General features: G+C 48.9%; 3 protein-coding genes across 13 annotated transcripts in view; 1 reads left to right on the top strand and 2 right to left on the bottom strand.

Annotated features, from left to right (window-relative positions):
- Positions 1-482: 482 nt before the first annotated feature.
- On the top strand, positions 483-54328 carry DHX8 (DEAH-box helicase 8). 5 transcript variants are annotated; one of them, XM_069482657.1, is made up of 23 exons: positions 483-593; positions 26860-26945; positions 27583-27655; positions 28046-28131; positions 29344-29453; positions 29852-30223; positions 30983-31127; positions 31221-31424; positions 32120-32207; positions 33082-33179; positions 34674-34821; positions 36874-37055; positions 37983-38177; positions 38780-38965; positions 39088-39298; positions 39660-39841; positions 43334-43474; positions 46256-46411; positions 48736-48873; positions 49636-49764; positions 49935-50131; positions 50601-50780; positions 51516-54144. In XM_069482657.1, the coding sequence occupies exons 3-23, from the start codon at positions 27622-27624 to the stop codon at positions 51733-51735; spliced, it is 3402 nt and encodes a 1133-aa protein (XP_069338758.1). In that variant the 5' UTR covers positions 483-593; positions 26860-26945; positions 27583-27621; the 3' UTR covers positions 51736-54144. The 5 variants fall into 5 exon arrangements, with proteins under 5 accessions (XP_069338758.1, XP_069338754.1, XP_069338756.1 ...); XM_069482653.1 differs by lacking the exon at positions 483-593 and adding an exon at positions 23501-23693 and having other exon boundaries at positions 54086-54328; XM_069482655.1 differs by lacking the exon at positions 483-593 and adding an exon at positions 23501-23693 and having other exon boundaries at positions 29858-30223; positions 54086-54328.
- Positions 54329-55470: 1142 nt separating this feature from the next.
- On the bottom strand, positions 55471-70508 carry ETV4 (ETS variant transcription factor 4). Of its 7 annotated transcripts, none has more exons than XM_069482659.1 (13): positions 70353-70508; positions 69706-69816; positions 69417-69510; positions 69150-69197; positions 62158-62211; positions 60821-60947; positions 60180-60341; positions 59684-59952; positions 57729-57803; positions 57503-57571; positions 57109-57281; positions 56681-56782; positions 55471-56384 (listed from the first exon to the last, which is right to left on the bottom strand). In XM_069482659.1, exons 2-13 carry the CDS (start codon positions 69763-69765, stop codon positions 56160-56162), a joined length of 1458 nt encoding a protein of 485 aa, XP_069338760.1. In that variant the 5' UTR covers positions 69766-69816; positions 70353-70508; the 3' UTR covers positions 55471-56159. The 7 variants fall into 7 exon arrangements, with proteins under 7 accessions (XP_069338760.1, XP_069338761.1, XP_069338762.1 ...); XM_069482660.1 differs by lacking the exon at positions 70353-70508 and adding an exon at positions 70032-70074 and having other exon boundaries at positions 60821-60944; XM_069482661.1 differs by lacking the exon at positions 70353-70508 and adding an exon at positions 70032-70074 and having other exon boundaries at positions 57744-57803.
- A 61225-nt stretch (positions 70509-131733) lies between these two features.
- The window catches only part of MEOX1 (mesenchyme homeobox 1), a 16031-nt gene continuing 6283 nt past the window's right edge, over positions 131734-141481 (bottom strand). The window contains exons 2-3 of the mRNA XM_069481486.1: positions 133152-133324; positions 131734-131856 (exon numbers count right to left, since the gene is read on the bottom strand). Coding sequence (XP_069337587.1) covers positions 131734-131856; positions 133152-133324 — 296 coding nt within the window. The remainder of the gene's footprint in view (positions 131857-133151; positions 133325-141481) is intronic.

Raw genomic sequence — 141481 nt, forward strand, 5'->3', positions numbered from 1 at the left:
CATCTGTGGCCCCTCAATGGGGACTTTGCACCCCGCTCCAGATAAGCAGGCTGCTGGCTTGGGGATTTTCCCCCTGTAGCCTTGTGCCAGGGCTTAGGGAGTGAATTTAGCACTGGGTCACTTCCCGTACAAATTATCGAGCAGTTTTCTGTGTAGACCTCAGGCGGATGTTGCGCCAACAGCTCTACCAGCTCAAGCTTGTTCAGTTAATAATTTACTGCCGGGGAAATGGGAGTTAAATGAGCTCGGAGGCATATTTTGTGTGAACTTTGGGGTACCTCTGACAGCAATTCGTGTAATTTGTACAGGCAGATACTAAAGCTGTCTGCATTCTAATGTCCTGCCTGCCACACTGACCCTTTGGATCCATTTTATTAACATGGCTGGCTTTGATTTATGTTCATTTTATTGCTTTAGTTTCTGCTCTAAGCTCACGACCAGAGCGGTGGTGAGTGGGGAAAATGGCTCCGTGAGGAATTAAGTTCCCGGGTGTGCTTGCGCGAGGAAATCTACCAGCAGCTGTGGCTTTTCTCTGTTTGCAGAGCGGGGATGTCTTGCAGCAAAACTGCTCCTTTCTGACTTACTGGCCCCGTGTAAGTATGTTCAGAGCCCACTCTATGGGTGTGCTACCTGTGCAGGTGAGCAGGGACCCATGTTTACAAGGAGCCTTTACTTGATTTAATGCTCTGCTGTTACCATTTTGACATTCCTTTTTTTTTTTTTTTTTTTTTTGAGACAGGGTCTCGCTCTGTCACCTAAGCTACAGTGCAGTGGCGTCCTCATAACTCACTGCAACCTCAAACTCCTGGGCTCAAGCGAGCTTCCTGCCTCAGCTCCCGAGTAGCTGGGACTACAGATGTGCACCACCATGCACCACACCCGGCTATGTTTTCTTTCTTTCTTTCTTTTTTTTTTTTTTTTTATAGAGACAGGGTCTTACTATGTTGTTCAGGCTGGTTTTGAACTCCTGGCCTCAGGTGATCCTCCTGCCTCAGCCTTCCAAGGTTGTGAGCCTTACAGGTTGTGAGCCACCTTGCCTGGTCAATTTGACATTCTTAATAATTTGTAAATAAGTAGTCACACATTTTCTACTGGGCCCTGAAAATTCTGTAACTGGCCCTGAACATGTGCTGTGGTCCACATCGCCCATTCTTCATATTGATCTTAGGTGACCCACCTAGACCATTTTGTCCTTTCTCCTGCTCTGGGACCATCCTAGAATCCTGACTGTTGAAGACCCTCAAGGAGGCTATGGGGCTGCTCTGCTACCCCCGAGTTTTCTTGTTCCCTTCTGCAAAAGCAAGCACTGCTATCCATCTTTGGGCGTCTTCCAGAGTCTGTGTTTTGATGAAAGATATGTACATATCTCTATATTTATTGTTCTTTACCAGATGGTGGGATAATTTGTACACTGTTTTGAACCTTCCTCTTTTCTCCTAATCATGCATCTTGGAAATAATTCCAAGTCACCATATAGATCTACTTCATTATTTCTTTGGTAACAATTTGCCATTGTTTGGATTTACCATAATTTACTTCCCTGGTCCCCTGTTGACGGACATTTAGATTATTTCCAAACCTTTGCTCCTATAAAAATCTCTTAGAATAGGGTTGCCAGATTTAGCAAATTAAAATACAGGCTGCTCAGTTTTGACTTTGAAATTCAATTTTTGAATTTGAAATTTCAGTTTTGAATTTGAAATGCAGATAACAATGCATACAGCAGAATCCCCTTGTCTGTGGGTTTGCTTTTCAGTTACCATGGTCAACCACCCGTTCAAAAATATTAAATAGAAAATTCCAGAAATAAGAAATTCGTAAGTTTTAAATTGTGCACCATTCTGAGTACAGTAATGAAATCTTGAACCATCCACTCTGTCCCACCTGGGACTCGAATCATCACTTTGTCCCGCGCATCCATGCCATATATGTTTCCCATCTGCTAGTCACTTAGTGGCTGTCTGGGTTATCAGATCGACTGTCGTGGTATCTCTGTGTTTGTGTTAAAGTAACACTTAGGTGGTGATGCTGGCATGTTGTTGTAATTGTTCTATTTTTTTATTAGTTATTGTTGTTAATCTCTTACTGTGCCTAACTTATAAATTAATCTTTATCATAGGCATGTGTGTCCAGGGAAAAACATAGTATATATAGGGTTTGGTACCATCTGTGGTTTCAGGCATTTACTGGGAGTCTTGTAAGTGTATCCTCTGAGGATAAGGGGGACTATTGTAATTTCTTAGTGTAAGTTGTTCCATACATACGTCCTAAGAAGGCAGGACACTTGGGGTGTAGCTATACGAAAAAAAAGTTGTTTCTCTGAAATTTGAATTTAACTGGGCATCCTGTATTTTATTAATATCTGGCAACCCTATCCTAGAATAAAGCCTGGCACATAGTAAGGGCTCAATAAATATTTATTGAATGAATGAATAAGTGTTCCCTATCTCAAATAAAAGCTCAGGAGGGCAGCTACTTTGGCATGTTCCCTGTTCTGTCCTCAATGGTTAATAGGTATGTGTTCAATACATGGACAAATGCTATAATAAATGTCTTTATGAATGCTTCATTTGGCCTATAAAAGAATATATTTGTAGGATACATTCATTTGTTTAAAAGTCTGATAGATTCTAACAAATTGCCCTCCACAGGCTTCCAATACTTTTTGGCCAGGCTGTCTAATTGTATTCCTGCTGTCACCTAACTTCACTTAACCTTTGGGGAATATCCCCCTTGAGGCTGCCCTAAATGGGGGTCAGGAAAGAACTGAGAGTGCCAAGCCCATTATACCACCCCTTTATGCCATCAGTGCGCGCCAGGAAATGAGGAATTTTAGATGTAAATGGTGGGAGATAACGTCTGGCTCATCAGGGCCCCAGACTGTCTTGTCCCCAGAGGTGCTAGAGGACCCCAGCAGGCCCAGCCAGCTCCTGCTGATGAATGGCTGACACTGGCCGGGCTGTCACAGAGGCCAACCGGGTTCATTGTCCACCTGCCTCCAGTCTTCCAATCTGTCACCAGCACAGGACGACTTAATCATCCTAACGAGGCTGTCACTGAGAGCACACTCCACCACCTCCCGTGGGAAAGTCGGTTCCCGTCCTCCCCCAGCCGGCCTAAGCACATGTGGTCTCTCTTTGCCAACCACAGAGATCTGGATGGAAGAGGAGTCGAGGTTACATGGAGCAAAGGGGACACAGCGTTCAGTCCTTTGAACCAGGATGTGGGATGCTCGGATCTGAGTCCCTATTTCACCACTTCCTGTACTAGCTGGATGACCTTGGACAAGTTACTTGACCTCTCTGGGCATCAGTTTCCTCTGCAGTAAAATGAGGCTAATAACCCCTAACTATTAATATTACCTCATGGGCTTGTCATGAAATTCAAGTCACTAAATTAAGGGGAAGAGGGTGTGTAAATTGTGAAGTACTCTATAAATACAAAATATTTGGGGGTTCAGAGTGTGGCTGATAGAGGGTCTTGAGTGGTTTCTGAGTTATTATTATTATTATTTTCACTAGTGTGGCTTCAAAATTTCTATGCAGGAGGGCTTAGAGGGTGACAACTTGGAGGAACAGTCAATACAATCAGTAGTGCCAACAAAGTCAGGGGGCAGCGTGGGCTGAGTACAGGGGTGTGAGAAGCCTTTCTAACCTATCCCTTGGTGACCCCACTGTCTCTTCCCAGGACTAGGAACTGGGGTCCCTGCTCCACTGGGTTCTTCCTTTCTCTATGTGGAAGCCTCTCTCAAAGCTGTTCATGGAAACAGGTAATATTGACTCCGTAAGCTTCTAGAAACCTGCCATTCCAAGGAGGTGGCAGTCCAATCTAATTTAAGACGGGGCTTCTCCCAGGGTCTCACCTTGGCACCTCATGATCCCTGGGGAATGAGAGCTCTTGTGCTTTAAGAAGCTGATTTCTCAACACTCCTGGGGAAGGAGAGCCTTCCCTGAAGTGGCTGGGAAGCAGAGGAAGTGCTGAGCCTTGGGGCGAGGGAGGGTGGTTCATTCTTACGCCACAATGAGTGAGTGTGGAAGAGAAGGTCTTGACCCACCTCATCCTTGCCTGCCAGCTCTGGTGTGTGGCTCTGAGCTGCTTCTTTTTTTTTTTCTTTGAAGTAAAATGGAAAGGTAGCAAGTCACAGTTTGTGTGTGTATGTGTTTGTGGGGAGGGAGTTGGGGGCTGTGAGCAAAAGGCATCACTGACCTGGTCTAGAGGGGCCCCCTTCCTGGGAGGATCAGTGAGTTCTGTCATTGCTTGAAATGCTAGTGAGCTGCAAATTAAGAATAACTTCCAACATCTCCTTCCAGTATAAATTATATTCCCCAAAGCATCATGTTACACCTTTGCAGGGAGGCTGCCAGCTGCACCGTGGAGATACCTCCCCAGTTGTTGGGCCTGACAGCCTCACACCCCAGGTGGGAAATACACAAAAATGAAAATGGGTTTGTCTAGGCTGCTTGGAGGTGGGAGAAACTCCCTAGGTGGAGAAAACAAACAGACCGAACCCAAACAGATCAAAACCCAGCTTATCTCACATTGTTCTGCATCTGAGGGCAGAAATAAACTCAGAGCTCTAGCAAAGCAGGAAAGTGAGAGGCGGGAGCAGGCCTTGGATGCTGGAAACATTCAGTATGACCATTATAGCACGTGTTGGGCACCTCCACTCCCTCCAGAAAGGGAGAGTGCTGCACCCAGCAGAGGACGCCTCCCGGCCTAGTGGGCGGCACAACACCATTTCCTCAACTGCACTCTCACTTCCCTGGGAGTTGGGGATTGGAGAGGCCGATGTGTCCCTTTCAGGGTTCTGTCCCAGGCCCAGGAAGTGGATGAGTGGAAGAAGGAGGTGAAACCTCCCCCACCCCAGCCCCAGTGCTCCTGGACTCCCATGTCCAACCACAGTTCAGGAGTCGGAGGACCTGCGGATTTTTCCACAAAGTGTCAGTTCCCTGCAGCTTAGCTTCAGCTCCACTGGCCTCTTTTCTGTTCCTGGAAGCTGCCTTCCTGCCTCAGGGCCTTTGCATCTGCTATTCTCCTTGCCAGCCTCCTGGAGAGACTTCCCCTTCAGCTAAAGCCTCATCCTCAGAGAGGCTTCCCCTGACCACTGCTTCTAAAATAGGATTCTCCTCCCCACCTCCCACCAACCTCACATCCTCTATCACCTCTAGGACTGGAACCTGAGGTCAAGTGTGCAGGGATCTCTGTCAGGTTTTGCTTATCCACGATCTCCGACACCTAGCACAGTGCCCAGCTCATTGCCCATGCTCACTACAGCGTATTTAAATGAACAATGAATGAATGACTCACCCTGCTTTCTGTTTCCCTAGCGCTTTCTGCTGTTGTCTGAGCTCAGAAGACAATTCCCCAAAGTGTGACCCAGGCATGCTGAACACTTTGGACTAAAGGAGACTCGAAGGCCTCAGAAGCAAAGTCTCTGTGACCGTCTCCTGCCCTCCTGTCTCTCTTTCTCCTCCACACTGTGTCATAGAAACCAGAATTCCTCTCTCCTGTGGTGGCTCATAGAAACTAGAGCCCTGTTCCTCCAAAGCAAGCCACAAAACTTAGAAAGGTCGGTCTCTCCCTTCTCCCTTGAAGACCCTTATTCCAAAGAGGTTCTGCCCCATGGCATGGAGGGGGAGAAATGCTACACAGAGAAGCCAAGAGGAATCTGAACAGACAGGCCTTGCTGGGGTCCCCCTCCCCAGTATATTACCATGATATCATACCCTTTTGTCCAATCACATTGCTATATGGCTGTCTATTCTTCATGGAACCTAAGCATAAAAATAGAGTTTCCCCTGGGTCTTTGGGTCTTTATTTCTGAAGGTTCCTGTACCATGTAAAATTTTGATTAAATACAATTGCTGTGCTTGTCTCTTGGTTTTTTTTTTTTTTTTGAGACAGAGTCTCTCTCCGTTGCCCAGGCTAGAGTGAGTGCCGTGGCGTCAGCCTAGCTCACAGCAACCTCAAACTCTTGAGCTCAAGGGATCCTCCTGTCTCAGCCTCCCGAGTAGCTGGGACTACAGGCATGCACCACCATGCCCGGCTAATTTTTTCTACATATATTTTTTAGTTGTCCATATAATTTCTTTCTATTTTTAGTAGAGATGGGGGTCTCGCTCTTGCTCAGGCTGGTCTCGAACTCCTGAGCTCAAACGATCCGCCCACCTCGGTCTCCCAGAGTGCTAGGATTACAGGCGTGAGCCACCGCGGCCCGGCCTTGTCTCTTGTTAATCTGTCTTTGTTATAAAAGTGTCATCTGTGATTTTTCTAGTGGGGGAGGAAAGGTATCACTCCTTTCTGCCCCTATATTATCAAGCACCATCTTGTTCGCTTATCTGTTTGTTTGTTTATTGTCTGTGTCCCTGGCCAGAATGAAGCTCTATGAGACCAGAGACATTTCTTTTAGTTTTTCCAATGCCTATCATCGGTTCTGGACACATAAAAAAATCCTCTTTTTTTTTTTAATTTTCCTTTTTTTTTTTTTTTTTTGTTGAGACGGATTCTCACTCTGCTACCCAGGCTAGAGTGCAGTGGCATCATCATAGCTCACTGAAACCTCCAGCTCCTGGGCTCTAAGTGATCTTTCTGCCTCAGCCTCCCAGCTAGCTGGGACTACAGGTGCAAACTACAATGCCCAGCTGGGTTTCTTTTTGCTTTTTGGTAGAGACAGGGGTCTTGCTCTTGCTCAGGCTGGTCTCGAACTCCTGAGCTCAAGCGGTCCTCCCGCCTTGGCCTCCCAGAGTGCTAGGATTATAGGTGTGAGCCACGGCGCCCGGCCAAGGCTCTCAGTATTTGTTGAACAAGGACCATGTTTGTCACAGACAGATGTGTCCAAATTACAGAGAATATCCCCTTTAGAAAAAAGGGAGAGTGTCATGAAAATACTTTGCTGCAAAAAAGGAGAAGAAAAAAACAGAAAAAAGGAAGAAAATTCTGACACACAGATAGATTAGGGCTGCGGTAGAACTATTCCCATTAATCCAGTGTGATTTCTTACACGAAAGCATGAATTATAGGGTTTCTTTGGCTAACATTAAAAAAAATGAGCTTGTATATGTATTGGTTACCTACTGTGTGCCAAGCACTGCTAGGAGCTTTCACATATGTTGTGCCTCATAGAGAAATTCTATCCAGTAGATTAATATCATTTAAAATTTTGCCTCTTTCTTAGGAAAAAAAAAAAGTTTAGAGACAAAAAAACTAAACATACATTTTACTGAGGGCTCCGGGTAGCTGGTTCTTCACTGTTTGCTGGGTGTTCAGTGCCCTGGAGGCCCTCCTCGCAGTCTACCTCTCCAAGCAGCTGTCCCACCACTTCCCTTCCATGCCCCAGCAAATCCAAACTGCACACGATTCCTGCTCCTTCCTTCCTGTTGCATGCACCTGCCTGTTCTGTTCCTGCTCCTGGATTGTCCCTTTTCCAATCTCCACGGGTCTGTGTCTTATTTATCAGTTAAAGTCTACCTCCTCCAGGAAGCCCTTCCTGATACCACCTTGGATTTATGGTAGGGCATCCCTTATCTCTTCTTGGGGTCAGGGCAGCCCAGTGTTTGGGTCTTCTTGGTGAGTCCTTGTCCCTTCCTCTCTTGGTGCCCAGCATGGAGTTCTGCACATAGTAGGAGATGTTATAAAGATAAAGTGCTTGGCATATGGTAGGTACTCACTCTTGTATTCATTTGCTAGGGCTGCAACAACCAAGTACGACAACATAGGTGGCTTAAACAACACAATTTATTGTTTTGCAGTTCTGGAGGCTAGAAGTTTGAGATCAAGTGTCTGTAGCATTGGTTCCCTTTGAGGGCTGTGATGGAGAATTTGTTTCCAAGTCTCTCTAGCTTCTGGTGTGTTGCTGGCCATCTTTGGTATTCCTTGGCGTGGAGATGTACCACCCCGATCTCTGCCTTTATCTTCACATGGTGTTCTCCCTGGGTGCCTGTTTTTGTGTCCAAATCTCTCTTTTTATAGGGCCACCAGTCGTATTGGATTTGGCCCTATCCTAATAACCTTATCTTAACTTGATCATCTGCAAAGACCTTATTTCCAAATAAGGTCACATTCACAGGTGCTGTGGGTTAAGATTGCAACGTTTTGGGAGGAGTGGGGGAGACACAGTTCAACCCATAACAACTGTCTTTTACCTTTGTGGTATAAATACACCACTTAGGACTGACTTCCCTAGTCCAGGAGTACATTTGGGAATAGAGGAGGTTCTGAATAAATGGACTTTTCTGTTTAAAGGAGGGCTAAAAAGAAACCTCTTTTTATTCGGATGCTTGCTGAGAATCTTTTTATATTGTCCTGGTCCATGATTGTAGTCCAGTGTGGTAAAGATGATGGGATGTTTCTTGATTCAGGATCAAGGGGCTTGTTGGGAGTGGCTGTTCAGCACTGGCAGTGAGATACACACAGTGAACGTATGTAGGTAATTTGAGTTAAAACCATGGTGACACCTAAGACTAAGCCCGAAATTTACATTTAGGGGAACAAATTATTGGCTGGTTCTGTTTTGTGCTTCTAGTTAAAAGCGAAGTATTAAAACAAAAAAAAATTCAGTTAAACATCCAAGCTGGATTGTGTCTGATCAATGGGGATTTTACATACATTTGGATTATGCTTTGATGTCACAAAATTTTGAGTCAATAATAGTAGGTGACATAAGTCATGTATACCCCATGTGCTAGGCACTATCCTGAGCTATTTATTAACTCATTTAATCCTCAAAACAGTCCTATGTAGGTACTTTTATAAGCTCCATTTTACCAATGAGAATACTGAGGCTCAGAGAGGTTAAGTAACTTGTCTAAGGTTACACAGCTAGGAAACAGACTCAGAATGTGGATCCAGGCTTCAGAGCCCACGTTATGCTCCTCTGTGTATGGTGACCAACTTGTCCCAGTTTGCCCAGGTTCCTTGATTTTGGCATTGAAAGTCCTGTGTCCTGGGAACCCCCTCAGTCCCAGGCAACCCAAGATGATTGGTTACCTTGGCCTCTCAAATACAGCTTTTCAGCTGGGAATTTTGGCTCACGCCTATAATCCCACCACTTTGGGAGGCCGAAGTGGGAGGATTGCTTGAGGCCAGGAGTTTGAGGCCAAGCTGGGCAACATAGTGAGACCCCTATCTCTTACCAAAAAAAAAAAAAAAAAAGCTAGCCATGGTGGCATGCGCCTGTTCTCCTAACTACTTGAGAGGCTGAGCCTAAGGCAGGAAGATCACTTGAGCCCAGGAGTTCGAGTTTATAGTGAGCTATGATCGTGCCATTGTGCTCCAGCTTGGGCAACAGAATGAGACTTTGTCTCTAAAAAATAAAATAAAGTAATATATAGAAAAAAGATCTATGGAAAGGACAAAAACAGGAGCCAAGGAAAATATTTCCAAATGAACAATACATAATGACTGAGAGAGAATGGGATTGCCAAAGAGCTGGCTGGGAGGAAGGCAGGGACAGTTGGAAATACTAGAAATAAGATGATGATGGTGATGACAGTGTCATCTCTAACACTGATTGAGGTTGTGTCTAATCATTTTACCAGCATTAACTCATTTAATCCTCAGGCAGCCATGGGAGGTAGGCACCACTATTATCCCACTTCACCGATGACAAAATTGAGACTCAAAGAAGTTAAATTAGGCAAATCCTTATAGCAGAAAAGGAAGCAACCGGCCTCAGCAGGGAATTATTCGAGAAAGCCCCCCAAAAAGGGATGTGCACTTAGACGTGTGCTTGGCTCAAAATGTGTTTTCAAAATGTTGCCTACTTGTACTTTTTCTAGAATCTCTGAGGACAGAGCACTCTTTCCAGGCCTGTAATCCACCCAGATTTGAACTGGAGAAGGACTGAGTGCCAGCCTTCCCCTTTCACTCACCAAACAGATTACTTTCCTGCAAGCAGTAAACTTCTGTTACGTGCAGCGCTTGCCACACGTCCCTGGTTCTTCTGAGTTAGCAAGAGTCAGGCATCTTCTGTGTGACTTGGCTGGACAACTAAATGTTAATGAATGACTGGGGAGACAACACAGAAGCAATTGCCCCCATTAGCTGTCCCAGTGCTGCAGGCCCCTCTGGGACAGCAGTTTCATTTTATGCACCAAGGTGTGTTGTTCATCTGTCACCCTCAAGGGCTTGCAATTAATTTTCATTTCTCCTGGTCTTTTACAAGAGAGTTACAAAGCTCCCTTCCTAATGCTCTACAAGAGTTTTTCCTTTTGAAATAATACCCTACAATAGGTAGAAAAGATTTCTTTAGAGCTAGGTAAATATATGAAGGACTTTTGTTTTGTTCTGAGGAAGGAGTAGATCTAATTTGCCAAAATGCCAGTGGCTATCCTTGATTCTACTTTCAGAAAGAATGTATGTAAAAAGGTGGTAGTGCTTTTGTTTTTGTTTTATTTTGTTGTTACCACTGCTTTTAAAAAAAAACCAAAACTCTGATTTAGTGGATATGTGAAGTGTGAAGCTGAATGAAAGGGCAACTATCTGCACGTATTTTTAAAATAAATATATTTATTTAATTCTATTTTTTTATAGAGATGGGGTCTCAATATGCTGTCCAGATTGGTCTTGAGCTCCTGTCTCAAGCAGTCCTTCCACCTCAGCCTCTTGAGTGCTGGGACTACAGGTGTGCTACATGCATTTTAAAAAATATTGTGCTAGTACCCACCTGGCTAGCTCACCTGGTAGAGCATGACACTCTTAAAAGTATTTTGGTAAAAGCCACATAACGTAAAATTCACCATCTTAACCATTTTTTTTGCACCCTCATCTTAACCATTTTTAAGTGTACAGCTCAGTAGCATTCACATTCATGTTGTGCTACTATCACCATTCACACAGAGAGATTTTTTTTCTTTGAGGTGGAGTCTCACTCTGTTGCTCTCCTAGAGTGCAGTGGTGTGATCATAGCTCACTGCAAACTCAAACTCCTGGGCTCAAGCAATCCTCCTGTCTCAGCCCCCCGAGAAGCTGGAACTACAGGCGTGCACCCCAACGCCCAGCTAATTTTTCCACATTTTTTTTTTTTGAGACATAGTCTCACTCTGTTGCCCCAACTAGAGTGCCGTGGCATCAGCCTAGCTCACAGCAACCTCAAACTTCTGGACTCAAGCAATCCTTCTGCCTTAGCCTCCAGAGTAGACAGGACTACAAGCATGTGCGCCACCATGCCTGGCTAATTTTATCTATATATTTTTAGTTGTTCAGCTAATTTCTTTCTATTTTTTTGTTTGTTTGTTTTAGTAGAGACGGGGGTCTCGCTCTTGCTCAGGCTGGTCTTGAACTCCTGAGCTCAAAGGATCCACCTGCCTCGGCCTCCCAGAGTGTTAGGATTACAGGCGTAAGCCACCGACCGGCCAGTTTTTCCACATTTTTAACACTCCTTCTGATCATCATAAAACACTGTCAAAAAAAAAAAAAAAAAAAGGTGGGGAGTCAGGAATGAGGAGTTAATGCTTAATGGGTAGAGAGTTTCAGGTTTGCAAGATGAAAAGAGTTCTGTGGATGGCCAGGAACTGTGGCTCCCGCCTGTAATTCCAGGATTGTGGGAGGCCAAGGTGGGAGAATTAGTTGGGACCAGGAGTTTGAGACCAGCCTGAGCAACATAGCAAGACTCCATCTCTACAAAAATTAAAAATTAGTCTGGTGTGGTGTAGATTGTGCCTGTAGTCCCAGCTACTTGGGAGGCTGAGACGGGAGGATTGTTTGAGCCCAGGAGTTTGAGGTTACTGTGAACTATGATGACGCCACTACACTCTAGCCCAGGCAACAGAGTGAGACCTTGTCTCAAAAAAAAAAAAAAAATTCAAAACCCTGTTGTGGTGATGTGACTTCTTTTTCGTATGGATTATAAACTCTCTGCGGGCAGGGGCTTTTTACCAATTCTTGAATCTCTCCCAGCATTTGTCCTGTACTGGGCATCGAGTTGCTTTGCTCAATCGCTCGTTTGAATGACCAAATGCCTAGAACCACCTCAAGACCTGGGATATGTTTGAATTCTCATTGTCCCCAAAACCAAGGGGGATCCCAGGTTCATCTTGGCTGACTTGGAGGAGTCTGTTCAAAGGAGCAAATCATTTCCCCATGGGAATTATTCTATTTATTTCCTCAGGATTGGGTCTGGTTGGAATCGAGCCAGGAACCCAGATGGTCCGAGACAGATCTGAGTTAGATATTTGCACCCAGCTGGTTCTGCCTGCCCCGGGAACAGGAGCATCTGTCAGGTGCCAGGGCAGTCAATGACAGATGTCTCCCAGTGGGTGCAGGAAGAGCTTCTGCAACTTCAGCTGGGGGAGATTCCCCAAGTGACAGCACTGCCTCTGCCCGCATTTACATTTTGATCTAATTTCTGCATGTGATTTCTGAACTGATATTCTCCTGGTGACAAAGGAATAAAGCAGTGACAGGCCTGAATCATCTTCATGTGCTCAGCAGGAGAAATCACATTTTCTGCTGCTGGGATTGCCTACTAATAAGGCAGGGTTTTCACCTCCACGGGTTTTAGGTAACGGAATGTCCCGCTGCCTCCTCAAATTAGCTTCACATGCCACCAAGAGCAGCAAAAGGAGCTTGGGGCCATGTGTCCGAGTCATAAATCATTTGCTAGTTCCTGTACTAATCATTCTTTTTTTCTTGAGTGTTTTTGTGCTCAAGCCGTAGGTTTCTGATACAGCCTCCTTGAGAAGCAAGACCTTTCAATGCTTGAAGATCTAATCATTTCTAGGGCCAGCAAGCATTTATTCGAAGAATTTTCTGCAGGGCTGGCAGCCATGAGAATTGCTTCTCTCATGCAGTGGGGAATTAATGTCTGTGAACTTGCAGTACACGAATTCATGAAGGGGTTAGGAATGCTTACAGTCTGGGAGCATTGTGTAGTGTGGCCCAGGGCAAGATAACCCGAGTGTAAGTGCCTCCTCTGCCCCTTATTAGCTATGTCACACTGCATGAGTCACTTCATTTGTTCATTCATCAAATGGTCACTGAGCACCCACAGCACATGAAATGAATGCAAGAGTTTACTGAGCACCTGCTATGCCCCTGGCACCGTGGGAAGTGTCTTTTCACAATTTTCTTTTCTGTAAAATGTAGGTAATACTGTATCTGCTTTCTACCCGTCCAGGGTTGCCATGAGACTCAAAACAAGATCACAGGAGGGAAAGTACTTTGGAAGCAGCAAAGCATATAACCATGTAAAGGCCTGTTACCTTTGCCTTTAATTCAGACTTTCCACATCCTCTGTTTTCGCCTCTCATTCTTCCAAGTCTGTACGAGTTTGCCTGGGTGTGGCCTCGTGGGACTGATTATTCACCATGTCCCATCCATGTCCAGTGTAGACACACAGCTGGGAGTGTAGCATTTCCTTCTGAACCCATGCCCCTAGGTGCATGTGTCATCTTGAAATGTGCAGCACCAGTGGGAACACCAGCTTCACACATGCTGCAGGAGATCGACGCTGAAATGTGCATGAGTCACGTGAAGTTGAAGGGCTGGGTTTGGTGCCTTTGGTTCATTCCCACATTGTCAGGGATGAGATTTGAGTGACCAGGTGAATTTGATCTCCTGCAGCAAAAAGAGCATGGGCTCAGGGTCAGACCCTGCCATCCAGGCCTCTTTACTCTGCAGCTACTAGTTGTACAAAGATGGCTTGACCCAGCTTGGGCCAGAAGGGGGATCTAGTGGAAGGATCCTAGGGCATCTATAATCTGGGATAATTGGAATAAAGGACTTAAGTGTCCCTAGGGCAGCACTCTCTCTTGTTTTTGTTTTTGTTTTTCCTACCTGTTGGCTTTATTCTTTCAGTCCAGCTTTCTGCCCAAAGAGGGGATCATAGTTTCTGGTATCTCTTGTGTCTCATGGATCATACCTACCTTTACTATCAAAGAAGGCCTGGTCTCTTTCCTCAATTCCAATTTCAAAAATCCTGGAGAAGAACTCTGATTGGCCTAATGTGAGTCAGGTGGCTGGTTCTAGACCAACCAAATGTGGCAAGGTGGGGGCGGGATCATGTAGCAGAGATAAAACCACGGGCATCATTCCCAGACACTGGGAAATTCACTGGGAACCTGGGTTCCTTTAGGCTGCTCCTTCACCTCTCTGAGCCTCAGTTTTCTCATATGTAAAATGGGGCTAATAATATCATCCAATGCCACAACGAGGTATACAGCTCTCACATTTTGACACCTTTATCTCGTTCTTAGGTTTAACTACTGTTTAACGCCTGTAGTCCCAGCTACTCGGGAGGCTGAGGCAAGAGGATTGCTTGAGCCCAGGAGTTTGAGGTTGCAGTGAGCTATGATGATGCCACTGCACTCTAGCCCGGGAAACAAACAAGAAAAATTATATAGTGATCTTAAGTTAAAATATAGGTGCTCAGTAAATACCAATTCACTTCTTTTTTCCTATGGCTTAAAAATCTTTTTTTTTTTTTGAGACAGGGTCTCCCTCTATTGCCTGGGCCGTGGCTCAATTATTGGCTGTGGTACCCTCTGATTTGTTTAAAATTGGCCCAGAGGATCCCATAGTGATTCTCAATTTGGCCTGAGCAAGCTCAGCTTAAAAAAATATATCTCGGTATTCTGAATGCTTCCCTGGCCCATAAGGAATCAGGCAGGCTGCAGCATGTTTGGATGAAGATTCACATCTAGCCCATGAACACATAAATGCTTATATTCGGTATCTGTATTGCACAGACACGTGGACATAATTATAGTGTATGGCATAGCAAAGGCTCAAAATAGCAGCAAAGTTATCTAAATTGTAGTTTAGAATTTCTGAAATCACTACCTTATCCTGAGAAGTCCATGTGCTATGACATTGTCAGTTCAATAAGAAACGAAGGAAATATAGTTTTTATCATCTGAATGTGCTGTCTCCATCATGTGGCAGGACATCTGTAACTAGCCATGTGGGTTTGGGCAAACCACTTGATCTGTTCCATTCAAAAACATTTGTGTGCCTACCATGTGCAAGGCTTTGAGATGGACTTCAGGGCGGATGACTCAGACTTGCCTTTAAAGAGAAGGGCCTACTGGGTGGGGACTTTCAGTAGAAGTAAGTGCAGAAACTGCAACAGTTCTGGAAGCACAGGGCATATTTAGGAGTGGGGATAGAAAGTGGTCTGGTTTGGCTGAAGTGTATGGGACATGCAGACAGTGCAGGGAGCCAAGGTTGTGGGGAGCTATTAACTAGATGTAGGGGTCACAAAGGAAGGAAGGAGGCATCACAGATCTGGAGCCTGGGTGACTGAGAATGTGACTGCCTTCTTTTTTTTTTTTTTTTTTTTTTTTTTGAGACAGGGTCTCTCTCTGTCGTCCAGGCTGGAGTGCACTGGTATGATCGTAGCTTAATGCAACCTTGAACTCCTGGGCTCAAGTGATCCTCCTGCCTCAGCCTCCCGAGTAGCTTGGACTACAGGTGTGCACCACCATGCCTGGCTAATTTTTTTCCTATTTTTTGTAGACATGGAGTCTGACTCTTGCTCAGGCTGGTCTAGAACTTCTGACCTCAAACAATCCTTCTGCCTGGCCTCCCAATGTGTTAAGATTGTAGGTGTGAGCCACTGCGCCAGGCCAGGGACTGCCTTTTATGCAGCAATAGGGAAAATAGCAGGAAGAATTAGTGTGGGAAAAAGAATGATGACTTTGGTTTTAAATATACTAAGTTTAAGATCCTAGTTGGACATCCAGATGGAGCACCCAAAAAGTAGCTGAAATGTGGGATTGGCGCTTCGAAGAGTTGCCAGAAATGATAGTTGAACCTGACTGGATCTACTTACTAGGATGTAGTTTCAGCTGATACAATAGTGACACACACATAATGGTGGCTTAAACCAGACAGAAGCATATTTCTTTCTCTCTTACATAATTCAAGGGTAAGCAGTCTAGGGTTGGTATGGTGGCTCTGTGAGGCCAGAGACTCAGCCTCCTCCTATCATTTTGCCCCACCAAGCCCAGGGTCATGCCTTTGCTCACATGGTCCAAGATGGCTCGATAGTACTATAACTGTACTTCCAGCCAGTGGGAGGCAACAAATGGAAAAAGTTATGATCTGGAAGTATTGTAGGACTAGATCCCTGGTCTTTAGCTAAATGCATAGCTGCCTACAATAAAGATTACATTTCTACTCTTCCTTGCAGATATGTGGTTAATGAGAAGTGAGCAAAAAATTTATGAGCAACTTCTAGGTCCACTATACAAACATATTTATTTTTAGAGACAGGGTTTTACTCTGTCACCTAGGCTGGAGTGCAGTAGTGCGATCATAGCTCACTGTAATCTCAAACTTCTGGACTCCAGTGATCCTCCTGCCTCAGCCTCCTCAGTAGCTGGGACTACAGGTTCATGCTACCACACCCCGCCAATTTTTAAATTTTTTTGTAGAGACCGGGTCTTGCTATGTTGCCCAGATTGGGTGCAAACTCCTGTCTTCAAGCAATCCTCCTGCCTCGGCCTCCCCAAGTGCTGGGATTGTAAATACCTTTTGAATATTACTATGTCCTTACATACTGTGTACAGAGAACAGTGTCATGAAAACCAAATGAAAGGAGAGGCTTCTGAAGGAGAGGTTTCACAGTGCTACACACAGGTCATGGAGGATGAGAACTGAAGACATGAGGGCAGTGGTCCTCAACCACGGGTGATTCCCAGCTCCCACTCCGGGGACATTTGGCAATGTCTGGAGACACTTTTGGTTATCACAACTGTGGAGAGGGGTGTGTGTGCTACTGGCATCTAGAAAGTAGAGGCTAGGGATCCTGCTAAACACTCTACAGTGCACAGGAAAACCCCCAACAACAAAGAATGATCCGGGCCCACAATGTCAGTTGTGCTGAGTTTGAGAAACCCTACATTAGGAGATTAGGACACTGGTTCCCAAACTTTGCTGCACATTAGAATCACCTGGTGAGCTTTTAAAACTCCCAATACCCAGGTCACACCCAGACCAATTAACTCAGAGTATCTCAGGGTGGGATCCAGGCATCAGTATTTTTTTTTTTTTTTTTTTTTTTTTTTTTTTTGAGACAGAGTCTCACTCTGTTGCCCAGGCTAGAGTGAGTGCCGTGGCGTCTTGAACTCCTGAGCTCAAACGATCCGCCCACCTCGGCCTCCCAGAGAGCTAGGATTACAGGCGTGAGCCACCGCGCCCGGCCAAGGCATCAGTATTTTAAACAGATCCCAGGTGATTCCAATGTGCTGCAAAGTTGGAGAACCACTGGATCAGGAGGTAATGGGTTAACTCTCTGACAGAGTCGTTTCGACAATTACTGGCACATGGTGGGCTCTCAATAAATATCTGTGGAATGAATGAATACACAAATGAATAACATCATGAGGGTAGGAGCTAATGGTCAGAGGCCCAGTGGATCAGCTGGAGGTGGGGCTGGGGGGAGAGCTTTGAGAATAGATCACTCTTCCCCGAACTCTGGCTGTGTCAAGAAACAAAGCGGCAGTAGGTTGAGGGAGAGGCAGACAGAGAAAAGATTGTCTATTTTTAAGTTGATGAGGAATTGAGAATGTTTGTACGAAGAGGGTAAGGAGAGAGCAAAAGGGTAGGGATATGAGATACGAGGAGTCAGCAGTGGAGGGGACGAGACAAGATGCCTGTTGGAGGCGTGAGCTGTGGGGAAAAGAGACGTGTTCCTCGAGGCAGAAGGAGAAATTGGGTGACAATGTGAACTCATTCTGAGATGGAGGTGAGGGCAGGGGTGGAGGTGGAGTCTTGAATGGCCTCTATCTTCCCTGTAAGTAGGAGGTGAGGTCTTCTGAGAATGAGTGTGGTGGGGGTGGGTTTTGGACTCGAGGAGAGTTGAGAAGTCTTGGGTCACACTGTATGGAAAGCCAGGGTCAAGGAGAGCCCAAGTGGAGCCCGGCCCGGTGAGGTTTGAGATTGTGAATCTGTACTGGGTCAAACCAGCATGACCTCGGAACTTTCTTCAGCAATACCCATAATCAAGGGGGGGAGAAACAGGGCAACAGGAGCCACTTGGGGCTGGAAAGTCAGGGACGGTAGAAAACCAATGGAGGGAAGAGTTCCTTGGCATCTGTGAGCAAATTTCAAAATGGCTGAACATGATGTCTAGGCCAGGAAGAAACATGAGTGAAATTAAAAGTGCTCATGAATTAGAGAGAAGAGAGTAGATGAAAGACTTAGACACCATGAAAAGTAAGAAAAGATTCAACGGTAGAGAAAAAGAATAAATTGGGTCAGAGAGAAGAATTTCATAGATTGAGATGTAGGAATATAACTATTTCAAATAATGATAGAATCTAATGTGTGGGTTTGGTTGTATTATTGCTCACTCTTTTTAAATTAGAGGGTCTTATTCTATCATCTAAGCTGGAGTACAGTTGTGAGGTCATAGTTCACTGTAGCCTTGAACTCCTGGGCTCAAGTGATCCTCTCACTTCAGCCTCCTGAGGAGATTACAGGCATGAGCCACCACACTCTAATGATTATATTATCTCTTAGACCTCTTCCAATTCTGAGAAATATGAATGAGTGAATACTTCATTTACATCCAACTTTCCAAGCAGCTGACAATGTGACCCTAACCAATCCTTGTTACATGTGAAGTCCCATTAGGTCCAAGTCCATGGGGATAGACTTGGACTATCTTGGGGATTTCTGCGTGTGCTCAATGGTGAGGATGATCAATCAATATTGGACCTCTATGTCTTTCAAAAAATTTTTTTTTTTTTTTTGAGACAGAGTCTCACTCTGTTGCCCAGGCTAGAGTGAGTGCCGTGGCGTCTGCCTAGCTCACAGCAACCTCAAACTCCTGAGCTCAAGCGATCCTCCTGTCTCAGCCTCCCGAGTAGCTGGGACTACAGGCATGCGCCACCATGCCCGGCTAATTTTTTTTCTATATATATTTTTTAGCTGTCCATATAATTTCTTTCTATTTTTAGTAGAGGTGGGGTCTCGCTCTTGCTCAGGCTGGTCTCGAACTCCTGAGCTCAAACGATCCGCCCACCTCGGCCTCCCAGTGTGCTAGGATTACAGGCGTGAGCCACCACGCCCGGCCTCTTTCAAAAAATTTTATACAAATTCTCTTCACACCGAAATTTGAGAGTGGGCCGTGGAAGTTAGGAAAGATGAGAGTCTTTCTGGGTCACATAAAAGCAAATACATGACTAAGAAAAAAAAAAAAATCTTTGCCCCACACATACCCATGTGATAGAGGTTTATCCTCACTTCCCTCTTTCTCTTCCCTGAGCCAGTTTGCAATAAAAAAAGGCAAAACATCGATGTCCTGGAACAAATCACCTTGTTTGAGAGGCTGAACAGCAAGTTGGTGTTTATGGGAAGACTCAGACTTGACACACTATTGTGAGGAAAGGAGGATGCTTGTTAGGGACTTGTGATCATTATTGAACCAGGCAGGGGGGCCCGGGCCTGTGATCTCCGTCTCTTTATGCTGTGGTCTGAAAGCAGGAGCTCAGCTCCCTAATTGCCCCATATGCTGGTTTTATTTGGTGGCTCAGCTGGGTGGGGTGAACTCGGGGAAGAATGCATTCATTTTTAGTTACTTCACCAGATTGTTAATTTTCACTCTGGAGGCATAAATCACCATAATTACTGTAATCCCAAAATGAAAGGGCCTCTATTCTGGTACAAGGGCAGCAGCTATTGCTACCACCATAGCTGTTCTACCTGAGGCCCAGGGCTTGGAGTGCTGGGGAAGAAGCTGCATATGGCAGGCTCTGCCAGAACCCTCTAATATTTGGGACGGAGGGCATGCGGAGAACCCATTCTCCTGGAGGAGCAGCCTTTTCTGTGTTAGTGGCAAGAGCCCATGGCTTAGGCCAGACTATTGGCCCTGGGCTCCCAGGACAGCTGTTTGCGTGCTTGGCTTTGCAAATAGGACGTCAACAGAACCTCAGAATCGGAGTATCAGCCCTCTTCTCTCTCCCTTTTCCCTATCAACTCACTTCTTGGTTTGGCTTGGTTCTCGTTTTTGCATCTCTCCCGAGGAAAGCTTTAAAAAAGTTCCAAGAATTACCTCAAACAGAAACCAGAGATTACAAAAACACCCACTTCTCCAGGGTGGGGCTAAACATTAAAATCATGAGAGAGAAACAACAGCCCAATGTAACTTGTTACTTTGTCATCCATCCTTGTAATATGGATTTTAAAAGTTTTCTTTTTAAAGAAAACTAACCTAAACTAAGCCTAAGAAATACCAATAGATCCTGAATCAGGGTCACTTAAAAATGAGTAACTTGTAAATAAACATGTGAAAATCCCTCACCATTACCACAGAAGGTGTAGAGGCAGAGATGGGGAAATAGCATTTTCTTGACAAGTTCGCATCATAGTGGAGTCTGAGTGCCTGGCTTCCTGGCTTTGTTTTTGTTTTGGCCTGACATTGTGAAGACCGTCTTCAAGTGAGGGAGAAAGAGGGAACTTGACTGTAACAAAAAAGCCAAAGCCTGCTGAAGAGGAACATTTCTTTGCCTAATACTATAAAGCCCTGGAGAATTTAGAGCCCAAAGCATCCATTAGTGCTGATGGCAGGGTGATGGCCTAAGTAGAGAGGGAATTTGAGGTCAGGGATATTGTGTGCAAAATTGAGGCTGTGTTTGGCCATTAGAAGATAAGGCAGACAAATAATGGATTGCAACAGGATAAGTTGCCCTGTGAGATCCACACACACACATCCCCGCCCCCTGGCTGCCCTCAGATGACAGGGGACAGATCTGCTTTGTTTTGTTCTTCTAATCACCTGCCCTCATGTTTAGGCAGCAGAGAGACCTGAGTTATAAACACAGGTCTGCCAGGAGCTCCCTTGGCCAAGTGTGGCATTTAGAATATTCTGGTTCTTCCTTGATGTTTTTCACTACCTTTCAGATTCCTTCATGATCCTTTCCAGAACCTGCCACAGTGTCTGGGCACAAAGTAGATGTTCAATACAAATTTGATAAGTTCGTTCAAATTCACAGAAGAATTTGGGGGAAAAGTCAAAGAGTGAAAAGAGAGGGCGTTTCCCGTTCTCTGGGGTCCTGTGCCCAGTGGTTAGGGCCTCAGATGACAGGGCTCAGGCCATTCTCACCAGCGTCTTTAGGATGTTCCCAGGCTCTTTGGTTGGGTCAGGGCCCCAGTGGAGCAGTGAAGAAGGGGCCATTATTCTGAAGTCTCTGCATGAATGACAATGACAGGTGGCAGTCACATGTTAGAAGCAAATCATTCTGATTTTGCCTTTGAGAGCAGAGATATCTCCCCTGTGATTCCAGTTTTACCCCAGCAGAAAAAGCCAGGGCTGTCTTGACTGCAGCAACATTATTTTGTTTTGGTGACAGGAAGCCCTGTGATTTTTCTTACCAACCTCCCTGAGGATGCTAGCTTTCCCGTACACATACTTAGATTATTTCTACCCTTTCCCACCCAATCTAGGCTTGCTAAGTTCAGTACTTTCTTCTCTGCTTCCTACCTCACCTCAACCCCCACGTTCTTACCCAAATGCCAGGAGCTGGGACTAGTCTCTGGAACAAACCAGAAATAATGTGGGAATTGGGGGTAGGGCTGAACACATATATCAATCTAGGAACAGGCAGAAAAGCAACACTCTTGTTACTACAAAGAGAGTGGTGGGAAATAATTTCTTATCCATCATGGGTAGTGGTGTGGGTAGTGACTGAGTGTAAGCTATTTGTGGAGGTAAATTATTTACTGGGCTATATTATCAATGGCTATGTTAAAGGCCACATGGAGGCTGTCCAAGGAAAGTCACACAATGAGTAAGCAGTATCTGAAATATTAAAAATATATATATTCTATGCAAAGGAAAGTTAGAATACATTTACTTTCCAACTACATTTGGTTCAGTGTCTTTTGTTGGGAGAGAGAGTAGGAGGATTTCATGTGCATCTGTGTTTGGGCTGTCAAATTATCTGTATCTATATATTTGTTTTCTTTTGTCTTTGAAAAATTCCTGGTGTTACAGGAAATAGCTGTATTGCATAAAAACTGTCACTTCTGAAAATGTGCAGTTAATGGCATACTTAAATAAAATTTAATACGTTTTGCTTTTAATATTTACTATTGAGATGCATGCTCAATAATTTCCAAGTAATTGTAAAAGCTCTTACAGTATTTATTGCTACGACTATTACATGTTATGATTCTACAGCCCCTTTTCTGACAGAGCTTTTAAAACGAAACAAACTCCATATCAGCTCTCCCTTTCAGTTAAATACTGGAGGAAAGCAGAATAGAAATATGACGTTCAGGTGGAATAAATCCTTGAAGTCCTAACTCCAAGCTGGCAAGTTGAACACATTGAATCAAGTGCAGGGTTTTCCATTCCATTCACGGGAAGGAGGAAGAGAAAGGGGAGGACAAGGAAGAACTCAGAGGGTACAGTCCTAGGAACCTGGAAACATGGAGTACTTGGAGAGAGTGAAAACGACTGCTTAGGTTTTCTCCTCCTGCCATTCTTTAGTCCTTGGTGAGATGTTGGAGAAGCAGAGCCCAAAGGTATGTCAATGTCACATAGCCAAAGCAAGAAGCAGCAGAAGAGTCAGATTTTCTCCCCTTTTGACTGGGGAGCCACTCACTTTGGGGCACCTCCTGTCCCTTATTTATCACAGAGCACTGTGGTGTGGGAAATCCCCACCACAAAGGAAAAAGGGACTTGAAGTAGAAGTTGGGAGACCTGAGGTTATGACCTTGGGTTCACAGCGCAGCTAATATTTGGGGGAACAAGTGGTAAGAGGACTGAGGGTACTGGAATCAGGAATACTGGGGGTTGAGAAGGAGGTTATCACAAGAGAAGCCGCAGGTGGCTCTGTGGGGTCCCAGACTGACCATTGTCTTGGCCTTGGGATATAACAGTAACTGCCATTTTTAATGTGACTACTGTGTTTCAGGCTCCTTGTATAGTTAGTTATCTATTTAGTTCTCACCTAAACCCAGTTAGAGTAACATTATCCCAGTTTACAGATGAGAAAACTAAGGCGCCAGAGGTTAATTTGCCCAAGGCCACCCAGCTGGATAGCAGACGTTTTAGTTTCCTCATCTGTAAAATGACAGCAGTTAGTCCACAACCTGCTGGTTTGCCAAAAGTCTTTTGAGATCCGACAACAGAAGCCACGAAGAAGCGAACCCAGGGAATATGCGAATCTACAGCAAAGCCAGTTTTGCTTTTTCCAGACTTGCCTTAAGGTGTTTTCGAGTCTACTAAAAGCGCAGGCGTGGCCGGTTCGCGGCTCCCTCCCGGCGCCCCTTGCGCAGGCGACGGTCGCCCTCTGCCGACGAAGGGCGGGAGCGCGCTCAGAGGGAACAGACCCGAGGGCGGGCGAAGATTTCTTTTGCCTACAGAGGGCGCAAGTCGGCGTGCAGAGTAACCCACTCTTGCCGTCCCTTCCTTAAGCGCTTCCTGTCTGATCTCTATGATCCATCCAGTTGCGACGTGAGAAGTTTCTAAAGTTCTCAATTTACGGTAAACAAAAGAGGCGTGCGCCGACCCGGAAGTGAAAGCTAGAACCCGGCCAGGGCCCCTCCGAGCGCCGGCAGTGAAGAAAGGGGTCCGGGGAAAGTTGTAGTCATGGCTGTGGCCGTGGCCGTGGCCGTGGCGGGGCCCGTAATCGTTTCGGAGCCAGGCCCCGCGGAAGAACTTGCTAAACTCGAGTATCTGTCTTTGGTGTCGAAGGTTTGCACTGAGCTGGACAATCACTTGGGGATCAACGACAAGGATTTAGGTGAGCCCGGGGAGGTCTCTGCGGCCTCTGGGCTTGGGACTGAGGGAAGTGGAAGGAGAAAAGGTTGATGGGCCGAGTGTGTGTGTGTCCGTGTGAGTGTCTGTCTGTTACAGACACCCGGGCCCAGGGAACCTGCGGCCGTGGCCTCTGCTTTCTCAAGCTCTCGCCCTCCAGGCCGAGCTGTTAGAAACCATTTCTCAGAGCTGTCAGCGAAGCCCGGGGCAGTCATCTCTGCTTGATTTTTTTTTTTTTTTCAGCCTGAAATAACTAAACAGCTTTAACAACAACAGCGGTAGCCGCTGCGATGATGATGATGATGATGATAATGGCTGACATTATTGGGTGCTCACTATGTGCTGGGTGTTATTCTCAGTTCTTTATTTACACTATCTTATTTGGTCTTCGCACAACTCTGTAAGGCAGTAGTCAGCGTCTGTGCTTTTAGTTGTGTTATTGACCGTTCATGCTAAACTACCTTTTAAACACCAGTCAGACGTTTGGGGACAGCTACATCTGGGGAACTCAATCTGAGGAATAAGTTTAGTGTCCTAGAAGTAAGGCCATAGCCAGATGGAGGCCTTATGAAGGTAAACAGGGATGGATGGGATTCGAGGGATCGGCCTATGATAGGTGCAGAGATGCTTCATCTATTGTAACAGGAGGGAGGACAGAGAACAGGGTTGTAGATGCAAATGGGTTTAGAGATTGGTGGAAGATGAATTCTATTTTCTAAATGAAGGTAAAGTGAAGTCATCAATTGAAGGGATAGAAGGGAAGGGGCAGGTGACAGAAGTGGTTAGGGAGGTTAGACGTGTGACCTTGGGTAACATAGTTTCTTCGAAGCTACTTTTCTCATATGTGAAGTGGGATGATAGTATCTTCACAGGGTTACCAAGTAGCACTTGGGAAGATGCTCTGCAGCCACTGTTTTTTAGTTCACTTTTCTCTTGCCTCCCAGTCAAGATGTACCTGTCCTGTATAATTTTTCCTGGGTGTCTCCCTCTTTGAGTTGATAATGAAGTGATAATCTTGTTAGTTTTGCTATCTGGATAATATGTTTCCTTCATTCAGCAAATATTGAGCTAGGGGACTAGGAATATGAATACAGTGGAGGAAAAGACAGATTCCTATTGTCAAGGAGCTTACATTTCTCTCCATTTTTGTTTGTTTAACTCCTTGGCCCCTTTTAGAGGAAACAAAAAGTTATTGACACCTTCCAGTGTTTTGTTTCGACGTTAACCTCATTATGTACAAAAGTAAGAGTAGTAAAACTCCATATTCTTTTAGTTTGTATATAATTAAATATCTCAATTAATTTGCATATAAACCACAAATATCCTTTTTCTGTTAAACACAGAATTACAAAGCCAATAACATTAAAAATACATTGGTGTAATGTGATAATGTTGTTTTTTGAGACTAAATTGCCAGAGTTGGTTTAATAACAGAAGGTATATATTTGCTTCTTTTGTTTTATTTAACGACTTGATTTTTTTGATTTTGACCTGATGGATTATCATTTAAAATCAGTGTCATTATTTTTCCTGTTTTCAACAATGAACTTGTTTTTAACTACTAATCCCTTTTTGATAATGGATTCAGTTAATTTTATGATGCTCCATATAATTCTGAAAATTAAAAACACTGATTAACAATGACTGGCAGTGTGAATGTGCTGCTGACTGCTTTGGGCTGGGTTTTTTGTTTGTCATACCTAGCAGCATGTAGCTTAGTTCTCCCTCCCCATTCTTTAATGAATGTAGGCTCTGAAGTCAGATTGCCTGGGTTCCAATCCTGGTTCCATCAGTTATTATTGGGTAGGTCAGTATCTCTAACCCTCAGACTCCTCATCTGTGAAGCAGGATAGTAATGGCACCTGCTTATGAGGGATGTTGGGATGATCATGGGAGTAACCTGTGTAAAGCACTTAGCATAGTGCCTGACACATAGTAATGTTGAAAAAGTATTAACCATTGTCGATGTTGTTATTAGCTTGTTATTATATATAAGCTATGTCTGTGTAGCCTGATGGCATTTGGTTTTCACTTAATGTCATCAAAGAGATAACGGCAAATTCAAGCATGGAAATGGCATGGTAGTATGAGTTTATAAATTAATCATCCAGGCCAGACGTGGTGGCTCACGCCTATAATCCTAGCACTCTGGGATGCGGAGGCAGCAGGATAGCTTGAGGTCAGGAGTTCGAGATCAGCCTGAGCAAGAGTGAGACCCCATCTCTACTGAAAAATAGAAAGAAATTTGCCCGCACAACTAAAAACATTAAAAAAAAAATATTAGCTGGGTGTTGTGGTGCACGCTTCTAGTCCCAGCTACTCGGGAGGCTGAGGCAGGAGGATGGCTTGAGCCCAGGAGTTTGAGGTTGCTGTGAGCTAAGCTGATGCCATGACACTCTACCTGGCAACAGAGCAAGACTCTGTCTCAAAATAAAATAAAATAAATTAATCATCCAGATCTTTTATATTATTTATTTGTTTAATTTTTAAGGATTGGCACCCAAATGAAATCATTAAAATTTTTTTGTGGGACTCATAGTGTGAGGGTTATTATGTCAATCTATGGTAAAATGTACTTCTTTCCTGAAAGTCTCTTAATTAGTAAGTAGCTCTCATATTAGATCTCTTGAGAACTATGCAGGTTTGTGGAAAAAAATTTGGGGAGCAAGTTAAGTCTTTCATCAACTTGGAGATTGTATCACCCAGCAGCTGCCTGGCCTTCATACATAGATTGGGCCTGTCCTTCCGGAAACTGTAGAAAGCATTCTACTGCGTGTGTGTCTGTGTGTTTATGCACAGGCTCATGATTTTGTACATTGTCACCTTTAGAGTCTGTGTGGCAGTGTGCTCAGCTAGTAGTTTTGTGAGAAGAGGGTACAATGATCTGGGGCAAATAGGTCTTCCTAGTTCAAATGCACTCAAGGGCCAACTTGAGCCATTTTGTAGTAATATTTTCTTTTCATTTATAAAAACTCACTAGAACATACATGGATAATCACAGCAGTCTAAATTTTCTTTTTTTACTCTTACCAGATGGTGGTCTTTGGTTTTTATGACTGTTGGATAGCCTAGTTTTGTTTTCAGCATACTTGAAGCTGACTTCTTACTCAAGTCTCCATTCATCTTGTTTTAATTTCTTTTCTTATTTGCAGCTGAATTTGTGATCAGTCTTGCTGAGAAAAATACCACCTTTGATACTTTTAAGGCTTCTCTGGTCAAAAATGGTGCAGAATTCACGGTATGTATATCTGGAGACTTTTAATTTCTAGATATTAATGTTTTAATTTATGGGTTTTATTATTATTATTTTTTTCTTAGACCTGTTTCATGTGCATAATTTATGTTTTAATGTCACTATTGAATTTAAATTTTGATAAGATTTAATATAGGCGTTTGGTATAGGAAGAAAACAATTTGTACATAGTAATTAAATAAGCCATTAAATGTGTAATGTTTTCATGCCATTAAACAGTGGTGGTATAACCAGATTTCCTGTGACACCTTTCTAGGAAAAGAGGGAAGAATATCTATCATTAAGTTTTTGTGGGTATTTGTATTCTTGTTCTGTGAGTGAAGAAGTCAGAAACAAGAGCCTAGGTTTTGGGGATAGTTCTAAACCATAGGAAATAAGATGGTTGCAGGAACTAAATAACTTTTCTCCCCAAAGAGTCCTAAATATTAGGTCTCTCTGAAGCTACTTTACTAGGTTCATGCTATACCAGGTTTACACTCTATGCTCCATTTGTTCCAATTAGTTAAATTCTGGTACATAACCGCCCTTCCCTAAAGAACATTCTTTGCCTTTTCCTTTTTGTAAGTGTATTTAAGCACTGATCCAGGAGCTGACAATTTTTTTTATATGTTTCTTTTCAAAGGATTCTCTTATTAGCAACTTGCTGCGTCTCATACAAACCATGCGGCCTCCAGCAAAACCTTCTACCAGCAAAGGTGAGCAGAGCTTCCAGCTGAGCTTAGTCTCCAGAATGGTTAGATTGTGAGCATCCTCTAAATTGCATTTGTTTTCCTCTCAGCACCAGCTGAGCAAGTAAATGTTCTAGTAACATTTTTCAAATGACGTAAGACAAAATTAAAATTACAAGACATAAGCAAATGAGTACTATGCATCTCTTCCCTGCTACGTGCTCAGATAGTTTGTTGAAGATTTTGTGGTCAGTGTTTTTAGAAAATTAAATTATGTTTACAGTAATGTGTGTGATTAGTATGTAACAAAATGCCATGTTCTGTTTCAATGTGATGCAAATCTAATGTTGAAGTTAACTGTTAATAATATTAAATATATCTTTTTTTAAATCCTTTCATGCTCTTTAATGAAACAAGATCTGGTTGTTAAACCGAAAACTGAAAAGGAAAAGCTGAAGGAACTCTTCCCAGTCCTTTGCCAACCAGACAACCCTTCTGTCCGGGTACTGATGCCAGTCTGAGAATGTCTACTGCAACTGTGTGCTCTCCTCCATCCCTCTTCTTTGTCTCATTAGAAATTTTACTAATTTTAAGTTTGCCTGTTTTGTAACATGTTTTTCAGAGTGGAAGTATTTGATCACACCCTGAGCACGTACTATGTATAGAATAGTGTTAAGGGGTTCTGAGAATGGTATTCAAAGGAAATGAGATTGAGAATTGAGGAAAGCAGTGAATAGGCATATAAAATACACATGAAATAACTTAACATTCTGGAACAGATGCTTGGTATGTGGAATTAGATTTTTTGCTCTATTACATGTTAGAGTGTTGATTTTTAAAGTATTTCTAAATTCCTTTTCTTTTCTTTTTTTTTTGAGACAAGAGTCTTCATCTGTTGCCCGGCTAGGGTGCAGTGGTGTCTTCATAGTTCACTGCAACCTCAAACTCCTGGGCTCAAGTGATCCTCTTGCCTCAGCCTGCTGAGTAGCTAGAACTATGGGCATGCACCACCATGCCCGGCTAATTTTTCTATATTTTATCATTTCTTTTTAGCAAATATTTATTGGGTACATACTGTATGCCAAAAATTATTCTTTTTGTTGTTGTTGTTGAGACAGGATCTTGCTCTGTAGCCCCAGCTAGAGTGCAGTGGCATCTTCATAGCTCACTGCAACCTCAAACACCTGGGTTCAAGCAATCCTCCTGCCTCAGCCTCCCAAGTAGCTGGGACTATAGGCATATGCCACCGTACCTGGCTAATTTTTTTCTATTTTTTGTAGAGATGGGGTCTCACTCTTGCTTAGGCTGGTCTCCAACTCGTAACCTCAAACGATCCTCTTGTCTTGGCCTCCCAAAGTGCTAGGATTACAGGTGTGAGCCACTGTGCACAGCCAAACACTGTTCTTAGTACCTGAGTTATAACAATGAACAAAACAGACAAGAGTTTCTGCCTTTCAGAGATTACATCCTAGTGTTGGGGTGGAGAACAGGAAATAAACACATAAACAGTCTAGTGGGGAGGAGATTGGCAATAAACAAATAGTATAATAACAGTGGATAGTGATAAGGGCTATGTTGGAAATCTCTCTCTCTTTTCTGTTTCCTTCACATAAGTGGTTAGTGATTTGTAGATACACCTGAAGTACATACAGATTCTTAATTTTTTTTTTTTTTTTCCCTTCTCCTCTTAACTTTGCTGGCCTTTGCCCCTGTAGACCATGCTGGATGAGGATGATGTGAAAGTTGCTGTGGACGTCCTGAAGGAACTGGAAGCTTTGATGCCCAGTGCAGCAGGCCAGGAAAAGCAAAGAGATGCTGAGCACAGGTTTGTCCTTAGTGTCCTATCCTCTGGAAGTTTAGGGTACTGTGACAGTTGAATTTTGTGAACCAGTCAAGCAAAATTTGGGGCAAGTTTATAGAGTCTGGACTGGCCACGTACCATATTCTTGGATCTATTTTCCTTGTTCTCTGCCAAGAATACTTATGCAGCAATTGCTAAGACGTTCAGAAGATAGAAATCAGGGTTGAAAGAAGCTGAATATGTTTGTGGTCCGGTTCTTTATTGGGCTGCAGGGATGTCGTAGTTAGTGAAATCCTAATTCGGTTCCACTCTTAGTGGGCACCTACCACGTGCATGTGCATGGTACTGTGCTGAGTGCTTGGGCATGCAAAGATGCAATTGGGCTGGTTTCTTTTTCATACTGGTGCTTGTTGATTTTTTAGGGACAGGACGAAGAAGAAGAAGCGGAGCCGAAGCCGAGATCGAGACAGAGACAGAGACAGAGATCGAGATCGAGATAGAGAGCGAAACCGAGATAGAGACCACAAGCGGAGACACCGATCCCGCTCTCGGTCACATTCCAGGACCCGGGAGAGGAATAAAGGGAAGTCTAGATATCGGTCCAGGAGCAGAAGTCAGAGTCCCCTTAAAGAACGGAAGGACCGGGACAAATATGGGGAGAGGAATCTGGACAGATGGCGGGATAAACATGTGGACCGTCCTCCCCCTGAAGAGCCTGCCATTGGGGACATTTACAATGGCAAAGTTACCAGCATCATGCAGTTTGGATGCTTTGTGCAGCTGGAAGGACTACGGTAATGTTTGGTGCTCTTCTCACACCAGTGATAGGCAGATTTTTTTTTTTATTTATCACTGGGGATTTTTCACATGCTGAAAAGTTATGGCCGGGCATGGTTGCTCTTGCCTGTAATCCTAGTACTCTTGGAGGCTGAGACAGGCAGATCGCTTGAGCTCAGGAGTTCCAGACCAGCCTGAGCAAGAGTGAGACCTGGTCTCTACTAAAAATAGAAAAATTAACCAGGTGTGGTGGTGCATGCCTGTAGTCCCAGCTACTTGGGAGGCTGAGGCAGGAGGATCCCTTGAGCCTAGGAGTTTGAGGTTGCAGTGAGCTGTGATGACACCATTGCACTCTAGCCTGGTGACAAGAGTGAGACTCTGTCATAAACAAACAAACAAAAAAACTAAAAAGTTACCAGTGATAGAATTTCCTTCATCGGTAAGGGTTTTCACATTCTAAAAAGTTATTATAATTAAGGACACTTTAATCAAATCAGCCACACATAGCTCATAGAAGTTGACTTTTCAGAGCCATTTATTCCTTCCTCTACCTTCAGCAGATCTGCCCTTTGCTGGTTGTGACAGACAGGATTTGTCCCCCTTCAGTGGCTTTTCTCTGGGAGGGTGGTAATACTGTTTTATTGTTTGATCACTTTCTTTGTATTTTCCTCTAGTGTTTAAGACCATTTTCATTTGTTCAGTTTCAACAAGGGCAGAAATTGGTTGGGGAAAAGGTATTTTTAGGCATGTTTCACATGTGTCTGACTCTCTCTCAGGAAGCGGTGGGAAGGCCTCGTGCATATCTCTGAGCTTCGGCGGGAAGGCCGAGTGGCCAATGTGGCCGATGTGGTGAGCAAGGGCCAGAGGGTCAAAGTCAAAGTGCTGTCCTTCACTGGGACCAAGACTAGCCTGAGCATGAAGGTAGGCGACACGTTCAGCCTGTTCCCACATCTGATGGCCAAGGGAATGTAAGAGGGCAGCAAGTGAGCTAGCTGCCTTGTTTCTGTGCCTTAGGATGTGGACCAAGAGACTGGAGAAGATTTAAACCCAAATCGACGGCGAAATCTTGTTGGGGAGACCAATGAGGAGACCTCAATGCGGAATCCGGACAGACCCACTCATCTCTCCCTCGTCAGTGCCCCTGAAGTAGAGGATGACTCACTGGAGCGCAAGCGCCTCACCCGCATCTCTGATCCAGAGAAGTGGGAGATCAAACAGGTTGGGGCCGTTAGCCTTCATGGCCACATGGTCATTCAGCATGTGGCATGGTGGTTAGGAGCGTGGGCCCTGGAGCACGATGGCCTAGGAGGACTTCTGGCCACTAATTAGCTTTGTAATCCTTAGTCAAGTTACCATACCTCTTTCTGCCTCAGTGTCCTCCTCTGTAAAACAGGGCCAGTCGGGTGGTGTGGGGATTAAACAAGGTGACAGCGATGAAAATCTTAGGTTGGTGCCTGGCATATAGTAGTTGCTATGTAAGTGTTCATTATTGTTTTCATCATTTTTCTGTAAACGTCAGAACCACAGTGTGTCAAGCACCATGTAGATGCTCGGGCTACAAAGATGAGTATGTCATACTCTGGAGGAACTCAGAGTCTAGTGGAGGAGAACTAAATAAATAATTGTGAAGGTTACATTATTATATAAGAAATGTACCAAAGTGCATTTTGGAAGCAAGGGAAGGAGCAGGTAATTGTTCCAAGGCTGACATCTTTGAGCCTTTGCTTTTCAGCACCATGTTATAGAGCCTTTTAGGGATGGGTTATATGTATGACATTTGAGGTCCTGACATTCTGGGTCAGAGGAGAAAACAACTTTGGTTTTCTTCATAAAACCTGTGTAATTAACTGTCTTTGAAAAGAAGAGTTTTGATTCTAGCGGGTTACAAATGCTGCCTTCTGTTCTTTGCCTAGATGATTGCTGCCAATGTCCTTTCCAAAGAAGAATTTCCAGACTTTGATGAAGAGACTGGCATTCTCCCTAAGGTGGATGATGAAGAAGGTAACTAGCCGCTTGGATTGAGCAGGATAATGGATCGGAAGGATAATTGGCAGTTGAGCCACTGGGCTGGGTGCTTTGTTTGTAGTTTAACCCAGTGGCTCTTAATCATTTATTCCTTGGGTCTTACGAGTCATCTCTCAAAGAACAAGGGCCTCTCCATGATAGAAGAAGTTGATTTTTCTGACTAGCGTTTATATATTATTATACTTTTTGCTTATAATAAATTTTCAGGATATAAGGCTGGGCATGATGGCTCATGCCTGTAATCCCAGCACTTCAGGAGGCTGAGATGGAAGGATTGTTTGAGGCTGGGAGTTTCAGACCAGCCTGGGCAACACAGTGAGACCCTTCTCTACAAAAAAAAAAATTAGCCAAGCGTGGTGGTGCATGCCTGTAGTCCCTGCTACTCAGGAGGCTGAGGCAGGAAGATTGCTTGAGCCCAGCAGTTGGAGGTTGCAATGAGCTGCAATGATGCCACTGCGCTTTACCCAGGTGACAGAGGGAAACTCTGTCTCAATAGAAACAAACAAGGCAACTGAACACTCCTCCTTACAATCTGCTACCCCTTCATATTTAAAAACAAAAACAAAACAAAACAAAAAAACCACATTTTCCCACAGGTATAACTTCTTTTGAAAGTAGCTCTGATCAGTTCTTAGGCTGGAGCACAAATGCTCTAGAAATGGCTGGGGCGGGGGTGGGAGGTGGCGGAATGATCACCTGGGTTAGAGTTTTACTTGCGTTGCTTTTCTTTTGACCTTGGCAGCTGTCTGTTTGATAAAGATTGCTGGTGCCCATGGAAATTGCTTTAGTGAAAATGACTGATCATTTCTCTTTTGTTTATGGGTAATTCTTCTTTTTGGGGAACTTTTAGATGAGGACCTGGAGATCGAACTTGTTGAGGAAGAGCCTCCATTCCTGAGAGGGCACACCAAGCAAAGCATGGACATGAGCCCCATTAAAATTGTTAAGGTGAGAAGTGCTGGGACTTTCACCTGGAAATGTCAAGTGGACGTCTTTTCCTAAAGTAATAGGTCAACTTGTTAGATCTGTGTAAGCAGAACTCAGGCCACAGAAAGCAGTCTTGGCTTTTAACCAAGGTCTAGAATATTTTTATTTTAAATGGAGATTGGCTTGGCTTTGTTGCTTTTGCTTTTGTTAAAAAAACTCTTTTGTGCTCATTTAGTGTGTTTTGGGAGGAAGCAGAGAATAAGTAGGAGTGCTTGATCTACCTACCATCATTGCCTTTGCCCAGTTCCTTAGGGCTTGAATCATTGTCTTACAGATTCAAGGCAATTTTGAGGAGTTTATGTGAACCCCATAGAAGGCTATAGCACTGGGTGTTGTGGAGGATAGAGCTGTGAGGAGAATTCAAACCAGAATCCATAGAACAGTTATAAAATTTTAGGTATGGAAAAGGGTATCTTAAGGTCTTCCAGCCCAGCCACCCGTACGTTTATAATCCACCCATATAATTCTGCAGTGTTCTTCCCATATGGTCACCTCACAGCTGCATGACGTTGTTAGTGACAGGGAATTCATCAACCCTTAAGGAGAGGGTACCCTTTATTTATTTTCCAGATTCTGTTATTTTTTATTTTTTTATTTCAAAATATTAAAGGGGTACAAGTGCACTCTGGGAGGCCGAGGCGGGTGGATCGCTCAAGGTCAGGAGTTCGAGACCAGCCTGAGCAAGAGTGAGACCCCGTCTCTACTAAAAATAGAAAGAAATTATCTGGCCAACTAAAATATATATAGAAAAATTTAGCCAGGCATGGTGGCGCATACCTGTAGTCCCAGCTACTCTGGAGGCTGAGGCGGTAGGATCGCTTCAGCCCAGGAGTTTGAGGTTGCTGTGAGCTAGGATGATGCCACGGCACTCACTCTAGCCCGGGCAACAAAGCGAGACTCTGTCTCAAAAAAAATAAAAAAATAAAAAATAAAAAAAATAAAGGGGTACAAATGTTTTTGTTCCATGGATGAATTGAATAATGACACTATAAGTCAGGGCCTATAGCATGCCAGTCACCAAAGTAGTGTACATGGTACCCAGTAGATACATTTTCCTTCCATCTTTAGGTGGATCTGATTGTTTGTTCTTTAGGTGGAGCTGAAATCTGTCTCAGTGAAGTGTCCACTTTGGCCTTAATTTTAGTTCTTAGGGTCATACAGAAGAATTCTTATCCCTTTCTTATGTCCTTCATGCATGTAAAGGTAGCATCATTTCTGTCTCTCTTGGGATTCTCATCTTCAAACTAAGCATCCCAATTCTTTCAGTAATTTATCATTGTCCTCATTTATTTTATCTGAATGTGCTACAGTTTATCCATTTCTTTCATGTAGTCTGGTACATTGATAGGAACTTTATTCCAGGCGTGGTCTCGTGCTTTAGATTATAGTGGCTTAACATATATATTTTATTTCCTGGACATTTAATGCATGTTGCTTTTTTCTCTGTTGCATTAGAACCCAGATGGCTCCCTCTCCCAAGCAGCCATGATGCAGAGTGCCTTAGCCAAAGAAAGGCGGGAACTCAAGCAGGCACAGCGGGAAGCCGAGATGGATTCTATTCCCATGGGACTCAACAAACACTGGGTTGATCCTCTGCCTGATGGTAGGACCCCTGGAGGGGGACATGGGCCTTTTTAAAAAAATCTGAGCCTTCCAGTACACAGGGAGGGGGTTCTACCAGCACACACTGTAAATTTAGCTTTGGTTTTTCACTTCACTTAGAATGTGTTTGTTTGTTTTGTTTTTTAAACACATGTTTAAAACCAGAAGTGTTTTAGTAACCTTGGTCAAATCATTAGACTGGCTGAATTTCTATTCTGAATTACTTAGAAAATTTTATTTTAGGGCACAGTGGCTCATGCTTGTAGTCCCAGCTACTTGGGAGGCTGAGGTGGGAGGATCCCTTGAGCCCAGGAGTTCAAGTCTTCAGTGAGTTATGATCATGCTACTGCACTCCAGCATGGGCAACAGAGCAAGACATTCCATCTCTTAAATTTTTTTAAAAAAAGTTTACAGGTAGTGTACAGGTAGTGTAATTGACTATGGTAGAGAAATTGAGACCCAAAGGACAAATGAGGCTCAAGTCTGTGAAGAGGGGATGGGATGGGATGGGGTTGGGAAGTGTGTTTCAGGCTCCGGAGTAGTTTGTGCTGGGGCCATGGGGTGGGAAGAGGACCTGGAAGGAGGGTTGTGTAGCTGGAGTACAGAGAGCGATGGGCAGAGTGCTGGAGGATGAGGCAGGAGTGGCAGGCCGGGCCTTTGTAGACAGCATTCAGAATCTGGCCTTAATTCTGAGTGTACTGGGAAATGTTGAGAAGTTCTAAGCTGGGGAATGGCATGATCAGAGTTGTATTTCCAAAGGATAATTCAGGGTGCCCTGCAGAATGGGTTAGATGGTGTGAGAGTGGACCTGTGAGATGAATTAGAAGGCTTTTATATAGTTTAGAGAAAGGATGATAGTATGAATGTGGAGTAGCAAAGAGAAGGGATGTACTTGAGAAATGCGATTTGTTGAACGTAGGGGACAGGAGAAGTGAGAGTGGTCAAAGATGACTTCCTGGTTTCTGGTGTGAGCACCAGGGTGAGTAATGGGAACACCGGAGGAGAAATGGGTTTGTGGGGAAAGATGGTGAAATTAGTTCTGGACTTGTATCTGGGGTAACTGGAGGACATCTTGGTTCGAGGTATCGGGTATGTAGTTGAATGTAAGTGCTCAGAAGAGAGGTCTGGACTGGAGTTTTGGGAATTGTATTAGTTTGGATATCAGAGTAAAGACTCAGAATATTAGATTAACAGAAGGTTGAAAATGTTCATTCATTGTTTTAAAAATATAATTCTCCATTTCTTCAGAATAGGCCCCATTTCCTTCCCTCCTTTTAGTGAAAGTTTCACCATGACCCTTCTTGGCCTCTGCCAAAACTGACTTATTTGATTACTTAAACATATTTTTTGTAGCTGGCTTTTGCCATCAAATTCGTAAAATTGTATATTCTAGAGAGCCACTAAAATTCTGTTCAGTTTTTTGTTTTTCACTCAAGCCACAATTCCAGGGTTAACCTGGAAAACTTTAAGCTAAGTGAAAGAAACCAGGCACAAAAGACGACATGTCATATGAAATATCCAAAATAGGTAAACCCAGAGATAGAAAGTAGGTTAGCAGTTGCCAGGGGAAGAGGAAAGGGAAGGATGGGGAGTGACTGCTGATGCGCACAAGGTTTCTTTTGGGGCTGACGAAAATGTTCTAAAATTAGGTAGCGGTGATGATTGCACAACTTTGTGAATATACAGTAGACCACTGAGTTGGACAGGGGGAAATGGTATGTGAGTTACATTTCAGTATGATGATCATTGAAAAAAAAAAGAATCCCAGGGTCAAACAATCAGATCTTCACTTCTCTCAACTAACCTTTTTTCTATCAGGAGATATCCTAAGTATATAGAACCACTTATTATGGTCTCTTTCCCTCTTCTGTGCCTTGCTGCTCCTTCTGTGTACTTTTCTTCACGTTAATTTGTTTCTCTGAGCACCCTTGGTCAAGGATCAGATTGAACTGAAATATTGCATGTGTGGTGCCCACCCGCCATTTTGGTTTTTCCCCTGGTCCATCACGAGGTAGCTTGAGGACAATACTAAGTTGCCTGATTTCCTTTCTAGCGGAAGGCAGGCAGATTGCTGCCAACATGAGGGGCATTGGGATGATGCCTAACGACATTCCCGAGTGGAAGAAGCATGCCTTTGGGGGCAACAAAGCTTCTTATGGAAAAAAGACCCAGATGTCAATCCTTGAGCAGAGGGAGAGCCTGCCCATCTACAAACTGAAGGAGCAGCTGGTCCAGGTGAGAAGCCCTTTTAGGATGTACTGGTGGGGTAGTGGGGGTGTTTTCTAAAAGAGGGAAACATACTCTAAAGAGGGACATTTAAAGATTGAAATTAGCAGGACAGGTATATGCCTATTTGAAGTGGTTCTTCCAAAAGGGATAAGAAAAAACCAGAAAATGTTTCCAAGGACTTTAAAAAATATATATATGTTAGTCTACACATTTTTTTTCCTGAGGACCCTAGAGCAGTTCCAGGTAGGCAGAGTATTGTGTTCCAAGGGCCAGCAGCTCTGGTCATGATTAAAAATGGGGCTACTCGGCCAATGAACCCATATAGGCAGGGACTTTGCTTCAGGTACTTATTTCTGTATTCTGGAGTTCTGCTTTTAAGACCGCCAAACCTTCCTTGAGGTAAGCAAGGTTTCAAGGTTTCTGGTTTCCAATGAATCCATTCGACAATAACATATGTATACAGGCAAGTACAAATGTATGTGTACGTTCACACACATGTTTTATGTGTGTACTGTATGTGTTTATAGATGGTAGCATATTATGTACACTGTTCTGCATCGTTTTCCACTTGGTATATCTCAGATTGTTCCTTTTTTTAAAATGCCTGTTGAGTGCTCTGTTTTGTGGATAGGCTGTAGCTTATTTAACTAGTTCTATATTAATAGATATGTAGGTTGATTGCAATCCTTTGCTGTTTCAAACAGTGTAGAAATAAGAAATAAGATAACTTTTGAGGGAAAAGTACTGGAGATTTGTGAGTTGCAGTGGGAAAGAACACTTTTTATGTATCCTTTTAATATACTGCTGAATTCTTTAACCATGTGTGTATGTCCCGTTTCTTATTTAGTGTTAGAGTGTAAGGATTAATTATTTTATTCCAGAGTGATGGTGTCACAAATTTTAATGACCCTGCTTATATTCTGTTGCTTTCAGGCTGTCCATGACAATCAGATCCTGATTGTTATCGGAGAGACAGGATCTGGGAAGACAACGCAGATCACCCAGTACCTGGCAGAAGCCGGCTACACTTCCAGGGGCAAGATTGGGTGTACCCAGCCCAGAAGAGTGGCAGCCATGTCGGTGGCCAAAAGAGTATCAGAAGAGTTTGGTTGTTGCTTAGGCCAAGAGGTAAGTAGATAGTGAAGCTGCTCTGAAAATGCCAGAAGAAAAGTATAAAGGCCCAGATCTCTATATCTATAAAATGGAAATAATGCTACCTTTTTTGAGGTTTCTCCTGAGAGAGGGTTTTCATGGTGTAGGGTCAAGTCCAAGGCATACCTTACTATGAGGTAATCACTGCACGTCTTGGTCAAATTCTTTTTCTTTTTTTTGAGACAAAGCCTTGCTCTCTTGCCCAGGCTGGAGTGCAGTGGTGTCATCATAGCTCATTACAACCTCAAATTCCTGGGCTCGGGTGATCTTCCTGCCTCATCCTCCCAAGTAGCTGGCACTACAGGCCCGTACCACCATGCTCAGCCAATTTTTTAATATTTTATAGAAATATAAAAAGGAGTCTCGCTATGTTGCCCAAGCTGGTCTCAAACTCCTGGCCTCAAGCGATCCTCCCACCTCAGCCTCCCAAAGTGCTAGGATTACAGATGTGAGCCACTGCGCCCAGCCAAATTTTTGTCTATTAAGATTATGAGTAACAGCCAGGGCCAAAACCTTGCCTGTTGATTATGAAAAGGAGTTGTTTATGTCTTAGGTTTTCTACTTCTGCTCTGCTTTAGGTGGGCTACACCATTCGATTTGAGGACTGCACCAGCCCTGAAACAGTCATCAAGTACATGACAGACGGGATGTTGCTCAGAGAGTGCCTGATTGACCCTGACCTCACTCAGTATGCCATCATCATGTTGGACGAGGCACATGAGAGGACAATCCACACTGACGTGCTCTTTGGATTGTTGAAAAAGGTAACTGGGCACTCTTCAGTGACCCTTCTACCTGTTGGAAAGTGAATTCTGGGAATTGGATTTGAGTACCTGTGCCTTTTTGGGTAGTTCTTTTTAGTAAGCCACATTGCATTTCTCTTCAGACAGTTCAGAAACGGCAGGACATGAAGCTGATTGTCACCTCAGCCACATTGGATGCAGTGAAGTTTTCTCAGTATTTCTATGAAGCTCCCATCTTCACCATCCCAGGTCGAACGTATCCTGTGGAAATACTGTACACAAAGGAGCCCGAGACAGATTATCTGGATGCCAGCCTGATCACTGTCATGCAGATCCATTTAACGGAGCCACCAGGTGAGGAGAAAGAGCATTTTTTTCCTCTTAGGCTAAAGGTCCTATTATGGGTATCTTTTTTGCTAATCTTTTTAAAAATGCCTTTTAAAAATTGATCTCTCTGTAAGTCTCAGGCTTGCATGTTTGAAATGGTGATAGTGAAAATATAAATAATGGTATGCAGGATTTAAATGCAGCTATTAAACATGGATAGATGATAACTTCTGTATAATGTTATGTAAACAAACTTCTGTTGTTTACTTAGAGGTGAGAATATGAACGTGTATTTTCTGTTATTTAGAGTTCTGTTAATGTCACTACAGCCTTTGTATAGAACACACACTCAGTTAGAAAGTGAATTAATGCTCTGCTGTCCTCGTAGGTGACATCCTGGTCTTCCTGACTGGTCAGGAGGAGATTGATACTGCTTGCGAGATCCTGTATGAAAGAATGAAATCCCTGGGACCTGACGTTCCAGAGTTAATTATCCTCCCGGTGTACTCTGCCCTGCCCAGCGAGATGCAGACCCGAATCTTTGACCCAGCTCCACCAGGCAGCAGAAAGGTAACACTAGGCAAAAGTGAAGCTCCCGTGTGCACTGAAACCGTATGGCGTGTGCAGCCTGCCTCCGCAGGGATCGCTTAAGGTGTATGCAAGTCTCGTTCAGAGACTGGTCCAACCAGTTTGTTTAGGAATGAGGGTCTTGGGCCTGCTCGGTGGCTCATGCCTGTAATCCTAGCACTCTGGGAGGCCGAGGCGGGCGGATTGTTTGAGCTCAGGAGTTCAAGACCAGCCTGAGCAAGAGCGAGACCCTGCCTCAAATAAGAAAATTTAAAAAAAAAAAAAAAAAAAGGCCGGGCGTGGTGGCTCACGCCTGTAATCCTAGCACTCTGGGAGGCCGAGGTGGGCGGATCGTTTGAGCTCAGGAGTTCGAGACCAGCCTGAGCAAGAGCGAGACCCCATCTCTACTGAAAATAGAAAGAAATTATATGGACAGCTAAAAATATATATAGAAAAAATTAGCCGGGCATGGTGGTGCATGCCTGTAGTCCCAGCTACTCGGGAGGCTGAGACAGGAGGATCCCTTGAGCTCAGGAGTTTGAGGTTGCTGTGAGCTAGGCTGACGCCACGGCACTCACTCTAGCCTGGGCAACAGAGTGAGACTCTGTCTCAAAAAAAAAAAAAAAAAAAAAAAAGAGGAATGAAGAATGAAGGTCTTGGATGTGACCTCTGCTCTTCTTCCTCTCCTTCGTTTGACAAATATTTTTTGAGTGTCTACCAGGCTTTGGGCTGGACACCAGGGCTGCAGCAGGAGGATAAGCTGCTGTCTGCTGAGGGGCAGCCACCAGTGGACAGACCTTCAGCACAGTGTGTGAACGTGCTGCTGGTGCTCTGGGTACCCAGAGCGGAGTCCCCAGCCCAGTCTTTTCTAGAGGAAGGAAGGATCTAAGCTGGTCCTGAAGAACTTGAGAAAGGTGGGGGGATGTGCGTTCCGAGGAGACAGCACCGCTTGTGATGGGCTGGAGGCGAGTGAGCAGGGCCAGTTCAGGGAGCAGCATAGTTCCAGAAGCTGTAACAGTGTGTGACTATGTGTATGAGACAACAGAAAAGGAGACAGATGGATTTTTTTAAAATAACAGCTTTATTGAAATATAATTTACATACCATACAATTTACCCTATTAACGTGTATAATTCAGTGGCCTTTAGTATATACTTCTGCTATATACTATATACAATCCCTTAGTATCGGCAAGGGATTGATTCCAGGACAGTCCCCTTCCCCACAGGTAACAAAATCCAAGGATGCTCAAGTCCCTTATGTAAAATGGCCTAGTATTTGCATGCAACCAACGTGTATACTCCAGTTTTGTACTTTATTTTTTTATTTTTTGAGACGAGAGTCTTGTTTTGTTGCCCTCGGTAGAGTGCAGTGGTGTCGTCATAGCTCACTGCAACCTCAAACTCCTAGGCTCAAGCAATCTTCTTGCCTCAGCCTCCCGAGTAGCTGGGACTACAGGCATGTGCCATGATGCCCAGCTAATTTTTCTATTTTTAGTAGAGATGCGGTCTTGAACTCCTGAGCTCAAGGGATCCTCCCACCTTGGCCTCCCCAAGTGTTAGGATTATAGGCGTGAGCCACCTTGCCCAGCCCCGTTTGGTACTTTAAGTCGGCAGCCCCCAACCTTTTTGGCACCAGGGACCAGTTTCATGGAAGGCAGTTTTTCCACGGACTGGGTGGGGTGGGGTGGGGTGGAGTGTCATGGGTTGAGGGAGGGTGGTGCAGAGCTCCGGCAGTGATGCGAGGCTCATTTCCTAACTGGCCACAGACTGGTACTCAGCCGCAGCCCGGTGGTTAGGGGACTGCAGCTTGAAATCACTCTAGATTACTTACAATACCTAATACAGTATAAATGCTATGTAAATAGTTGTTATACTATATTGGGTTATTTTATTTTTCCTCTTTTTTTTTTTTTCTCCACAGACACCACAGTGATGTAGGATGTATTAGTTTTTTATTTGTATTATTTTTTATTGTTTTTTTTTTTTTCTGAATATACTTGATCTGTTGTTGATTGAATCCACGGATGTGGAACTGGTGGATACAGAGGGCTGATTGTATTCACAGAATTTTGCACTCATTACCACAATTGATTTTAGAACAATTTTGTTACCCCAAAAAGAAACCCTGTATCCTTTAGCAGTCAGTCCCCCATTTACCTCTCTGCTTAGCCCCTGGAAACCACTAATCTATACTTTCCGTCTCTGTGGGTTTGCCTATTCTAGACATTTCATCTAAATGAAATCATATAATATGATTTCATATAGTATGAGGTCCTTTGTGACTGGCTTATTTCACTTAGCATGTTTTCAAGGTTTATCTACATTGTAGTATCTATCAATACTTCATTTCTTTTTATTGCCAAATACTATTGTATTGTGTGGTGTGTACTACATTTTGTTTATCCATTCATCAGTTGACAGACATGTGGGTTATTTCCACTTTGGGGCTATCATGAGTAATGCTGCTATGAAGATTTATTTGTTTACAAGTTTTTGTGTGGACGTATGTTTTCATTTCTTTTGGTTATGTACCTAGGAGTGGAAGACAGATTTGAGTAACATTAAGGAGTTAAAATGGACAGGACATGGTGGATGCCAGGAGGTGGAGGGGAGAAGGGTTAGGGAAAAGTCAGGCATGACTCTCAGGTTTCTGGCTTAGGTGGCTGGATAGAAGATGGTGCTGAGGAGGGAAACATGGGAGGAGGAGCAGATTTGGGGGAAAAGATGGTGAATTCCTCGTCCGTTCTATTCCTAGTGGTTGGACTTCATTCTAAGCAGGGCTTCTACAGCTTTGTGGCAGGTATTTAATAGAAGCCTTTTAGGGCCAGTAAGATGCCGGCATGATGTGAGATGTTCTGGTGCCTCCTAGCAATGATTTTCTAAGCAATTGTGTTTTATTAGCTGAACCTCTGGGTGGAAGAACAGTGGCAGTGCCAAGCTGAGACTAATAATATTCCAGATCACATAGATTGCTGCACACACAGAAACTGTAAAATTCCTCTGTCACTTCGTGGTTCATTTTATGATCAGAAAAAAAACAATCTCCCTCTTGTTCCACATATACGTTCTACAGAATATGAACAGCCCATTTTGTAGTCCAGATGTCTCGGTAGGGGAAGGAAAAATCTCATTTTGCACTGGCACGTGTGATGCCAGGAAATCTCTGCTTTCCCAGGGTGCTAGAAAATTAAAATTGTAGTAATCAACATTGGATCTAGAAAATGAGATATGTAGCCATTTGCACCAAATGAAATTGGCTTTGATTGGCCTTAGCTTTTTCCTATTCCATTTCTCCTCTCAGGTACCACCCCCTCTCCAACCTAACTCTTAAGATAAAGGCACCTCCCCTTCTGCCCATTGGAGGCTGAGCTGGGATTAACTATCATTTTAACCCTCTACTCCTTTGGGAAGATGTTTGAGTTCAGAAGACCTGTTTCATACCCCAGGGCTGAGCCGGGGCAGCTCACTCCAGCTGTGCTCCTCTCACCTGCAGGTTGTGATTGCCACCAACATCGCAGAGACATCGCTGACTATAGATGGCATCTACTATGTGGTGGACCCTGGATTTGTGAAGCAGAAAGTTTATAATTCGAAGACAGGGATTGACCAGCTCGTGGTGACGCCTATTTCTCAGGTATGGTGGCTTCTACCAATAGCTTTCCTGAAAATCCTGGGTAAGGCCTTTCTGAAATTTTTTATGGTTCTAAAAAATTGGTATTTTGAGCTTTATTGTTTTCAAAGATTAACTTTTAGGATACTAGGTACTTTAGTGGGGTATAGGGAAATTTTGTGTTGTTTGTTTTTAATTTTAGAGTAGTGTTTTAACATTAAAATACCCCATAAAATTTGAACTTAAAGAAATATTTGAATCCTGGCACCCTATATTATCCAATTTAGGTGGAAAGAATATATTTTCTAAAGTACTGTACTTAGCTACAGATATCTGAGATAGTAATAAATGAGATGATTATATGTTTCTTTGGTAATTATGGAATAATTTCCTGCTTAAATTATATTAAGAAAACAAATTACGTGATCACCTTTTTGAGGGCCATTTGGCAACAGTGTATCCAAAATATAAAAGTTCATCTCTTTAACCTATCTATTCCACTTGTAGGAATATGTCTGAAAGTTAGAAATGATTAAACACATGTCCAAAGGTAATGGAAAAGGGTGTTCGTTGAAGTATTGTTCATATCAGGGGAAACCTAGAAAAATTCTAAGTGCGCTTCAAAAGGAAAGTTGTTTAATAAAATATGGCATATCCATGCCATAGAATGTTGGTGGCGTTAACGTGGTGGTATCTATGTTTAATGACATAAGCATGTAACTGTGATATTTTATTTGAAAAAATTGAGTCTACAAAACAGCATGAATGGTATAATCCAATTTTTGTTTAAAAATAGATGGTGTGCATTTCTGCAGAGTGCATGTGAGTGATGCGTGTCCGAGACTGAAAGTATATAGTCTAAATGTTGGCCAACGTTATTTCTGGGTGGTGCTACTGGGTGTTGTGCATTTTTTTTCTTTTTTTTTTTTTCTTTTTTTTTTTTTTTTTTGGAGACAGAGTGTCGCTTTGTTGCCCTGGCTAGAGTGAGTGCCGTGGCGTCAGCCTAGCTCACAGCAACCTCAAACTCCTGGGCTTAAGCGATCCTCCTGCCTCAGCCTCCCGAGTAGCTGGGACTACAGGCATGCGCCACTATGCCCGGCTAATTTTTTCTATATATATTTTAGTTGGCCAGATAATTTCTTTCTATTTTTAGTAGAGACGGGGTCTCGCTCTTGCTCAGGCTGGTCTCGAACTCCTGACCTTGAGCGATCCACCCGCCTCGGCCTCCCAGAGTGCTAGGATTACAGGCGTGAGCCACCGCACCCGGCCCATTTTTTTTCTTTATACTTTTATATATAGTTTTAATCTTTTACAATGGGTATGTATTACTTTCATAAACTGTGAAAACTATATGTTTATTTTGGAACTTAATAATATTAATAATAGCTAACACTTGTAGGGTACTTATCAAGTATGAGGCACTGTCGTAGACACTTTTGCATACATTGACTCAGTATGTTCTCACATTAATCCTATGTGGTAGATAGTGTTATATTATCCCCATTTCACAGATGAGAAGCCTGAGGCACAGAAGGGTTAAGTGACTTACCTGATATCACAAGCTGGTGGAGCTGGAATTTGAACCTGGGCGGTTCTGCTCTAGCTATGTGCTCTGTACCACTTCTCAGGGCAGTGTGTGACACACAGTGATAAAAAAATTAGTTACATACGCCTGCCCCGATTTGGAGAGAGACATCTGTAGAATGCTGTGGAGTCCTGCCAGTGTGTGTGATTGCTGCCTGGATTTGTGTGGTTAGCTGTCCTTTCATACCCCATGCTTTGGTTTGGAGCTGGCATAGTAACTTGTAAATCCTGGTACTGTTTGTGACAACAGATGGTTTTGTCAGAAAATGGCCCTTTTCAGATTGCTGTTCACTGTTTCCTAGCAACCTATGGCTAAACTACAATTTTTTTTAATTAAAAAAATTAGTGTTCTCCTCCCCTCCCCCAAGTACAGAAGTAATATTACATTATTTTTGGAAAATGGGAGAAAAACATTTTAATTATGCATAATCCTACTACCCCCACTGTCATCATTTTGTTGTTTTTCTTTCCAGTCTTTTTTCGTGTTTGTTTCTTTCATGGTTGCAATTTTAGTAGTCATGTAACTATGCAGTTTTGTATATTTTTTAAGTATTTCGTTTTCCTGACTATTAAAATAATACATGTTCAATATTTGTTAAAGTCTAAAGAACATAGAACTCATCTGTAAGCCTACCGTCAGAGTTAGCCACTGCTAACATTTTAGGGTATTTTTCCCCCAGTCATTTCCTTCTGGTAGCATATATATTATATAAAGACTTTCTATAAAATTAGTATTATATTGTTGTATAATTTGCTTTTCTTCACTTATTGTAAGTGAACATTCCTTTTTGTCAGGGACCATCTCAAACCTGACTTTTAAATGACTGCAGAGTCATCACTGGTATGATCAACATAATTTATTTAGTTCACTTACATTTTTTGGTCATAACTGTGAGGATGGTGTTTTGTCATCTTGTTTTATGCTTTCTGTTGTATAGTGTGCCACACTAGTTTGAAGGTATATTTCTGAGATCTTTATTATACTTCTTCTATTCATCTTGCTTATATTTGCCTCCCCTGAACAAACTTCCCTCAAATGCTGAGTATGGAGAGGGGATGAGAAGACCACTGGTAGTCTTGGAAATGGTCCTAAAGGAAGTGAAATAAACCTCATTTCCGATTTTGCCAGTTGCTAAGTGTTCCCCTTTTAACAGATTTCCTGGGTAAAGCTGTTAAGCCACATTTAACAGATAAGTTACTTTTATATGCTCACCCCTCTAGGCTCAGGCAAAGCAACGAGCTGGCAGAGCTGGGAGAACGGGCCCAGGGAAGTGTTACAGGCTGTACACGGAACGTGCCTACCGAGATGAAATGCTGACCACCAACGTGCCAGAAATCCAGAGAACCAACTTAGCCAGCACAGTGCTGTCGCTCAAGGTAGAAATCACTGTCTCATTAGAGTGGGTTGGCGGAACAGTCCAATCCTATGGCCTTAGTAAATGAATCTCAGTTTTATGAACCTTGTTAAGTACTTCAGTAACCTCATGGAACCAGTCCCTTTGAGTGAAATGCAAATGGCTTTGGTAACAGCCTCTCACGGTGGGGCTGGGGCTAAGTTGGCATGTCTGCTGTGAATACATTTTTCTTACCATAATAACCAGCAGGACATTTGTTTGTAAAAGGTCTTAGCTAGGAGCATTCTCTAAAAAGAAATTAGAAAAATATAATCAGTGCCAAACTGTGGACAAACACATTTAACCTCAACCACTTTAATGTTCAGATCTAATTCTGTTCTTTTAGAATGGGAGGAAAGCTCCCTATCTGAAAACTTTTCAAGAGAACTGTCAGTGACATTTCAGACTGGCCCTCAGGGGCCTGGTTTTCATTCTGAATCATTGCTCTTCCTCTCTCAGTCCCCAGTGAGGACCTTCATTCTCTTTTGGCAGGAGGAGCCGCATGAGTAATTTCCCAGCTGATGGCATTTCCCCTGACACTGATGCTACCCTGGAGCCCTGGCACTTAGCTGGTGCAGAGTGCTCTGTTGTCATTTATTATTCATTCCCTGCAAGAGAGGCTAAACAGAGCTTCAGAAAAAAACCTGCTCCAGTCTCTAGAGTACCAACAGAGAGGCATCTGTGGCTCAGACTTCAGCTCTGAGTTGTGTGACCTTGGGCAAGTTTATCTACTCTGCCTTCTGCTCTGTGTTCTCATCTCAAAAAGGGGGCTGTTAATAGTATCTGTTGCAAAGATAAGTGAGATGATGCAGGTAAAGGCACTTGGCACGGTGCTTGATGATTGCTAACATAATTCTTCATAGTTATTATTCATACAATAAGCATTCGTTGAACATCTGCTGTGTTTATGGTCATGATCTCACTTTATGAGAAAGAAATAAAAAGCTTAGATCCTACCGCATCACCCTTTATACACACTTGAATAGTAGTACATCATTCAGTCATTTCCTTTATTCATCAAATTAGCTAGCAAATGTCTTGAACACCTACTACGTGCCAGGCACATTGATTGCACTGTGTTGTGGTTTTGTGAACGTGGTTCTCACCCACTGTGAACTGTCTGAGAGCACGGGCCATCTCTTATTCATCTTTATACCCCTCCCACCTATCGTGGGATGAGGTTCTTCATAGATGCATAGTAGAGATGGTGTATGCAAGAGACAGAGCAAGGTGCTCTACTATCTTTATTATTATTGTGGTAAAATACATATAACATAAAATTTACTATTGTAACCTTTTTTAAGTGTGCAATTCAGTGGCATTAAATACAATCAGAATGTTGTACAACTATCACCAGTATCCATTTCCAGAATTTGTTCGTCATCTCAAACAGAAACTCTGTACCCATTAAACAATAACTTACCTTTCCCCCCACCCTCTAGCCCTTTGTAACCACGATTCTACTTTCTGTCTCCATGAATTTACCCTCTTCCAGGTCTCTCCTATAAGGGGAACCATATGCTATTTGTTCTTTTGTATCTGGCTTATTTCACTTAGAATTATGTTTTCAAGGTTTATTCATGTTGTAGCATGTATCAGAATTTCATTCCTTTTTAAGGGTGAATGATATTCCATTGCATGTATATGCCACATTTTGTTTATCCATTCATCAGTTGATGGACATGTGGGTTGTTTCCACCTTTTGGCTGTTGTGAGTAGTGCTGTTATGAACATTAGTGTTTGAGTCTTTGCTTTTAATTCTTTTGGCTATATACCTAGAAGTGCAATGCTAGATTCTATGATAATTCTATGTTTAACCTGTTAAGGAACCACTGAACTGTTTTCTACAGTGGCTGCACTAATTTACACTCCCATCAGCAAGAGGTTTCCTCTTTCTCCTCTCCTTGCCAACACTTATTATTTTCTGTGGTTTTTTTTTATTATTATTATAGGTATGCTAGTGGGTATGAAGTGGTATCTCATTGTGGTTTTGATTTGTATTTCCCTAATTACTACTGATGGTGAGCATCCTTTCATGTGCTTCTTGGCCATTTGTATATCTTCTTTTGAGTTGTATTTATTGCCATTTTGAGGGAGTGTTTTGTTTTTTTAAAGTTTCCTGAGAAAGTACATGCTTAGTAGTTTGAGTTTTGTGTGGCCCAGCCCTGGAAATTATTGCTAATCTCTCTGGTGGCTTCCTAAATGCAGTTGAAGAAACAGGAAAGAAAATGGCTAGTAGCCTCCCCCACCTATGAACACTGGCTAAACCAACCCTCCTGTCACATGCTTTCTTCCCTTCTGTTCTAGGCCATGGGCATCAATGACCTGCTGTCCTTTGATTTCATGGATGCCCCACCAATGGAAACTTTGATCACAGCCATGGAGCAGCTGTACACACTGGGGGCCCTGGACGACGAGGGCCTGCTCACTCGCCTGGGCCGCAGGGTAGGGGACAAACTTAGCTCCTGGTGCTTTTGGGATGATTTCCTGGTCAGCCTTTCACATTTTTTCATCTATGCAAATCAAGCTCTAAGGCCCTGGACAAGCTTTGATTAGAATTCTAGATTTTTTTTTTTTTTTAAACCTGAGTTCCACTATCACCTTAAATGGTTTCTTATTTATAGAGAAAGAGATTCTATTCACAGTTAATTTTACCTCAGAATATATATACTTTTTAGACAAAGTCTCACTCTGTCACCTGGGCTAGAGTACCATGGCATCATCACAGTTTACTGCCACCTCAAACTCCTGGGCTCAAGCGATCCTCCTGCCTTAGCCCCCTGAGTAGCTGTGACTACAGGCACGCACCACCACACCTGGCTAATTTTTTTTACTTTTGTTAGAGATGGTGTCTTACTGTGTCGTGCAGGCTGGTCTTGAACTCCCGACCTCAAAGATCCTCCTTCCTCAGCCTTCCAAAGCACGCCCTGCCCCCAGGATATATTATTGAGTCTAGCCTTAATTATAAAAAGTGTTTGCAAAATTCCCACCTACCCCAATAGTAGTTATGTATTTAGTCACGTACATTCCATTGGGGTTGATCTGGGAAAGGAAAAAACAGCAGCATTCTTCTGATAGAGAAGGCATTACACATCATCGTGCTTTGGGGAAGTGTATGCTGTTACCCACACTGACCAGTGTGGCTCCGGGGAATCCAGAAGTGTCTTCCACGGGGAAGTAGTTGTAGTTTTTTTTTTCTCCCTCTAGATGGCAGAGTTTCCTCTGGAGCCAATGCTGTGCAAAATGCTCATCATGTCTGTGCATCTGGGCTGCAGTGAAGAAATGCTGACCATCGTATCCATGCTGTCTGTGCAGAACGTCTTCTACAGGCCCAAGGTAGGGAGTTCAGACCCACGTTCAGATAGGGGTGCTGTGAAGTCAGCCTGTTGCCATTCTGATATTTGATGCAGACACTTAATAGGGCCATGTAGGGCTCCCGAGAACTGCTGGACGTTCAGTTAGTAGCTGTTGAGTGGGAAATGACCGTTTGTCCCACTGCTTGGCAGGATAAACAAGCCCTTGCAGATCAGAAGAAGGCAAAGTTTCACCAGACCGAGGGGGACCACCTCACCCTACTGGCTGTGTACAACTCGTGGAAGAACAACAAGTTCTCCAACCCATGGTGCTATGAGAACTTTATCCAAGCTCGTTCCCTGCGCCGGGCCCAAGACATTCGCAAGCAGATGTTAGGCATAATGGACAGGTAAGCGGAATCTGGTGACTTCCCACATTTGGGTTGAACCTCCTTGAGTATCTTGTCTGTGTCCGTGCTATGAAGCCATAGACACCTGTTCTCTTGCTCTTCACGGGGCCTTTTTCCTCTAGCTTTTCCATCTCTGTTGTACTCCTCCCTGAGCAAGGGTATGGCTGAGCATCACTTCAGAAAGTTACTAAGAGGAAGATGATTTATTAGCTGTTGAAAATGTTCTTTGTTTAAAAGCCTCTGGAACATTATTAGTTTAGAATTGAATTCTTGCCTAAGTGAAGCATCTGGATCTTAGTGCCTCCATCTTGTTCTCTGTGTAGAGCTGCTCGTGGAGCATGTTTAGGGCTGGAAGGAAGGTCCTGGTGACTACTCTGGAGACCCAGGATGGGGATGTTGGGCACTGCCATTGTGGAAGACAGAACCTCTGAAAGCAGAGTAGACTCACATCGTTGTCCTGTCTTGATAGACACAAGCTGGATGTTGTTTCCTGTGGCAAGTCCACAGTCCGAGTGCAGAAGGCCATCTGCAGTGGCTTCTTCCGTAATGCTGCCAAGAAAGACCCGCAGGAGGGTTACCGGACGCTGATCGACCAGCAGGTGGTCTACATCCATCCTTCTAGTGCTCTCTTCAACAGACAGCCGGAATGGTAGGTGGGCAGGTCCCGGGGCTTTCCTGGGCAGAGAGAACCTGTAAATCTCCTGACACTTTGCTTGTGTCTTCACCACCCTCAGTACTTCCTGTTCTAGCATTGCTTTTATTTCTAGAGCAGCAGAAGCCTATAGTAGGCACAGTATATCAAGCCCTGTGGAGAGGAATAAAATGATAAGGATGAGAGCTAGAAAAGATCTTACCTAGTGAGGTGGTTTAAAAAACTTAAAGTAGCACTTAAAAAACTGGACTCAGAGTTCTGATCTAATATGTAAAAATGATTTAAAACCACCACATTACCACAGTAGAAGGGTTGGAGCTGTAGTGGTAGATCCTTGCCTGCTCGGCCTTCCCCATCCTCTTGTGGCAGTGTCTAAGGTTCCTCGTCAGGGCCTTCGAATTCTGTGGAAACCATCTGAAAAACCACCCTCCCATTTTATGGGGCAAGAAACTGAGGTCTAGAGAAGGGATGTGATTGGCTCCATGTCACTTAACTAGTTAGCGCCAGAGCCGGGATTAGAACACATTTCTCCAGAGAGCTTTCTTATGGTTAGAGGTGTGCAGGCTCCTGAGCATTGGGTGCGGCTGTCATAAACAGACTGCGGTCTCCGGAGGGGTCAGGTGGGAGAGGTAAGAGGGTAAATTGCAAGCTCAGCTGAGGCCCCAGAGACCAGGTTGACTGTGGAGTGGGGCCTGCGACAGAGTCTTGAGTCCTCTCTCTGTCCCTCCTCAGGGTGGTGTACCATGAGCTGGTGCTGACCACGAAGGAATACATGCGTGAGGTCACCACCATCGACCCCCGGTGGCTTGTGGAGTTTGCTCCAGCCTTCTTCAAGGTCTCTGACCCAACCAAGCTAAGCAAGCAGAAGAAGCAGCAGCGGCTTGAACCCTTGTACAACCGCTACGAGGAGCCCAACGCCTGGAGAATATCTCGGGCCTTCCGGCGGCGCTGAAAGGCAAGCTCGTCCGCCTGCCTCCCTGCAGCAGCAGCCTAGGCTTGGACTTGCTCTCATTGATGAAAGCTCTTCAGCTGTCCTGTAACTGAACATCTCAACTGAGTGTTTTCTGAACTCGACTCATTTCTTCCCTGATTGTAAAATTGACCTGGGGATTTAAGCCTGGCTTTGGCCAGAGCCTCCAGCCCCCACCACCCCAAGTCTTGGGACCAGCTGGGAGCTCAGAGCCAACATGGAGACACAGTGCATCATCCTTAAGAAAGGGGCAACGTGTGCAGCCCTGGGTTGGGAAGGGGAGTGCGAGCACCTGGCACAGGGACACAGTCAGGGCCCTGGTGCCCCCAGAGGAGGGAGCTGCTGTGCTTATCTCGAGTGCTGGCCCCACTTCCCGCCCCGTCTCCAACCCCTATACTTCAGCTTAACTCCCTGGAAATATTTATTTTCTTAAGGAAACAAAAAGGATGGTTTTCTGTGACTGTTTCTTTTAGCTGAAAAGTTGGGATGTTGGCCTGGGCTCAGTCAGGATGAGGGAGATTTAGTGTCTGTGGCTCTGGTGCACGTGGCAGAGAATCCCCTGAATGCCCTGAAACCAGAGCCCAGGGCCTCTTTAGGCTCGGACGTGACGCACCGCCCAGACCTCCAGCCTCGTCTTGGAGCATCCGAGCTAGCCCAGCGCCCGGGAGGATCACCCGTGACCGACCACATCCACGCCACAGAGCGCTCCGGTCTGGGTGCCTGAGTGGTTACAGATGCCATGTATTGAACACAGAAGGCTCGCCCCTCGCTGCCTCCCCCCACCCGCACCATGTGCAGTGTGCCCCACTTCCTTTTGATACATGCTAAGTAATGATACCACTTTTATTTTATTTCATTTTTATCTCCCACCCCCAGGTCTTCAATGGACTTTAACAAAGGGATTTTATGGTCAAGGCCTCCCTTCCCCAACCCCAAGCAGAAAGATGAACATAACACCCCTAGAGCCAGCTTCTGCCACCCAGCATCTGTGCTCCGGGACTTGTTCTTAGTGACTTCTCCCTAGCACTTCCACAGGGAATCGCCACCTCCTGGTGGCCCCCTCACAGCTCCTGAGGAGGCTCTTTACCTGGAGGAACATCAGGCAGATCCTGCCAGGCCAGGTTGTGGAACTTCTGGAAAGCTGGTCTGGATGTGAACCCCGTAGGGAAGCTCCTGGGAGATGGGCACATCCTGCTACCGTGCTGTCCCCACTGTCTCCTCCCACCCCCACATTGGTAAGTTTTGAGATTAAGTAAATACTGAAAGTGCTGTGGAACTGTATGCCAGACACTAAAGAGACTAGGTGACATTTTTGGATAGAAGGAACGTGTTTTGTCACTGGGCAGCAAATAAACCACCATAAAGACAAAATTCAGAAAGAATCCAAGGGGGAGGAATATAGGCCAGGGAGTGTGCTGCCTGCAGTTCCTGCCCGTTCAGTAAGGGAGTGAGTGCCTCCAGTTCTATTGGAGTGTGGCCTTAGTGAGCCCAGGCCGGTAGTCAAGGGCCGGGACATTGTTGTGTTAACCCTGAACGCCTTGTGGGGAGACACAGTGAGGGGACCGCCAGGTGAAACCAAAAGCCAAGTAGAGGCTGGGCACCCAGCTCCCCAGTCTTAATTCCGGCCTAGGTCTTCCCCATTCAGAACTAACTCCTGGGCATGGCGGCCCAGCCCGTCTCAACCGAGTGCCTGGCACGGACAGTGTTGGCAACCGAGGAGGGATGTTTGGGTTTTAAGCTGAGGTTGAAAAGGGTGTTTGACAGGCCAAGGGTGAAGGACAGCAGGGCTGGTTATCCTTCTGGCTTCAGTGGGGAAAACAAGGATCCCAACTCTGGGGGTATTCCATGACCATCTCCACACTGGAGCTGGGCTCATTTCTCTGCTGTGACAACACAGCTGGGTTCCGACCTTTTGACCGTCCATCAGGAAAGCAATGTCGGCAGCAGAGCCGCGCCTGCTCTGAGGGAGAAGGGGGCTTCTCTCCAGATTTGGAAGGGGAGCTCGCCTGCTGCTCTCGCACAATGGGACCCTTCTTTCTCTTCCTTGAACCGGTATTTCCCGAGATTGAGTGACAGCCCAGGAGAGGATGTGGGTCTCGTGCAGAGAGCTAGAATCTTCTTGGCCGTCAAAGTATACTGTTCACCCTGACCCAGCGGGAGCCGAGCTCAGGCATTGCCTGCCCGTGCACATGTGCTGAGTCTGTGTGTTTGGGTATGTGGGGAACCGTCCCCCTGGGGCCCTGGTAAGCTCCACTGCTGAGTCAGGCTGCTTGGGCCAGGTTTGCTTCATCCAGTCTAGAGCATGCTTTGGTTTTGGCTGTCCCTCCTGCAGCCCAAAGAATTTCCTCCCGGTGGTTGCTGTAGCTGTCTCATTGGAGCAGTGCCCCTCCAAGCTTGAAGAATTTGAACAAAGAGCTGTGAGGAGTGGCTTGCTAATGAACAGTTCAGAGGGCAGAGGTCAAACATCTCAGCCTGGGGAGAGCTTTCCCCGACACTGCTTCTCATCCAACTCTGTTTTTTTTCCAAGTGTGCGTTTTCAGCCCTCAGAGTTTTATACCTTCTTCCCACCGTGATAGCCTGGCTTTAATGTGGAATTAAATGATATGTTTTTTAAAACTTGTTTTTTAAAATTGATTTTCTGTTTCTTGCTCTAAATTGTAAGTCAGTACATTGATGATTTTTGTTTCTAGGGAAATAATGTTGCTTTTATTTACAGGTAGTGGCCGAGAGGCATCCATCCCTTCCTGCAAGGGCCACTGTGGTCTTGGGTTAGTGCTGGGCAGGGGCTGCTGGCAGGAGAGTCTCAGGCATTAACGGAGAGCCCAGCCGGCCCAACCTCAGCACGGCTGCAGCCACGGGAGAGCGCCTGTTTTGACCTGAGCCTGTCTCCCGTCTCCTGGGAAGCTGTTTGCATAGGGACCGGCTCTAGAACCACCCATTCTGCCCCTCCCACCTTGTTCCTTGGCTGCCCTCTGTCACATCTGCTCAGTCACACTTGCTCCCTAGGTGGCACTTTTTCAGCCTTGCCTTTTCTAGCACCCCTTAAGAACTCAGCCCCAGGACTCTGGTCTCTCCCAGATTTGGCGAGGAGAATCTATGCTGTTTCCTGCTCCCCCCACCTTAAGACCTAGTCTCCTCCTTTGGCCAGAACCCAGGGCCTGCTCTGGCCTCTCCCTGTACCTTCTTGCCCGGGTGCCTTTCTCCTTTGGCCCGTTCTCTAGACGAACACTTGTCCCCAACTGCAGCAAAAATAGCACCCTGGAGCAGGGGTGGGAGAACACACAGTTGGGATACACGTGGGACAGCACGGTCATGGGACTTAGGTGCTCTAGGATCACAGAAGCCAAAGACCAAAACCCTGCCTGAGGAAGCTCCAGGATGGAGGGCCTTGCGCTCAGTAGCCCGCCCCCCCCAGGAGCAGGGAGACCACTGCAGGAACCACGCTGAAGGTGGCCAAGGGGTGCCGTCCAGATTACTAAGTGCCTTTGGTCCATCATTTCTGGATTCCCACACTAATCCAGGGATGGAGAATGGGCCTTATCATTAGGCCCATTTTTTAAGAGGAAAAACAAAGTCAGAGGGGAGCTTCCTTTCTCTAAATCTACATGGGGAGTGTCAGGGCCAGGCTCCAAACCAGTCACCTGCCCCCAAGGCCAGAGCTCTTCCCACCCCAGGTCCTTCCTCCATGACAGCAAAGAAGACACAGGAGAACTAACAGGAGAAGCAGGGGCTTTTATTAAGGTCTGGCAGATGTGGTGGAAGTAGAAGTAGAACCCCAGGCTTGGGCCTAGGCAAAGGCCAAGGGGAGGCCAGGGCCCCTTGGAGCAGGAACACATCCCTCCCTGCCTCCACCCAGCACGCCCCATCCCAGGTTCCTTCCTTCACCCTCCCCCTGCCTCTGGGAGCAGAGCACCAAGAACTGACAACTGAGGCCCCCCAGGGCCACAGCTTGGGGCAGAGTGCAGAGTTCAGGCTTCAGTCTCCCCACAGTGGGAGATCTGGGGAGCTCAATGAACCCCCTCACCCCACTGCCAGGATAAAATAGGGAAGCTCCTTCTCTGTCCCCTGGAACAGAACAAACTCTTGTTCTCTGTGGTTAGGAAAAGGGAGTGGGGCTCGGGCCTCTAAGCAGGACCTGGGAGGAGGCTGAGCTGGACTCCCAGAGGCAAAGGGGGACCCCCAGGGAGTCCTGAGTTGCCCCCCCAGGGAGTCCTGAGATGCCACCTTTAGACTTGCCCTTTCTCCACTTTTCCTTCCCGGTGACTCTGGGGAGCAGCCTCATGGGACAGTGGCGATCTGTCCCAGAGACATCTGTGGGTTTTGGAGTGAAGGTTTCCCCACACCAAATTCATCTGTATGTACACAGGGCAGCACCCACCTGCGGCAGGGGAAGCAGCCGCTGGGGGCTAATAGGAGTAGCCACCCTTGGGGCCAAAGGGCTGGGCAGGGCCAGCCAGCTCTGGGAGGTAGGCGGGGCTCTCGTCCAAGTGGGACAAAGGGACCGTGTCCTCCTCACTGACCGGCCGGTCAAACTCAGCCTTGAGAGCCGGACGCTGATTGTCCGGGAAGGCCAGAGAGAAGAGGGCCTCGGGCTCGCACACAAACTTGTACACGTAACGCTCACCAGCCACCTACAGGAAGAGAGAGGGGCTGGTCGACCCGGGGATGAGGGATGGGGAAGTCCTACTGGTCCAAGCAGACTTGTTCACTTCCCTTCTCAACCTCTCCATGCTTTGGGCCTTTCAGTTACTGCTTAGCACTTTTTTGGGAGAGGGGACCCTTGGGTTGTCCACAATTTCTTGTCTCGCTGACTGCCTCCTTATCTGCTCCTATAAACTTGCTGAGAAATGCTCTCCTGACCCTCTCCTGCATCACCTTCCCACAGCCACTGTCCCCACCCTCTTGTCCCTGACCCTCAGTCCCCGACCTTCTGCATGATGCCTTTCTCATAATAGTATCGGAGCGAGCGGCTTAGCTTGTCGTAATTCATGGCCGGCCTGTTCTTCTGGATGCCCCAGAGCCTGGCGACCTGGGGACAAAACAGTTTTGAGGTGGAGATGCTACCTCAGCAGAGGAAAAGCAGGGGGCAGGCCAGAAAGAGCGCTTGAGAGCCTTGGTGCCAAGTGCTTAATCTGTCAGGAGATTAAGAGTAAGTAAAATAACGAAACCAAACCAAACAAAGTGCTAAGCTAGCCCTACAACCAAGCGCCGGTCCACAGACTCAAGTGAGGTAAGGATTCAGGTTAGGTAAAGCAAGGGTGGTGGTGAGGACACGTGCCACTGTTTCCCAGGTTCTCTCATCTCCAGGGCCAACAGCGGATGGCGAGGAGGAGTGGGGACATCCAAGAGGCCTACCTCCTCAGGCTCAATCAGCTTGAACTCCATCCCCCGGCCCGTCCAGGCAATGAAATGGGCATTTGTTGGGTCATCCAACAGGGCCACCAGAAACTGCCACAGCTGCAAGGCACCCCGGCGCTGGTAGGGTGGCCCCTCTCGGAATGCGCCAACCCCTTCTTGCTTGATGTCTCCTGGGGAACACGGAAATAGGAGGCCTGAGGTTTATGTCTTCAGGTCCCCCAAGCCACCTCCTCCCCTCTCCCCAGGGGTTTCTCCAAGGGGTCTCTCCAGGCCCTTTCCCACGGGTCCCACCCTCTGGAAACAAAATGAAATGTCATGTGATTCCTGCAGGGACACAGTCAGAGGGTGTGGATGAGACCCTGGCCCTCCCATGAACAGTCACTTCTCTGACCTTCAAATTTCTCAGGGACAACGCAGACATCATCTGGGAATGGTCGCAGAGGTTTCTCGTAGCCATAGCCTTGTGGAGGAAGTTGGGGTTGCTCAGATCTGGGGGTTCACTGATATGAGACCCCAGAGAGTCCAGAGGGACTCCTGGCCAGGGAGACCCTCCCTCATGGCAGGGTTCCCTCCCCCAACCTGGAGGGCTTGGCAGGGGCAGAAGGGGGCTGCCTTACCCATGGCCCCATCACCTGGAGAGGGCCCGGAGAAGCCCTCCGTGTGGAGGTACATTGATGCACACCCGGCGACATCTGTGGGGGAAGAAAGGGTGATGTTACAAGTGGCTGGCTTGGAGCTGTGGGGCAGGGCAGGAGGAAGTCCTACACACATTCACCAAGTTCTTCCTGCCAGCCTGCTTTCCGGCGACTGTTCTTTTCCCAGTTGCCTGCCCACTACCAAATCCCAGGGGAAGCTCTCCCAGAGGGAGTGCGAGGCTTGAGCCCCGCGGCTTGAGGGCTGGGGCGGAGGGCATGGCTGGCAGCAGCTGGGGCTGGGCAAGCTGTTCCACAAGGCCCAAGATTCCAGGGAGCAGCTGTTTCCTGTGAGTTCAGGGGGAGGAGGGAGGGGTGAGATGAACCTCCGGGGAAAGGGTTCGGTGTCCACGCCTAAGACTCCCTCGGAATGGGCAAACGTCCGGTCAGCAGGTCAGGTTCCCAGCCCTGTGCCTGCGTGTGTGTGTGTGTGTGTGTGTGTGTGTGTGTGAGATAGAGAGACACAGAGACAGGGACAGAGACAGAGCGTGCGCCTGCATGCGTCTGGGGAACAGGCATTGGGCATTAGGCTGTGTTTTTCCAGGTTTCACAGCAGAGCACATTCCACTTAATTTCGTTCCATTCCATAGGATAGAAACCTCCCCATTCCACCTCGGGGAGCCGGCTGTGAGAAGCCACTCCTTGAAGTCCCAATCCCTTCCCGCCCTCCCCCCTCCACTCCCACCTATGAATGAGGAGATGGTGAAACCCGACACCTCCGGGAGGAGGCGGGAGGGTGGGCTCATTCGTGCCTCCATTTTGTGAATGGAATTCCTGACTCCATTCAAGAAGCTGAGGGGGAGGGGCAGGAGTTCAAGGGCATGTAACACGATCCCCTCCGGTCTACAGCCTTTGAAGGTCAGCGGCAAGAGTGCCTCCCTCCTCCTCTCTCCATCTCACTGCCAAGCCTGGCTCAGGCTTGTGCCCCGGGTTTGAGGACAGCAGCACCCATCCGGTTCTCACTGGGGCAGGGTTTGAGAGTGTGGGCACCAGGAAAGGGAAATTCTAAAGTTTTAGCCACCCTGAGCCTACTCTAATCTCTGAATTTATTTTTCTAATGCAATTTTGCACATACACTCAGATTTGGGGATAGTAACCATGTTACAGAAACCAGGAGGAAAGAAGAGAAGGCAGGGTTTTCTGGGTCCTTCCTGAGAATGGTCCTCTCTCTGCACTTGGGGCCTTGAACTATAACTATGAGCATGGATGAGTGCACCTCAACTCCGGTCAGCAGCCAGGTGGAGCTAGAATTTAAAGCAGTGCCTACTTCTGGTACCCAGCTTTGGACAGGGTGGTGGGTCACCCAACCACTGGGAGGCTCAAACAGGAAGTGGAAACCACATGTTAACCCTGCGTTCCTGCTGAGAACTAGTAGGAACAATGAGCCTGGCTAGTTTCAAGTTCATGATTCTCTTCATTCCAATCCCTTTGTATTTTTAAACTTCGGTGGGGATAGGGACCAAGGACATATGCTATGCGTCTTTGTATTTAATATCCTCCAACTCCACACATTCATGTTCCTGGCACAGCAGTTTGGTCTTAGTTACAGGTAACTAAAACCACAAACACCTGTTAAATAGAAAGCAACGCCTTAACTTTCCTACTACATGGCAGCCTACCCAAGGGCAGGATCTACAGCCCCCTTATCTTTTTATCTGAATATAAGTTTGCTAATTGAAAATGAGAATTCTTTTTTGAATTTATAAAAAAAAGGTGGGTGGGTGGGTTGGATGTATGAACTGGTAAACGGATGGGAGCGAAAAACTCATGGAGAGACGTTCTAGGCTTAATGGAATTCTTCACTTGATCACAAGCCACCCCACCTGGCAAGCCCACAAACATGACTTCGTGCCCGCCCTGTCCCAAGGAGAGTCTCTTACCTGAGTCGTAGGCGAAGTCTGTCTGCTCCTGTTTGATCACCACCCCCGCCCCTGGGTACCTGTGCCCATTGACCCCGGCCTGGCCCACGGCTGGCTGGCCCGCCTGCTCGTACAGGGGGTCATGGTATTCCTGCTTGAAGCTCTGCTGGGGGTAGGGTGGGCAGGGCTGCGACAGCTGGTGTTGGTAGGGGGCTGGGAGGGGCTCCCGGCCCCCTCCCGGAGAAGATGTGAAGGAGTGGCACATATCCAGGGGCTGCTGGAAGATGGAGCTGGATGTGATTGGATGAAGAAGGAAGAGAAGAGAATCTTAAATTAACCCCTCCTCAAGCTTGTCACTCTCAGGCTTGTAGAGAGGGCTCTGGGGGGATGGGTGTCAGTATCCCTTCCTTCCTCCCTGCCCCCCCCACACAAGGTCTCCATGGAGAATACTCAGGGTTTGAGGAAAAACAGGTGAGCCCTGGGCCCACAGGTGTGGTGGGTCTCCGTGTCTCCTTACCTGTGTTCCCCGAGGTACCCATGGCCAGGGTGGGGCTGGGAGGTGCTGGAGGATCTCAGGAAACTCCGTTGTTCTGCCCGGGGAAAGGGCTGCAGGGGCGACTGTCCAGGGGCACCGGGGGCGGGGGACTTGATGGCGATTTGTCTAGGGGGGTCATAGGCACTGGAGTTGAGGGGGAGACAGGAGTCAGAGGGCAGAGAGGCTGGGGGAGCATCTTTGATCCCTTTATCCCCAGGGATTTATAGAAGGAAGGACAGAGGTGGCTGAGAAGGGAACAGCAGGAGCCACAGATTCAGCCCCCTAGTGAATTCTTTTTCTCCCTTCCTCGATTCTAAAACGGGGCCTAATCTTGAGAGCACCTTTCCCTAGCTCAGAGCAACTGGTTTGAACGGGATGGTGGGCCTCCTGGTGGAAACACACTCTGCTCTGGTCTTAGGTGCATCCCTGAGGCCCGCTGCTGCGTTTCCCATCCTGACCACTTAGAGGAAATCCTTAGCTGAAGTGCTCCCTTACAGGGGCTAGGAAGTCCTTTCTGTTGTCTACCTTGCATCTCCACTGCTGCCTCTGCTGATGGGCACCTCCCTGCCTCCCTCCTCCTGACACCCTTACCCTACCCTTTGGCAGGGCGGGCTGGGGCTCACCTGGAATAAAGGCACTGCTCGCCATGGTGGTAGGGGAGTGGCGGCTTCCTGCTGCAGGACAGGGCCGGGTCAGTGCGGGGACTCTGGGGCTCCTTCTTGATCCTGGTAGTGGGGCTGTGGAAAGCTACTGCGGGGGTGGAGGGGGCAGAGCAAGGCCAGAGCATGTCTCAGAAGAGGCAGGGCGGGCGTCTGACACCTTCTGCTCTTTGAGGACCAGCTGGGTGACTGAACAGCCCCTGCCCCTTTTGGGGCATCAGTGTTCTGGGATCCATAGTTAGACACTTTTACGAACATGTTGGCTGTTTCCATTATGTCTAGTTTTATACATCAGGCTCATGTCCAATATGAACCAAAGCAACCGTCTTAAGTTGACATTTAATGCAACCACAAACCCCAGGAAACACCTTCGCCGGAGTGAGCCCCTCCAAACCAGGGCCTGTGGCTTTCCTGAGTGCCCTGGAAAATTCCAAGGGAGGGAAATGGTTTGGGATTTGGGGGATATAAAGAATCTTTCTTTTTCCGGTTAAGGCTGGATATTAGCCCACTTGAATGTCAGCCGAATAACATGATACACAGCCTCCTAGTTATCTGTGAAGAACACTGGCCCTTCCTGTGGCCCCTGCTGGGTTCTCAACCTCCAGCCCCCAGGCCCAGCGGCAAAGTTGTTTCCAAGCCGGAGTGAGTCAGAGTCCGTCCGACTACAGCCCAATCAAACACCCGGTTTGTGGTCGACTGTTCTCTCTCTGCTGTTTTCAATTCTTTGTGCTCTGTTTCTTGTCACAGGTGAAGACAGTTGAGAGCAGAGCATCTGACATTAAAGCAGGGTTTCTCAACAGTGGCACTACTGACATTTGGGCCAGATAGTTGTTTATATTGTGAGGGGCTGTCTGAGCACCATAGGATGTTCTTAGCAGCATCTCTGGCTCTACCCAGAGGCCAGTAACAAACACCCTGCCTTCAGTGGTGACAACTAAAAATGTCTATAGACATCACCAAATGTCTTCTGTCGGGGGGGGGGGGAGGGGGGGCAAAATCGCCCCCAGTTACATGAAAGTAATTTAGAACATTAGAACTGGACCCCGGGGGGCTGGCCCAAGCCCTTCACTTCAGAGATAAGGAAATGGTGACTGCTCTGAGGTCACACAGCTAGGACAGGGCAAGCCGCAGATTTGAGATACGGTCTTCATCTCCCAGTTGCTGCTCTGGTCTTTGAGACCAAGCCCAAGGATGGGGAGCCCTGACCTTCCTGCTTTCTCTAGGGGAGGACGAGCTGACCTCCAAGCCTGGCTTCCTGCCCTTTCCTGCCCCAGCCCCTCTCCCCTGGGCCCTCTACTCACAGTTTTCTGAATGGAAATCAGGAACGAACTGCTCATCACTGTCTGGTACCTGAGCTGCAGAGAGAGGTCAGAGGTGAGTCTGGGTGGGGGCCCTGGCTGGTAGCCCCTGTGAGACATCATTACTACATCATTATTGCAGCCCTGCAGATTAGCACCAGCCCAGAAAGGGACAACAGCCCTCCTTAGACCGAAGGCAGCACCACCCAGGTCCTAGTGCCCTCCAGCTCTGCACTCCACTAAGACTCAGGAGGGAAGACTGTGTTCTCAGAACCTGTCTGAGCAGATTCCAGGTTCTTCCTAGATGCTTTGTCTTTATTTCCTCCATCTTTCTGAAGGGAAAACAGCCCCACCCCTCAGAGTATACAAAGCTCCCTCCAAGCTCAGGGCAGAGTCACCTCTGGGCTGGGCAGCCATTACAAGGAGTGTTTAGGATCACATGGGGGATATTCTAAGCCGGCACCAGGAATCTGCATTTTAAACGCCCTCCCAGGTGATTTTGAGATGTACAAGAGTTCTAGAGCCTGGGGAAGGAGATGGAATGGAGGACAGAGGGACATTCAAGAGAGGGGAAAGAGGATGACAGTGAGAGAGCAGGAGGCTAGGGGCTGGGGCGCCTTGTAGAAGGCACATCCTACACTGGCTGGGCACACAGGTGTCTTGTCCCTTTAAAGTGCAGCTAGGGAGGGGAGGCTTCCCAAGCTTGGAGCTATGAGGGGCTCTCCCAGGGTGCCAGGGCAGGTGGATCCGGCAGGGAAGCTAAGAACAGCAGCTCATCCATGGGTCCGAGCTGGACATCGGACTCTGATTTCTAGTTCTTATCCTGGCCTCCCCAGAGGTGGGCTTCTCACGTGGGTTCACAGCCAAGTACCTCCTTAATCCTGGAGACTTTGCCCACTTTTGTCCCTCTCTCAAAAATAAATAAATCGCAGCAGAAAGGGGAAGGGTAGACACCGAGAGGAACTTCCTGATAGTCTGGGAACAGAGCGATTCTAAGGTGAAGCAAAGGAACCTGTAGCCCAAGGAGACTGGACTCTCATTCCCTGGAGACTATTCTCAGATTGGGCAGTGGGGAGACTGATGGATGAAATGCCTAGAGAATGGCCGGTGAGGGGTATGAGATGGCAGGACAGCACCTCCACAGCCCTAGCCCTGTACAGACACAGACCCCACCTCCTCTGCCTCCCCCTAGGCCGAGGCTCTATGGCTCTTGAATTTCAGCCACAGCCTCTTATCCGAAATCCCTACTTCCACTCTCACCTCCTACAGTCCGTTGCTCTGCACATAGCTGTCAGAGTGATCTTTTTACAACAGAAATTGAATCACTTCTCTCTCTTGCTTAGCCATGAAATCCAAACTCTTGCCCTTGGCCTCGCCTGCCTCTCTGACCTGCCTCTCCTTGACTGCGGCCCTCCAGTGCTCTGGTCCTTTCCACCCTCAAACCTACTGGGCTCGTTCCCTCCTCCCCAGATCCCTGCCTGACCTTTCTTTCTGGCCATCAAGGTCTTAGCTCACTCTGACATCTCTCTAGAGAGGCCTTCTCTGACCACCCGGACCAAAGTGGTCCCTCCCGGCTTTCTATGGCATCTCTTTTGTTTTTTCCCTGGCACATATCCCCCTGAACTTATTCTTTATTTTTATTATTTTGTTGTTGTTGCTTTTGTTTCTTTTCTTTTCTTTCTTTCTTTCTTTTTTTTTTTTTTGCTCTGTCACCCTGGCTAATCATAGCTCACTGCAACCTCAAACTCCTGGGCTCAAACGATCCTCCTGCCTCAGCCTCCCAAGTAGCTGGGACTACAGGCGAGTGCCACCATGCCCAGCTAATATTTTTTTTTTTTTTTTTTTTTGTAGAGACAGGGTCTCACTCTTGCTCAGGCTGGTCTCGGACTTCTGGCTTCAAGCCATCCGCCCACGTCGGCCTCCCAGAGTGCTAGGATTACAGGTGTGAGCCACCGTGCCAGGCCTGAACTTATTAATTTTTGTTTATGTCTTTATTGTCCATCTCCTCTACCAGAACGTTAAGCTCTGTGAGGGCAAGAGCTTCATCTGTTTTGTTCATCTGACTCCCCAGCGCCCAGAACAGGGTCTGGCTCAGAGCAGACACGCAATGCATTATTTGTTGACTGTGTGAACAAAGACACAATGACCCCTCGTCCTGGGGCAGGCAGGAACCAGCATCCTAACCGCCCAGCCCTTCCCTCACCCTGCGTCTCCCCCCTGGCACCACACGAGGTAACACTAGAGGCAGGTCCTCTCTGGGAAAGCACATCTTACAGGGATATTTTAGGTTGTGATAAGTTGCCCGGCCGGAAGATTCCTCACCGACTTGCTTTAAATATCAGAGGTGCCAAATGCTTTTAAATATAGGTTTATAGTTAGTTGATTTCTTGACAGAGCAATCGGGGAGAGGGAGCTTACGGATCTGGAGCCACCGGCAGCTAAGGGAGATCTTATGACAAGTCAACGTAATACAACTCCAAAGTGATTCAATAAATCACATAGATCCAGGGGACATGAAATCCCCTGGCCAAAACAAACACACACACAGCTGGCACACATCTTTTCAGGAGCCCAACACAAAGGCAGCCGTTTCAAAACTGTCCTGATTCAAGGATCGCTTGGACGTAGTTAAAAACAGCCTCCCAGTCTCCTCCCTGAGACTTCCATTCCACAGGCCCACAGTAGGGCCCAGGCACCTGGTGGCCCTTAAGAACAGGCATTCTGGGGAAGCACTAGATAAATGGAAGGAGGCAAAAATCTGCTCAGCTGCCCAGGGGTGCAAGGCCCAGTCCCCTCCTCCCTGTTGTGCCCTCCGGCCCATTCCCAGGCAACACCCCCAAAGGTGGCTGGAAGGTGGGTGACGGGGAGCAGAATGGGCAACATTTGCCTCCTTGCTACCTAGACAAGGAGGTTCCCCAGGGCACGGGGGGTGCACAACTAGAGGGGGTGGCTGACGCTGATGCACTCTGGGTTCCCTCTTGGGGTCTCATTAACTGCCGGTTTCCATTGAGGTAATGGGCTGGGGGTATCTCCTACTGGCGTCACTGGCTCACTGGTGCTGGGGAGCAGAGAGCCCTGGGGGTCATCTTGCCTTTCCTCCTGGCTCAGGCCTGAAAGGGTGACCAGAACCAACTGCCGCGCAGTCCCAGAGGAGGCCTCTTCCAGCACACGGATCTCACCCCAAAACAGGTGGTGCCATCCTCTGTTCCCAGAGCCAAGAGTAATCAGTCCCCTCTCAAGCATCCCCCAAACACTGGCCTTCTCCCAAAGGGGTAGCTCAGGGCTCTCAATCATCCAGAGACTGTCAACAAGGCTAGAAGTCGGGACTCGGAGCCTTGAGTTCCTGGAGAGCAGGAGAATTTTTAATTACCATGTTTGGTCTTGAGTGTACACTACTCTATTTATTTGTTGACTTGGCTGAGTTTTGGCTGCCAAGCCAGTGTGCCAGGGTCTGTCCCCAGCTCCATCCTGGCACTAACGTGGAGTTTATCTGCCTGGGGATAAGGCAGATGATTAAGGAGGGGGTGGGAAAAGTGCCAAACCAGCAAAGAGACAGAGACAGAGAGAGAATTTTAGGGACTGTCCCTCCAACATGGGGGTCAGTAAAAGAAGAGGAGGGGCTTGGGGGCCTCCCAAGCTGGGCTCCAGAAGAATTGGGAGGTTAAATCACAGAAGCAGCGAGGCCCACCATAGGATAGCCACCCACCTACACCACACATGCCCGTCACCTTCTCCCCAGGGTCCCACTGCAAGGTGAAGCGGTGGAGACATTCTCCAGAGCGCCAGCTCATTGTGTCACTGCTGGCCTCTCCTCTCACCCTCACCCCGCCCCCACCCTGGCAGCCTCTGTACTGGAAGGAACCAGTTCTCTGTCTGTGGAGGGGACATTTGTCCCCAGGAGCCTTCTAGAAGGGGAAGAGACAGAAAGATGGAGAAGGCGGCACTGTAGCTAGGAAAGACTCGCGAGGGGATTAACCTCATCTCTCCCCACAGACAGGCTGAGGCACAGGGAGCGCACACAGATTCACGCGTTCAGGGATGCACATACCCAAATTCCTTTCACTTCACTCTTGCGGCAACACAGCAGCACACGGGTGAGACGCCCCTCCACGCACAGCCCCCACACGCGGGGTCTCTTTTTTTAGGACCCACCACTATGACAGGAAAAAGCCAAAGAGCAAGGGACTGAGGGCCCTTGGGGGAGGGTGAGGGGGGTGATTCCTGTGAAACGGGAGCACAGACCTATCCCTTCCAGAATCTGATGAACGCTTTGGATCATTCTCTTCCTAGAACAATCCATACACCTTTGTGTATGATGCACCCCCAGCAATTGTATACACAGTGTCAGAGGGATCCAGGACCTCTGCAAGCCATCCACAGGGTTTCTGGGAAGCCACAGACCCCCCAGCCTCATGCAAAGGACATACATCGCCCAGAGTCAATGGTCCTTACTACCAAATAGACCACAAAGTCATTGTCCCCGGGGGTTTGGGGCTCCTGACATGCCCGCAAAGGAACCCTCGACCAGAACCAGCACATCTTTGCCACAGCCAGACACTTCCTGGGCTCAGCCTGACTGAGCCTGGGTCCCCCCTGTAGCAGCTTGATCCTTTCTCCAACATCTCAACAGATCCCAGGCACCCTGACATCAGACACGCCCTCCCAGCCTACTAGCCTCATTTCCTCCCCTCCTGTCCCCCAGAAAAACCCCAACTCCAAAGATATGTGAGCTGCCTCTACAGAGCCCCACTCACATTCACCCCCAACGCCCAGACACACGACACTGAAACCGCAACTGACACTGAAACCACAACCGCATCGGAGTCTCTCTATACCTGTCCGGGTCCAACCTGGGCATCCCCCAAATGCTGAATCTTCACAGCCCCACCCATACTACAAGGACCGGGTGCTCCTCTCCACATTGGGGCTGCAGAAAGAACCAAGCCGAGGGAGGTTGGGCTCTGGCCCCCATTCCTCCTGATGCGCCCCACCACTGGCAAGTTTCCAAAGGAGCTGGTCCCTCCCGGCCACCCCAAAGCTCCCTCTGGGCTGCTGGGGTCACTGACCTGGTGGGAAGAGGCAGGAGAGGAGGCTGGGGTGGTGCTGGGATGGTGCAGGGGGACAGGGCCCCGGCAGCTGCATCTGTCTCCGCAGAGAGAATGAGAAGGAGCCAGCGGCCGCAGCATCCCCCCTCAGGCCTGGCCGGCCATCGCCAGCTGGGAACCTGAGCTGCTCCCTCAGAAGGAAGGAGAGGGAACCAAGGAGCTCCTAGCGCGCCCCCCCCTCCGCCTTGCAATCCCCACCCCCACCTCCCCACCCACTGGATTTAAATGTACAGGGATTCCCAGGGCAGCAGCATGTAACACACACGCGCACACGCACATGCTATCACACTGACACATGCAGACAGACACACGTACCATCTCCAGACTCACAGCCAAGGGGTGGGGCTTTCAAGGTTGAGAGATGAGAGCATTTTCCTCCCCCTCCCATTGCAAACCCAAGCACAAATGGACCAACTGCTGCCAAAATGCCAACCTCTGAGCCCACTCCTAGCTCCCACCGTGGGGACCTTCAGATGACAGACAAGGAAAGAAGCCTGGTGAGCTGGGCAGAAATCAGGCGTTGGGAAAGGAGGTCTTTGAGAGACCCTGGAAACTGACACCTCTGCGTTCTTCAGCTCCGGAACCTTGGGAGGAGGATGGGCGGGCAGCTCTGAGCTGGGCCCAGGACTCACAGAGTCGGGAAGATGCACACAATACCCCCCAGAACCCCCAGCTTCCTCCAGCACCCATGAAGCCATTCAGCCATTAATTGCACAAAATGTCTTGAGTGCTTGGCCTATGCTAAATCGTCATGCTGTCAACATATATATTTTTGGGGTACCATAGTGGGTGACACAGACCAGACCTACTCTGGGTCCAAAGATCTAGTCAGAGGTCTTTTGCTTCTACTCTAAGCTCCTATAGATGGTTCAGAGGAGTTGGATTTGAACTTTAAAAAAAATTACCGAAGAAAAATACCCAGGGTGGAGGGACAGGGAGATCCTAGGAAAGGGAAACGACCTCAAAAAGGGGTTCCTAGTGTTTCAGTTTCTCAGTTTTCAGAGTGTTAAAATAAAACGACCCTAAGATGGGGGTGGTTAACACTTACCCCTTGAGGCTGCCTAAAACACCATTCCGCCTCCCACCTACAGCCCCACCAGGGACACCCAAAGGTCCCAGCAAAACCATGAATCCAACCGGGAGAGTCCCCAGAACACACTTCCCCACCCAGAAGAGATCCAGCCACTGACCCCACCCCAGTCAGCCCTCAGCTAAAGCCCCAGCACACAGGAAGGGGGATTCAGCCTGGGGAGGAAGAATTCAGGAGGGCTGGAGGAGAGAGGACAGTTGCCATTAGAATTACAATCAAGACTATTTGGGGAGAGAGCCCTGGGCCCTCTGTGCCAAAGCTGCAGAAAAGATTTAAACTTTTGTTGTTCTTTTGGCTGGGACAGTAAATTGGCTTGGAGGGTTAGGAAGAAGACAAGCCAAGGGGATAAGTATCAATGTTTTGGCACCTCCTGGAAATAGATAATGAACTAATCGCTCCTTCTCTTCATCCTCCTGTCCCTCATCGCTCTCCCCTAGAAACACCCCCAACGTGCACCTAGGCCTGGCAGCTCCTGCAAAACAAACTTTGCAAGTGAAAATTTCAACCAGGAAAATGGGCCTGGGGCCAAGTTCCATTCAAATAAGCAAATACCCCACACAATGGTCTGATTCATCCCCAGGCCTAGTTACACAAGCCTGGCTCAGGGCAGAGAAAATAAATATCAATATAAGTGTCCACGCTGGGCGCGGAGGAGAGCGGAGTGGCAAGGGACATGGGGAGGGGACCTTGGAGATTCCTTGAGGCGGGGAAGCGGGGCGAGGAAGTGGGCTAAGTTGGAATACTAGAGGCTAGAGAACCCTCCAGCCCTCGATGATGGAAAAGGTCACAAAACTACTCACCTTCGGCGAGCCACGTCTCCTGGAAGTGACTTAGATCCTGGAAGAGATCTGGGGGGTGAATAATGGAATTAGAAGGTGAGGGGAGGGATGGTGAGAGAAAAGGAACCCCGGCAAGTCCCGGAGAGTCCCCTCTTGGGGAAAAGGGCCAGGAAGAACGACGAGCGTCCCTCGGAGGAAGAGTCTTTTTGGGAAACGGGCAGGGATTCCAGAATCGGCCCTCAGGGTGTGTGTGAGGGAGGGTCGCGGTTCCTCTCCCTGGCTCTTTACCTTCGGAGTCGGGGGGCGGCAGGGAGCCCGGGTCCATGAGCTTCCCCAGCGGGACCGTCAGCGCTTCGCGCAAGCTCCCATTTCCGGGCGATTTCTGAGAGGAGGGGGAGAATGACCCCGAGTCACCCAGAGGCGCCTAGTCTGGAGGGCGGGATTGGGGTCCCAGGGTGACTCAGGGGCGGGGCAGTCCAGGACCCCGATGGGACAGCGGGGAGGGGGCTGTGGGGCGGACAGGAGCTGGGTGCAGGGCGAGGGCGGGGGCGGGCGTGGAGGCCGGCGCGGCGCTCACACTGCAGAAGGTGTAGGGCACTTGCTGGTCCAAGTATCCGCCTTTCATCCTCCGCTCCATCCGGCCGCTCCCTCCGGCCGCACGGCCGGGGCCCCGCGCGGGGGCCGAGACCTGGGGGGAGGGGTGCGGAGGGGGCTGCGTTCGCACACAGTCCCGGGAGGGCTGCGGTGGGTGGTAGGGAGGGGTGGCGGGGAGGGGGGCAGTCCCAAGGCTCTGGATCCGACGGCGAAACTTCTCCGACTCAGTGGGGCGATGGGAAGGTTTCCGCCTGCTGGGCAGTGCGCCACCACCACTCCCCTCCCTCCACAGGCCCAAGGAGGTCCCACCTGCTCCTGGGAGCCGGGCTCGTCGTTTCTGCTTTCTGCAGCCCTGCTCTGCCCAGGCTCGGTTACATAAGACGTGCATGTGTGTGCGTGTGTGTGTGTGTGTGTGAGAGAGTGCGCGCGCGCGCGCGCGGAGGAGCAAGCGGAGGAGCGGGCGAGGCGCACACCATCGCAAGCCCACCACTGCGCCCCCCTCCAACCCCGAAGCCCAGCGCCTCCCACCCCCGCCCTGGAATCCGCGGAGGCGGGCTGTGAGTGTGGTGCGCTGGAGGCGAGGCAGGGAATCACAGACACTGTCCCTCCCTCTCCCTCTCGCAGCCTCACCTGAGGCCGGGGCGTCTGTGCTGGAGCCGAGGGGGGTCCCAAGCGTACCCCAGGGCGGGCACTGAGGGCCGCCGGGCTAGGCCGGAGCGAGGCGGCCCCGGCCCCGCGTACCCCGCGCACCGGCTTGTTTTCCGGGCGCCGCAGACAGTTGTGAGCCCGGGGGAGCCGCTGATTGGTGCATTTCCTTTGCCTGGGCCTCGGCGCTCTCTCCCCCCACCCTGTTCCCTTTGTTTCATTGACTTTTGTGAATGAAACCCCAGGGCCGGGCACGCCCGCCAATCCGGAGACTCGCCCGGCCGAGCCCGGGGGGGCGGAGTTTCCCAGCCGCGGGGACCAATCAGAACGTAGGGGTTGGCTCTTGGCTTCATTCACGGCTCGGGCTCCCATTCATAAAAAAATAAACTCCTCGCGGCCGGAGTTCATTCATAAAGAGCTGAGAGAAAAGGAGGGAAGCCGAGGACCCGGCGGCTTTTCTGTCGGGCTGGCTTCTGGGTCCGAGACGCCGCGATGTCCTCCGGCTGGCGTCTGCACACGTCCCTGTGCATCTGCGGGTACGTGGGAGTACGAACACTTCTGTGTGTGAGCCCTGGGGGAAAGGCATGTGGGCTTGTGTGCTCAGAGGAACTATAATAACTAGCGTTTATGAAGCGCTCCGCTTCCACGTGCTCGTTTCGTTCCCATAACCGGGCGAGGTGCATCTATTGTTTCCATCTCACAGACAGTAAAAATGAAAGCTCAGAGAGGGACAGTGACTGGTCTGAGGTCACTCAGCTAGTCAGCACCGCTAGGGTTTAGAGCCCTAAATCCCCCACAGTCTTGTACAGCCCTCTGAGGCCATGATTAAATGAATTAAGCTATGTGACAAAACCTGACACACAGTAGGTGCTCTCGATAAATGTAAATTGGCCTGGAATCCAGGCTTTTCCTTGAGAGTTTGTGTTCTGCAGAGCTATTTTGTGATCCACTTTTTATTGATTGCAGCAGAAACCAGAGGCCCCAGGATAGACAATTTCTGAAATTGTGGCTCTCTCTCAGCCATCTTCCTCCTTATTCCAGAGCAAAGATGGAGTATTAGGTAGCAAAAGCCCCAAATGGTCTGATGATCTAGGGGCAGGATGCTTTTCAGTTTTGGCCAAGAAGCTGGCCACAGTCTCTGTCACCTCGTTCATTTACCATTTCATTCAATAAACATTTATTGTGCCAGACACAGTGCTGGATGCCAGGCAGGCAGCTGTGACCAAGACGGATGGGAACTGGCTGCATGGCTGCAGGCATGGGGGCTCACAGGACATGAAGCCTTGAAGGTCTTTTTTTCTGAGACAATTCTCTGGATCTTCAGTCTATGCACCCTTTTGAGGGGAGCCTAATTTTGCATCCTGCCTGTCTGTGATACACACAAGAGACTGCCCAAACACCAGGCCAGTAGGGGCCGCTTTCAAAATTCATCTAATCAAACACTCCCGCTTTACAGACGAGGCAGTGGAAATTCAGCAGAGAAGACACATGCAATCTCTTTCAGCCAGTCTGGTCAGAGCAGAGTCTAGAACATCCAACTGCTGGCGCCTGTTTAGGGCTTATTTCACGAGATCGTTGGGGGCAAATGAAAATAAACTTCCCTCTCTTCTCTGCTGAAATGTTCTTTAAGCCTGTGTCTATTGTCCCTCTCCTCTAGGAAGCTTTCCATGATAGCTTGAATCAGTTAATTAAGGCCCCATACAACATTCTTGCCTATATCTCTGGTGTGGATGTCTTTCATTCTGCCTCATGGTGTAGACATCACTACATATGGAGAGTTCTTCAGGGCCTGGAGGAGGTCTCATTTGCCTCTGTAAGTCCTCCTGAGCCTGCTTCATGCTTTAAATATGGCATGAAATGCTTGTGCAATGAATAGGCACAATAAAGACCAAACTAATCGAGCTTAGCAGGAATCTTGCACGAGGAAGGAGGGACAAGCCCAGGCAAATCCCAGCTTTGGGCTGGATGGAACCAGTTTAGGGAAGAGCCTGAGTCCTGACCAAGAGAAATGGGGGAGGAGGGCAGAGGATTCTTCCTGGAAGGCAGTTCTGATGTGGTATCCATGACAATGAAGAAGATTCTGATGGGTCTTTGAGCTAGCACTGGGTACTCCAGTCCACCAGCCAGGGCCTCTGTAGCGGTGCCCCTCTGGTCCCAAGTTCTTACATTTCTCTGGAGGGCCCCTGGCTCCCTGGAGAGTAAGTGTCCCCTCCCCATTCCCCGTCCTAGCCTCTGACCTAGCATGCAGGCAGAGTGAGAGAAGATACTGCTGCTGCTCCAACTGCTGTTACTGGCCTCTGATTCGATGCCCAGGCTCGGAGCAGTGACATCTCCAAGGGGAACATTCAAAACTCTTCCAAGGTTTGAAGTAGTGGGGAGAGGAAGGAACAGAGAGGCCGAAGTTTTCTGTTGGGAATCACATCACAGTAACTGCCACATACTGAGCGAGCCCCACGCACCATGCCCTGCTCTAAGCACATAACTCATGCAACCTTCACAGCCATCCCGTAAGGTAAGTGCTCTGATTGTCACCCTCATTGTACAAATGAGGAAACAGGGGCCTCACAAACACACATCCACCGCAAGGGCCCACACAACACACTAAGGACACCCAAAACAGACTCACAAGCATGCAGACACCTTGAGGGAACACACGACAGGCTAGATGGAGGACACACCTGAGCCAGAGCGCACACATGCACATACTCAAATGAAGGATGCTCACGGGTCCCTCCTGGACACACAGCACCATGGAGTTCACACACACACAACATACTTTCTGACCGTCTCTGACACACCTTTGCTGGGGATTGCACAGGTAAATGCTTCCTTCCTCTAGTAGACTGGGGGCCGGACTCCGGCCTGTTTCCCAGGGATCTAAGTTACAAAATGTAAATGTGGGTTTTCAATATGCAAATATTCATACAAAGGCAGCCTGAGGCTTGCTCAGGAGGCTGGAGGATCAGAGCACAGGGATGGGTGGGAAGAAAGCTATGGGAGGCCCCTGGAACAGACAACAAGGGGGTTCAGGACCTGAGCCCGTCAGAGAAGCAGTGTCTCACCAGGGCAGGTTCAGAGAATGCGTGGCAGAGGGTTGGGTTAGCTGGGGACATTCTGTGGGTGATCTACACAGCCTGACTGTGAGGGGAGGAGGGACATGCCTTCAAGGCCTGGCTTTCTCAGGGTCTGGAAGAGCTGAGAGTCCCAGAAACTTAAAGGGTGGAACTCAGAGGACAACCCCGGGAGACATCTCTGTAAGGCCAGGAGGATGAGGCAGATAGGTTCAGGTGGTACCTATGTCCCTGCAGCGTTTCCCAGCCTGAAGCCATCACCAGGGGAATAAACTAGTCAGCAGGGTCAGGTGGTAGCACTGGAGGAGGGGGGCCCTGGGGCCTTCTCCAAGTGCTGGTGGGTCAGGATGACCAAAAAGGACCACTCTTAGACTTCCCTTTTTCCTTGTGTCACCGTCCCCCTTTCACACTGCTTCCTTTAATCTGCAGGGGTTCTGAGTGCGGGGTCTGTAGATGTGTGCCCCCTAAAGTAATTGCTGCATTGCAGTGTGTGTGTTCATTTTTCTCAGAAGAGGATCTGTAGGTTTTATCAGGGTCATCACAGAGTAGATCTTTGATTCCCCTGCTCCTGTCCTCCAGGTTAGGTAGGAAGCACTGCCCTAATTTTTTTTTTTTTTTTTTATCATAGATGTCTTTACAAATATCTTGTCAATACTTGTTATCCTAAATGTAGCTGGAAAGGCACCACTTTTGGAGAATGTGCTCGGAAGGAGGGAAAGCCACTCTGCTCGTCTTGTTCCTTTCCACCTTCCACTTAGCCTGAGGTCTCTCCTGAGACCCCACAGGGGGTGGGGGGCTCTCCCTCCAGCCTGCCAGCTGGGAGTGGACTGGGCTGAGAGGAAAGGCACAGGTGAAGCTGATGTCTAGCTCGGTTTCCCCCAGAGGCACCTGGTGGAGGATAGTCTACGGAGAAAAGCTCCAAAGATGGGGCCTGTCTTTCCCTAGGGGGGTATAGGGGTGGGGTGTCCTCAAGAGCCTTGGGAGAAACAGAGGAGACAATCACCCCAGACCGATCGCCAAGGTTTCTCCTTTGGCAGCCAGAGCAGACCGAGCTGCGGTCAGAAATCTGAGGTGGCAGGTCCTGGTCCCCTCCCCCCCACCACCCCCACCACCCTCCTCAGATGCCCATCTGTGTGTGATAGTATACGATCTCCAGGAGTAGAGGGATGAACACAATAGCCTCTGTCAGACCAAGCCATACTCTGGGATGGACCGTTTTAAGATTTTTTTGTAGGGGGATGTGTCACCTTTTGGGGAGCTGTAATTGGAAACTATCAGAAACCCAGCATTTTAATTATGAATTAATTAATTTATACAGATGGGGTCTTGCTATGCTGCCCAGGTGGGAGTGCAGTGGCTATTCTTAGGCGTGATATCACTACTGATCAGAATGGGAGTTTTGACCTGCACTGTTTCTGAACTGGGTCAGTTCACCCTTCCTTTGGCAACGTGGTGGTTCCCCGCTCCCGAGAGGTCACCATACTGATGCTGAACTTAATGGGCCACTGGATCACACAGCGCACTACATCCTAGAACTCCTGGGTTCAAGCCATCCTCCTGCTTCAGCCCCCTGAGTAGCTGGGACTGTAGGCTCGAGCCACCACACCCAGCTTTAATATATTTTTTTCCCTACTCCTCTCCCCACCTCTTCCGGCTTTAATATTTTTAAACCAGGTTGAATAAACGTGTCCTCCTTTCATCTGGAATATTGTCCCAGGAGAAAATGTGGAGCCTAACGCTGGAAAGCCAGAGACCAAGGGTGTCCCGAGGAAAGCAATTTTTATTTTTAGAAGGTGCTGGTGACTTCATCTTTTCCTAGTTGCTGCCTGCAGCAGCTCTGAACTTCCCCCAAATGCTGAGCCTTCCTTGCCTGTCCTGTGTCCGCCTGTTAGATTTCAGCCCTCTCTGTTTCTAGATGAAGCACCCAGCTCAAGGCCAGGCCCTTGCTGAAGGCTGCAGGATATAAGATTTTTTTTTTCTTTCCGTCTTTTTCCCTTTCTGTTGAAGAGAGACAAACAGACAAATGCCAGCAGCCTGAAGGATGAGACGGAATTGGTGTCAGTTGGGCAGAGTCCAGGATGTGCCCCGTTTTAATTACGTGCAGATTTGAATTATGAGGGGCCATCGCTCCTGCCGGGTGGGGCTCTGCTGAGGGAAGGCAATTTCTGTCGTTAGAGCTGAACGCTGTGCTTCAAGGGTGTCTATATTTGGTCTTGTCAGGAGTCATGGGCAACCGAGTGGACTCCCAGTTCGCTAAGGCAGGGGCGGGAGACCCCAGAGCCGGCAGAAACCTGGGGGCATGACTCTGCTTGGAATCTTCTTGGGTGAATTGTGGTAGTGGGTGGCTGGAGGTAGGGGAAGGAAATGGGGGAGGCAGAATTCCTAGTTTTATTTCTGAGTTTTATTTTATTTTTTTCAAAAACAGAAACTCTTCTGTCTCCCCAGCCCCTGCCTGCCCCTGAGGCTGGGGTTTTCCTGCAACTCAGGGAGCTGCTGCTGTGGATTTATTTCTCCTGTAGATTCCCACCTACCCCGCTGGCAAGCCCAGCCCAGATTTATCTGGTAATTCACAACTGCGATGGGGTCCACGGAACCCAGAGCCCAGGAAAGGATGCTCGCTGTGGGTGAGGGCACCGCCTTCTCCTCACTCCCCGGGACCGTGAGCCTGGGTGGAAAGAGGATGGCAGAAAGGAAGGACATCAGGGGGACGCATGCCGAGAGGACACAATACCTAATCAGAGGGGACCAGACCTTCAGGATCCCAAACTGAGTTTCCTAAATATGGTGTCTGCATGTGTGCTTTGCACTTTATTGTTTTCCTAAGTCTTTTCAGATATGTTATCTTATTATATTTTCCCAGTGTTCCTCAAAGTAGGTATTTTTAGTTCCATTTTATAGTTGAGCATTCTAAAGTTCAGAGAGCAGTTTGCCTCCTGGCTCTGGGGGTGGGAGAGGGATCACCGAGCTCCACCCGGCTCCACCCAGCTGCAGGGGCAGTGGCTTCAGAAACAATAGCAAGCTGTTCCTACCAGCCCTCTCCCTAGTCCTGGGACATCCTGACCCCACCTGACCCTCTGCTCCTTGACATTTCCTTTTTGTGTTCTTTTTCCCCCAACAAGTCCCACTTTCCTGTTCAGAAATACCTGATCGGTCTTGCTAATTGTGTATCTTCAGGGGGTGGTTTGGCATTTTCTTAAATTGCACATCACACACAGGAATGTCTCCCACAAAGGGAAAACCGATGGTGGAGGGGAGCATTTTGCTCCCTAGAAATTGAGAATGTAAAGTATATTTAATTAAAATGATAAATCTGATTTTCAGTTTTGTTTTTACTACTGCTAAAACTAATCTATTTTATGCACGTTTGCAGAAGGCTGCAGCTATCAAATCAGAGAATATTAGAGCTGTGAGGCTCTTTGGAGATGTGTGTGTCTGGGCCAAACCCCTCATTGTGGAGACAAAGAAACTGAGTCTCAGATTGGGGAGGGGACAGTCCTCAGTACTGGGGACAGGTGGGTGGCGGAGGCGGAGATGGGGGCTTGTTCTCCATGGCACCACTCTCTCTCCCCTCCTTCAGCTGATGGGCAGCACAGGCCAGGAGTCACCAGGCCCTGCTCTTCTCCTTTAAATGCTCCCTACCCAGCAAATTCCTGCTGGGAGGGGGCTTGGCCTCTGGAGCTCCCTTCCCCCACCTCCTCAGCGGGTAGGGACATTTCTCCTCCAGTTCTCTCTCTCCCGCTTCTCTGACCCCGTGTCTCTTTCCAGCCGGGATCCTTATTCCGCAGGGTCATTTGGTAAGAATTTAAATTGTATTTGGTTCTCTGTGTTCTTCTCTCTGCTCTTCTACAAGGTAGTAACCAGACCTTTGTTTTCTGGTTTCTGGGCTGTGTATGCAGAGTTGAAGACAGAAGCTATTGAATTCACATTTTTATGTCACTTTTGCTTAAAACAAGGTTGTCAATGTTGTATAACATTTATTTATTTATTTGACTCGGTAAGGTATCCCCATGGTACAAAATTTAAAAGTCATGTAATGCTCTCCAGTGAAATTCCATAATCTCTCCCATCTCTGTCCCCGGGAAACTGATTTTGCCTCCCTGGAAGCAGCTACAACGTCCAGTTTCTGGTGCATCCTTGGTGAGCTAGTCCACACGTACATACAGAAGCCAATACAGACCTCGCACACATACATTAATTCCTTCCTGTGGTTACACAAATGGTGGCGTGCTGTGACCACTGTGGCATGAACACATCGAGAGCTATGTGTCTTCCAGCACAGCCCGGCATAACCAGAGAACAAATAGTTCAAGAAACAGTTTGTGCTGCTGGATTAGAACTTCTAGAGGTTGTTCTATATTATGTACCGTTAGGACAATCATGTCTGCCCTCACCCCTGCCCAGTTAAAAATAAAAACAAGGAAAACTATAGAACAAATTAGAGGAAGTCCAGACAAGATATGGTTTCATCATGACTACTAGTACTAAAGTATTTTAAAGAAAAAAATTTGGTGCTTCTGCTCTGCCAGAGCCCTATAGACAATCTCAGTCTTGGTTTACCCAGCATGGGTTTGAGACAGACAGACCCCAGGTCCAAATCCTGGTGGTGCCTTTGACTGACTTTGTGACCTGGGTGAGTCAGGTAATCTCTCCTAGCCTCAGTTTCCTCATCTGTACAATGGGAATAACAATATTCACCTGGTAGGAGCAGGGACTAGGGCAGATGTGTAGTGAATACCAAGTCGATGGGAACAAGCCCCTTCAGTCTCTCTGTACGTGTGTGTCCACACACAAAAGTGCAAGCTCTCTGTGTCTGTCCCCTGCCCCCTGCCCCCTGCATGCCCTCACTGAACTGCCTGCTTCACTTTATACCTCCCTGGCTCCCAGTGTGGGCTGCTATCTGGATGGGACGTCAGGTCTTCTGGGCAGTGCTGGGCTGTGTGCGGTTAAAGGCGTCCATACTCACAGGTGGGGATGATGATGGGAGGAGGTGGACATCCTGAGAGTTCCTCTTGAGGAGACTGGTCTGGTTGGGCCACTGCCAGGGTGAGGAGAAAGCAGCTGGGGTGGGGGTGGGGGTGGTTCTGACTATGCCCAACCCCCCAACTTCTGCATGACGCCATCTTGGGAAAGTGTCAGCTGCTTAGCCACGGTTCTGGGTGTGCCAGCCAGGAGGCAGTGACCCCTCTGATTTACTAGGTGTGGGTGGCCGGGCTCATTTGGATTCTGGGTGGTGGCTTTGAGTTCCCCAGGGCACAGCCTGCAGTGGCTGTTGGGATATCTAAGCTTCTAGGGACAAGGGGCCCCACCTTTCTCAGCAGAGAAGTGGAGGTGCCAGGTAAGAGGCAGGAGGCGGCTGTCAGAGGAGGGAGAGGTGTGTGTGTGTGTGTGTGTGTGTGTGTGTGCTATAATAGTCACTACTTCTCATTTCCAAGAAGTCAGAAGGCTGCAGAAATCCCTCCAGAATAAGGAGTCCCCTCTAAGGCGCTCTAAGGCTGTACCCAACATGGCTGGCACATTCCTTGGGAAATGTATTTCTGGGGTGGGGGGAGCTGGACAAAATGTAGGGAACAACCTAATCCATTTGGTCCAATTTCCATCAGGAATTGTCTTTGCCAGCCAGGCGCGGTGGCTCACACCTATAATCCTAACACTCTGAGAGGCCGAGGCAGGTGGATCGTTTGAGCTCAGGAGTTCGAGACCAGCCTGAGCAAGAGCAAGACCCCGTCTCTACTAAAAAATAAAAAGAAATTATCTGGACAACTAAAAAATTATAGAAAAAATTAGCTGGGCATGGTGGTGCATGCCTGTAGTCTCAGCTACTCGGGAGGCTGAGGCAGGAGGATCGCTTGAGCCCAGGAGTTTGAGATTGCTGTGAGCTAGGCTGACGCCACAGCACTCTAGCCCGGGCAACAGAGTGAGACTCTGTCTCCTCTCCCCTCACTCGAACTTCATTTCAGTCTCAGCAAGCATCTGCCAAAATACACTCTGCACGAAACATGTGCTGGTGTCCAGAGGCTCAGAAACGACTAAGGCTCTGTCCCTGCATGAGGAGCCACCATCTGGTGATGGCATCTGGGTGTGTGGGGGTGAGGTGTACCTATGAGTCCTCAAGGATTTTGTTGAAAGCCAAAGGGCCCCCTTTCGCAGGAGGAAACAGTGGAGGGCAACAGCTCAGTCCTGGAGTTCCTGTTCCTTTAAGTCCACGTCTAATGCCATTTCCTTGGTGAAGTCTCTCCTGGTGCATTTCTTGTCCTGGGGAGCCACTGCTGTCCTTCAACTTTCTCAATGTAAGTTGTGAAGAAATTATTTATTCATCGGAAAAGGGAAGGTCTCTTTCGTGATCTTCTCCAACCTCGTGCTACCAATGAATCCTCCCTGGACTTGTGTTGGGTCTCCCCCTTGATTGGAAGTTCCTCAAGGCAGGTGGGTGCCTCACTCCAATCTGTGCCCCCTGTGGCACCCAGGCCCACCCCGGGAACACTCAGGGCTTTGCAGACTGGCTGCTGAGGCTGGATCGGAGGGAGCTGCTTGGTGCAGCCTCAGGAACTGAGTTTGCAGCCCGGGACGTTCTAGGGGAGACACGGAAGCACTGGAATCTGGGCCAAGTGTGGCCGGTGCCTGTTTCTATATGGCCTGTGAACTACAAAGGGTTTTTTCAATGATTAAAAAAAAAATCAAAAGAAAAAGAATATTTTTGATGCATGGAAAATATGAGAAATTCAAATTTTAGTGTCCAAAAATAGTTCTATTGGGACACAGCCATGCTTATTTGCTATGTTTGGTTGCTTTGTGCTATAATGGGAGAGTTGAGTAGTTGCAAAGAGAGGCGGTATGGCCCGAAAAACCTGGAATATTTGCTCTCTGGTCCTTAACAGAAAGCCTGGTCTGATGAGCAGGTGGAGGACCTAATCGCAGAAGCTGGGAATCCACACCGAAGGCTGCGCAGCCCAGAGGAGTGGGTGGAGCATCCCCGGGCCAGGCTGGGGCAAGGGCAGCCCAGCAGGAAGCGGGAAGGGAACCTGCTTGAGGTCACCCAGTTAGGAAGGGGCAGAGCCAGCTTATGAGCCCAGGCTTGTCTGCTTTCAGAAGCCAAAGCCCTGACCACAGCCACAGAGGAGGCCTGAACTTGGGTGATCAAAGGAAGGGGGGAGAGAGAGAGAGAGAGAGAGAGACCCTCCTCCCTGGGAGGATGGGAAAGATTTCCCAGAAGACTTCCTGGAGGAGTTGCTTGGAGCTGGCATTGAGGTGAGTGGGATTGGGGTGTGGAGCTGGGCCAGGGTATTCCAGGCCTGGTGAGTAGCAGGGTCAAAGGCAAGAGTCTGGGAAGCACAAGGTTAGATCAGGGGAAGGAGAAGACTCCAGGGTGGTGTGGAAGGGACTTTGGGGAAGTGAGGAGACAATCCTCGGGGAACCCTTGAGGTGTTTGCCTTGGAATTTTCTCTTTGGAATCTTGGCTCTGTGGCCCCAGGCCTGATGTCTTTGCCGGCTGTGCACTAGGCTGGGAGAGAAATTCCAGGCCCGTTTGAGAGAAAGAGAAGCTCTGCTGGCCAGGGCTCTGGTTGTCCACGTGTAGGCACAGTGGTGGCCTTGGACAGGTTTCCCAGGGCTCAGGCCTGGCCTGAGTGGCAGGGATTCCCCTGAATGGAGCCTGGGCTGGCTTCTCCGTGGTGATTCCACATCCTGCCTGTAAGCTTTCCATGGGGCCATGCCACACCCCTGGTGCTGAGGGAGTGACCACGGGAATTGGTGTTCCTCTGCAAGCAGGCAGCTTGTGGCTTCTTCTTATCAGACTCTGCTGGACCCACTGCCCCCTTCTGGGATGAAGTGGGGGAAATTTTCCCTTTGGGAAGCTGGGAGACCAGTCGGAGGCCCAATTTGGAGGTTTAGCAGCTGACAGCCCCAAAGGATGAGGCTCAGACCTCCAGCCTGCATCCCCTGGCAACTACATCTGTGCTTCGTAAATATTTGTGAACGAAGGAATGAGTGAGTGGGTGCCGGGGGAAGGGGTTTGTCCACAGGGGTGTAAAACAGGCCTCTACTTGCCAGATGCTTCCTGTTTGGTCGGGGAGGTGGGTGGGGAGTGGCAGTATCCTGTTATAGTAATAACATTTTTCATATCTCAAGTTTGAGGCACCAAAGCCTACCGGTGGGAGGTATATGTCAACACAAGGGTGGGGGAAGCGACTTTAGGAAGAGGCATTCTCCTTCTAGCCCCAAGAGGCTCTGAGCTCCTGCTCTGCTTAGCAGTGGCTTGTCCTGAAGTCCCACAGTTCAGGGTGCCAGGCCCTCACTTGGATGGAGACTTCAGAACCATGGTTTCATGCAGAAGGGCCACTGGTATGTGTGTGCTCTGCTGATGCTAAGGGTCTCCCTGGGGTGGAGGGAGGGGTCCTGGTGACTTTGGGTCCTCCTGGCCCCCCTTTGGCAGTTGCAAACTTACTTTCTCTGCTCAGACAGGGCTGGGGCAGCGGGTTGTGCTTCTTGCCCAAACCCGGTTTCAGCAACTGCATGTGAGGGGGACACATGGCAGCCACGAGCCACACTCCTGGTGCCTTGTCCCATGGTAGGAGGGCGTCCGCCCATGCCCTCCAAGTCACCCACCTTTCCGTGGCCAGGGTGATGGTGGTGGCTCTGTAGTCCACCCCTGTTCCCTGGTTCCCTCAGGATCCCAAATGCTGGAGACCCGCAGGCATTCAGCTGTGACCTGCCCTAGTCCCTGTCCCAGGGCAGGCAGCTGTCACCGGGAGGGGAGCCCACCAGAATAGTCTCTGTGCAGCTTTGCACTGTTGGGTCTCACCCAGCCTTCTGTATTGTTGTACCACAACCTGGAGGCTGAGAAAGGTTAAATGACTTGCCCAAGGTCACACAGCCAGGAATGGCAGTTAGAGCCTGAACACCTCTGATTCTCTGTCTAGTGCATCAGTGGACTCAGTGGACTGAGAACAGGAGATCCGAGGTCTGTCCCAGACACCCCATCCAGAGGAGCATGAGTAGGAGGCAGAGTCTCAGTCGAGGACTCCTGGTTCAGGATAACAGAGATGACAACTAGAGCAGAGAAGGGAAAGTGAAAAGCAAAGGGACTGCTGGTGGCGGAGCTCTGGCTTCTCCATGTCTGGAGGAAGGACGTCTTTCTTGGACAAGGGTCTGTGCCTTGTGGCCGCTGAATCAGGATGCACTCTGCTGCCCACTCCTTAGGATGAGGGGGATAGGGTGTTAATTTATGCAGAATCCTTGGGGTCCTGCCTTCTAGAGGAAATACCAGAGTAAGGGAAATGGCAAATAGGTGTTACCTACCTCTGGGGTCCCAAGTTGAACAAACAGGAGCATTCCTGGGGCTGGGGTGGGGGGAGGAGGAGGAGAAGGTGGGAGGTAATTAATTAGTTATTGTATCCATTTTATTCATTTATTGAGCAACTGCTACATGCCAGGCACTGTGTTAGTAGATGGGAATACAAGGTAAATGACAGTCAAAAACAGCATTGTGGTCAGGTGCCATGGCTTATGACCAGCTGTAATCCCAGCACTTTGGGAGGCTGAGGCAGGAGGATCACTTGAGGCCTGGAGTTCGGGGCTGCAGTGAACTATGATTGTACCACTGCACTCTGGCTTGGGTGACAAAGTGAGACCTTGTCACAAAACAAAACAAAACAAAACAAAAAACCCAGCAGGGAATCTTTCTCTCAGCACTCACCATTCATTTATTCCACATCACATGTGGTAGAGCTCAGAGAAGTTAGGTAACTTTGCCAAAGTCACAGAGCTAGTAAGTAGCAAGGGGAGTCAGGTGACTGAGGTCATACCAATAACACTGCAGGCCAGGTGTCTCTCTGACAGGGGTGCGCTCTGAATGTCCTGAGAGATTTGAGAGCAGGACTCTGCTTGGGGAAGTTCGGAGGAGGCATTTGAGCTAGGCCTTGTACAATGAGTGAAATTTCATCTGTAGGAGAGGGAAAAAGGTTTATAGAGGCAGCATTTGCAAAGGTTCAGGAGGCAGAAAGGAAATCCCAGTGTGGTGATAAGTTTGGGATATTCCTCAAAATTCCTACCCCTCACCTGGGGAGTGTGAGCGTTTTGCAGACCATGTTCAGGAGCTTGGATTGTATCCTATAGAGCCATGCAGGGGCGCACAGGTGGTTAGAGCAATTCTGACTGGATCAGACCGTGGACAGGAGGGAGGAGGGCGCTGCCTTGGAACCCTCAGGAGTAGCTCATCCCTGATCCTGTCCCCTGAGGCCTAGACTCTCCCCGCCCCCCTTGCCATCATTCAGTCCAGACAGGTGGTGGAGGCATTGCTGTGTGGCATATGGAAACACGGGCCCTGGAGGGTGACTCCCTGGACTTAAATTCTTCCTCCGCCACGCCACCGACAAGCTACGGGGCTTGAGCAAGTGAACCTTTATTTGCTTTAGTTTCCTCACCTGTAAAACAGCAATAATAGTCGTACCTACCTCAGAGAGCTGGGAGTGAAGGTACAGTGAGATGATCTAGGGGAGGCAGGCTTTCAGTAAGGGTTCCGTAAATGTGCTATCGGATGTCACCTCCCCACCCTGTCCTGGCTCCAGTCAGCAACTCAGAGTTCTGTCTGTCAGGAATGTCCCCAGTCTGATCTAAATCCCTCCTGCTGCAGATGGATCCCAGCTTCTCTGACAGGCGTTCAGGACAGGGAAGCTCCTCGCCCCATGTTTCCTGCCTCCTCCCACCTCTTTAATCTCAGCCCTCCCCTCCCCCTCCCTGTGATTATCATAAACTCCCGGGGCAGGCTTGGCTGGGCCCCCTGTCCCTTTGAAGTCTCAAGCCAGGTTCCCAGCCCCACAGACTGACTTCTGAGAAAGCTGCTTCCCATCAAATCCTGCCGCCAAAAAGACTCACCTCTTAGGTATTCCTGCCAGCCCCGTTTTATAATCTCAGTGCTGGGGAGGGGGGACAGTACAGGCACTTTGTCTGCAGGAAGGAAGCAATTAAATTATTAGCACTTTGAGAAATTAAACGACATAACTTATGGCAGAATAAGTTTAGCAAAAAAAAAAAAAAAAAACCCTTGTAATGTGAGAAAACAATTAAAAAGAATTATATAAGGTTGGGCTCGCTGCTTTATTGCAATAGAGTTAACAGTTCATTGATTATCGTCCTGTTATAATGCGGCAGGATGGCATGGGCTGCCGCCAAGGCAGTGACATTCAGGAAGCAAACGTGCTTAGCTGGGCCCTGCAAGAGGACAGGTGGAGAGTCTGAAAGGTTTTCCTGGAGAGGAAGCGGGGCGGGGATGGGGGGGTCATAGCAGGACCACCAGAGCAGCTCTTCCTCCCTTCTCCCTGCTCCTTCTGCTGTGGTAGACAGGGAGAGAGTTTGTCAATTACAGCAGTTTGTCAATTGCTGGGGCACAGTCAATTCCCTGTGCCCAAGCAATTCCGTTCCTAGGTGTTTCCAGTGAAATGTTCACATAGATCCATAAAGGGACATGGATGAAGACGATATGGTCATGGCACCCTCATCTGAAGGACCCTGGGTGTCCCTCGCTGGGAGAGTGGAAAGGTCGAATGGGCGGGTGCACCATGGAGCACCAGGCAGCAGCAGGAAGCATCAGACTAGATGTGCACAGAGGCACGTGGGTAGATCTTAAAAGCTTCGTGCTACACAGCAGCAAAAACCCAAGCTACGGCACCCACAACTGTATAGGGGACTCTCCCGGACAAGCGTAGCAAAAGAAGCAAGATGTGAAAGACCCACTGAGTGATTCCCTGCAGATGAAGTTCAGGAACAAACTCAACTAACGGGTGGTAACAGTAGCTGAAATAGCGGTGACCTCTGGCAGGGCAGTTTATTGACTGGGAAGGGGCACGAGGGAAACTTTCTGAGGTGCTAGAGACGTTCTCCATTTTTATCTGCGTGACGATCACACAGGTGTACATAGGTAAAAAACTGAGTTTTATACTTAAAGTCTGTGCACGTTACACGTTATGTGTGTTATACCTAAAAAGGAAAGGAAAGATCAAAAAATGATGTGGGGGAAAAAAGTAGGAAACAAGGAGATGTTAACTCAATACCATTGATGTAAATCAAACCCACAGGCCTCAGAAATAACTACCCATGCTGCAAGAACTCCGCAAACAGGAGGATAGACACTGACCTATGGAAATAGGGTATGGGGACAAAAGGGAATGAATGAATTATGAATGAATGAAACCAAACCCACAGATTGGTTATGACAACAGGCCATGAATGGAGAGTATTAATGGTTAACTCAAGTCTCTGCTTCCAAAGTCGGAAGTTCGGAGAAAATCGTTAATCACATCAGGTCTCTGGGCTGGATGTGGTGTGTGCAGTGTGTTGGGGTATTTTGGTCTGAGGCATGAGTGTAGATTCAGTCACTGATGGCTGCTAAGGGAGGCATGGATCCCACATTTGTTTGCAGTTTGCAAAGCAATGCCATGCTCAATGCTTCAGAGCCCGTCATACAGGGCGGGCAGTTCCCCCGGGGGAACAGACAGGAGACAGCCTGCCTGACACCACCTGCAGTTGGGTCCCCCTGGCAGGTTACTTAACGTCTGCATCTCAGCCATGGGGATGATGAAAAGAGCGTCAAGGTGAGGGGGGAGTCACAGCACAGTGTAGAGGAGGTGTGGGCCACCTTTTTCTGTAAAGGGCCACATAGTAAATATTTTAGCCTTTGCGGGCCATAAGGTCCCTGTCACAGCTACTCCAAAAGCAGCCATAGATGTAAATGAATGAGCATGACTGTGTTCCAACAAAGCTTTATTTATGAATACTGTCTTTGGAATATCACATAATTTTCATGTATCACCAACTATTATTCTTTCGATTTTTTTTTCAAACCATTTAACATGTAAGAATGACTCTTAGCTTGCAGGCTATATGCAAACAGGTGGGGGCCACAGTTTGCTGACCCCCAGCCTAGAGGGTGAATGAGCTGGAGCAGTGCTCAAGACAGGTCTGCTATTGTCACTCACACCCCCACTGTACAGACTCAGGGGCATAGGAGCAGTGGGGTGAAGTGACTTACCCGGGGTCAGCAGGGAACTAGCGGCAGAGCTGGGACTCTGGCCCTGATCTCCTGAGTCTTATCGCACTTGGAACAAATGCTCAAGGACGGAAGATTCTGGTTGTACATGGCATCCTCTTTTCCAAGGCCCATGTCTTGCAGCAAGAAGTCTTGCAGCTTCACTCTGGGTGACTTGTCTCGCCTGATGGGTCAGAGGACCCGAGAGTGAGTTGCTACTCTCCAAAGCCTTCTCATCCCTGTCTATGCAGAAAGACAAACACTTGTGCGCTCCTGTTTCCTCATCTTCCCTTGTCTTACAGCATCAGTGGGATGAATTTCTTTATGTGGGTGTCCTTACGGGGCATCCAAGTGAACTTCTGATTCCATTTATAGAAAGTTCAAAACCAGGCAAAGCTAGTCTGTGTTAGAAGTCAGGAGAGTGGATATCCCTGAAGGAGGCACGTGTGGGCTTCTGGGGTTGAGGAAATCCTCTGCTTGTTGTCCTGGGCGTGATCTCTGTGCAAAGGCATCAGACCTACGCTGGGCACATTTCTGGGCAGATGTTCTACTCCAATGAAATGTACATAAAAAATAGCTCCAAAGCCATCTTGGTAAAAACAGTGAACTTTGGTGTTCACTTTTAGTTTCGGGAACAGGAATGCAGAGATGATGTCACCCAGGCTCTGTTGCTCTGCTGGGCGGCAAAGGACACTACTGACAAGCCTTGCAGGTGAGACAGAAGGTTCTCTCACCCATGCACACCTTACCTCTTGTTAGTTTTGCTTCCCTGGAACACAGAGAATGTGTAAGTGTATGCGTGTGAATGTATGTGCGAGAGCGTATATGTGTGTTGTGTGTGAGATGTTTGTGCACACGTGCGAGCCATGGGGGTTGTGTGAGTGTGTGAGTGGGGGGTGTATGAATGAGCATGTTCGTGAGTGGGAAGTGTCTGTGAGTGAATGTGTGAGATATTTGTGTATGTATGAGTGAGCGTGTATGGGGCGTGGGCTGTCTGTATGCATACGTGGCTGTGATTGCGTTTGTGAGTGTGGTGTGTGAGTATGTGTATGTGAGTGTACATATGGGGATGTGTATGTACATGTGAGTGGGTGTGTGTGTACCTGTGCACGGACGTGATTGTGTATATGTGTGATTGTATGTGAGTGTGCGCATGTGTGAGAATCTTAAAACGGGGCCCAGAAACTTTCCTCTCCCTTTGCAGTTTGGATTTGGGACTTCTCAGGGGCCTGTGTGGGCGCATGTGTGTAGCGTGTAGCGTGGCGGAGGTGCTGGGACTCGTCCCTTTGGTGCAAATGCCTGGCAAACACTCCCTGATGCTCCTCCGGTGAGCAGCCTTTATGTATTTCTGTAATGCGCGGCCCGACTCCTGCAGATTTATGCAGAGAAAATGGGTTCTGGTAACTGGCCGACCCTTTTAGCCGCTGCTCATTTGGGTGGATCTCAGGCCCCCTCTCTCTGTGTCTGGAGAATTTGCTGGAATTCTCTCTGAAATGTGCCAAGCTTTCTGCCTTGGAGATGAAATTTACTTAATTTATTTAATTCAGATGATTTAATTGTCTCATTCAGAGGGAGCAAAACACAGATTTTGCATTACAGAGGCCTGAAGGGGAGAGTGGGGGAGAGAGAGGGATGTGGAAGGTTGAAATTCATTGCTGAAGCCGGAGTTGGGAGAGAACTTCTCTCCAAGGGAGCGCGTTTCACACTTGGGCCTAGAGTTAGGGTGGCCCAAAGGACAAGGTCTTATTGGCCAGATCTGAGAAAGAACACTCCTGTCCTTCCACCCTTTGTCACCCTGCTTGGCCCCTGCTGACTGGGCTATCCTGTCCCAGCCTTCAGCAGCAGACCCCGCCCACAGCTGGCGCCTCTCTCCCCCTCCCTTGAACTTGATTGTTCTAGTGCCAGGAGCACACCATGCCCCTGCATGTTTCTCTCTATTGCTCTGAACATCCTCCTTCACCCTTGGCCTACTTGGTGAACCCTTATTTGTCCGTATTGTGTCCCCAGCTCAGACACTGTTTTATGACATGCTTTCCCGTCTCCTCTCCCTTGCAAAAATCTTGACTGTGGTGCTTACCACACTGAGCCGTAATTCTTTGCACATGTGTATTTCTCCCATATTCAGCCATGAGTTTCTCCTGGGTAGAGACTGTGTCTTGTTCATCTCTGAGTCACCGGATCCCAGTGCAGTCCTCGCCACACAGGAGACGCTGGGCGAATGGAAGCTCTCTGAATGAATGGATGAGCACACAAACAGGAGATCGGAGAGGAATGAACTCCAAGGCCTCAAACGCAGACACAGACGTGCACACAGTCCCCCACCATCCCGCCTTTCATGTGCTAAAGCCATCACACAAATATTCACCCATGCAAATGCACACTCCCTACCCCAACTCTTGGCTGAATTGAGTTCTAGCAACTGATTCTTGTTCACCTTGGCACTCTGCTTTCAGAATGGGTCTAGGTAGTCGTGGCTGTCCTTTGAGACAAAGTCTACCTCAGTCTCAAGCAACACAAGATCAGGGCAAAAGGTGGGACCCAAGGGTCATTCCAATGTGGAAGCAAGACCAAGTCGGGGACTCTGGGAGCTTTGGGGTTCTGGCCAGAAATGGGCTGCTCTGCAGGTGGTGAGGGGCTGGGGTGGGAGGGCCTGAGGGGAGGGAAAAGGGTTAGATCAGTGACTGAGAGAAGGATCAAAGGCTTGCGTAGACAGATGCTATCTCTACACAATGAGAGTTTCTGCAGGCAACTGGCTGTTCCTCTGCGGGAGCCTCTTAGCTGCAGTGAGGACAAGTGCCCTGCACATTGAATGAATAAATGAATGAGTGTGTGAACGCTGTTTGACCTTGAGTACAGTATGTTACATCTCTAGGACTCACTGTTTCTCACCTAAAAGTTGTGGGGGGTTGAACTAGATTCCTCCCTGTTCCTCTCCAGTTTCACGTCTACTCCCCCTCCCCCCATGTCAATTAGCGACACATGCACTGCACATACATAATTGTGTGTTTACATTAAATATGAATTTCGCTTCATTTTTTTTTTTTTTGTATCCCCTCGAGCTCTCGGCAAAGGAGGACTGTAACTCTGGGGCCAGACAAACCTAGATGTAAATTTTTGAGTTTGCCACTAGCTAACTGTGTGACTTAGGGCAGGTTTCTCCTCTTTGCTTCTGGTCCCTCATCCGTGAACGGGGGATAATAACCGTCCTATGTATCACTCAGTGTGGCAGCTCAAGTGAGATAACAAATTCAAGAGTTTTGCAATCTGCAAATGTCACTAAGGTGCCGTGATTATCCCGCATAGCAAGTGCTTAGTCAATGCTCCCTAAGTGAATGGGTGGCTTTCTGGATTTGCTTCTGTCCTTACTCAAGCTCTGCTAACATTCATTCTTCTGGGTTTTTTTCTTGTTGTTTTTTTTTTTTTTTTTTTTTTGTGGACTTTACCCTAATGCCGCAGAGAGCTCGAGGCAATGCAGCCAGAAGTTCCCCATCACTCCATAAAGCCCACCACCTCAGTGCTCCAACTTGGTCCCTCGGTAAGTCAACAGAGTGGGTGGGGGCTGGGAGAGGGAAACAAAGGAGCTGTTAGCAGGTAGGAGCAAGTCAGCCCGTCTCTGTGCAAGTCACCGCCAATAAAACCTAATCAATGCAACCCCTTTTAAGTTGGTTGGATCAGTGACCCAGAAAATAGCTCCCCTGCAGAAAAGGAAATGATAGTCAATAAACTGAGACGTCAATGGGAAAAATCTATTAAAGAGAGTGAGATATCAGGAGACCTCTCATGTTAACGGAGACCCTTTGGAACCGAGCCATGCATCCGGGAGCAGGTTTTTAACCCTCTCAAGGCCCGGATCTCCTCTGCCCCAACTCAGTTGGCAGCGGAGCCGGCAGCTTTTGCAGCTTCGCTCGGCCCCTGGGTCTCCCCAGACGGTATCGAGGAGCACATGCTATGTGGATTTCTTTGTGCTGCCTGCCTGTTTGCAAGCCAGAGCTTTGGCTTTGGGGCACATATGTTCCCCAACCAGGTAGTCAGCAGGTGGGGTCGGTCTGAGGCTCTGTCTACAGGTGCTGCCCAGAGATGACATCTCTCCGGCCTACGTGGTAAGGAGCTGGAGGTCTCTGCCCTCCAGTTATAACACCTGCTCTGACCTGGCTGTTTCAGAAGGCAATGCCTCGCCCTAGGCCAGGCCTCCTGACACCACCCTGCCAGTTAGTGGGTGTCATTCCTCTAAAGTTTATAAGGAAATGAAAACCACCCCCCTCCAAGGATAAGGTAAAGTGCTCTTCCAGCTCGCTGTCATCAAGTAGGGCCAGGAATGAGGGACACTGTCGTGGGCTGGTGGGCTTCAGGGTAAACTGTGTTAACCCAGAAACACGTGGGGGCATGTAGGCAGGAGGACAGCTCTGAGAATGGTGGGTGCTGCTTCTGGAGAAGCTGCACAGCCCCCGCCAGCCCCGGTAGGTACCACACCCACCGTCACCGCCAGTGCCGTGTTGCCTGTCTGTGTCTGTGTCTTGTGCAGTGGCTGAGCGTGTCCCACACAGCCGAGGCTGCTATTGAAGAACGTCACCATTGTATCATGCTCAACAGACGGTGACAACGCTTAGTAAAGGACATTTGGGCATGCTGATGCATTGTGAATAAATGTGAAAGTGTTAAAGTAAGTTTAAAAGGGGGCATGTTTGTATGGAATGGGAGTGAGCTCAGCAGGGACTGGCTGGGGGCAGAGGGTCGCAGGGAGCAAGACCTTGGCTGTGCCCTTCCTTCCTTCATTGGCCTTTGGACAGAGCCTTTTGCTGGTTAACTCTCTGTCCTTCCTTTCCGTGTTATTATTATTGCTATTGTTTAACCTTTGAGTTTTACAGTCTCCTTTTGGAAGAGGCAAAGTTTTAGAGCCATAGTATTTATGCCAGAAGGCTTAGGGGAGATACTGGCTGTTTCCTGGTCTATTTGGGACATTTCCAGGGCTGACAGGTGGGTGTGCATGCCTCAAGAGGCCACAAAGCTCACAAGAATCAGGCATGATTACTGGATGAGGCGATCACGACACATATCTGCAGACTGGGACTGGAGATCATCCTTGCAGCTCTGTCCTTTATAATGTCCATACAGTGCTTATGGGACGTCAGCTGTTATGGGCACAGGAGCAGTTACACTTGACAGGGGTTGTGGAAGACGTTCTGATGTGTTTTTGGAGGTCACTTATACGCAACTTTATGAAAATATGATTTTTGGAGCGGGCCTTGCCCTGTTCCCATGGCACAGGAACGCCTCAGGAGGGGAATCACACTCTTTCTGAGAGTATGAGAACCAGAGGGGTCTCTGTCTTCACTTGCCACCTCAGACTGGTCATGGCCTTGGGGCGTTTGGGGGGAGGTTCCTATTAGTGGTCACAGAATAAATTGACAAATATGCCACAGACACAAGAGTTGAGTTCCTAGTTCCTCTGAGTCATGCGGTCATGCCTTCTTCAGGATCTGGTGGTTTCTCTTCGGCAATTCAGGGAACACTCAGAAAGCTTCTGACGTGCCCTAAGTTGGTCTGGTGAACCCAGAGCCTTGGGTGAGTGCCCATCACTCCTGTCCCGGGAGTGGGGCACGGGTGTTCCTTAGAGACCTTGCTCCCTCATCCCCTACAACTTAGTGGCCCCCTTAACTCAAGATGCCTGTGAGAATGAGTCTAACATAGCTGAGGGAAGCGAACTACCATTCCTGGGAAGGCAGCCTGGACCTTGGAGTCAGGTGAGCTTTCTCGAGGTTTTAGGGTGATCTCCTTCTAGCTGTGTGAGTTTAGGCAAGTCTGAGCTGTGTGACTTTAGGCAAGTCCCACCTCTCTGAGACAGTCTCTTCATTTGTAAAATGAGGGCCACTAATATCTCCCTCATATGTTTTTTTTTTTCAGGATCAAACAGGACCATGTACATATAACATATTTACCACGGTAATTGGCACAAAATAGGGGCCTGGAAACAGTAGCTCTTTTTCTCTTCTAAGACAGGATCTTATTTGCAAAAAATGAGCATGCCATGTTACAAGCTGGGAGAAAAGGATTTTTTGAAACTGAGCCCTGCTGATAGGAGTGCGTCTCTGTTGTGGATTGGGGTGAGGCGGTGGGGTGCACGCACCCTGAGGGCCCTGTGGGCTTTGACCAGAGGCCTCGCCGGGAGTTGTGTGTTGCTGCCACAAGGTGGCAGTGTTGGCAAGCACACCATCTCCTCCGCTGCTAAGGGGCCCAGGTGGGAAGAATTTTCCCTCCAGTTTAAATTCTTTTTAGAATGGGAATACTCTTAGAGTTCACCTAATCCCACGAGTCTACACCTCGGGAATTGGAGGCCCAGAGAGGGGAAGAGCTTTGCCCAAGATCACAGAGCGAGTTGGTGGCAGAGCTGTGTCTGTGATCGGGACTCCCGAGAACTCGTGCCACCCGCTTGCCACCCTGCTCTTTCCAACATTCCGTCCTACAGGTGCGGTGGGGGAGGGGATGACACGGGGGCGGGTGGGCAGGGGGCTTGACAGCCCTCGGTTCAGTTTTCACATCTCTGTTTTCAGAGGTGCCAATGGACCCCCAAAATACATGAGATAAACTGTGAGATCCCAGAGTCCCAAGATTTGACTATACATCCTGCACCCCACGGATTACTAGTATCCTAGTGACAGAGACAATGAGAACACCACAGTCCCCCCTCCCACACCCCAGCAATAGTCTGGTACTTCCTTAAGTGCAGGGTGAAGGGCGGGTTGGGCGGTTTGTGCCGGGCAGGACACCTGTCCAGCTGTGTTTGCTAAGGAGGCTCGGCCAGCTGCTGCTGATTTGGCATCCGCTACGTGTTAGAACCTAGGTAAGTGCTAATGCCCCACTCCCAGCGGAGGCAGCTGAGGCTCAGAGGGGTGAAGTAACTCACCCAGGGTCACCCAGGATGTCCTGACTCCATGTGTCTGCTCTTTGGGGGCTGGCCCCCCTCTGCGATTTGTGTCCTCAGCCCAGTTCTTTGTCCTGCCACGGGAAAGTCCCCGATGCACAGAACATTCTTTGCACAGACTCCTCCCCTCCTCCCGCGTTGCCCCCTCCCCACCGCAGCTTCCCACGAGTTCCTTTCCAGAGCACTTGCTAGCTGAATGGGTTGCTAGTGGAAATGTGGTTTTCAAATTTGGGAAATCTCCATTAAGTCCTTTTATTTAAGGAGGATGTCATTATCGCGCCTCCCTGAGGACTATTACGGTTCTATTAGGCAAGGCCGCAGACTTCCTAGGTACTGTCTGGGGTCTGATTCCCGGGCAGGAAAATGCGAGACAGGAAGAAGGGGAGGGGAGTGGGAGAGAGGACAGGGGCTGGGGAGGAGGAGGAGAAGGAAGAAAGGAGGAGAAAGAATGAAAGAGAATACAGGAGGGAACAGAGAAAGGAGTGAGGAAGTGAGAGAGGGAGGGCTGAGGGGCCCCAACCCCCCAGGTGGTGGGGGAGGGTGAGGAGGCCCCGGGCCCCTGGGCCACCTGTTAGTCTAGAGGGTTTAAGATTAAACTGGGTGGGAGCTGCCTGGAACTGCCTTCTTTCTGAACAGACAGGCCATCCAGGGGTGTCCTGCATAACCTCCAGCTGCCAGCCCACCCTTGGGCCACCAGGTGCAGATGCAGGCTGGGATTGAGGAAGAGGATGCCCACAGAGGGCTGGTCTGGGCTCCAGGGCGTTGGCCTTCCCGGCCACTCGGGTGGCTGAACATACTGTTTTCCATTCTCTACTGCCACTTCTAGAAGGTGAGCTCCAGAAAAGCAGATCAATTCTCTGTTCTTTGTTCGTCTCTCTGTCCCCAGGCACCTAGAACAGTGTTAGGCCCATAGTGGGAGTTCGATAAGTGTTTGAGGAGTGGATCTTAAGCCACGGAGGAAGCAACAATTCCCCTGCTTCCCATCCTCCCTTTGAGGCCTCCAGATGATCTTCTGAGTTACACACACACACACACACACACACACACAGGCAGGGTTTAAGGAGGGTCAGAAACCGCATGGCCAGCAGCTGATACTGGCTTGCTCATGTGATAAAGAAAAAAAACATGTCTGTCCTGGTAGAGGGGGTTACCAGCGCCTGCTGGAAGCTTTGACCTCTGGGCAGGAAGGCTTCTGCTCCACGACAAACATCCGGGCTGGGAAATCCCCTGGCCTGCGGGTCCCTAGGGCCTGGGCAGCCTCTGTCGGTGCCACCCTGTCCTCTTCAGACCTTCCCCTGGCTCCTGGGCCTGAGGCCAGGCCCCCTTTCTCTGCCCCTAGGAACCTACTGTGAGAGCTAGCCCAGGGCCCCTGGGGGTTCCCTCCCTTAGAGCTCCTGTGCAGAAGTGATTAATGAGGCGGGGACAAAGCCTTTCTTCCCCAGCTGTGTCAACATGCCCCTGCCCCCACGGCCTGATTGCTGCAGCTACGGGGAAGCAGCTCCAGGCTGCCCTGCCCCGGGAAGCTGCCTCCTCCAGGCCTGTTCTCCCCTCACCCTGGGCTCCCTTCAGAGCCCTGGGCCTCCCACTGAGCCATCCGAGTGTGATGGTGATGATGATGATGATTTTATGATGTCCACAGCACTTGATATTTGCTAAGAGCAGGACCCTCCCTTTTCTCAGCTCCTCCCTCCAGTTGCTTGAGCCAGAGAATCAGATGTGTCTCCTTTTGGGTCCTAAGGAGCGACTGGACTACAGTTGCTGGCACTGATACCACCTCCTCTGTGAAGCCTTCCCTGATCACTTCTGGCAGGCTTCATGGGTGTCCCCGGTGGGCATTTCCTGCGTGAGAAGCTCACCTGCTCCTCCTTAAGGGAGGAGACTCTGTTTCTCACCTGCAACCCTCTTCCCCCATATCTATTCTCATGGCCACCCAGCGTGGTGCTTGGCCTGTGCTATGACAAATACTTATTGAATGAACAAATGACCTGTAGATCTGGAATGATCTGGAATTCCAGGGCTTAGGTCTGTGTTGTCTGTGGTTCTGCAGACTGATTACCTTGTGTCTGAGCTGGCTCTGACCTGCCCGGGACCGCACACCTGCCTCTAGTCCCAGCTCATCTTTGTGGGGTTCCCAGTGGTTGCCACCTAAGGAACCTGGATGAATAGGATCCTGAACTTGTGCCGTTGGGGAGTGGGGAGTGTGGCGTGGGGAGCCAGGAAGCTAGAAGCAGCCACATGCCTTTTTTTTTTTTTTTAATAAACCTTTAATTTTGAAATAATATTAGAGTTACAGAAAAGCTGCAATGACAGTACAGAGTTCTTGTATACCCTTTACCCAATTTCCCCCCATGTTAATATCTTATGTAACCATGGTACTTCTGTCAAAACTGAGAAATTAACATCGGTGCATCATTAGTGATTAAGCTCCAGTTTTCGTTTTGGATCCCGCTAGGTTTTCCATTAATATCTTTGTTCTGTTCCAGGATCTAATCCTGGAACCCACTTTGTATAATATTTAGCCCACATGATTTTGAAGATTGTGGTTTATTTAAAATTCATGCAAGTGTTGCTTTCTTCCTTGTATCCTATCTTCCTTGCAGAGTGGTTTTCTTGTAAGGATAAAGGTTCTCCGGTGAAACATTCTGGTAAAATAGTGTCGCCATGTTTATTTCTTGTGGCTTCTTGGACTCTCTTGCACACTGCCCCATGTGCCCTGTGGGGAGTAAAGTGCCAGTTTGGAAGGACAGTCTGTGGTCATTTTCTGTATTCACAACATTAGACTCTCTGACGGCAGGTCTGATATGAGCAAGAAACGGCGATCACTGGGCTAGAGTAGGGCTGGGAACAGCGGAAGGGTGGTGGGGAAGGAGGTATGTTTGGGGAAGATTTGGGGGGTTAGAAGGTTCTTCAGGTAGTAGCCTGGGGTTCCCAGGGAGGCAGAAACATGGTGCCGAAGCTGTGAGTGGGATAAATGTCCCGGGATCCCTTTGTTCAAGGGTCCCAGCCTTCTGTCTTTTTCTATCTGCATACTTATTTTTTTATATGTGTTTATCTATTTACAACATCACAGTTGATCTTGATTTTGCTTGTGTTCCTAGTAAACTGGAATAACTAGAGTTAAATTTTCAATTAAAACGTTACCGGATGTTCTGTTAATAACAGAGGCGAACACTCCACCTGGCTTTAAGGAAGACAGGATCTTCCTGTGGAGCTAAGTCTTTGGAGGGCGAGAGGGCTGGAGGAGAAAGCAGCCGAGTGCAGGTGGGGCGAGGGGTCAGTTAAGGTCCCTGCTCTTTGGCCCCCTCCGTAGACCGGCTCCTCTTCTGGTTTGCGGGTCTCTGAACGACGTCTGCGGATGTCATCTTCCGCCCTTGCTGGTTTCTAATTCTGACCCAAGAGGTGGGCAGGCTGGCAGGGCTGGGAGAGGGTGCGGGAAGGACAGCACTTGGAATTTGGTTTTGGAATTTCTCCTACTTTTGGAAAGATAGCCACTGTTATCACTGCTAAAGTGAGGGGTTGGCTGCAGGTGGGAGGGGTGGCAGGAGGGGACTGAGGATGGAGAAGCCGGTGTGACCTTTCCACCCTCCTGGGGACAGGACACCCTGCTGGGTGGACCTGAGGTCAGAGGTCCAGGACACACCCTCAGGTTTCTACCCCAGCTCTCCCAGCCCATGTATTTATTGGAGGGGGAGGCCAGGCAGAGGCCAGCACACAGCACAGTCACCACGGCAGGGGACTGTCAACACACAGCCAGCTGAGCCCTCCTGAGAGAGGGCAGCTCCTCTCATCTCAGGGTGGGAGCCATCTCCTTCATAATCCTCTGCCGCAAACTCACTTCCTGGCCTTCACGTGGTCACCTCAAAGGTCTGTCGTAGGTGGTCAGGCAGCAGGTTTAGAAAGGAGCACAGGTTTGTCACACGTCACACGCCTTGGGGTATCTGCCTGCCCATCCCAGCCTCTGCAGGAAGTGCCGGGCTAAACAGTGGTGGTGTTGCAAGTCCCGGGGTCTCTGCTCACTGCCCCCGATCACTGGGCAAGGGTGGGCACTTGACCCACGGATGGCCTGTGGTGGCCTGGCTGGTGACCCAAAGCCCTGCCCTGAACCAGATCCCTGTCTTGAACCTCCCGGGGAGACGATCTGGACCCAGCTGGGAGAGTCACTGAAGGCGGTTCCGGTTCCGGTTCTGTGAGGTTAAGGATGAAAAGCCGAACCTCACACCAGCCAAAGTGACAAGGGAGGTGAGAAAACAGAGTGGAGGAAGCTAGTTGGCAGAGAGAGGAGAACAATGGGACAGAAGCAGAGTGACCACGAGATGGGCCAAATGCCACCACTCTTCCCAGTGGCTTTTCCATTTTCCTTCTGGTTCTAGACCACTGACAACATATATCCTTGCCACAAACTCCCTTTTCCTTGAGGTGACTTAAGTGGGTCTCTGTTCCTTGCAGATAAATGAGCCAGAATATAGGTCTGTATTGCTCACCCCTGGGGCCAGTTTCCACCTTCCAGCATGTTTAAGACGGTCAGATATTCCCCAGATCTCTGAGCTGGAACAAAGAGCGTGTTTCCCATGCATGGTTTGCACTGTGCTTCTGGTGGGTTATGGGTTTGGGGTTTTGGGGGTCTGACTGGGGAGCCCAAGCACCACATGGGAAAGCAGGTGCTGAATTTGAAATCACTGGTTTAACTAGGGCCCTCTGTGGGTCGGGGTCCGAGCATAGTGCTCCCGGGAGGCCTAGTCAGGATCTCACCTCTCTCTCCACTGCCTCCTTCCTCTTGACCCCAAACCCTACTCAAGTCTCTCCCACTTTGTAAAACATCCTCACTTTCTCACTCTGGACTCTGCCTGTCCCACGTTACACTTCTCCCTGCTTCCCCAGAACTTCTTTTTTTTTTTTAAGACAGTCTTGCTCTGTCGCCCCAGCTAGAGTGCAGTGGCATCATTATAGCTCATTGCAACCTCCAACTCCTGGGCTCAAGCGATCCTCCTGCCTCAGCCTCCCGAGTAGCTGGGGACGACAGGTGCACGTGCCATGACACCCGGCTAATTTCTCTATTTGTTGTAGAGATGGGATCTCGCTCTTGCTCAGGCTGGTCTCAAACTCCTGGCCTCAAGTGATCCTCCCACCTTGGCCTCCCAAAGTGCTGCGATTACAGGTGTGAGCCACCACACCTGGCCTCCCCAGAACTTGCTGAAGGAGCCGCCCACACTCACTACCTTGGTCAATTCTGAAATCGCTCTTGCGAAAGTCATCCATGACCAACTTGTCTTTCAACTACAGCTTGGTTCTCGTCTTCTCGCCCTTCCCGCTCTGCTGCATGTAACCCTTTTTCCTCCTTTAATCTGTTGGCTCCCCTGGTCTCCTGCGTGTCACTTTCCTACTCTTCCTCCTCCGGGCTCCTGGTCTCCTTCGTCTCTTCCACCTTCCCCTGCGGGCCTCTCGCCTGCAGCTCTCAGCTCTCTCCCCGGGTCAGCGCATGCTGGCCCAGGTGCCCTCCACTCTCTCAGCATTATCTCCAGCCCGAACTTTCCCCCAAGTCCTAGCCCATCGAGTCTCATCTGGTCATTTTATCTGAACGATCTTCCATGCCCCTTGGAGTCAACAAGTCCACAGTTAAGCACGTCCTCTGCTTCCCAACTTGCGCCTCCTCCCGTATTTCCCTATTTCTTTGCTGTTACCACTATGCACGATCCGCAGATCAGCCTAGACTCCTCCCTCTCCCTCGCCCTCCACAGAGTGAAGCTTCTTATCAGAAATCTCTTTTAACTCCATCCCTGTTCTCCATGCCACCACCGCTGCCTGGGGTCAGGTCTTTGTCATTTCTCCCAGGATTATTGCAAAATATCCCAACTGACTTTTCTACCTCCAAATATTCCAGCTTCCACCCCTCCTCTCCATGGAGGCCAGCATTCTCTTTCTAAAAACAGATTGACACGTGTCATTTTCTGCCTAAAAGCTTCCAGAGTCTCCCCATTGCCAACAGGATGAAATCCCAATTTTTATCTCAGCATTCAAGGCCTTTTGCAGCCTGTGCTGAATTTATCTCCCCCTCCCTCCTCCCCTACTTTTTCTGCACGCTTTGCTCAGCCCCCTGGTTTCCAATCACATGTCTTCTTTCACACTCTGCCCTAGCACATGCAGGTCCTAATCCATCGATTTCTGAGTTTTGGGCTCCCCCTTAAATTGTGTGTCAGGGGCAAGTGCCTCACTGTTCTCTCAGTACCCTCCCTCAGTGTCCCTTGTTTCCCAAGATGGGCAGCTGCAGGTCAACGCCAGGCCCCTGGGGCTCACTCCCTTGGGTTCCTGGCCAACTACAGCCCCCAGCAGCCTGGACGAAGAAGCGGCGGGCCTAGACACATCCTGTCCTTTGTGGATTGTGGCATGAGGTTTTGGTTTGGCTTCTTTAGGAAGTTGGGTCTTCCCTCACCCACTGGTGTTTCTTTGTTGAACACCTATGATCAGCCAGGCACCAGGGGCGACAGGATTGGGCTTTTAAATATCTTCTAAACCCTGCCCTCCTCTGCATCCCCACTGCCCTGCTGTCAGCCCCCACTCTCTCCTCTGACTGCCCCCCCACCTCCAGCCTCACCCCTTCCCACCCCAGCTCCCACAATGCCACCAGGGTCACCTGGACAAAGTGCACATCTCATCTTGGTGTCCTCCAGCTCAACTCTCCAGTGTCCTTGGCACGAAGTCCCAGTGCCCTGAACTGACAGACTTTGCCTTGGCCAAACTCCGATCAGGCTCCTCTGGGTCCTCTTTGACTACGCCTTGATCTTGGGCTCTGCCCTTGGACCATCTAGTCCGGTTGTAGCAAGAATCCTGCTGAGTTTGTTTAGCAAAAATTCCCCATCCTTGATTTCTGATCCAATTACTCACCCCCCACCCTTGATACCATCACCTTGGCCTGCCTTCAGCAAGAACCCCCCAGCCTGGGTGTTGCCGCTCAGTAATTTTCCATCCCCTGGCCCCACTCTGCTCCTTGACTATAAATCCCCACGTGCCCTCGTTGCCTTCAGAGTTGATGGAGCCCCATCTCTCTCCCCTACTGCAAAACCCCTGTTTAGTATCCCCCTTGAATAAAACCTTCCTTTTATTTGTTATTATTTATTATTATATTATCAGTAGTATTATCTAACAAACATTATGAATAATTTTTTCTTTAACAGAACAAACTGCCTTCTCGAGCGGGACCAGCCTCAGATCCTCGCTCCAGTCACACCAGATCCCTTGTGTGGGGGGTGTGTCCCTTTCCTTTCCTGCCTCTCTTTGTACACAGTTCTTTCCCTTGGATGTCTGTTCCTCCCTCCTCTGCCTCAGAACCAGCCCGAGAGTCTTCTCTGCGCTGCGTGACTCCTCTCTGCTCCCCTCGGTTATCCCGTTTGTCCCCGGGACTGTAGTTACATTTACTTACAGGTCTGTGTCCCCACCAAACTGCAAGCTCCGGGAGGGCAGATCATGCCTGTTCTGTATCCCTGCCCCTGCCCCACTCACCCCCACAGCCCACAAAATACGCACTAAGTAAATGAATGAATGAATGGAAAGGACACATGGCAGGGGAGAAAAAGTACTATCTTTTCCTCACCCATTATAAGGTTCATGGCTTGAGACCCTACAACAAAAGATAGATTAACAAGAGAAGAACATACAAATTTATTTAATAAGTTTTATGTGATGTGGGAGGCTTCATAAATGAAATGAAGACCCAAAGAAACAGGGAAAACTGTGTATATTTGTGCTTGGGTTTGACGAGGAGTGGACAGTCGCGTGGAAGTGTGATCGGACACAGGGGGTGTGATCCAGTGGTGACCATCTGGGGGGAGCTTCGCAAGGCCTGTTTGTTCAGATTCTTCTCTGTGTCTTCATTCTTTTCCTCTGGATATACAGAGGACCACTCTGGAAGGAGGGTCTCATGAGCTACTTTAGAGGAAGCTCAGAGAATTCTTTTATGGCCTGCTTCAGGGGGGAGTGGTGGGAGAAGGTCAAAGAGACCTTCCTGCTTTTGCTATTTTCTTAAATGCCAAGGTGCCGTATTTTGGGTAGTGTGTCCTGAACTCCATCATTATTTGCCTCTTTAGGATTCGCCATGCAGCAAGATTTTTAAGCACAGCCCTAATCCCTGGCCTGGGTTGAGAGCTCAGAGCATCAGGTTTGGAGGTCAGGGGTTTCCGCCGGCCCAGCACCAGGGAGGACGGGTGAGGAGGCCGCCTTGGGAGAGCGGGGCCATTCCAGGGGAGGAAATTAAAACTAAATTGCATTAATTAGCTTTCATCTCGAACCCTGCTTCTTGAGTGTGCTAAATGTCTGGTTAAACAAACAACAGAAAAGATAGAATCACTTTGCTATCATTCTTCGTAGCCAGAAAAAAGAGAAAAATACAAAGATGTTGATTTAAGATACAGCCTGGGGCTGGGGGGCTGGGGGGCTGGGGTGCCGGGGAAGCCTGGTGAAGGCTCCTGTTGTTTGGGGTCGGAGGTCACAGGAGCAGCGGCTGCCTGGGGATCAAGCTCAAGGTTGTGCACTGATGGAAAAACCTGGCCTGCCGCTTTTCCTCAGCGGACCCTTAACTCGCTAACAGGAGCCAGCTGAGCGCACACAAACAGAGGCGCTGTAACCGGCCCAGATCCCAGCTTCCTCTGAAATTTCCAGGCCTCTTTTTTCCTGTCGGATTCCAGACAGATGAAATTTTCCTGGCCCCGGCCCGTTCCTGGCAGCATCTCCCCTCTGAATCATCATAAATCAGGGCTGGGAGGGAGCAGAGGGATGTTCCTGATTGACAAGCTGCTGCCCTGGTAAAATGGGGCTCTGCTTCCTAGGCTAAAAATAGCTCTGGGGTGCTTGTCCGAGTCCTCCCCATCGGCAATCCCTGCAGGTATCTGCTTTGTATTTTAAATATTCATATCTGTCTATGATTATTATTTCACTGAGAAGGGCTGTGGACGTGCAGATGTGGGCCGCTGGGGGCCCCTGTGGTCGTAAGTGACACCATTGTTCGCGGGATCATATGCGGGGGTGGGGGTGGGGGGCTGTGCATTCCTCAAAGCCTCCATCATCCACGGAGTCCCCAATTAATTTCAATACAAACACCGGATTTGGCCTCCCCCGAGCCTTTGCAGCCATAACACATGAGGTCATGCGCTGCGGTTAACCCAAGGAGTTGCCAGTGGAGATGGGGGGCTTCCTGGCCCCTGGGGAGGCTGAAGTATCTGTCCTGCTTGGTTCAGTGGGGTGCACCGCACGTGCACACTCTCACTTTCCTTCTCTCAGAAACTCTGAAATCTTTAATTCCTTCTGTCTCTTTTTCCAGCCTCTTTCCTTATCTCTAGCCACTCGCCTGCCAACCTCCCCCCGCCCCCAATTTGGTTCTTTGAAAACCCCTCATCCCCTGTGCTCTTGCACACACAGCTTCATCTGCCTGGGACATCTTTTTACCTTTTCCTCAGGCTCCTCCTTCTCGAGGATTCTCTGCAGGAGTGTTTTCCTCCAGGAAGCCTTCCTTGATCACTCTGTTCAGGGTTAAGGACCCCTGTCTCTTCTGTGTTCCCACCGCTCACTGAATCTCAAACAGTAGGCTGCATCCCAGCCACCTGGAGTGTTTGTTAAAACACAGATTGCTGGGCCCCTGCTCCCAGTTTCTGAATCAATAGGTTTGAAGCTGGGCCTGCAATTTGCGTTTCTAACAAGATCCCAGGAGACATTGATGCTGCCCTCTGTAGCCCCCTGTGACCACCTCCCTTGATAGACCTTATCCTGCTGCGTTGCAATTACCTGTTTATTTTTTGTTCCCTCCCACTGGGAGGGCTGGGACTGTCTCTCCCATCTCTATCCTACTGCTTGGCAAACAGTGGAGTTGTTCACTGGAGGTTTGTTGATTGAATGAGCTGTGGCTACAGAAGCGACCTGCTGGTTGCAAAGCTCAGTTGAGGGAGGAAGACAGCTGCTGTCACCCAGAGGAGGGTGCTGGGCAGGAGGGCTCTTGGGGTCTTGAGTGGGGATCACCCCAATCAAAGTGAATGAGTGTATGTACCCCCAAGCTTTCCCAGAACACAGGAGGGCTACTGACTCAGCTTGCCAGCCAGAGATGCCAGAAGGAGGAATGGGGAGTCAGGATTTTAACTTGATTTTGTCCCTCTGAGACCTGGAAATGCCAGATGATGAAAGGATACTGGAGGCCCCCGGCCCCTCTCCTGAGTTAGGGCCGAGCCCCAGCCCCCTGGCCTGCCATCTTATGCTCCAGCCCACAGTTGGGCAAGATCTCACCCCCTGCCCAAACTGTGAACTCCTTGAGGACATATCCTATGTCCTAACCATCTCTGGAGCCACCCCTTCCCCTTCCACACCAGGAACTGTGTTTTCTATATATCTTTCCACGCGCTGTTGCTTTCACGCCTCCCCACCTCTGCTCATGCTGTCTCCCTGCTCAGCATTCCCGTGTTCCTTCTTTGCAGGTTGACATCCAACTCATCCATTTAAGTCTGAGTCCAACTGTGGCCACCTCTGGGCAGGTCACAGAGGCTCGTTTGCTCCTCTGGGCTCTCACGTGGTAGGAACTTCACTACCATGAGTCTGGTCCCTGCACCAGATGGGACGTCTCATTCATTCCTTTCCATCTGTTCTCCAGCCTCCAGCGCTGTGCCTGGTTGACAGTGGGTGCTCAGTCAGGGCATTTCAAACTGGATCGCATATGCTCATCTTTCCTGGAAACTATGCTGGTGAGGGGATGAGGCTGGGGCACCACTCTCCCTCTAACTGCCAGAGCTGCTTGGCTGAGGAAGGGGTCTCCTCCCGTACACCCCATTCCCGGGTTGTCCCTGTCTAGCCACGTGCTCAGCTGAAACGGGTAACTGGCTGGGGTGGAGGAGGAAAGAGCCAGGCAAGCTCAGAGGGCAGGGCCTTCGGATTCCAGCTGGAGAGGCTTCTGACCACCTGTGTCAACTTGAGCACATTATTTGTTGCCATTGAGCCTCAGTTTCTCCTTCTGTAAAATGGGGATAATAACCTTCACTTCCAAGGCCTCGGTAAGGAATAAAGAAGATAACATATGCCAGGCTCTAGGCATAGCCCTTGACGTGAGCTGCCTAGCATACATCACCAGAGCTTCAGAACAAGGACTTTAAGCTTTATCTTTGTAAAAGTGGTCAGCTTTCCACAGATCCCTGCCTTAATTTTCTTACAGTGACAGAGGACAGCAGTCCAAAAGGGGAGGCCATCCGGGCTGGAAGCACGCTGCTTCACCCAGGCCGATTGCAGCTGAAAACCAGACCTCAGACAGGAGGGAGGAAAAATTATTAAAGGATTAAATCCAGAATAATCCTATAAGCCCCAGGAGGCTCAGAAAGCAATAAGCCAGAGACTTAAAATCTGATCTGTGAAGTCGCGGGGGCGGGATCAGCGTCGGAAGGCAGGGTGGGGGGTGGGTTTCAAGCGTTCAGTGCGGTCAGACCTTTCTTAAAATATGGCCGCATTTTGGCCACTCGGACAGCGTCGGTTTTTTTTTCTCTCTCTCATCTTGTCACGGTTTTTAATAACAATGAGCAAGCTGCAGGAGTGGGGGAAACTTCTGCTAAAATTCCATAAAAATAAAAATTTAATTAAAATACACAAGTCGTGAAATTCCATCCTTGTAAAGTGAGACATCTTGGGACTCTGCCCCAGCAGATCTTGTTCCCTGGGGCCCCGGGATCACACGGGCTCCTCCTTGAGCCCTGAGAGAGGAGACACACAGCCTCCACCCGCGTTGGCAGCGCCGGCTCCTCCAAACTCTCTCCTGGGTGAGGGGGGTCCCCAGTGTCCTGCCCAGAAAGGCCAGCAGGGTCACTGGGCTGGCGTTTTACGGGCCTGGAGGCAGGCCCTGCCTGTGGGCTGTGGGAGGGATGGAGCACCTGGGCTTTTGGAGCAGAAAGTAAGGTTTTTACCTGTACCTAGGCAGAAAGAGCACAAGCCTCGCCACCAGAGCCTGGGCATCTTTGCGTTCTAGCCTCAGTGACGTCACGACTGGTTGGGCAACACAAGCTAGAGCAACTCACTTCTTTGTGGGCCTCAGTTTCTCCTCTGTAAAATGAGTTGATGAGGCTGGATCAGGGATTTTTCCAAAGCATACACCGAGGAGTCGTAAGGATCTCACAAAACCCTCCGCGGGGCTTCCCAGGGGTCTTGGCTAGTCAAGGTCACCCTCCTCCTGCTCACTTCCCTTTTGTGTGCTTCCCAGATTGGGGTTTCCTGTAAGGTTTTGTTTGAACAAAGGATGCCGAGGCTGAAAATGCCTCAACACCTCTGAGGACCCTTCTGGCTGGAACAGTCTGTGATCTGCCCTTTAGCGTCTGGCGCCAGCTTCCCCCTGGCAGCGCATGTCCCGCTCCAGCGCACCAGGGCCTCGCCCTGCCCCCTCCCATCTCATTCCTTTCTTCTATCTTGTTCTCTGAGTCACGGAACTCTTGGAGAATCTGATGAAAGCTACCAATCCTCCCCTCAGAAAAATACACATAGGAAAAATATATACACACAGTGGGAAAATGTAACTATTTGAGCACCCGGATCCCTTTTGAGTGAGAAACTGTCTTTGGGAAAATTACTGCCCGGGCTATGGGCCCCAGGTTGGGGTATGCAAGGTGGGAGCAGAACCAAGGGAGGCCCACACTGCTCTGCATAAAAGAGTGGTTCACTTCGTGGATCATCTCACCACCTTGCAGGCACTGCCCTCGCTCTGCTCTGGGCTGACCCAGACAGAAAGCAGCTCTTCTTCGCGGCTTCACTTTGCAGAAACTGTGTTGCAGACTTGGCTAAAGGTTTGAGGGCCAGCAAGGTAGAGCAGATGGAAACCCCCGCTTGTATTTAGTCTTCTGGCAGTGAGTGCTTGAATCTCAAATTTTTCTTTTCTTTTTCTTTGTTTTTTTTTGAGATGGGGTCTCACTGTCACCCAGGCTGGAGTGCAGTGGTGTGATCATAACTCACTGCAGCCTTGAACTCCTGGGCTCAAGCAATCCTCCTGCCTTAGCCTCCCAAGTTGCTAGGACTACAAGTGCCCATGCATCACGCCCAGCCTCAACTCAAATTTCTTAAAAAGGAAAGCAGGAGAGATGGAATCTGTTGGCTCGCCTAATGGGGAAGTTGCCAGTGAAGTCATGGTCCCACTGAGTCGCACAACTCAAAGGGGCACTGTTCACATGGTGGCAGCTCTCACCATTTGGCTCAAGAGGATCCAGGGACTCAAAAGACACCTCTCTTCTTGCCCCCCTGTCTCTCTCGGCTTGACTTCTTTTGGTCTTGGAGTCAGTCTCCTTCCCTGTGGAGAGGCCTCTTCTTTGCGATTGGGAAGACGGGCCCAGCAGGCTCAGGCCTGCCGCACGCCAGTCTAGTGACCCCAGCCTCTGGGGAAGGGGGTACCATAACTGGATTGGGCCAGGCCTGGATCAGGTGCCTACCCCCGTGGCTGTGTGGGCTGGGATACCGTATGTAGCAACACTTCCAGAAACATGGAATTGGGGAAAGGCAGCTCTGTTCTTACCAGATGGTGAAAGGGACACCGAGCAGATAAAACACAAGCACATAACACACACAAATGCAACAACATCGAGAACAAAATGAATGTCTACTCTATCTTGCTGGTCCTTGGACATTTAGCCAAGTCTGCAACTTACTTGTGTTTGAGCGATTTTTTTTTTTCTTTTTTCGGAATGAAGTCATGGAGAGGGACAGATTTCTGTCTGGGTCAACCCAGAGCAGAACATTAGTACCTGCAGGGTGGCAGGATGACTCACAGAGTGAATTAACTTGGGAGATGGGGGAGCAGTGATAACCAGGAAGTCATCAGCCAGATCCTGGGATCCTCAGGGTTCTGGGATAGGGGCCGGGGCATGCACGTGGGATGGGGTAGGTGCTGATTTTATTTGAACTCAAAGGATTAGGTGTCTTAGCTGACATCTGGATTATACACACAAAATATTTCATGCAATTCTGAAACCCACGCAGTGGAGAGCCCCCGTCTTGGATGCTGCCTCTTCTGGTCTTTGCTTTTTTTTCACCACATTCTCATCTGTGTACTTCCTCTCACATAACAGATCCCAGGACTGAGGCCCGCCTGCCCCCCCCGCCCCCGCCTCGCCTATGCTCAGACCCCTCTAGCTCTACTCTGAGAGGTGGTACACACTCCCACGGGAATTTTCTGGACTATCCTCAAAGGACTACCGGGCAAGCCTGGCATTCTGCATTTGTACCTGTCCTCCCCTCCTCTGGATGAGGTCGCAGTCCCAAGAGAATAAACTCTGCTATCCCCACTCCTCCTGCAGCCCCCACTGGCGAGGACCTGTCCTTCCCGATGACGTAATCTCTGGCACGCGGGCCTCAGCTAGAACGAGCAGCTGTGGGTCATCCTCGTGCAGGCTGCTCCTAGCAGGGGAGCTGTCACGCTGGGCCCTGGGCCTCAGCTGCTGCAGGATTTACTGCTACCTGCTTTTCTTGGATCTGACAACTGCAGAAAGGGTTGGAGAAAGGATCTTGAATTTGTCCCAAGGAAATAATTCAAAGGAAGAAAAGCACTACAGCGAGAAGGTGTCCATTGCTATGGTAGTGACGCTAATCGTCCACAGCCTGAGTTACCAACATTTGCCCTGTGTTTCACACGACTCCGCCTGGCCCTCACGTGAGCTAGGTGGGCATTTGGGCCAAGTTTACACGATGAGTGAGAGGCAGAGCTAGATTTTAAGCCTGAACTCTTTCAACGACACCACTCTGTTGGTATTCCCTCCATCTGGTTTTACCGCTTTCCTACGCAAGCTGAGTTAGCTAAGAATGCCTTCTGTTGACTGCTGGCTTTCTGTGTGCCAGGCACTGTGCCAGGCACACTGCCTGTGTGTTCTTATCAAATCTTCCCCCAAAACTTGTGAGACGGGGGTTATATCAAAGGTGAGAAAACTGAAGCTTAGAATGGGCAAGTTATTTGCCCAGAGTCACAGGTGTACTTTGAGGTTGTATCTGATTAGTATCACCAACACAGCGAGGAGTCGCATCCTGATTCCAGCTTTTTTTCTTTTTAAAAATTATTTCCTTGCAATAAATGACGATTATTCCTCCTCTCTGAACCTCAGTCTCTTCATCTGCAAAGAATGAGTACTCTGTGGGGTTGTGCTGAGAATGAGATGCGTATCCCACATAAAAACACCTGGCAAAGTGATCGGCATATGAGTCTCAATCAATGTGGGTTTCCTGACTTCTTTTTGAGACCCTTGAGAGCAGCTTTTGACCTTGATCTTAGCCACAAGGCCGAGAAGCGATGAGAGCAGCTTCTATATTTGCTGATCATTTTAGTCAACAAGATGGCGCAGGCCTGGGAGATGCTCGAGCACGTGCGCAGACGGCCCAGCGCGGGGAGGGTAAATGAACAGAGTGGAGGCAGGATTGAGCCCACAGGGCCCCTACCTGGCCGGGACAGGAAGAATGGCTGTTTCCCAGAGGGACTGTAAAATTCTACACTAGGATTTAAAAAATGAACGGCACAAGTACACAAGGACTAGGCTTTCCTTGCAGTTCATGGGACACAGGCCTAGGGGTTTTAGTCCACCACAAGGTCAAAATGAATCATCTGTGAAATGTGTCCATTAAAACGCTAATGGCATCGTGGGCGGGAATAATGGACAATGTCCATCACCTGGGAGGAAATGGTTCTGCCGTATGACCACATCTAGAATGTTGCGATCTGTTCCGGGCACTGTATTTTAAGAGGGATATTGATATACTGGAGTATGTGCAGAGAAAGGATGGGAAGGATCCACAGACAGATGGAGGCTGAAGGAACTGAGATGTTGGGTACTGTGTTAGTTCTTAATTGCTGTGTAACAAATCATCCCCAAACTTAGGGGCTTAAAGAAAAATCCCAAACATTTACTATCTCACAGTTAATGTGGGTCAGGAATCTGGGTGTGGCTTAGCTGGGTCCTCTGCCCAGGGTCTCACACGGCAGCTGGACTCCCCCAGAGTGAGGGCTCCGAGGGAGAGGAAGAGAGAGTGAGCAAGATGGAAGTCACAAGATTTGGTTAACCAAAGCACCATGTGTTTCTTCAAGTTCTTGGTCACCAGGTCCAGCCCACACTCAGGGAAGGGATTACACGGCTGTGTGGGCCTCCTTAGAGGCTGCCTACCACAGGACAGCAGAAGGGACTAGGAGATGAGAGGTGAGGACAGAGGATGGACATGCCCTGCATTAAGAAGAGGTGCCTATCCAAGAGCATGTGGATTGTGGACACAGAGGGGAGGACTCATCAGTGAAACATGGCAGGGAGGCCCAGTCGGCTGCTGTGTCGGTTAGAACTGCCGATAATGGAAAGGACTGCCTGGGTAGGTAGTGAGCTCCCGGCCACCGGCTGTATCCAAGCAGAAGCTGCTGCCCTGTCGGGGAAGTGGTGGAGAAGGTTCTGCTTTGGGTGGCAGGCTTGACTATGTGCCTTCTAAGTTACTTCCAACTCTAAGAGCCTTTAATTTTCTGCCATTTGAACTTGGCATCTGGAATTCGGGAATGATTACTGAAAAATTTACCCAATCAGAGCAGAATGTATTTAAATAGCAATCTCTCCAGTTTTTTAAAAATAGGATTTCCTATAAAGTGGTGGAAAGGGGGTGGGACTACCCCTTGTTGAGCCTCTGTGATAGGCCAGACACTGTGTCATTTATTCCTGACAATAACCACTTGGCTCTTGGCTTATGTTCAGGTATGCGCCACGTGCTTCTTCATTTTCTTGGGCAGGCTGCTATTTGGAACGTGTCCTTCTCATGGTCAATAGCAGGAGAAGAAAACATGTGATGCCCCTTCTGGCTTTGGCTTGGAACTGGCATGCCGTCGCCTCTGCTCACATCCCATCATCCCAAGCTGGTCACATGGCCAACCCCAGTGCTGCTGGGGTGGGGAACTATATTCCACCCACTTTCCTGCTTCCAAGGTCACAAGGTAAGTGAGAGTAAAAAGCTGAAGAACAACCTATCACAGCTTCTCTTAAAGCCCAGAACCTCCTCAGTTCTTCCAGTGAGAATCTCTGGACGAGTGGCTGCTGGTCCTAGAGTGCTACTTGTGGTCCTGATATCACTTTCCTCTTGGGATTTATGGCACAAAGTGACAATTGTCCTCATTGTCCCCTTTCGTCTTTTTAGTAACAGAACACCCAACGGTTTAGATGGGCACATTTCCCCATTTCCCAGCCTCCTTTGCAGCTAGGTGTGGTCATGTGACTAAGTTGTGGCCAATGGGCTGCTGCAGAGATGCTGCAGACACCTCTGGTGACAGCTGTGTGAGAAAGCTGCTTGGCCTCCTCTCCTCCGTCCTTGCCTTGGGCTCACCTGGATGGTGAGGTGGCCTTGGCCATGCAGATGATCTAGGGATGACAGAGCCACACAATGGAAGGGATCGGGTGTTTACACAAGCTCTTGGAGTTTGCCTGGTCGCCTGCCTGCCCCTGGTTCCCACGTGAGAAAAAAATAAAATTCTCTTCTGTGCCGTATCTCCATTTGTTCCAGCATCTTGGCCTGTGCCTTAGCCCACAGAAAGTCACTTGCTTGCCACCCCACTGCCATCCCCACTCTGGCCCCAAAAGGCCCCTGGTCCACCCTTTTACCAAAGTGTAGACCCAAATCCCTTTACTTGATTTTCCTTAGCAAAATTGAGACAGGATGGATTAAAGAAAACCTCACAAACAGTAGTCAAAGGAGAAATGAAACCCAAGAAATGAAGCAGAAACCAATCAAGTTTCTATCACAGATACCTCACCCACCAAGGCCATGACCGGGGCAGTCTGATTGGGGTTTTTGCCCAGGGGGGCTGGAAATTTAGAGAATATGAAATTTAAAACAATAATGGCAGAAAGTGACAACATTTAAAATATTACTACACTTTAAAAATACTGATAGCACATGCACCCCTGCATGACACAGAAACAAAGGGATTTGGCCCTTCCATAGGAAGCTTCCGGAGGGCCTGTTGATAACACCTCCTTTGTGATTCATAGCTGGAAAATCAAAGTTGGTCACAGTCATGTTTCAGGCCCTTGCTTGAGGCAGCCAGAATGCCAGGTGGAGCCCTGTGTCCTACCACAGGTGACTTACTCCCTGGGTTCTGCACCTTTCACCTTCACCTTTTAGAATTCCCACTGGGTGCATCTTTGGGGCCACTTTAAGGAGTTTCTTGCTCCCCAAATCTTAGCTGCTTCTCTGTAACCTGCATCCTCATATTTCCTGCCCTCTCTGTCCTGGGCTCCTGGCTATGCTGTTTCTTTCTTAGTCAAGACCAGGAAAGTTCCCCCTAGCTCCCTGGAACCTTTCTTCTTCATTCTGGGCTCAATTCAGAGTGACTTGTGTCATCCCCATCCATTGTCAGGGGCCTGGTGATGAGTCTAACAAATAACCTGTGACCCCATATTTTCCAGAGTCCTGTGGGAATTTATTTGTAAATCCCAAAGTCTCCCAATTCCTTAATTATACAATATCCTTTGCTTCCACAAAGGAAGCAAGGGAGGAAGGCAATATTAAATGAGCATATACTATGTGCCAGGTATTTTCCCATTTGCTTTCTCATCTAGCTGCAAAATAATATGGTAAAAGATGAGACAGGAAAAGCTCAGAGAGAAGATCCTTATCCAACAGCCAGTAAATGGGGCTGGGATTTGAACCCAGGTTTTTTTGACACCAAAGTCTGGACTTCTTCCTTCATGCAGTCTCTAAATAAAACACCCATCGGTGCTCAAGGGTGTTGAGGGGGCATGTTTGGTCAGAGATGCAAGAAGATAGAGGGATCAAACGAGAGTGGACTCAGGTAAGGGAGGAAGGATATGATGGGGACGACAGTGGCAGACAGACCAGCTGATGGAGAAGGGAGGGGAGGGGAGGGTCCCAGGGTTCTACTCTGACAGGGATTTGGGATCCCGAGCATGGAGCTTTTTTTCCACACTGTGCCTTGCTGGAATCACCACACATCCCCACATGAGATGAGCTCACCCTTCTGTTGGCACCGACTGCCTCTCATCTTGGCCCTGGCTGGGTCACACCAACATTTCTGCAGGAGGAATAAAGCAATAACAGGAATCTCATTTTTCTCCTTAAAATAATACCTCTCTGTTCTGCCAGCAATCAGGGAGCTACTCCTGCCAGCACTCCTGGGGGAAGGCTGTTCCCATCCGGCAGGATTAGTCTGATGTTGGCTCCCAGGAGCCCCCAGCAGGCACGGCAGCCCTCAGGTGACCTTGGGCTCCTGGCTACAGATCCTCTGATGTCTTTCTCAGCCCCTGGAGGGTTGCTTGTCCATGTCCCCATCCCAGACTCTCCCAGCCAAAGGGATGCTATTCTTACCATCCCCAGGCCCCCCTAGCTGGTGGCTCCTTTAACATCTCTCTCTAGGACCTAAGCAATTTCCTACAAGGAAAGGATCATCGGAAAAAACATTTTGAACAGGAAGAATTTAATTTTTTTTCTGCAACAGGCTTTCCCCCGCTTTATAGAAAGGAAAAAGAAAGAGTCCTCATTTACCTAAAGGTCTGAGCACCTGGAAATTTCTTCCCTGTGTGCACATTACCCACTTCCTGGCTGCGGGGATGGAAGGACTCGGAGAATTCGAAGGATATTAAACAGATTCATAATGGACCCAGCAGTATAAACATGTCTCAAGTGCAGACAGAAATGCCACAAGCTCCTACTTGGTTTAATGCAAAACATACACCAGTTGTGTCTGTGTTCCCATTTTACAAATAAACAAGGTGGGGAGATGGACTCAGAAATTGTCCCCGGGGAGCCAGGTGCCTCTGTTCATTGCAATTTTGAGGCTTCTCCTGCCCACAAACAACTCGGAAAAGAACACTTAATGTAGCCTTGTAGAGCTGTGCCAAAAGGCAGAGCAAATGGGGGACTCCCCGCCAAATGGTCTGCAGCCATTCCCATCCTTTGTGCTGATGCCCCAAGTGGCCAGGGGCTCAGGGGCCCTGCAGAGGGTGTTACCAATGAAACGAGTCCAGACAGCAGTGTGTACACAGGACGGTGCATTGGGAGGCCTGGGTTCAAATCTTGCCTCTGTCTCCACTGCCAGCAAGGCAGTGCGAGCCCAGGCAACTGCCTTCCCCCTTCTGCCCCCAGCTGGGTTTCCTCATCTGTGAAATGGGATAACAATCCCAGGCCTGTGTATGTCACTACGTGAGCACAACTGCTCCACGGGACAAGGTGGGTCGATGTCCTGGGTTAAGATGTACGTGGTCTCAGGAATGGCCGTTTTTCCATTTTAATTCAAAATGAGGATTGTCTATCACTGGTTCTTTGAAATCCAGAGCTGGAGGGACTGTGTCACTGTCAGGAAGTCTAAACAAGTTGAGGCAGGATCATTGACTCAAAGGTCAAGGTGACAAATTTGGCCCCATGACTAGTCAGTTCGGTGGGGGAAACGTCAGCCGGACCAGCGAGCTGGCTGGACTGGCCAGTGGGCTCCCTCAAAACGGTGGGCTGGTTGCGGCAGCAAGGGCTCACCCCACATCTGGACAGGGAGGGAGATAGACATGGGCTTTGGAGCTGGCCTGCCTGGGCCCTGCTGCTGTGACAGGAGGCAAATTCCCTAACCGTCCCGTGTCTTGGGCTCCTCCTCTGCCCAAGAGGGCATAATATTAATAGAAGGCCCCTCCACAGGGATTCTGAGGATGAAACGGGATAATCGTAGGAAGTGCCTTGCACAGTGCCAGGCCCCCCGCAAAGTGCTCTGCAGGTGTTAGCTCTGATTTGTGTCTTGGGAACTCTAGGCATTGATGGAAAAATGTTTTTAAAGAATAAAAGCAATTCTCAGATAAGGAAACCAATGCTCGTAATTGGAACATGATCTGTAGAAGTTCAACTAGCATTTGACTGACATTTTCCAGGCACCGTGACCATAGTAATAATCACATGGCTAACACTCACTGGTCCCTTTCTCATTCCAGGTGCAGTGCTGAACATAGCTAATGCTTTGATAATGAAAACACCATTATCCCCATTTTACAGATGAGGACATTGAGGTTCAGGACTCTTCCTGAGCTCAAACAGCAGGTAGCTGGGATTAGTTTATGCTCTTCTTCCCCAGAATGTCACCACCCTTCAGCCAGGCCCAGGCACCTGGTTCTCAACTCTTGGCCCAGACTCCAGTGCTGTCTGCATGGCTCCCTGTGGCCTTTTCCCTTGGACTTCAGGTTCGCCAGGGCCTGGGTGTGTAGCCTTACCCCGTGTGGGGTATGGGACAGGATGTCTTTAAGCTCAGCCATGGCCTGGATCTCTTGTCCAGGTGGGCGCCCCTGTGTCTCCCCAAATCTCCTTGTCTGGCACCATATTTTTCATCATGCTTGGTGAGTGCTTGCAGCATCCCCCCCAGGTTCTTGACCTTGCTCGTGTCTAAGGCTCTAAGGATGCTCTGTTTTTAGACAATAAATAACAAGTTCCTCAGCCTTCCAGAGATGTGGGGAGGGAGATGCGTAGCAGCTCCTGCAGAGGCCTTGGATCCTACCCAAGAGTTCCTGGCATCCTGGTTCATCTGTCCCCAAAGACATACTCTCTCCCACTTCTCTGATTGGCTGGTGTGTACATTATCCCTAAATTCTTCCTAAGGAAAATTGAAAAGAGAGGAGTGGAGAATCAGAGAAAGAGTCAGGAAAGAAATACCAAAACCTTGGGGAGAGAGTAACAATCCCTCTTATTCAATATCACTTTACAGTTTGTATGGAACCTACTGCCTTAGGCCAAGCAAGAGAGGCCCCTGACCCGAGTGTCCACCTTCACAGGCCCTGCCCTGGCTTCCTCCAGCCTTGCGGCTCTCCATGGGGTGAGGAGTCCACAGGGCCAAGGGGCTGTGCCCACCTGGAGCCAGCATCCCCCTCTACAGCATGCTGGGCATATCTGGGGCCCTGGAATTTCCTGCCCTAGTGGCCCTGAGCCCTCTTCCAGGATCTGCACGGGTTCCTTCCCAGAATCCATCCTTCTCAGAGGCCCCCAGTGTATGCACCTCTGGCCCCACAGTTGTTTGGGGGTGTGTGTGTATGTGGAGGATAGGCATTAGGGCTGGGGCATCCTCACGCATCTGCATGAAGCCCTTGCTGTGCAGGCTGGAGCTGGTGGTGGGAAGGGAAGGGGAGAACGGGCCATGGGTAAGGGCCAAAGGCTGGCCTCTCCCCATCCAGGATGTTCCACGTTGAACTCCAAGAAGTCCAGGAACTCCACATTCCAACCTGGCTTTCCAGGTTGTTATGATAGAATATTTGTCAAGGTTGGAGGATAAAACATTTAAAAGTTTATTAAATTTGATTTTTTTAGCTCCTAAGTATTTAGACATACGTAGGTGGACCTCCATTTCTTGCCCCAAGGCCCTGCAATTGTTAGGGATTGGCCTGGTTTTCAAATCCCTTTTTTATCCCCCCACAGGCACAGCCTCACGTAGCTGCAGTAGTAATCCCATGAGCTGGGTACGATCATTTTCACTTACAAATGAAGGCTCTGGGGCTCAGGGAGGCCATGACACTTGCCTGGGTTTGCATAGGTGGGAAGGAGGCAGAACTTGGACATGAAACCAAATCCTTCAACCCCACATCTGGCCCTTCCTACTCCCCTGACCCCCTTCCTGTCGTGGGGACCCTTTCCCCTTTAGGAGGTGGTACCTTGCTCGCCTGTGTGTGCCCTGGCCAGGTGGTCAGCCAGGTGGGAGGGGCACATGACAGGGCAGACTCAAACCCCAGCAGAGGGGACTCTAAACTGGGGCAACCAAGAAGGGCGCCTACTTAGAAGAAAGAAAAATGAGAACCTGTTGCTTGTCAGATTGGCGGTTCCTGACAGCTCCTATTTCAAAACCATAACCTCATCAGGCCCCCCTTCCCAAAGCTCCCCTCTCCCAACAAACAGAGTTTTCCATGGTAGAGAAGGGAAGAAATGCGGCTCTAATCCCCTTTGTTCCATGATTTCATCTCCTTCGCTCTCTTCCCTGGGGACTCTGGGCCATCAGTTGGAGGAGGGAAGGTGGGGCAGGGAGGGCAGCCAACACACTCCTTTTACGGTCCGGGGGGTCATCGGGCGCTTTGTGCAGGGGGTGAAAGAGTGGGGAGTGTGGGGGTGGTGGGCAGCAGGAAGGGACAATCCATCCCCTCCCCAGCAGCCAACAGCGCTGGAAACCTGGGAGGCTTCCACGAGGCCCCTCCCCTTCCCTCCTCCCTGGCCCACACGCCACTGATTTCACCTCCTTGACTCTGTCCCCAGTGATCCTCGCGCAGGCCTCAGCGTTTCCCACTGGATTTTGCAACAGCTGCCTAAGCGGCCTCCCAGACTCCAGTGCTGTCTGCCTTGGGCCCATCCACCGCCCAGGCCCGAGTGATCCGCGGTACACACGCTGGCTGGACATCCTCCTTGGGGCTCCTGTAGTCAGTCCCCCGTGCTTCTCTCTCTCATGTCTACCCACCACTTTTTTCCCCAGTCATCCACTTATCTCAGCTCCTTGAAGGATGGATTGTTTCCATACTTCTACATTTTCGCTTTCCCAGGTCCTAGCGAAGCTCTTAGCCAATCAGCCGGACCTGGCGCTGCCGCGTGCTTCCGGGTCCCCTGCGCTTCCGCTTCCGCTTCCGGGAAGCCTGGCACTGGCAGGTTGTCTGCTCCCAGCTCTCCGCGTCCCTTCTCCTTCTCTGTCCCCAGCCGGTCCTGCCGCCTGGGCGACCTGCTCAGAGCCCTGCTTTCCTTCCATTTAAAGAGGGCCAAGGAACACACCCACATCTGCTTTTGCTCCTTCCCCAACCAAAATCCCACTAAAACAACAGCATTTTTTTTAAAGGTATAAACCCACAAGAATAAGGAGACCAGAAAGGAGACAACACGCAACAAAACACTGGGGGTTTGAGAGAAGATGGAGCGAACAGAATGGAAACAGGCCAACCTTCCAGCCTTGGGCAACTCAGAGCCCACCTGATTGTCACTGCCTGGATCCCCAAAGTCTTGGGAACCTGTGGGGAGATGCGTGAGGGCTCAATGAAGGTAGTTCGGTTGGAAATCTGAGAAACAGAGTCCCGGCCCTCTGTACTCTGAACAGCTAGAGGTATAGGACTTCGGAGCAGTGTATATTTGGACTGTCCAGGAAAAGGATTCATGAGACAACATTTTCTAAATATATTTATCCTCAAAATACTTTTTTCCACCTTTTAATTCTTGAGGAACATAGTTTGGGCAATGCTGTTAACTTTCTAGTGGCTGGGAGCACATCTCAGAGGTTAGTTGGAATCAGCATCTGAGCAACCTTTTCACTCAGGTCAACTATGTCTACTGATTGATTTATTCATTCATCAAATCTTTATTAGATACCCACTATGTGCCAGGCTGGGCATGCTGTGGAAACAAAGATGAACAAGACACTGTTCCTTCCCTCAGGGGCTCACCTCCTGGTGGGGGAGTGGTGACTGCCTGTCCCCGTGTGGCTCCCTTCAGGTCACAGAAAGATTCAGCCCTGTCCCCTCCTGCCTTCAGAGCCACCTTCCTCTAGAATATTCAGGGAAAGCCACACGCTGCCCTCCAACCCAGGCCTCTGCCATCGCAGGGCCGGTATGTGTTTTACAGCCTCATACTCTGGATTTGAGGGAATCCAAGGTTTCCAGGCAAGGGCCACTTAGATTTGAGTATCAATTATTGCCAGGCCAGGAGTCAGCAAGCTTTTTCTGGAAAGGGCCAAATAGTAAATATTTTAGGCTTTGTGGGCCAAGAGCGAAATCAAGGGTATTATGTATAGACTTACACAATAGAGAAAACAAATTTTCACAAACTTTTTATTAACAAAATTAAAAACATCATCATCATAATCGAGTACTTTTTTGCAATACAGATCTACTGAAGACAAAAATGGAATTATTCTGGGGGGAGGATAACATTTTGCTTAATTGGGGTTCAAAGTTGGTGTTCCCTGTTATCAAATTGATTGCAAATGTTCCTTTGTAAAAACCATTCTTAGCTCACACGCCTTCCAAAAACAGGTGGTAGGTCGGATTTGGCCAGTGGACCATAGTTTGCTGACCTTGGCCTGGACATTCATCAGTCATCCCCAGCCTCCCTAACTAGCTCTATCTAGCATTGGCCTTGGTCTGTCCTCATGTTGCCCCTTTAGACCTTTCCTTTCATCTCTTCCCCACCTACCCCCCACCCCTCAGGCCATGACTCTAGGAGCACTGTTTACTTATTATGCAAAGCATCAAATCCTGTTAGGCTAAATTTTTCCTCTTTAGGCCAGTGGTTAGCAGGCTACAGCTCCCAGGCCAACCTAGCCTGCTGTCCGTGTACAGCCTGTGGACTTGGAATGTTTTTGTTTTTTATTTTAACAGGTTATTACAATATAACTCACATCTCATATAATCCACCCATTTAAAATGTACAATTCAATGGAATTGGGCTGGACCTTTGCTTTACTCCACATACAAAAATTAACTCAAAAGGATAAACAATCTAAATAAAATAGCTAAAACATAGAAGAAAACATACGGATAAATCTTCGTGACCTTGGATTTGGCAATGGATTCTTAGATTTGACACTGAAAGCACAAGCAACAAAAAGATTTTAGATAAATTGGACATTGTAAAAATTAAAAACCTTTGTGCATCAAAGGACATTATCAAGAAAGTGAAAAGACAACCTGCAGGATGGGAGGGCATGTTTGCAAATCATGTATCTGATAAGGGTTCAGTATTTAGAATATATAAGGAGTCCTTACAGCTCAACAACAAAAAGACAACCTAGTTAAAAAATGGGCAGTGAACTTGAATAGACATTTTCCCAAAGGTATACAAATGGGCAGTAAGAACACGAAAAGATGTTTTACATCATTGGTCATTAAAGACATGCAAATCAGGCTGGTCACGGTGGCTCAGGCCTATAATCCTAGCACTTTGGGAGGCCGAGGCAGGAGGATGGCTTGAGGCCAGGAGTTCAAGGTTGCAGTGAGCTATTATGAGGCCACTGCACTCCAGCCTGGGTGACAGAGAGTGAGACCCTGTCTCCAAAAATTCATGAAAGTCAAACCACAATAAGATACCACCTCATACCACTAAGATGGCTATAATTTTTAAAAAATGGAAAATGACAGAAGTTGGCAAGAATAGGAGAAATATTAATAGGAACCCTCATACATTGCTGGTGGGAAGGTAAGATGGAACAGCCGCTTTGGAAAACAGTTTGGTGGTTCCTCACAAAGTTAAACATAGAATTACCATATGACCCAACAATTCCACTTCTAGGTGTATACCCAAGAAAAACAGAACACATGTCCACACAGAAACTTGTACATGAATATTTATAGCAGCATCATTCATAATAGACAAAAAAAAGTGGAAGCAACCCAAATGTTCACTAATAGATGAATGGATAGACTAGTTACGGTGGAATATTATTTTGCCACAAAATGGAATGAAGTAGTAATACACGCTACCAAGTAAATGAACCTCAAAAACACGCTAAGTGAAAGAAGCCAGATACAACACGTCACATGTGTTATTATTCCTTTTATATGAAATGTCCAGAATAGGCAAATCCCTAAAGATAGAAAACAGATTAGTGATTGCCAGAAGGTGGGGGAAGGGAGGAATGGGGAGTGAGGATATGGAATGTTCTGGAGTGATGGAAAAATCTCAAAGCTGGAGAGAGATGGTGGTTGCACAACATTGTGAATGTACCAAATGCCACTGAATTTTTCACTTTAAAATGGTGAATTGTACATTATATGAATTTCTCCTCCATAAAAGAAAAACCCAGAATTCTATAAAGAATCTCACAATATTTTTGATTGTCATGTTTCTTTATTTTCTGGACATTGACTTTTTTGAGAGACTGGGCCAGGCATCCTATGGGAATTGTCCGTTGTTTCCTTTTTTTTTTTTTTTTTTTTTTTTGAGACAGAGTCTCACTTTGTTGCCCAGGCTAGAGTGAGTGCCGTGGCGTCAGCCTAGCTCACAGCAACCTCAGACTCCTGGGCTCAAGGGATCCTCCTGTCTCAGCCTCCCAAGTAGTTGGGACTACAGGCATGCACCACCATGCCCGGCTAATTTTTTTTTTTTCTATATATATTTTTAGCTGTCCATATAATTTCTTTCTATTTTTTAGTAGAGATGGGGTCTCGCTCTTGCTCAGGCTGGTCTCGAACTCCTGAGCTCAAACGATCCGCCCACCTCGGCCTCCCAGAGTGCTAGGATTACAGGCGTGAGCCACCGCGCCCGGCCTGTTTCCTTATCTCAGTTAACTCACGCCCGCATCCCCTGCCCTTCTTGTAAACTGGAAATTAGATTTGAAGACTCGAGTTAGGTTAGTTGCCACTTTTTGCAAGAACACTTCTGGGCCACGTGGGAGACTGCATATTGCATGTCACTGGGAAACATGTCATATGATTCCACAATTTGCGATGCCAAATTGATCACTGGCTGAAGTCTGGGAAAGCTGGATCTCTCCAGGGACAACGTTCTTTTCCCCTCTTTGCCCCTGGCAGCAATCGGGTGAAACCAGTAGTAGGTGAATGTCTAGTTTCCCAGAAGAATCCTCTTTAAGTCTCTCCAGCAGCCCTGCCATGTAAATTATTACATCTTGTTTTATGAATAAAGAAACTGAATTTCAGGGAGACTCAATAATTTGCCCAAACTATGGAGGCCAGGTGCGGTGGCTCATGCCTGTAATCCTAGCACTCTGGGAGGCCGAGGCGGGCGGATTGTTTGAGCTCAGGAGTTCGAGACCAGCCTGAGCAAGAGCAAGACCCTGTCTCTACTAAAAATAGAAAGAAATTATCTGGACAGCTAAAAATATATATAGAAAAATTAGCCAGCATGGTGGTGCATGCCTGTAGTCCCAGCTACTCGGGAGGCTGAGGCAGAAGGCTCACTTGAGCCCAGGAGTTTAAGGTTGCTGTGAACCAGGCTGACGCCATGGCACTCTAGCCCAGGCAAGAGAGTGAGACTCTGTCTCAAAAAAATAAAAAAATAAAATAAAATAATTTGCCCAAACTATGGAGAAAGATTTTGAGATTTTTCACTTGTATTGTTTTCCTTCCCTTTATTCTGCCCTTTTGCAAACTGCCCAATGCCTGAAGACAGCCTGGCACACACAGGTAGCTCGCAGGGTGAGTGGGTTCTACCTGCCCAAATGCAGCCAGCCCTGGCTGGCCCTGTCTCATGATATGGCCTTGTGGAGGCTGAGGACATAGCTGAGACCCTGAGGCCAACGGGGGCTGGGGAAGTGGGCTGCCGTGAAGGGTGTGATGGGAAGAATGCCCCTGGACTCCCCCCTTCTCCTTCCTCTCTGCCCAAAATCTCTTGTATCCAGCAAGAGGATCAGACCAGATCGCCTGGAAGGGTAAAAGAAGAAAAAAAAAAAAAGAAAAAATTCTTCCATCTGTTGAGTATTAACCTCTGAACCATTTAACCAAACACTGGCTTCTCCTGTCATTTGATAAGGTGTATCCAGCAAAGGGAGATGAGAAAATTGGGAGGTTATTCTTTTAAATTACATCAGCAGGGGGTTTGTTTCTGCCACAGAGCTCGGAGGGTCCCGTCTGGGACATCACATCACCAGCAGCACACTCAAGGACAGACTTGAGTGCTTTCCTCTGCCTGGGAGTTCAGGCATTCACAGGGATATAAAAAAAAAAAAAAAAAAAAAGCAAGAAGGATTTAAAAATAAAGTCCATGCACGGCAGGCTGTCTGCCCTGAGCCAGTGCTGCAGTGAAGGGTGATTATGGAGGAAGGCATGGTTTGTGTCACCGTCACACGGAAATGTCCGACGGCTTTTCTGCAGAGACAACACCTCTCAGTCTTCCAGAGACTCTGTGCGCAGACTTCCGGAGCTGTCGGGGACCTCCAAGGCCATCCTGCCCACCCCAGCCCCCCTTTGAGTCAAGTTTTTCGGCAGGATGGGCCAGCAAGCAGTCTAGACAGATAGGGACCGTCAGGGCCAGCCAGTTGGCTTCTGCTGGCAGATCGGACCTGTCGTGAGGCCATCAGGCCCAGGACAGAGGGCAGGAGCCCAGGCTGTGGCCCTGTCTCTGGTCCAGCCCCCCTCCTGTTCATCTTCTGATCTCAACTGATAGGAGCAGGTTATCTCCCTGGCCTTAGGCCCTTTCTTGAATTAGTCCCTTCTCTCTGGGCCTCAGTTTCCCCATGCGTCAAAGGAGCTGGTTGTTTGTTCATAAGATAGGAGGAAGGAAACACCCATTCTCTGCTTTCCAGTGACTCTCAGCCATTTGTTGGACATCTTCTCCACCATCTCTTCCAGGCCCGTCTCACTGAAGCTTCATTCCTTTTCTCTGGCCAGAGCCGAGGAGGCCTTGCCTGCCTTCTACCCTGGACTCGCTAATCTTCTATCTCTTATATGTCCCTTCATCCCTGGTGGGGGAAAGAGAAAGGCAACCCCCCTCCTTGGATACTGACTGAGCTCCAGGCCCAGGGCTGGGCTCTTTCATGTATATTAGCTCATTTAATCCTCACAGTAGCTCAGAGCCATGGATAAGTCCAGTTCAGATGAGGAAACTGAGGCTCAGAAAGTGTGGCTTGGCCAAGCTTCCACACTAGGAAGAGGTGGAGCCAGGATCCAGACCAGGTCTGTTTGACCCTAAAGGCTGGATTCTTTCCACTGTACCAAATAACCCCTACCTGGGGTCACTTAGCCCTCTGGGCTCTTCCTGGACAAGATTCCTTCCTGGATGAGACTTTAGGCTCCTTGAGGATAGGGGAGACAGAGTGACAGAGAGGTGAAGCATGGGCTCTTGCTCCAAAGATCTAGCTCCTTGGGCAGACAGGGGAAGAGGAAAGGAAGTACTCAAGTGTCAGAAACCGGTAAGGACATGGCAATAATTAGCTTGAGCTCTGGGCTCCAGTGTGTGTGACTTCACACCTAGTCCAGTCCCCATCTCAGGTGATGCTCAGTGTTGCTGATAGGCCTGGCTCACCGGAAAGGGCTCTAGAGTGAGTCCCATACAACAGCTCCAATGACGCGATGCAAGACATCATCATTTCCAACACAGAGTAGGTGTGTGACCTTGGAGAAGTTCCTCCCACTCTCACAGCCTTGCTTTTCTCATCTGCACAATGGGCATAAGATTACCTGCCCATCTTAACAGGTTATGGTGGACAATAACACTGAAAAGACTTTGTTGGTTCTGTTGTTAAAAATATCGGTCACCAACCCTTGGACAGCCCTTTAGAGCTTACAGCTTATTTCCACACTTTATATTCTTTAACTCTCCCAACAGACCTTTCAGAAGGCAGGGTTTGGCCTTGCTCTTGTTCACAGATGTGGAAACTGAGGCTGATCCTTTCTGGCTTCCAGCCTGCTCGGGGGTTAAGGTGCTTTCCGGAGGCCTCTGCCAACAGCTCTCTGTCTTGTTGTCATTTGGACAGAGCAGGCCTGTAAGGGCAGCCCAGCGGCCAGCTGCAGCCCAGATGTGGAGACCTGGCTGGCCGCAAAGGAGGTGGGTGGGTGGGAACATCCTCTCATTTCCTTCTCGAAGACAAATGGTTCAGGGGCCACTGAAGGCCCTGCAGGCTGTGGCTGGATTAGGAGGCTCCGGGAGACGGGAGATGTCCTTGTCTGGACAACACTTCCTACCTTGTGAGGTGGCTGCTTGGAGGGTGGAATCAGTGGACGGGGTGCTCGGCAAGCTGCCTCCCCTTCCCCTCCCCCCTGAGACTCTCTAAGTCATTTTGTTTAGGCCCTGGGTGCTAAGGGCCCTCAGCCTGGTCTGAGCAAAGGCAGGATGCTAAAGAGGGAGCCACCTTGGCCAACCTTTTGATGATTTGGCCAGCGTTTTGAGCCCTCTCCTCTGGCCATGGAATGAGCAGATACACACGAATACAGAAAACACACAACACACACACCCAAGGGCCCATACACGTGTGTACACACAGGCACCCACATGCACGTGTACACACCTATGCACACACATGCATACCTCCAGGGAGCAGCCATGAGCTCCCCCAAGCTCTCAGGGCTCCCTTAAACCCCTCAGGAGAGGAGGGAAGGGAGCTGGGAGTTGTATATCATTTCTCTCCAAACAGGCAGTGTCCTCTCTGCCCAGAGCAGGGGCGGGGGTGGCCAGCAGCCGTGAGCTGGTCTCGGGAAGGAGTCCCTCTGGCCCATATTTCACAGACACCCCAGACGGGCCTGCTGTCAGGAGCGCTGTCTAATTTCCTCCCCTGCCTGCCGGCCGGATCCCCCCAACAAAGAGGGGCATTGTGTCCTCCTCCCCACCGCTGGCATCTGCTCCACAGAGATCCGTCAGGGGACGCATGCAGGGGATTTGGGGGATGAAGGTGCCGCATCCTGTGCCACAACCCCCAGAAGGGCTACAGATTCTGAGTAGAAAGAGCCTGGTCCTGGCTGAAGGGTCCCCTGGCCTTGTAGGCCTCGGGGCCCCCAGGCCCCCAGCAGTCCTCTCAGGCCCCTCAGTAGCTTTCTCAGCCCTGGTCATATCTTCTGCTCAGGCCTTTTGGGGAAGAGGTGGGTGAGGGGGAGTGGCTGAGGATGAAAAACATTTTAAGGGGACCAGGCCTCCCCACCCTCTCCCAGAAGAACACAGCCTTAGTACTTGGTCCCCACTTCTGGAGGGGGCCTTGCTGCTTAGCAGGCCACCTTGCCACTGGGAAGGTGCAGTTGTGCCTGGTCTTTCTTGCTTTAGATCTTTCATGGGTTGGTCATTCTGGGAAGAAAAAGTGGGGTCCTGGAGGTCTCCTGCCCTGGGCAGAGCCGTGGGGAGACAGACTGAAGGGAGAGTGGGCTGGCGAGCCGTGCTGATAGGCTGAGCACTCCTGTGAGACTTCCTTCCTAAGAGAGTGTGGCGCCCCGGGCCCTCCTGGGGACATCTCCAAAGAGGCTGCTCCTTCCCTTGCCCCTGGTCAAGGTCTGAGTGATGCCTTCCGAGGAGGGGTGTGTGTGTGTGGGGGGGGTGGTTTAGTTTAATAGCTGAATCACTATAACAGGGTGTGTTTAGGGGCTGCCGTGTGTGGCCACGTAGTGGAAGTGGGCAGAGGTTCTGCTCTGGGCCAATGCGTCAGCAGCAAGTTGGGACCCAGCATCCTCCAAGCCCTTGGCCTTCATCACTACCCCCGACTGCCTTCAGCCGGGCTTCGTGCTTGTGCAGCGTGGTGCTTGGAAGACACTTTGCCTGTAGTTTCTATCTTTTGTACTCAAGGCAGACCACGGTACTGGCCTGCTCTGTTTTTGCAGTCAGGAAGTTGGCCCGGGGAAGGTAAGTGGCTTGCTAGAAGTCCCACTGTGAATGAGTAGGAGGGCAGACGCTAGAACCCTGGCCTCCTGCTCCTTGCTCCACGCTTTTGTTCTCACTGGCTTGTGGCCTCTCTGCAGAAGGAGAAGAAAACTCTGACTTAGAATATGGGGTGCGTGTGTGAGAGAGAGAGATGGACAGACAGAAAGGGAGGCACTCACCCCCACTGAGGGCCCCGCTCTGAGCCAGGCACCGGGCTAGGTGCTCCGCAGACCTTACGCCATTGTCCTGGGGACAGGCTCACTCTGTCCCCACTCATCGTACCCAGGACTTAACACATAGTTGGCACTCTCATAATATTTTTGTGGAACGAATGAGTGAATCGAATCTTCCCACTGGCCTGGAAGTGAAATATGATTTCTCCTTTGTTGGAGCATTTTTCAACAAAAGTTTACCCAGCACCGCAACGTCTGGAGGCCGCCCAGGTGAGGAAACCGCGGCTCAGAGAAGCTACATGACTTCACGAAGGTCATACAGCTAGTCTGTGGCAGAGCTTGTGTTGGAACTGGAGTCTGTCGTGTCTGAGGCCAGGGTGTGTGTGTGTGTGTGTGTGTGTGTGTGTGCAGTTGTGGGGGATGGTATCGAGGCGAGGGCAGGGGAGGCGCTGATGCATATGGGGTTTCTCCTCCTGCAACACAGAGAATATTAAAGGAAAATAACCTGAAGACCGCGCGGTCCCACCAGGCCATGGCCAGCTCAGACAGAGGCCTGCAGCTCTCTAGCCAGGTGTGCCGGGTGCTTTAGACAGGATTTGTGTTGCTGGAAAACTGGTTTTAAATCATCTTTTAAAACACAAATAAAACCATCCTTTCCAGCCACTGGGGAAGCCTGCAGCTCGACAGGAGGCTGCAGCAAGTTTTCTTTTGTACCGTGAGGAATTCTTTCGAGCCCTTGGATTCGCCCAACTGGATTTCTGAAAGTATGGAAGGTAAATCCACTGGGGAGTGGAGAAAGCCAACCGCCCGGCTCTTGCCAAGACGAGCACAGACTCGGTGGGCGCCCTTCGTGGGGGTTCCCAGACCCCGGCTGAGCCTGTTCCCTCCCCACTAACACTGGAGTTAAGCCCAGCCGTGGGCCCCAGCCCTGGGGACAGGCTGGAGTCCTGAGCCAGCAGCTCCGGTTAGGAAATTAATAAAGAAAGAGAGGCTCTCGCAGCCAGGCCCATGGCGAGAGACGAGTTAGGTCATGTCTCTTTCTGTTCAATTGGCTATTAGTCCCAACCCTGATGTCACCTTCAAGCTATTAAGCATCACCCTCAGAGACACGTGTGAGTGGCTCGCAAGTCTCTTATCAGGCACGCCTCTGAGTCTTGCTGCTGACAGTGGTCAGGCCCTGGAAGCTGTTTCTTGGCCAACCACAGGTCAAAGAGAAGGTTGTCCGACTTCGGACAGGGCCCAGGGGGTGGGTAACCAGTTCTCCTCTTCAAGGGCATGACCCACCAGACCTGGTGGTCTCTGAAGGCCTGACCGCATCAAGCCATCTAACCAGCCTCCGGGCCAGAGCTTCCCCTCCACTCTCCATGTGTCCAGCAATGGGCACTCTGGAGCTGAGAAAGCAGGTGACACCAATAATTTAACAATTCCTTCTCTCATCTGTCCATCCATCCACCCATCTGTGCATCCAATACTATCCATTGAGCATTTATTACGTGTCAGGCATCACGCTAGTAGCTGTGAATAAAATGACTAGAGAAACACATTCCCTTCTCTTCCTTCTAGCCTTGGAAGCAGACCACACACACACAAACAAACAAAAAAATCAAAGAATTATAAAGCATGGTAGTGGCCATAAAGGAACACACACAAGGTGGGAAGATAGAGACAAAGGGATAGTGGTGGCCACAGACGATGGTGGCCTTCGAGAAGGGCATGGATTGGAGATATTTTTGAAGGTGTTTCAAAAATATTCAGGTGTTCAGGGTTTCCAACAAATGGGACTGAGAAGGGGCAGCTGGTGGAAGGAAGGAACACGGTGACAGCCCAGTGCCGTAGTGGCCAAGAGAGGATGCAACTGACACATGACTGGTTGGTGGCTGTGAGGCATTGGCTGGCACGGGCTCCCCTCCTGGCTGGACAATATATAGCTCTTCATGGAAACCATTTCCACTCAATAGAAGGAAAGAAAGCCACCCACGTGACTTTCTTACTGGAACTGTCGTGCTTTGGGGATGCGGACAGGAAAGAGTGCATCCCTGCCTGACACCAGTTCTTTTCTCCAAGTAGAAGAACCGTCAGAAATCCATGCACCCACCCCAGGGCCTGGCCAGGCAGGTGGGCAGATTTCTGAAGACCTGAGCCCCTCCAGGCCTGTTCAATTGGAAATGGATTCTCTCCTCGCTTTATCTCTTTTATGTCCCCATCTCTCTCGGAAGGCTGGCCACACACTTGCTCGTCCCCGATGCTCTCTCAAGGATGGAGAAACCCATTACTGAAAAGTCACTGTCTGGGAATTCTCGGTTGTTTGCATTCCTACCTAGTCACCATCTCTGGTCACAGTCCCTGGTTCCCATCGGGGAGTCACCAGTGGGTGGCCTTGCTTCCCTCATGCTGCTTTGCCCTGGGGAGAAAGTAGAGGATTTTTACCAACTTGAAGAGCAGGTGGTCCCAGCTACTGCTCACCCACCCAGCATTGGTCCATCAAACGCCAGCGCTGACGAGGGAGAGGGGGGAGGGGAGTGTGCAAAAGACACCTTTAGTTTCGAGATCAGGTTCTCCTCCATGGATTTATTACCTGTGTTTATGGGGGAAATGAAAATTCTTACACTGAAAGACATTTTTTCCTATTAGTTTAAGAAATTACTGAACGTTGCTGCCTAATGTGAGACACTGGCCTGCTGTTGAAAATCAGCTGGGCGGTATCACATGTTTAAACGGCCTGTGTGTGCATTTTGCATGACCCTAGAGTGTGTAAGTCCTTGGGGCTCCAGGTCTGGGAGGGCGTTCCAAACAGAAGGGAATGTGCAAAGGAATGGAGGAGAGAAATCACACGGCATGTGGCCGTGGAACAGCAGGTGGCTTGATCTTGCTGGAGCACAGAGTTTGTGGCAGGGATGTGGGTTGGGGCTGCAGGGGCCAGGCAGACCATGGGGATCTCGCAGGCTGTAAAGGCTCTTGGGCTTATTTCATAGGTGATGGGAAGCCACTGATAGGCTTTAAATTGGGAGTGACAAGGTTGGATTTTTTTGTGACTACTCTAGGGGCTGAGAGGGGGTGGAATTTGAGCAGCCTCAGGCCAGGAAGGAGAGCAATTGGAGGCTCTAACTCAAGTGGAAGATGTTGACAGCCTGTGGTGGTGGGAAGACAATGCAGTGGGCGGGAGAAATATCTATTTGGGAAGTGAAATGAACAGGTAAGGGATAGCTTCTGAAAAGCAAAGAGGTTAGTATCAAGGATGTGTCCCAGGTTTCTAGTATATGTGAATGGGTGGGTTGTGGTGTTGCCAACTGAAATAGAGGCATTGGAACACCGACAGAGCTAGCCCAATGGGGGGGGGGGGGATGGAGGTTGCCCCTTCAAATATTTGAGTTTCTGAGGTGCTTCTGGTCATCTAGGTGGCACAGGGTGGTAGGCAGCAGAACGTAGAACCTTGAGCTCTCAGAGCAGGGTAGGAAGTGTTGGCCTGGGGCCAGAATGCACGGATTCCAAATTTGGCCTCATCACTGGAAAGGCCAGTTTTCATGAGGTTGTGCAGCCGTGACAAATGACCCCCAAGCCCCAGTGGCTTATAACAACAAATTTTTCTATCCTCACTGGCATAAGTAAAGGCTGTGGGGTCAGCTGTGGCTTTGCTCCATGTCTCTCTCATTCTGGAACCCCATCTCGGCCTTGCACAGAGGGAAAAGCTCAATAGCACAGCCATGTAATGACTCTCAAAGCTGCCGCTGGGACAGAGCATGCGTCCCTTCTGCTCACATGCTATTGGCCAAAACAGGTCACGCGGACAAGCCCGATGTCCCAACCACTGACTGGGTATAAAACCTTGGGAGCTCACTCAACTTCTCTCTGCCTTGCTCACCTCATCTGTGAAATAAGAATGACAGGACTATCTCTTAGGATTGTTAAGAAAATTCACTTAGTTCGTACACGCAAAGCGCTTAGAACAGTGCCCAACACAGAGTGAACATTATGTAGTTGTGGGGGGGGTGGGGGGGGGTCGTGTTTAATAGGTATGGAGCTTCAGTTCGGGAAGATGAAAATGTTCTGGAGACGGACACTGGCGATGGTTGCACGACACTACGAAAGTACATGATGCCACAGAACGACACACTTGCAAATGGTTACAATGATAACTTTTATGTATATTTTACCATCTTTTGTTTACAGAACAGTAACTATTTGATAGGTCATAGATTAGGGAAACTGAGAGCCACACTTGTACAGTGGGCAATGAAGACAATGCATTTGCATGAGATAAAAGGGTTCTTTTGCAATGATTACTTTTGCACCCACATTTTAAAGAATCTAAGGGGTATACCTTGGTCTAGATGCTTTCTTCCCTTTGCCCTGTTGCTTCTAGACATTGTCTGGGTGATGATCAGATGAGAGTCAGAAGGCTGCACACAAGAGCAGTGGTTCTTAGCTCTCTGTAAAGAAAAAGGCCTGGGTACTTTGCTTTTTTTTTTCTTGATTTTATTTCTCCAAGAGTTTTCTTACAAAGTGAATTGACCTTGCACAGTTAGCTTGATGTAATCTTAAGAAAATATATGACGTATGGTTTAGAAAAATCATACATGCTCTAACCAGCCATCTCTTTTGGCAATCATTTTCCATAGTGTTTGTCCTTTCTGGCGTGGGGAGGTGGGGTTATTTTTACACGTGAACGATGACATCTACATACAACAGATCCAAACTCTTGCTAACCTCCCTCTGCAACACCAGCTGGTATGGGGAGATAGCACAGGGGAGGGGGGTTTATCTCTTTCCAGGACTTCAGTCGCCCCAGGCTATTTGGCCATCAGTCCTCAAGTGGCACCCTGGGAAGACCTGGCTGAAGTCTGAGCAGTCCACACACATAAACCTAGCAGTTCCTCTCACAGTAACAGCATTTATGGAACACATAGGAGGGGCTCAAATGCATCCTGTGGAGGAAGAGGGACTGTTTTCTTGTCCCCTTCTGCAGTCACAGGACACTGCAGCTGGAGAGCTGTCCCCTCCAGGGTTCCACAGCTCTGGGGCCTCACCCAGCAGCCGTCATATCCTCTCCCACTCCCACAATGCAGAGGCCGCTTTCCAGCTCTCTGCTCAGCAATGTAAGCAGCTGGAGAGGTTTTCAATCCAGAAATCGTGGATTAAAAGGAATAAGCTGCTCTTCTTCTCTGGAGCACTGCTCAACAGTTCCAGCTGTAACCCTAAATTGATTCTGAAGCAGCAGATGCCGTCCTGGGTTGACTTTCATCCACCCAGTCAAGCCAATGTGGATGGGCCTATATGAGGACACAGAGACCTACACAGGCTATTTTTTTTGTCTTCTCCCAGGCAATCCTCAGAAATTTGCCCACTTAGCAAACAAATTTGGAGACAGGGTTGGGTTCCTGACTCGCAGCAGCTGAGGTGCTGGCCTTAACCCTCCTCATACTGATTTTCCCCGGGGTTCGGGGATGACCAGGGGCCCAGATGTCGAGCCCAGAGAGGAAAGGTGGGCCAGGTTGTGTGTGTCTCAGTCATTTCCTTTCTTCTGGAGCATTTGATTTCATGAGTCACTAGCTGGTTCCAAGGTCCCTCTCCCAGCAGGCCAGGTGGTGTCCAGCCCTGGAGGAAGCCTGGCTTGTAGGAGGAAGGTGGCAGGAGGAGGTGTGGGTGGCAGCCAAGAGACCCTGAGAAGCAGTGTCCCTGGAGCTATTTCCAGGCTTGTCCCGTCTGGTAGGATGGCTGTGTGATTCCACAAGAGTGTGGGAAGCAAAGGCCCTGGGAGGGGGCTGCTAAGACAGAGGAATGCTGGACAGAACTTTCTGGGAAACACTGGGCAGCTTCGTATCCAACAGTCAGTCAATGCAAGATGTGGAGAGGCTGCCCTGGGATGAGTTGGAAGAAGGTGAAGGCGGGATGGGGGTAAAGGTAGTTGGATAGGGGACTCAGTCTCCATCTTTTGTATTCTCCATGGAGAATGTCACTCTGAACTCGGAGAGGCTGCAGAGTCCCCATCCTCGGGATCCTGCCCATGGGGGGAGATGGGTTGACCCCCCTTCACGCGCTTCCACTTCATCCTTCGGTTCTGGAACCACACTTTGACCTGAGGGAAGAAGCAAGGGAGCCTGGTCACTCCAGGGCTGCTGTGACCCCCCACCCCACATCTATGCTCACGCTGGCCAGGGTACAACTCCAGGGACCCCAGCTTGGAACCCTCACTTGCCGTTCTCCACTCCCCAAAAGGCCCCAGGGACTGAGACCAAAGGGAGGACACACCAATCTGCCCAGAGGTCTGTCTAGTGTCTCCATATAAGCCCCAGACAGACCTGGAAACAGGTTCTGAAAAGCATTGGCCCCACCCCCTTTCACATGCCCTGCCCCCCATGCCTACACCCCTTCCTCCAGCCTCCATTCCCCAAGGGTCTGGGAGCCTCATCCTTAGGCACAATTATTACACACTTTTTAGGTTAGATAGCTCTGGTCAGCACATTTCCTCATCTGAGCTTCGGTATTACCTGCAGGCTGGAATTATGACCCCATTTTACAGATGGAGACCCGGAGGCCCAGGGCTAGGAAGTGGTTGAGGCAGGATTTGAATCTGACTCTTCTGATTCAAAACATGGCACTCTGGCAGAGTGCTATATCAACCGAATGCTGCTATCAAATATTATTATTATTACTACTATTATTCCACATCAGAGCATAGGTGTGGGTGGGATGCACTGAGGAAAAGCCCAAAACAAAGGACCAGGGCAGTTTTTCTCAAAGTGTGCCCAGGAACCAGCTGTAAACCCAAATCACCTGGTGAATTTATGAGAAATGCAGAGTCTCAGTCCCACCCATTATTACTGCAAAATCACCCTCCCGGAGCTCCGGAACCTGTGTTTTGAACAAGTGGCTCAGTGATTCCAACGCAATCAAGTTTGGGAATAACCACATCAAAGGTTCCAACCCCAGTTGCGATGAGAATCACCTAGGGCAGGGGGTCCCCAACCTTTTTGCCACCAGGGACTATTTTCACGGAAGACAATTTTTCCATGGACCAGGGAGGTGGGGGATGGTTTTGGGATGATTTCGGGATGATTACATTTATTGTGCACTTTATTTCTATTATTATTACACTGTAATATATAATGAAATAGTTATACAGCTCATCATAGGCTGGGGACCTCTGACCTAGGGGACCTGTGAAAAATTCTGATGTGGGGATCCCATCCCAGGCCAATGAAAACCATCTCTAGGGGTGGAGCCCAGACATCGGTGTTATTCAAACCTCCCAGGCCATTCTCAGGTGCAGCCACAGTTGGGAACCATTGGACTGGGTGGAGGAAGGAGAAGAGGGTGAGGGTCCAGGGAGAGGGTGGGACAGCAGAGCAGAGGAGGGGTTGCCGGCTGCACCTGCCGCTCGGAGAGGTCCAGGTTTACGGCGATCTCATATCTGCGGAGCCGGGTCAGGTAGTTGTGGTGGGCAAACTCGGCCTCCAGCTCCCGCAGCTGCTCCTTGGTGAAGGCCGTCCTCTCCTTGCGGGCCTTGCTGCCGCCCTCCGGCTTCCCTCGGTTCTCCTGGTTGTCTGCGGAGAGAGGACCCCACCCAGGAAGCCATGGGCTGAAGGAGCCTTGGTTCCCTTTCTTTCATCCTGAAGCAACCAGGCAGCCTTTCCCAGTCACTCTCACTTTAAGGGATGCTGAGAAAGAAGCTACACTGTCCCCTCATTCCTTCCAGTGTCCTACTGCTCTAAGAATTGGGAAGGTCTCTTGGCTCCCAAACTCAGCTGCTTCCCCCTAACTTTCTTTTATTCCCAAAGCTCTCTTGGCTGTCTAATGGTTTCTACCCCTGAGCATGACGTTATTAGTGGCTGTGAGCTTGAAGGTGAGATGTCCTAAGACAAATTCTCAAAGTATGGTCCGCCACCCACAGCCTCAGCATCACCTGAGAACTTGTTAGAATTGCAAATCCTTGGGCTTCACCCCAGACCTATTAAATCAGAAACTTTACGGATGGGGCTCAGCAATCTGTTTTAACAAACCTTCCAGATGATTCTGGAGCACAGTCAAGTTTACAAACCACTGCTCTAAGACCTCACTCAAAGGGTGCCCAGGTGCCAGCAGCCTCAGTGTCACCAGGGAGCTGTTCAGACATGCCGGATCTCAGGCCCTGCCCCAGAGGGCCAAGTCTGGAAAGCCACCCGGACCCCTGTGAAGGAGGCTCTGTCTCAGACAGCAAGGGCTCAGCCATAACTGCCAACGGGGTCAGGGGAACAGACCAAGCACCTGGCGTGTACTAGCCTCTTAATCCTCACAATAGCCCAACCAGGTGGTTCTAGTATTAGCCCCGTCTTATAGACCAGAAAACTAACACAGAGGAGTTCAGCAAATTGTCCAAGTTCATCAGCCTGTGCGCGGTGGAGGCAGGAATCAAATTCAGGCAGTTTGACTCACACACTGTTCAAATGAAATAATTGTAGGAAGGGCTTACAAACTGTAAACTACTGTATAAACATAATAACCGTTCTCTCTCGAGCAGGGTAAGAGGCTGTTCTGCTTTCACTTTAATCAGTGGTGCATGGACAGAGACAACACACCGGAATAATTAACTAACAATGCGAGCCACGTGGCCAGTGAATGGCTACAAGAGCCATTGTGCGGGGCTCTAACACTTAGAAGTCTTTCAGTTGCTTGTCCTTTTGCAGACGTGGAAACCATGGTTCTGGGTGAGGCGCTTTCCTGAAAGCTGCGCCCCACCCTGTGCTCTCTGAAAGACCCCAGCCTCACCCTGCTGGCGGGAGCGGTCCTCTGTTCTCAGAGGCCGGATCTAAACTGACCCGGAGGGCTGCGCGGAGGGTTCAGGCCGGGTGGTGTGAGGCAGAGAAGCTGCCCACGCGGTCAGCTCGGCAGGCAAGTTGCGGCGCGGGGCGGGGGGCCGCGATCCGACTTGGAATTTTGAGCCTGGCTGGTTCCCCGCTCCAGCTCTTTGCGTCTCCGCTTCCCCGTCCTCCGCCCCCACGGCCCCGAGAGGGGACGACGTGCAGGGGGCTGCAATGCGAGTGGCCGCTGCGCCCCAGGGACCCGAGGGGCTCCGCGCAGCCCGGGTGCCCGGGTGGGGGCGGGTCGCAGCCCCCGGGCCCGGATTGGCCGCCTGCGGGGCGCCCGGGGAGCAGGGCAGGGGGCGATCCCCGGCGCGGGCTGCTTGGCCGGCAGCCCCTGGCTCCTGGCCGGGGAAGGCAGGCCCAGACCCCTCCGGAAGCAGGAGCGTGGGCCGGAGGGAAGGACGCGTAGCCCGGGCCAGGGTCCTCGAGGAGCCCTCCGGCCTTGGCCGCGGCCATCGCCGCGCCCCCTCCTGGCGGCTGTCCCGCGGGCGAACCGCCTTCTTGGACTCCACCCCGGCCCGCGGGCCGAGTGCGCAGGAAATCCGGGCTGCGGCTCCTAACCGCCTCCTGTCCCAGGGCTCGGGTTCCCAGCCCTTCCTGTTCGCGGCTGCGGGCAGTGGACAGCCCAGAGACTCGCGCTGAAGTCTGGATCCCCAATCTCCTTGCTGGAGACTATGGGAAAGTCACTCGGCCTTTCTGGGCTTCACTCCCCTCATCAAGAAATTGGGGAAAATAGGCCAGGGGCGGTGGCTCACGCCTGTAATCCTAGCACTCTGGGAGGCTGAGGCTGGAGGATCACTCAAGGTCAGGAGTTCGAGACCAGCCTGAGCAAGAGTGAGACCCCCATCTCTACTAAAAAATAGAAAAAAATTAGCAGGACAACTAAAAATATATATAGAAAAAATTAGCCGAGCATGGTGGCACATGCCTGTAGTCTCAGCTACTCGGAAGGCTGAAGCAGAAGGATCACTTGAGCCCAGGAGTTTGAGGTTACTGTGAGCTAGGCTGACGCCACACACTCTAGCCAGGGCAACAGAGTGAGACTCTGTCTCAGGAAAAAAAAAAAATTGGGGAAAATAAAGCACCTACCTCCCAGGATTATTGGGAATACTGGACGATCTAATGTGTGTGAAAATGCTTTTAAAACCCAAAAGTGCTGGGCAAATATAAAGTATTCTTCCAATTCTTCAACTTCACCAGATGCCGTCTGGAGGGCTGGGATGGAAACAGCTGGCACTTGAAGGCTTCTATGTGCTTAGACGCATCCACTTCTTAATCCTGACCACAAAGCACGCCCATGAGTAGATACTACTATTATCCCCTTTAGGACTGTTGTGTGGATTTGTGCGATAATTTGATTAATAGCTCTTTCTCCAGGGACAGATGATTTTTTCTCACTCGTGCATCTAGCCGGTAGCTGCTTCTGTACCTGGCACAAAGTAAGTACTTGCTAAATATTTGCTAAACCATCCTCTGTTATATAGAGGAAGCAGCTTCAGGCCCAGGAACTTGCTTGGTGTGCCTGGTAGCTTTTAGGCAGCAGAAGGGAGATTTGAACCCAGATAGATCCATCTGACTAGAGCAGAGGCTCTCTACCTTGGCGTCAGATTCTCCATCTTCTCATCTTCATATCCACCTCTCCTCTCCTGTCTCTTGCTGTCCTGATTTCGGCTCTGGGGCTTCAGTGCCTATTTCCAGAAGAGGAAATGGGAAGAAGCAGCCTAGGTTGGGACCCAAGCATCTCAGCTAACCCTTTGAGTGACCCTTGGGGCAACACCTACTAATGGTGGGCAGGATATTGGCTCTGGGAAGACACTTGTCTCTTGTTAACTTCCCAGAGTGGGATAAACTTCCACCACGGTTAGAAATGATAAAAGGACCAACAGTACGGGGAGCGAACTATGAATGCTGAGGTGGAAGTTACGGTTCTTTGTTCTGCAACAGTATGAAAGATGGTGACACTTTCATCAGGATAGAAAAAGAGAACCCTGAGCACTTCCACACCATCTCTGGCCGAGGGGTTCAGTTCCTGAGCACACTGCCACATGAAAGTAACTCCTGTCCCCCAAGATGGTTTGGTCCCAGGAGAGTGCATCTTTGGGGAGCCCCTGTCTCCCATCTGGGCCTCAGTTTCCCCTGTGTAGAAGTATGGGATTGGTCCCAGGGAGCTGGCGTCGGAGTTCTTTCCCGGTACATAAGCCCTGACTGATACCTCCTCTCCCTGTTCCCTCTTCTGCTGAGAACACCTGACCTTGATGAACTCTCAGGTCCTCCCAACTTCAGGTATTCTTGTCCTGGCTCCTCGTCCCTCTCTTCCGTCTCATCTGAGGTCTTGCTGTATGCTCTGTCCCAAAGCCCTCCCCAGCTTCCCACAGCCTAAATATCAGGGCTGTGCCAGGCATTTCTCTGTCCCTGCCTGGAGCTGAGTGGAGGGGAGTTTTATCTGCAGAGGTGTCTGGGCCCTGGAGGTGCTGGCTCCAGGGATGCGCTTTCTCACCTGGGGCAAGTCCCTTAAGTTCTCTGAGCCTCAGTTTCTTCCTTTGCATACACCCACTGTGCTCATAAGGCTGCTGAGAAGGTAAAATGAGGTGGGAGGCCTGTTAACACCTAGCACAGTGCCAGGCATGCAGCTGAGGCTCTGTTTGAAGGAACCATCAGAAGAGATTCTGTTGGAGATGGTGTCATGGGCGGAGCTTAAACACGAGGCTCCTTAAGGATCCAGACCCTGTGAAAAGGAAGCCTTTTAAACATCTGGCTTTCGGCTATTTTCCCTCTGCACTCCTCTTCCACATCTCTTCATGGACCTGTGTCTCTGGCCACTATCAGCCACTATTGCTTCAGCCTTCCAGGGGGGCCATGATTCTGGACATAGTCAGTAGATGTGATCAGAATGACAATCCAGTTGTCTTCCTGGTCCTGCTCCTCTCTCTCAGGGACAGCAGGTGCCTCTTCTAGAACTGCCAAGGGAGGATGCTGGCGCTCAGCTGGCTGCCCCTGTGGTTAAGGGTAAGCCATCCGCCCCAGCCCCTGCACGACCCTCAGCTGGAGCAAGGCTGTGGGGGAACAGGCTACGGTGCCCAGAGAAATGCAAACAGGATGTGTGTGTGATTGTGGTTTCCACCACGAGCTTTTACACCATCCAAGGCAAATTGTTTCATAAATAGCTGTCACATTTGGCAGGCCTTCCTAAAGTTAGCAGACAGCTTTATCAGATCCACAGGGAGGTTCAGACAGACCCAGAGGAACATGCCTTTTGGAGTCCTGTACTCTACTTCCCAACTCTTGCAGCACCATTTTACATAACTTTCCGCCCCAGACCAGATAGAAAGCCCTGTGCCCCATATGCAAATAGCACTTTGCAGTTGACAGTGGATTTCTTTCACCCAGAGATCAACTTTTTCTGGACTTGTATATACTACAGAATCATAGAAAGTAGAGCTGGAAGGGATGTAGAGATGATCTAATGTCACCATTTCATTTTAAGTTGAGCCTAGACAAGGTAAGGACACACAGCAAGTTAGTAGCAGAATTGGGCCTAGAACCCACAGTTCCTCATAGGAAGCTATTGCCACACTATTAGGCTGCTTCCCAGTACATCCTCCTAATGTTCTGTGAGATTTAATTAATCAATGAATTGATTAATGTGTAAGGTACACGTTAACCCATAGAACAGATGAGGAAATTAAGACCCAGAGACTAGATGGCTTCCAAGGCCTCTGGGACCAGTCTAGGCCTATAGCCACATGTCACACTGCCCTGGGGAGTTGATAAGCATGGAGGCTGTGCCCACTCCAGGGACAGTGTCTGGGTCCAGATGTGTCTCCCTGGGATTCCCCAGGGAGGGGAGAGGAGGAGAATATTTGGAGCACGACATCACTAGGTGAGACCTTGGCAAATCCTCCGAAAATGGTATCTGTGGCTTCCTGGGCTGTCACAATGTAGATACTTTGATGTCCTGGTAAGTTCTGCCACTTTCAACTTCAGAAGGAGGGATCAAAGCTCATCAAAATAGACCAGACCTGGATGAAGGCGGCTCAAGACCAAGTGGATGTTGACATCTGGGGCCTCCCTGGCTTGCCGGGGTTGGCCTGACTTTCTCACTGGGCCCCGCTCCACCCAGTGTCCAGGCCCTCTCCCTCTCCTGTAGGTGCCTGAAGGGACATGGGCAGGCTCCCAGCCTCACTGAGGAGCCCAGTGGTGGGGCCAGAGAATTCAGCAGATGTTTTCTGGGAAGAAAAGCAGATTCTTCTGGAATGGGAATGCCTGGTGCTAGAGTGATCTTTGCTGAGAGTCCCAGGCAGGATGGGGCAGTGAGGGTGGGCAGTGGTGACAGAAAAAGGAGGCAGCAGCAGACTTCAAGAGGGGCCAGGGCTGTGGGCAGTGCTGGGCTTTGTTTGTATTTATAAGTTCCAGATGTCACCCTCAGCTGTCACCAAAGGAAGTGTGGGCTTCAAGACCCAGACCCACAACTCACACTGTTCCTTTATGTCACTGTGCAAAGAAAGCAGGGAACAAGAAGAAATAGAAAAGCATGCTGCTGGGGCTGCCCATTTCTTTCGTTCTCACCCTTGCCTTCACCTCTTTCCTTCCTTCCTCTGTCACACAGCCCTCTTCTTTAGCCATTCCTTCCTAAAAGTGTCTCCACCTTTAAAATCTCTACTTGTTGGTGTAAGTTAAGAACTCAGGGATCTGCTTGTAGCCAGAAACAATGCCCTGTCCCCAGTGGAAAAGCTCTTGTGGCCCCTGGGACCCAGGGCTAGGAAAGCTCCGAGGTCAGGGCCTTGTCTGAGGTTCCGCCTTCACCAAAGGGGTTTTCAACCGGAGCATTTGTGCCAAGGCTTGAACCTTGTCCCTATCCCATACTTTCAGTTTTGGGCTAAACGGTGTCCTCCTCCCCAATTCCTATGTGGAAGCCCTAACCCCAGGATCTCAGGATGTGTTTGGAGATGGGGCCTTTAGAGGTGACTAAGTTAAACTGAGGCTGTTACGGTGGGCCCCAACCCAATCTGCCCAGTGTCCTTGTAAGAAGAGATTAAGACACGCAGAGAGATACCAGGGAAAGACTTGGTGCACAGAGCGAAGACCACACGAGGGCAAAACAAAAGGCAGCCCGTCTGCAAGCCAAGGCGAGAGACCTTAGCAGAAACCAAATCTGCCAACACCTTGGTCATAGATTTCTAGCCCCCAGAACTGTGAGAAAATAAACTTCTGTTGTTTGAGGCACCCAGCCTGTGGTATTCTGTCGTGGCAGCCAAGACACCTCCCAACTCCCCATCACCGGTGCTTACCACTGAGGACTGAGAAGTAGTGAGGCTGCAAATACAGATTATCATTAGCAGAGAGGTTTGACTGCACAATTAATGTAATGCACTTGACTCATTCCGAAACCACCCCCACTCCATCCGTGGAAAAATCGTCTTCCATGAAACCAGTCCCTGGTGCCAAAAAGGTTGGGTGCCACTGCTGTAGGGACTTCTGTGCTTAGAACAAGGTACCCTTTAGAGTGGAGAACACAGCCACACACCCATGTGACAGCTGCCACTCTAGCTGTCCAGCCATGGCAGTACCCCTTAACTGCCTGGCCACGGTGGGTCCCTCTTACTGACCAGCCACAGCGGCTCCACTTGCCTCCCAGCTGTGGTGGCCTGGTACTTAGGAGCTGACCCCAGCACCCAGTGGAGGATTCCTGCAGAGTCAGCCCAGCCTGCATGTGAGTGTTTATGTGTCTTTCTGACCCCAGCACTCACTCTGTGCCTGGGCTTGTTTTATGACTGAAGTCTGGCTCTCTGAATATCTTTCTCATAAGTGAGACTGTGCAAGTCCTAATGCATTTCACAGAAGCATATGACACGGGGTGGAAACCCTCATGCCAGGCAGTGGAGCTGCTCTCAGAGAGAAGGTAAGAAAATGAATGAATAAATACCAGGCTGCAGTTGAGGCCGTTGACCAGACATTGAATGGGCTTCTGTGTGCAAATGCTTTACTAGGTGCCGGGAGACTGCACAGATGGATCGGATATCATTCTGGTCCTTCACGCACTTCAATTTTGGGTGGAGAGGCAGCCCTATGTATCTACAGTGCTGGATGCAAGGCCAACCGTGCTTCGATGCTACTAAACAAGGTATAAACAAGGCACACTCCATGTGTGTGGGGAGGGAGGGCCAGAAAGGATTCTCAGACACTCAACAAAGTAGTAGTAGAAGGAAATTATCTCAGAATAATAAAGGTCATATGTGAAAAGCCCACAACTAACATCATACTCAATGGTGAAAAATTGAAAGCTTTCCCTCTAAGATCAGGAAGAAGGCACGGACGCCTACTCTGGCCACATTTATTCAACATAGTACTAGAAGTCCTAGCCAGAGCAATTAGGCAAGAAAAAGAATAAAAGGCATCCAAATATGAAAGGAAGAAGTAAAATTGTCTCTATTAGCAGATGATATGATCTCGTATGTACAAAAGCCTAAAGATTACACACACACAAAAACCTGTAGAGCTAATAAATGAATTCAGCAAAGTTGCAGTATACAAAACAACACACAAAAATCAGTTACATTTCTATACACTAACAAGGAATAAGCCAAAAGCGAAATTAAGAAAAAAATCCCATTTACAATAGCATCAAAAGGAATAAAATAATAATAAATTAACCAAGGAGGCAAAAGGCGTGTATACTGGACACTATAAAACTTTGCTGAAAAAAATTAAAGACAACACAACTAAATGGAAAGAATTTGTGTTCATGGATTGGAAGATTTAATATTATTAGAGTGACTGTATGACAACCCACAGTAATCTACAGATTCAATGCAATCCCTATCAAAATCTCAATGACTTTTTTTGGGCAGAAATAAAAAAAAA

The sequence above is a fragment of the Eulemur rufifrons genome, chromosome 9 (genome assembly GCF_041146395.1).
Source record: "Eulemur rufifrons isolate Redbay chromosome 9, OSU_ERuf_1, whole genome shotgun sequence".
Taxonomy (NCBI): domain Eukaryota; kingdom Metazoa; phylum Chordata; class Mammalia; order Primates; family Lemuridae; genus Eulemur; species Eulemur rufifrons.

Coding starts and splice junctions, on each gene's coding strand:
- DHX8 (XM_069482653.1), top strand. CDS start 23,540: ATGGCTGTGGCCGTGGCCGTGGCCGTGGCGGGGCCCGTAATCGTTTCG. Junction 31,128..31,220: donor AGACTAGCCTGAGCATGAAG/GTAGGCGACACG, acceptor TCTGTGCCTTAG/GATGTGGACCAAGAGACTGG. Junction 50,132..50,600: donor ATGTTAGGCATAATGGACAG/GTAAGCGGAATC, acceptor CTGTCTTGATAG/ACACAAGCTGGATGTTGTTT.
- ETV4 (XM_069482659.1), bottom strand. CDS start 69,765: ATGGAGCGGAGGATGAAAGGCGGATACTTGGACCAGCAAGTGCCCTAC. Junction 69,511..69,705: donor TGCCCTACACCTTCTGCAGT/GTGAGCGCCGCG, acceptor CCCTCCTCTCAG/AAATCGCCCGGAAATGGGAG. Junction 57,804..59,683: donor AGACTTCGCCTACGACTCAG/GTAAGAGACTCT, acceptor CTTCCCCCACAG/ATGTCGCCGGGTGTGCATCA.